General features: G+C 43.9%; 5 protein-coding genes across 9 annotated transcripts in view; 1 reads left to right on the forward strand and 4 right to left on the reverse strand.

The window, feature by feature from the left end:
* Positions 1–2,979: 2,979 nt before the first annotated feature.
* armc10 (armadillo repeat containing 10) lies at positions 2,980–14,404 on the reverse strand. 2 transcript variants are annotated; one of them, XM_021600283.3, is made up of 6 exons: positions 14,242–14,404; positions 13,054–13,199; positions 12,644–12,778; positions 5,798–5,974; positions 5,605–5,676; positions 2,980–5,276 (listed from the first exon to the last, which is right to left on the reverse strand). In XM_021600283.3, the coding sequence occupies exons 2-6, from the start codon at positions 13,147–13,149 to the stop codon at positions 5,025–5,027; spliced, it is 732 nt and encodes a 243-aa protein (XP_021455958.2). In that variant the 5' UTR covers positions 13,150–13,199; positions 14,242–14,404; the 3' UTR covers positions 2,980–5,024. The 2 variants fall into 2 exon arrangements, with proteins under 2 accessions (XP_021455958.2, XP_021455951.2); XM_021600276.3 differs by lacking the exon at positions 14,242–14,404 and adding an exon at positions 13,674–14,193.
* Positions 14,405–36,649: 22,245 nt separating this feature from the next.
* LOC110522092 (leucine-rich repeat-containing protein 17) lies at positions 36,650–69,162 on the reverse strand. Of its 3 annotated transcripts, XM_021600198.3 has the most exons (9): positions 68,792–69,048; positions 62,572–62,836; positions 62,281–62,417; positions 59,275–59,614; positions 58,867–59,093; positions 42,760–42,915; positions 41,448–41,589; positions 41,075–41,332; positions 36,650–37,825 (listed from the first exon to the last, which is right to left on the reverse strand). In XM_021600198.3, the coding sequence occupies exons 2-9, from the start codon at positions 62,697–62,699 to the stop codon at positions 37,750–37,752; spliced, it is 1,464 nt and encodes a 487-aa protein (XP_021455873.3). In that variant the 5' UTR covers positions 62,700–62,836; positions 68,792–69,048; the 3' UTR covers positions 36,650–37,749. The 3 variants fall into 3 exon arrangements, with proteins under 3 accessions (XP_021455873.3, XP_090086330.1, XP_090086327.1); XM_090230204.1 differs by lacking the exon at positions 62,281–62,417 and having other exon boundaries at positions 68,792–68,991; XM_090230201.1 differs by lacking the exon at positions 36,650–37,825 and having other exon boundaries at positions 39,085–41,332; positions 68,792–69,162.
* Positions 69,163–71,473: 2,311 nt separating this feature from the next.
* On the reverse strand, positions 71,474–84,426 carry fam185a (family with sequence similarity 185 member A). 2 transcript variants are annotated; one of them, XR_016494837.1, is made up of 8 exons: positions 83,749–84,421; positions 83,373–83,482; positions 78,285–78,377; positions 78,010–78,148; positions 75,357–75,394; positions 75,136–75,234; positions 74,801–74,935; positions 71,474–74,650 (listed from the first exon to the last, which is right to left on the reverse strand). XR_016494837.1 is itself a non-coding variant. In XM_021600264.3 (8 exons), the coding sequence occupies exons 1-8, from the start codon at positions 84,170–84,172 to the stop codon at positions 74,538–74,540; spliced, it is 1,155 nt and encodes a 384-aa protein (XP_021455939.3). In that variant the 5' UTR covers positions 84,173–84,426; the 3' UTR covers positions 71,474–74,537. The 2 variants fall into 2 exon arrangements, 1 of the variants encoding a protein (XP_021455939.3); XM_021600264.3 differs by having other exon boundaries at positions 75,353–75,394; positions 83,749–84,426.
* Positions 84,427–103,763: 19,337 nt separating this feature from the next.
* LOC110522040 (uncharacterized) lies at positions 103,764–117,481 on the reverse strand. Its single transcript, XM_021600111.3, has 2 exons — positions 106,656–117,481; positions 103,764–105,188 (listed from the first exon to the last, which is right to left on the reverse strand). Exons 1-2 carry the CDS (start codon positions 117,199–117,201, stop codon positions 104,479–104,481), a joined length of 11,256 nt encoding a protein of 3,751 aa, XP_021455786.3. The 5' UTR covers positions 117,202–117,481; the 3' UTR covers positions 103,764–104,478.
* Positions 117,482–123,370: 5,889 nt separating this feature from the next.
* LOC110522059 (lysine-specific demethylase RSBN1L) overlaps positions 123,371–126,148 on the forward strand; it is a 29,799-nt gene continuing 27,021 nt past the window's right edge. The window contains exons 1-3 of the mRNA XM_036976781.2: positions 123,371–123,900; positions 124,151–124,294; positions 124,513–125,195. Of these exons, the coding sequence (XP_036832676.2) occupies positions 123,432–123,900; positions 124,151–124,294; positions 124,513–125,195 (1,296 nt within the window). The 5' untranslated portion in view covers positions 123,371–123,431. The remainder of the gene's footprint in view (positions 123,901–124,150; positions 124,295–124,512; positions 125,196–126,148) is intronic.

The following is a 126,148-nucleotide window of genomic DNA, read 5'->3' on the forward strand; positions in this document are numbered from 1 at the left end:
TGGAGAAATGTCCTCTGGTCTGAAACAAAAATAGAACTGTTTGGCCATAATGACTATCGTTATGTTTGGAGGAAAAAAGGGGGAGGCTTGCAAGCTGAAGAACACCATCCCAATCATGAAGCACGGGGGTGGCAGCATCATGTTGTGCGGGTGCTTTGCTGCAGAAGGGACTGGTGCACTTCACAAAATAGATGGCATCATGAGGCAGGACAATTATGTGGATATATTGAAGCAACATTTCAAGACATCAGTCAGGAATTTAAAGCTTGGTTGCAAATGGGTCTTCCAAATGAACAATGACCACAAGCATACTTCCAAAGTTGTGGCAAAATGACTTAAGGACAACAAAGTCAAGGTATTGGAGTGGCCATCACAAAGCCCTGACCTCAATCCTATAGAAAATGTGTGGGCCGAATTGAAAAAGCATGTGTGAGCAAGGAGGCCTACAAACCTGACTCAGTTGCAACAGTTCTGTCAGGAGGAATGGGCCAAAATTCACCCAACTTATTGTGGGAAGCTTGTGGAAGGCTACCTGAAACTTTTGACCCAAGTTAAACAATTTGAAGACAATGCTACCAAGTACTGATTTGAGTGTATGTAAACTTCTGGCCCACTGGGAATGTAATGAAATAAATAAAAGCTGAAATAAATCCTCTCTCTACTATTATTCGGACATTTCACATTCTTAAAATAAAGTGGCGATACTAACTGACCTAAGACAGGGAATTTTTACTAGGATTAAATGTCAGGAATTGTGAAAAACTGAGTTTAAATGTATGTAAACTTCTGACTTCAACTGTATATATACACACAATAAAATAGTGCCATCTGGTTTGCTTAATGTAAGGAATTTGAAATGTATACTTTTACTTTTGATACTTAAGTATATTTAAACCCAAATCATTTTACTCAAATAGTATTTCACTGGGTGACTTTCACTTGAGTCATTATCTATTAAGGTATCTTTACTTTTACTCAAGTATGACAATTGGGTACATTCCCCACCACTGTTCAATTGATTGGACATGATTTGGAAAGGCACACACACACACCTGTCTATATAAAGTCCCACAGTTGACATTGCATGTCAGAGCAAAAACCAAGCCATGAGGTAGAAGGAATTATCCGTAGAGCTCAGAGACAGGATTGTGTCGAGACACAGATCTGGGGAACGGTACCAAAAAACTTCTCAGCATTGAAGGTCCCCAAGAACACAGTGGCCTCCATCATTCTTAAATGTAAGAAGTTCGGAACCACAAAGACTCTTCCTAGAGCTGGCCGCCCGGCCAAACTGAGCAATCGGGGGAGAGTTCCTAATGTCCAGCGGTCAAGGAAAGCGAATGTACAAATACCTTCCCTCTCTAGCTCTTCCTCTGTACAATGTGGTCCTTACAGAACTGGTGGCTAAGTGAGTTTCCCAAAGTTCAGCCCCCGTAGCCAATACATCTTATTTCCCAAGCACGCAAACTACCAGCCCTCTGGCATTCAGTTTCTGAGCAGCAGAACAAAGTCCCAATCAGTCAGATTCAGAAGCCCAAAGACATGGCCTCCAGACCCGGTGTCCAGCTTCATGCATTCAGGTCGCTTTGGAAACTATTAAGGTTCTTCTAGCAGTTTTGATGCAATAATGACACAGTCCCCAATGCCCACAAACATAATCTGGATATGTCTCCAGCGTACCGACCTGCTGCATCCAGCTCTTCTGTCCTAGAGGCTTCTCTCGTCAATCCATCTTATTCCCAAGCCCACTAGTAACCAGGCCTTGGGTCAAAGAAGACCTTCTCCCTTCTCCAAGCAATAGTTGAAAGTCCCCATCAGCAAGAAGCCCAAACATGTGACCTGCGGAACCAGTGTCCAGCACCCTGTATCCAGTGGCTATGACTCTACCCAGACTGGAGGTTTTCCTCAGAGCAGTGGAAGCTATGTGATCACTCGAGAATCAGCCCACCCACCATCCCATCTAAAGGGAAAACAGTCCCAAACATTGTCTCAGAGCAACATGTCAAAGTCCCTGTTAAACAAGGGGCAAAAGATGTGGCTTACAAACCCTGTGGCTTTGGAAATTACATGAATTATGTTGACTCCTCTTTTGGAGCTAATAGAGTTGACTCCAGCAGTTTTGATGTCCGGTTGTGATACAGCCTGGATTCGAACCAGGGTGTCTATGACGACGCCTCTAGCACTGAGATGCAGTGCCTTAGACCACTGCACCACTCAACCAGCCATCCCATTACCCAAGCTGTCGAGTCAAGGGAAGATATCCTTACTCGGAAACAGACAAAACAAACTGCAAATGCATCCAACAAGTTCATGCTGCAAGAGCTCTGATAGGTTGGAGGGTGTCCTCTGGAAGTTGTCATAATTGAGCCTCTAAGATTTTGTATTGAAGTCAATGTGACCAGAGGACGTAAACTAACTGTCTTCCGTTTACACAATGGTGCTACCCTACAGAGTGCTGTTGAGGTTACTGTAGACCTTCATTGACAAGTGTTTTAAGCAGTTATTTGGTGACGTGAATATATTTAGTATAATTTTATCTAAAAATGATCAATTTAATGTTTCACTATTTGTAAGAAATTCACTGAGGATGGTCCTCCCCTTCCTCCTCTGAGGAGCCTTCACTGCGCTTGACAAATGTCTTTCTGCTTAAATCAACTGTTATGCTCCTACATGGTCTGACTTTGACAATACAATCAATATGTGTGATCTCACTGCGTTTGGTTTGTGGAAAGAGTTGTATTAGAATGAAAACATGAATAATATTTTGCTATGTGGGGGGGAGCATTCACAAACCTTTCCCCTTCCTCTTGGTCAGAGAAACCCAGACAGTGCCATAATAATATGCTGGCTTTGAACCACTTACCAGCTTCAACACTAGAGGGCATAGATTGCACATCGTATTTTACTGGAAATAAAGGAACCTCAACTTTTCATTTATAACAAGCTCAAACAATGAGGCATGGAGAGATGGAGGCAGTCACCTTTAAAATAAAACATATTTACTCACAAATGTAAAACAAAACAAATCTATACATTAAGAAGGCCAAAACTGGGTTGAAACAAGAAACAACTGAATAATCCAAAATAAATATTTCCTGAAAAACTGTAGCAGATAAGCTTTACACAAGGGGATGCTACCGTTGGTACTGATTAAAAATACACATCCATCTTCCCATCTCTGCTCTTAAACACAAAAGCCTGGGAGAAGAGATAGTTTTGGGTCTGACACGGAGTCTCTCGACATCAGAATTTTGCAGCATTTGTACAGACCAGAGAGGTCTAACTCCAGTCCCAGAGAAATTCTGGGTGTGCAGGCTTGTTCCAGACCAGCACTGACACACCTATCTAAAAATAATATATATATTTATCCAGTCTTCCCCCTAGATTACTTTCCAGGTGGAGCGCAAAGGCCCCCAAAGCCACATCCAGGCCTTTTGGCACCTAAATTGTTGAGACAGGGACAACTATACAGGGTGGAGGGGGGAAACTATGGGTAGGGGAAACACTGAACCAGTCATGGTCTTCAATCACAGTTACCTGAACTATGTGCTGGGAGTTGGAGAAACCTAGTACAGTGCAGCCTATACTTCAAATCAGCCTCAGCTCATGTCTTATGAGATCAATGCTAAAAAATCCCATTTGGATGATGTGAATGCTGTTGGATCAGGGAAAACCCCATTGACATTTATTGAGTCATACAAACAAGAGATCAGTGACAGTAGTCTCCCTCGCTCCTCTGTAAACGGTCTACGGTGTGTGACATACCAGCACCAGGGGTCCATAACTCCAGTCCTCTCAGGTCTGACCTGGCTCAGTCTCATTCAACAGCTGTATGATTTTATAGGAAGCCTGAGATGAGCTGGTTGTCATCTTTCTTATCTCAGTGCTTTAAACAAACAATTCAAGTCACGGAATGTTTCAGCCTATAATTTATTTAAGCAGTCTGCAGGGAGTACTCGTTCCGCTTGAAAGCGTTAAGCTGCTAGTGCACACATTTCAGATATACCTAACTTGACCTTTGATTCCCAGGTGTAAATCAGTTACTGATTGATAGTTTAAGAGGGCAAGACTTGACAGTCGAAGACTGGAGCTGTGTATCCCTGTACTGGTGTCAACAAGGCATTCAAATTGTGTGCATCAAGTAACTTCAAAGTACAGTAACGATTGGCCAGCCTCTCCAGATTGTCTCCTCCACAAGATGTGTTAGCCCACTCTGTTAAAGCCTAGGTATTAGGTCGGGGAGCAATTGCAAGTCTTCAGCTCTCAGGCAAGTTTACACATCATGCAAGTGTGGTTCACCAAACCAACTCCATTACATATGCACAGCACACCACGCAGGGGCAGTTAGTTGGGTGAGGTGTTGGAGGGCATATTACTGACACATTCTCCTTGCTTGAAAGGTTTTGGCAGTGGGTTTCAGTTAAGGGGCTTCGCCTAGAACAGGAGAAAGTGGACAACATGTTCTCAGGAGAGAGAAAGACACAGTGGAAGTGGAGCGCTGCCTCTTTAAATACAGCCTAAAATTACAGCCTAAGTGAAGGAGGAGTGGGAGGGGAGGGAGAGGTGGCCCGAGTCTCAATACTATTAAATGGCTTCCTCTCCACCTCACCTCCTTCCTTCCTTCCTTTATGATCACTGATCGGTAGATAATTGGATAGATTTCCAATGGCTGTAGGGGACTTTACTGAAGTGAAGGTTTATGATGGTTTGGTTGAGGTTTGGAGTGGAGAAGTAGGACACAGATTGGGTAGAAATTGGCAGAAGGGGTGAAGGGCAGGTGGTGTTTGAAGGCACGGGCAGGCCTGGGCAGATTGATTAAGTCTGGTTGTGGAGGTAAGAGGGTGAAGGTTTGAAAGTAGGATGTATGTTTGGTGGCATGATTAAGGAGAACTGGGGATTGGGAAGATTGGAGGAACAGGAGGTTAAAGGAGTCAAGGTTGGGAAAAATCAAGTTGGAGTTGGAGGTTAAATTAATAATATAGGTAAGAGAGGTTGTGTCGGGATTTGAGGTTCGGTATGGGGGTCTACAAGAGGACACGGGCCACCTGGGCTCGGACCTCGCCGTCGGGGTGAGAGAGAAGCTGGATCAGTTTGCTTTGCAGCTGGGAGGACTCATCCAGCAGGACCCGGTACAGGCCATCCTGTCTCCTCCTCAGAGCCTCCGCCACCTGGGCAGAAGGCCTCCAGGCCTTCAAGTTCCCTGCAAACATCAGCAGCCGCAGGAGAACCGCCGAGCTGGTCCGCACGTCAAACAGCAGCACCACAGCGGCTGGAGCCTGGGAAGGACGCAGAGAGCAACAACACAGCTCAAGTCAAGTTTAGAGCTCTAAACAATAATGACACAGCAGGACCATGGAGGCTGGCACATCAGGGGAATACTAAAGGAAGACAGAGTCTGGATCATGAGACTAGGTATGATATGTACACACCCAAAGACCCAGGTGCTGAACTGAGCAGTTCAAAGAGAACAGATCTGATTTGTGACTAGATCGTTCAAGCTTAAATGTAGGCTAAATTAACAATCATTGTAATACGAGGCCCTATCAGAGTTGATGACCATGTGTGTCTGTTTTGTCTGTAAATGTATTTGTATGTCGGTCTTACCTGAGCTTGCACTATGTCATCCATCATATCAGGATTGGAGGATAAATTCACAAGCACTTTTAAAACTTGGATCTGTAAAGAAAAAGTAGCAATACATTATTCAATCATAACTGGGATTTACACTGAATTACATTTGGGTTGAGTTCCAATATACACAAGCTATACAACAGTCCATAAATGGCTCCTACTGTACCTGTAACACTTGATTGCTAACAACGAGCAGAGAAAGGAGGAGGGTGATGGACCCCCTGAGTAGCTGGTGGTGGTCATCTGTGACGGACAGGTTGGTCAGCAGCCGGAGGGCAGCCATCTGGAGGTCAGAGTTCACCGGAGACATCTCGATTAGTTCCAGCACCTGGGCCACGTACACCTGACAGACAGAGGACAGAAACGTTGATTGTTAAACTGAAGAAATTGATGTAGTTAAAAACCCTCTCCTCTTTGAAGAGAAGGTTAGGTATTGAATGGAGTATTGAGTATAGAAACGCTTAAGGATGGAAGGTCTTAAAAGGCCACAAACAGTCAAAATCACATTTTTCATGAGAATGCTGACCAAAGTATGATGACCAAAGTATGAAAAATGACTGTTGCTTCTACATTGATAAAGTGTGATCATAAAGTTACTGGTCCCCTGCCCCATGTCAAACACTTTGATTCCAGAGGCGAGATAGGGTGACATCACCCTAACTCTCTCATTTTAACACACCAATGGTAACATGATATTCTCTTACCTACTTTAAATAAGTACTGCATTGTAAGCAACATCAGAGAATGCATTTTTGCAGTAGAGTGTGGTTTATATAGCTACTCTACTGGTGCCAAAATTTGACTACAGGGCACAGGTTTCAAAATCATTCCACTGTAGGGTATCAGCAAATATAACTGAAAGTTTACCATATTCATCTATGGCAAAGTTACTTATATGTTTCCCTTTTCACCTGTGTCTGGTGTTAGCTAGTTACTGGCTAGCTAGGTCTTCACCTGTGTCTGGTGTTAGCTAGTTACTGGCTAGCTAGGTCTTCACCTGTGTCTGGTGTTAGCTAGTTACTGGCTAGCTAGGTCTTCACCTGTGTCTGGTGTTAGCTAGTTACTGGCTAGCTAGGTCTTCACCTGTGTCTGGTGTTAGCTAGTTACTGGCTAGCTAGGTCTTCACCTGTGTCTGGTGTTAGCTAGTTACTGGCTAGCTAGGTCTTCACCTGTGTCTGGTGTTAGCTAGTTACTGGCTAGCTAGGTCTTCACCTGTGTCTGGTGTTAGCTAGTTACTGGCTAGCTAGGTCTTCACCTGTGTCTGGTGTTAGCTAGTTACTGGCTAGCTAGGTCTTCACCTGTGTCTGGTGTTAGCTAGTTACTGGCTAGCTAGGTCTTCAGCTAGCATGGAACAAAGGGAGGAGGGGGGGGGCTGTTCAAGTCAACACATCCATCAGTGCTGCGTCACAAGAGACATGGCAAATGGGAGAAGTATAAAACATTTGACATCACTGATGCAATTTGAATGTTGTTTGAGTTGCTTTGTATATCACCAAATTTGCTTGAGATGATTTCACTGCAATACTGCATCCATAAGAATGGTGCCAAAGGAGATGGCTGCCGTTTTACGATCCCGTAACCAATTGTGCTGTTGTGTATGTTTTTTTTTGCATTATTTGTAAGTTATTTTGTACATAATGTTTCTGCCACCGTGTCTTATGACCAAAAAGAGCTTCTAGATAACAGGACAGCTATTACTCACTCCGTACTGGAGGAATAATATTTCTTCAACGAGACGGAAGGGAAGGATTTACTTCAGACGCCCGACAAAGCCCTAATCCCCGTCATTTACAGGAGAAAGAGACGGAGGTAATGTGGACAAAGGTCTGGGTGCCTTGTAAGGATCTGTCTCCGTGAGGGTAATCTACCTTCACCATCGGTCCTATTAGCCAATGTACAATCAATCTATAATAAAATAGACTAACTACGATCAAGTATATCCTACTAACGGGACATTAACTGTAATATCTTATTTTTCCCCGAGTCGCGGCTGAACGACGACATGAATAACATACAGCTGGCAGGTTGTAAGCTTCTTCGGCATGATAGAACAATGGCCTCGGGTAAGACAAGGGGTGGCGTTCTACGTATATTTGTAAACAACCGCTGGTGCACGAAATCTAAGGAAGTCTCAAGGTTTTGCTCGCCTGAGGCAGAGTATCTCATCATAAGCTGTAGACCACACTAGTTTGAATGATTAATCGGAATGGCCGATTTCAAGTTTCCATAACAATCGGAATCTTTGGACACAGACTTTATTTAACTAGGCAAGTCAGTAAAGAACACATTCTTATTTTCAATGACGGCCTAGGAACGGTGGGTTAACTGCCTTGTTCAGGTGGCAGAACAACAGATTTTTATCTTGTCAGCTCCGGGATTCAATCTTGCAACCTTACAGTTAACTAGTCCAACGCTCTAAACACCTGCCTCTCATTGCACTCCACAAGGAGCCTGCCTGTTACACGAATGCAGTAGAAGCCAAGGTAAGTTGCTAGCTAGCATTACATTTATCTTATAAAAAACAATCAATCAATCAATCATAATCACTAGTCAACTACACATGGTTGATGATATTACTAGTTTATCTAGCGTGTCCGGAGTTGCATATAAATCGATGCAACGCAGGGGGATGATTTAACAAAAGCGCATTTGCGAAAAAAGCACAATCGTTGCACGACTGTATCTAACCATAAACACCAATGCCTTTCTTAAAATCAATACACAGAAGCATATATTTTTAAACCTGCATATTTAGCTAAAAGAAATCCAGGTTAGCAGGCAATATTAACCAGGTGAAATTGTGTCACTTCTCTTGCGTTCATTGCATGCAGAGTCAGGGTATATGCAACAGTTTGGGCAGCCTGGCTCATTGTGAACTAATTTGCCAGAATTTTACGTAATTATGACATAACATTGAAGGTTGTACAATGTAACGGGAATATTTAGACTTAGGGATTCCACCCGTTAGATAAAATACAGAACGGTTCCGTATTTCACTGAAATAATAAACTTTTTGTTTTCGAAATGATAGTTTCCGGATTCGACCATATTAATGACCTAAGGCTCGTATTTCTGTGTGTAATCATGTTATAACCAAGTATGATTTGATAGAGCAGTCTGACTGAGTGATGGTAGGCAGCAGCAGGCTCATAAGCATTCATTCAAACAGCACTTTCGTGCGTTTTGCCAGCAGCTCTTCATTGGGCTGTTTATGGCTTCAAGCCGATCAACTCCCGAGATTAGGCTGGTGTAACCGATGTGAAATGGCTAGCTAGTTAGCGGGGTGCAGCTTTTGTGGAGCGATGTGTAATGCTGCTTCGAGGCTAGCTTTTGTCGATGTGTTCCTGGTTCGAGCCCAGGTAGAGACGAGGGGAGGGACGGAAGCTATACTGTTACACTGGCAATACTAAAGGGCCTATAAGAACATCCAATAGTCAAAGGTATATGAAATACAAATGGTATAGAGAGAAATAGTCCTATAAATACTATATTAACTACAACCTAAATTCTCTTACCTTGGAATATTGAAGTATCATGTTAAAAGGAACCACCAACTTTCATATGTTCTGAGCAAGGAACTTAAACGTTAGCTTTCTTACATGGCACATATTGCACTTTTACTTTCTTCTCCAACACTTTGTTTTTGCATTATTTAAACCAAATTGAACATGTTTCATTATTTATTTGAGGCTTAATATAATTTATCAATAAAAATCTATTAAGTTAAAATAAGTGTTAATTCAGTATTGTTGTAATTGTCATTATTATAAATAAATAATAATCGGTATCGGCGTTGAAAATCATAATCGGTCGACCTCTATTTACCAAGAGTTTATCTGTATTTTTTGTAACTGTCCATTTACCACCACAAACCACTGCTGGCACTAAGACAGCACTCAATGAGCTGTATACGGCTATAAGCAAACAGGAAACCGCTCATCCAGAGGCCAGCGCTCCTAGTAGCCGGGAACTTTAATGCAGGGAAACTCAAATCCGTTTAACCTCATTTGTACCAGCATCTTAAATGTGCAACCGGGGGGGGGGGCTATAGACCACCTTCACGCCACACAAAGAGACGCGTGCAAAGCTCTCTCCCTCCATTTAGCAAATCTGGCCATAATTATATCCTCCTAATTCCTGCTTACAAGCAAAAACTAAAGCAGGAAGTAGATTGTAAACTGTCATGGTCAAAACATATTGATGCGGTAGTAGCTAAGATGGGGAGAAGTCTGTCTATAATAAAGCGATGCTCTGCCTTCTTAACAACACAATCAACAAGGCAGGTCCTACAGGCCCTAGTTTTGTCGCACCTTGACTACTGTTCAGTCGTGTAGTCAGGTGCCACAAAAAAGGACTTAGGAAAATTGCAATTGGCTCAGAACAGGGCAGCACGGCTGGCCCTTGGATGTAGACAGAGAGCAAATATTAATAGCATGTCAATCTCTCCTGGCTGAAAGTGGAGGAGAGATTGACTTCAACACTACTTTTATTTATGAGAGGTATTGACATGTTGAATGCACCGAGCTGTCCGTCAGTTTGGTGCACCCATGTCCGACAGCTCAGACCCCATGCATACCCCTTAAGACATGCCACCAGAGGTCTCTTCACAGTCCCCCAGAACAGACTATGGGAGGCACACAGTACTACATAGAGCCATGACTACATGGAACTCTATTACACATCAAGTATCTGACGCAAGCAGTAAAATTAGATTTAAAAAAAACAAAAAAACAGTTGAAACACCTTATGGAACAGAGCGGGGACTGAAGCAACACAAACATTGGCACAGACACATGCATACACACACACACACACACACAGGATAACATACGCACTATACATTCACATGGATTTAGTACTGTAGATTTGGTAGTGGTGGAGTAGGAGCCTGCGGGCACACAGTGTGTTGGGAAATCTGCGAATGTATTGTAATGTTTTAAAATTGTATAAACAGCCTTAATTTTGCTGGACCCCAGGATGGGGATCCATAATAAATACAAATACATCCAAGCCACAAGACTCCTGAACTGCTATTCAAATGCCCCCCACCTCCCCTTTTACACTAGCGCTACTCTGTTTAAAAAATAAATAAAATCTATGCACAGTCACCTTAATAACTCTACCTACATGTACATATTACCTCAATTACCTCGAACTAACCGGTGCCTCCGCACATTGACTCTGTACCAGTACCCCCTGCATATAGCCTTGCTATTGTTATTTTACTGCGGCTGTTTGAGTACGTTACATTTATTTTTATTTTTTACTTAACACTTTTTCTCTTAACTTCTTAAAGCATTGCTGGTTAAGGGCTTGTAAGTAGGCATTTCACTGTAAGGTGAATGAATACCTGTTCTATTCGGTGCATGTGACAAATAAAATGTTATTTGAAGTTGCTTGACAGCTGCATTTCAAAGAGCTTTCAGTCAAGGCAAGCTCATGAATATAAGAGCCCAGCCAACTCAGCCTGTCTTTTAAAACTTTTTGGTAGTTAGCCATCAGTGATTTCTCACTTTATTTCCATTTCTATCCAAAACAAATATTATGGGTGATGTTTTAGACACTCAAAAGGCTATTTCACACTGGAATCAGAATGACTTTTCGGGACCTTTAATTCTAACCATCTTCGGATACTCAATTTTAAACGAATTAACTTCCTGAAGAACCAAAATGATTTAATTAGAATCTGCAATATGATAACTGCTAGCCATTTGGTAGGCTCTGTGAATTTTTACCTTATTTCCCGCACGAAACTAGAACAAAACCAGACCATGATTTTTTTCTTCATTAAATGTAATACATAGAAGGATATTTTGGAGAAGGATTGTTTACATATACATTTACACTTGTATCTTAAAGCATAATTGAGAAATAATGAATTGAAGTTCCAACGTTTGTGACATTTTGGCATTAACCAGGCCCCCTTTTAAGACTCCATAATGAAAAAACAGTGTCATATGAAGCTTTACCATTTGCTCTGTAATACGAGTAGTATTTCTCACATGAATATGAAAAACATAAACATGAATATTGAAAATATACCATTTTTGAATTGGCCATTTAAAAAATATATATATTGTTGAACCTAATATACTCTACAGGTATATCAAAGTTCCAGAGTGGGATAGTTTTAAAGTTATGTCCCATTTCACGTAGAGAAATTGGCGTAGTAGGAAATCATAGCCCTCCTGATTTGCACATCAGGGGTCTACGCTGATCTTCTTTTTTTTTTTACTCGAAGCCCGTGTACACCTAGGTTGAAAAATGTAGGTGTACAATTAAAAATATTTGAGATATTAAAGCTATAATCCTTCATTTTTATAGGCTCACTGGTACGGCGCCTAAATAAAAATGCCAGGTCACACAGCAAGACATTTAGGTGAATATGTGAGTAAAATGGTCACACTGTAGAGCCTGACAGGGAGACCAATCATAACTCTAAAAAAAGTAGAATAGATACCACTGTGGAACTTTGATGTTGCCGTGTAGAGTATATACTGTTCAACAATATATTGAAACCGTAGTCAAATCAAAATGTGACTATTTTCAATATTCTTGTTTATATTTTTCAATATTCATAAATTTATGTAAGAAAACTTATTGAAATCAAAATACTACTCATATTCCATAGCAAGCGGTAAATCTTTAAATGACACCAATTTTTGCTTTGAAGTGCCTACAGATGAAACATTATAGACTCTTAAAGGAGGCCTGGGTAAGGCCAAAATGTCACAAATGTTCCATCTTCAATTCATTATTTCTCAATTATGCGTTAAGATACAAATGTAAAAAATATGTAAACAATCCTTCTTCCAAAGGATCCTTCTATGGATTAGGCCTAGATTTTGTGAAAATCCCCAAAAATGGTGGTCTTGTTTTGTTATAGTTTCATAAGGAATCACCCATATTGCTGATACGCATCCATCCTTTCAGATGTACTATAAGTGCCTAGAGGGGTGATGTTTTACTTTGGAATCAAGCAAAAGACTAAAAGAAATCTGGTGAGTTTTACCTTCAGTTGCTCTTGATTCCTAAGGTTCATGCTCAGGTTATTCAAGGCATTTAGAGTCTGCACTCTGACTTCTGGCACAGGATCTGACAGGAAGCCAGCTATGACGTGAAGGCCCCCAAACTCACGGATGAGATCCTGGGAGGGAGAGAGGGTAGAAAATTAAGTTGGCTTTTATGTGCAATACTCAGACAGGGCTCAATGATTAAACATGGGTATTTGAATCCCTTAACATATGGTACATTTCAGAAATATTACACCAATTGAATATAACAAGAAAATACAGATCTGCCACTAAAGAGTAATGACACTGCTAGAAAGCCAAACATGTGAATTGGAAAATTATCATTTGAAACCTTTTCACAGTAGTTTGAATTGAGGCAACAGACAAGCTTTAGAGAAGCCTGTCTCACCTGGTTTACAGTGAAGGCAGCAGTATTTCCTAAAGTGATGAGGATCTGGGCTCTGTCAGAGGGGTTGGGGCTGCCCTGAAGAAGTGACAGGAGCATCTTCAGGTGTTGTGGCTCCAGGCTTCCAGGTGATCTAGAGATGATGTCACCTGAGGAAGAGAAGCAATGTCTTAAACTGGCCAAATGCTTGTAGACAACAGGACATACAGTACTCTTCCCATGAATCACTAGTTACTTAAGCTAGCTGGCAAATTCGCTGGCATGTTTGTCAACAGCAAAACAAGATCATGCGGTCAACAATGCTAGCTAGTCACCTAGCTGACTAGCAGCAACCTTTTCAACACATATGTAAGCTGCATGTTATCTAGCTAGCGGACAAAACATGCCAATCGAGGCTAAGAATAATGATTTATGCTCAACCACGGCACCGCACGAATTTACTAGTTACCTAGCTAAGTATATATAAAGACGTTCTATAATCTACACGATCATTAAACAAACCGACTAGCTAGCTTAGCTAACTAAATACTTGGTAACGTAAGCTTGACAAAATGACAATCTCAGATGGCTGGCTAGTTTATTGGCTAGCTAGCCAACGTTACCTCGCTAACTAATGTTCTTACTTGATGCAACATCCACGGCCTGACTTTCGCCTCCACGAACCACATCCAACCCGGACACCTTAGCTAACAAGCTCCCTGGCTGCAGAACTATACCACCGGGTGAGTTATTCTTGGGGCCATGACTTTCGCTGTAGGCACTTTTTTTATTTTCCTTGAAGCTAGTTACACTGAGAAGTTTATAAATCCCGTAGGAGGCTCCAGCCCCGGCGACTATCCCAAGCAAAGCCTTCATACTACCGAACTTGGGTATGACACTGCCATCGCCCATGCTGGAAATTCAGTGAAACGCATGAACAGATATTCAAATACTAAATACAGATCTTTAAAGTGAATCATCTAGCCAAACTAAAGATTATGACGAATTTAACTCATTTTGCACACACGCTACGAGCTAGGTTGAAGATGACAATTTAGCTTGTCCGTACACTTTTCCCCCAATGGCCGCCCAGCTGCTTTCACGGGAGTTCCTTGTTCATGAGTTTCAAGTATGTGTTGTTGGCGATCCGGAGTATGAGGGAGTGGGTGTGTCGAAAGGAGTGGAATATCTAAAATTGACTGTTAAACTCACCTTACCACGAGAGTTTGGACTTCTGTTTATAAGCCAGAGGATGAGTCTGAGTCGTATTTCACTTAGTTTTATACAAATAATTGTACATTTTCAGGTATAATTGGGGAGGCAGGTAGCCTAGTGGTTAGAACGTTGAATCCCCGAGCTGACAAGCTAAACATCTGTTGTTCTGCCCCCGAACAACGCAGTTAACCCACTGTTCCTAGGCCGTCATTGTAAATAAGTATTTGTTCTTAACTGACTTGCCTAGTTAAATAAAGGTAAAAATAAATAAAATACAATCAGATAAGATACAGCAGGGGTTCAAACTGTAGAACCCAGTTCTTACATTTGAATATAAAAATAGATTTTTATCAAACTATGCTACATTTTATCTCTGGGACCCTCAAGATTACTGAAAATAAGTACGCTATTCATCTTCAGAGGTGAATGTATCAAACCAGATGCCGTGATAATATATATATATTATATATCAATGATGGGTGATTACCTGATCCACCTCTACGCAGATGACACCATTCTGTATACATCTGGCCCTTCTTTGGCCACTGTGTTAACTAACCTCCAAACGAGCTTCAATGCCATACAACACTCCTTCTGTGGCCTCCAACTGCTCTTAAACGCTAGTAAAAACCAAATGCATGCTTTTCAACGGTTCGCTGCCCGCACCTGCCTGACTAGCATCACTACTCTGGACGGTTCTGACTTAGAATATGTGGACAACTACAAATACCTAGGTGTCTGGCTAGACTGTAAACTCTCCATCCAGACTCATATTAAACATCTCCAATCCAAAATCAAATCTAGAATCGGCTTTCTATTTCACAACAAAGCCTCCTTCACTCACGCCACCAAACTTACCCTAGTAAAACTGACTATCCTACCGATCCTCGACTTCAGTGATGTCATCTACAAAATAGCTTCCAAATACTCTACTCAGCAAACTGGATGCAGTCTATCACAGTGCCATCCGTTTTGTTACCAAAGCCCCTTATACCACCCACCACTGCGACCTGTATGCTCTTGTCGGCTGGCCCTCGCTACATATTTGTCGCCAGACCCACTGGCTCCAGGTCATCTATAAGTCTATGCTAGTGTAGCCGATGTGAAATGGCTAGCTAGTTAGCGGTGGTGCGCGCTAGTGGCGTTTCAGTCGGTGACGTCACTTGCTCTGAGACCTTGAAGTAATGGTTCCCCTTGCTCTGCAAGGGCCACAGCTTTTGTGGAGCGATGGGTAACGATGCTTCGAGGGTGACTGTTGTCTGTGTGCAGAGCGTCCCTGGTTCGTGCCCAGGTCAGGGCGATGGGACGGACTTAAAGTCTATACTGTTACACTAGGTAAAGCTCCGCCTTATCTCAGCTCACTGGTCACGATAACAACATCCACCCGTAGCACGCGCTCCTGCAGGTATATCACATTGGTCATCCAACACCTCTTTTGGCTGCCTTTCCTTCCAGTTCTCTGCTGCCAGTGGCTGGATCTAATTGCAAAAATCTCTGAAGCTGGAGACTTATATTTCCCTCACTAACTTTAAACATCAGCTATCTGAGCAGCTAACCGATCGCTGCAGCTGTACATAGTCCATCTGTAAATAGCCCACCCAATCTACCTACCTCATCCCCATATTGTTTTTATTTACTTTTCTGCTCTTATGCACACCAGTATCTCCACTTGCACATCATCATCTGCTCATTTATCACTCCAGTGTTAATCTGCTAAATTGTAATTACTTCTCTACTATGGCCTATTTATTGCATACCTCCTCACGCCATTTGCACACACACTGTATATATACTTTTTTTCCTAATGTGTTATTGACTGTACGCTTGTTTATACCATGTGTAACTCTGTGTTGTTCTTTGTGTCGCACTGCTTTGCTTTATCTTGGCCAGGTCGCAGTTGTAAATGAGAACTACTAGCTTACCTGGTTAAATAAAGGTGACATTTTAAAATTTAAAAAAATAAAGTGTTTTGTTGTTGTGCACTCTCCTCAAACAATAGCATGGCATTTTTTTCTCTCACTGTAATAGCTACTGTAAATTGGACACTGCAGTTACATTAACAAGAATGTAAGCTTTCTGCCCATACCAGACATGTCTATGTCCTGGAAAGTTGGCTGTTACTTACAACGTCATTCTAGTCACATTACCGTACGGTAGCAACAACCGTCCCGGTGTAGGGACACCGATCCCGTAAAGGTTTAATTGGCTTCAATGCACTGAGTCTTCACCAATGAGAGGCTTTGAAGCCACGGGTTGGTCAAATTGACAGTCTTCAGGAAAGCAGTCCTCCACAGGAATTAATGGCATTTTACAGTATTTCATTTAAAGGACAAAATTACATGTATTTTTGTTGTTGTAGTGGGGACAGTAACATTAGTACTTACAAAAAATGATACTTTAAGGAAAATGTTTTGATATATTTTTTATTCAAAGTAAGTAATATAGCCAGTGCAAATTATTTGTCAACACATGAAGTTTGCAAGCGGGCCCCATTCTGTTCTCTTATATACGCAACAAGGCATGGCTTAACTTGAGTACAGAATTAGGCCTGCTTGCAAACTTCATGTGTTGACAAATATTTAGATCATTTTGCACTTCTAGCTAGCTATATTACCTATGGCTGTACCGTCTTTTGGGGCATGGTCACATTAAGCCATGCCTCACTGTGTTTGGAGACTTCCCTGTACGGTTTACCTTTACCTAGTAACCAAGATTACATGTTGGCTAACTAAATTAATTTAGGGAAAATTCAAGAGGAAATCCCTTGAAAAGGGGGTAGCTGCCTCCCAATATGGCGACCGGAGTATGGACAAGTAGGTGTGTTGAAAATAATGTAGTGGGCATGTGGAAAGTAGTGGGTGTGTCAAAAGTGCTCTGCTATAAGTTAGAGTTAGACAGTCTTGAGTGAGCTGTGTTTTTTTCTTCCGTTTCTTACCACACAACTACCATATATTGAGATACCTATCTATGAAATAGATATCTTTGAAAATGATGCCTGAAAAATGCTAATATCAGACCCATGTCTTGAATGGGATTTGTGCCACAAATGCTAAAAGCTTAGCATTTGGAAACAGTGCCAGCCACTGCCAGGAAAACTAAATGAAAGCATGGATTGCTGTCATACCTTGTACATATGCCACGTTCACGTGTTAGTCAGAACTTGGACATTTAAGACTTGCTAACTGGTTGAACGTGGCACGTGTATAAATGAAATTGTATTAGTCGCATGTGCCGAATACAACAGGTGAAATGCTTATTTACGAGCCCCTAACCAACAATGCAGTTTAAAAAAAACAAATACGGATAGATCTACACTGTTGGCGTGAAGAAAAGATGCAGGAAAAGGGGCCACAGATCAGGCAGCCTTCTGAGAATCCGTAGGCGAGCGAGTTAACTCCCACTGCCATCCGTTCTTGCTAACGTGCAATCATTGAAAAATTTAATTGATGACCTACAATTAAGATTATTCTACCAACGGGACATCAAAAACTGTAAAATCTTATGTTTCACCGAGACGTGGCTGAACAACGATACGGACAATATAGAGCTAGCGGAATTTTCCATGCACCGGCAGAACAGAGATGCTACATCTGGTAAGACGATGGGTGGGGTTGTGTGTCTATTTATCAATAACAGCTGGGGCGCGATGTCTAATATTAAAGAAGTCTCGAGATATTGTTCGCCTGAGGTAGAGTACCTTATGATAATCAATAGACCACACTATCTACCAAGAGAGTTTTCATCTATGTTATTTGTAGCATTCTATTTACGACCACAGAACGAAGCTGGCACTAAGACCGCTCTCAACCAACTCTATAAAGCCAGAAGCAAAAAAAAAAATGCTCACCCAGAAGCGGCGCTCCTAGTGGCCGGAGACTTTAATGCAGGCAAACTTAAATCATTTTTACCAAATTTGCAAACAGAGAAAAAAAATCCTAGACCACCTTTACTCCACACACAGAAATGTGTGTGTGTATCCACATCGATGGAACAGTAGTGGAGAGGGTAGTACATCACCAACGAACTATCATGGTCCAAACACATCAAGACAGTCGTGAAGACGGCACGACAAAACCTTTTCCCTCTCAGTTGACTAAGATGCACCATCGAGAGCATCCTGACCGGTTGCATCACTGCCTGTTATGTTATGGCAACTGTTCGGCATCTGACCGTAAGGCACTACAGAGGGTATTGCGAACAGCCCAGTAAATCACAGGGGCCAAGCTTCCTGCCATCCAGGACCTATACAATAGGTAGTGTCAGAGAAAGGCCCATAAAATTGTCAGAGACTCCAGTCACCCAAGTTATAGACTGTTTTCTCTGCTACCGCACGGCAAGCGGTAGCGGAGCGCCAAGTCTAGGACCAAATGGCTCCTCCGCGGCTTCTATCCCCAAGCCATAAGACTGCTGAACAATTAATAAAATCGCCACCGGACAATTTACATTGACACCCCCCCCCCCCCCCCCCCCCCACATCCCTTTTTGTACACTACTGCTACTCGCTGTTTATCTATGCATAGTCACTTCACCCCCACCTACATGTACAAATTACCTCAACTAACCTGTCCCCCGCACACTGACTCGGTACCGGTGCCCCCTGTCTATACATTATTCTTATTGTGTTACTTTTTATTATTACTTTTTATTTTTGTCTACTTGGTAAATATTTTCGTAACTCTTCTTGAACTGCACTGTTGGTTAACGTCTCTGGGATCGTTCGGGACGCTAGCGCCCCACCTCGCCAACAGCCAGTTAAAGTGCAGGGCACCAAATTCAAAACAACAGAAATCTCATAATTAAAATTCCTCAACCATACAAGTATTTTACACCATTTTAAAGATACACTTCTCGTTAATCCAACTACAGTGTCCGATTTCAAAAAGGCTTTTCGGCGAAAGCAGAACATATCATTTTATATTAGGTCAGCAACTAGTCACAGAAAGCATTCAGCCATTTTCCAACCAAAGAGAGGTGTCACAAAAAGCAGAAATATAGATCAAATTAATCACTAACCTTTGATGATCTTCATCAGATGACACTCCCAGGACTCAATGTTACACAATACATGTATGTTTTGTGTAACGGCATTCTTCCTCCTCTTCTGAGGAGGAGTAGCGAGAAGGATCGGAGGACCAATGCGCAGCGTGGTAAGTGTCCATAACGTTTATTTTAAGACATAAACTGAACACTATGAAATACAAAACAATAAACGTGAACATGAACGAAACTGAAACAGTACCGCAACAAACACTCACACGGAAACAAACCTCCCAACATAGAAAAACACACATAGACTGCCCACCCAACTCACGCCCTGACCAACTAAAACAAAGACAAAACAAAGGAACTAAGGTCAGGACGTGACATTTTGTTTGATCAAGTTCAGATTTATATCCAAAAACCTCAGTTTACATTGGCGCCATGTTCAGAAATGCCTCCAAAACATCTGGAGAAATTGCAGAGAGCCACAACGAATAACAGAAATACTCATCATAAACTTTGATGAAAGACACAGGTTTTACATAGAATTAAAGATAAACTTGTTCTTAATGCAACTGCTGTGTCAGATTTCAAAAAAGCTTTACGGCAAAAGCATAATATTCAATCATCTGAGAACAGCGTTCAGCCACAAATGCAAGCCATACAGTTACCCGCCAAGTTGTGGAGTCAACAAAAGTCAGAAATAGCATTATAAATCTTCACTTACCTTTGCTGATCTTCGTCGGAATGCACTCCCAGGACTCCCACAATACATTTTTGTTTTGTTCGATTACGTCCATATTTATGTCCAAATACCTCCATTTGGTTTAGTTCACTATTCCAAAGGCACAATGCGCGAGTGCAAAATCCAGACGAAAAGTCAAAAGAGTTCCATTACAGTTTGTAGAAACATGTCAAACGATGTTTACAATCCATCCTTAGGGTCTTTTTATAATAAATCTTCAATAATATTCCGACCGGACAATAGCGTATTCATTACAGAGGAAAAAGAAGGAACGGCGCGCCCGCGTGACCGCTCAGTAAACAACTAATTGGCCTCAGCCTAGTCCACTTGTTGAAACAGCTCTTATTCGAGCCCCTTCCACAATAGAAGCCTCAAACAACTTTCTAAAGACTGTTGACCTCTGCTGGAAGCCTTGGGAAGTGCAATCTGGCCCCATAGACACAGCATATTGGATAGGCAATCACTTAAATGAAACTACAAACCTCAAATTTTTAAGGGCTTGTAAGTAAGCATTTCACGGTAAAGTCTACACTTGTAGTATTTGGCGCATGTGACAAAGTTTGATTTGATTAGATTTTGATTTGATAACAACCGAGATTAGCAGCAGTGTAAAAGGAAGGGGGGGCAATACAAATGGTCTGGGAAGTCATTTGATTAGGTGTTCAGGAGTCTTATGGCTTGGGGGTAGATCTACAACCAGTTACACTATACAACACTAAACAATACATTAATCGCACAATAACGGTGACAAACGGTGCCCACAAACTGTTACGGTCTACAGAAAGCTATCCCAACAGCAGTCCCAGCATTTTACCACTGCTACACCTGGCTGTCAGCGGAGCCTTGTCTGGCACTGAAACAGTTAATTCAGTCTCATTTACTGTCTTTAAAAAAAACATAGCTGATATGGCTGACTTGCTTAAACAGATGTGGTTTCTATTGACAATTGAGATGTACAAACTATGGCATAAGGGGACGACAAGCGGATAAGAGGATATTCTTAATTCCGATTAAGACATTAATGAGCGAGCTAGGCTGGACGTAACAGTCAATATAACTACTTGTTTAGCACTTTTAAAATGTACAGCGACAGAATTCAGAACATGGGCTGTTCTTACAGTGCTAGCTGTCCCAGACCTATTATTTGACCATGCTGGTCATTTATGAACATTTGAACATATTGGCCATGTTCTGTTATAATCTCCACCCGGCACAGACAGAAGAGGACTGGCCACCCCTCATAGCCTGGTTCCTCTCTAGGTTTCTTCCTAGGTTTTGGCCTTTCTAGGGAGTTTTTCCTAGCCAACGTGCTTCAACACCTGCATTGCTTGCTGTTTAGGGTTTTAGGCTGGGTTTCTGTACAGCACTTTGAGATATCAGCTGATGTACAAAGGGCTATATAAATACATTTGATTTGATTTGATTTGAAGAAGTGTTGGACAACATTCCTCAGGACACAATCAACCGCCTCATCAAAACTAACCGAAGGAGATGTGTCACGCTGCATGAGGCAAATGGTCACATCTGATACTGACTGGTTTTCTGATCCACGCATCTACCTTGTTTTTAAAGGTATCTGTGAATTTATTTCAGTTGACTGATTCCCTTATGAACTGTAAGTCGGTTGCATTTATATTTTTATTCAGTGTATTTGTTAAATGTACAGTGCAGTTGGAAAGCATTAAGACCCATTGACTTTTTGCATATTTTGTTACGTTACAGCCTTATTCTAAAATTGATTACATGTTTTTTTCATCAATCTACACACAATAGCCCATAATGACAAAGCAAAAACAGGTTTTTAGAGTTTTTTGCTAATTTATTAAAGAACTGACATATCACATTTACTGAAGTATTCAGACCCTTTACTCAGTACTTTGTTAAAGCACCTTTGGCAGTGATTCCAGCCTCAAGTCTTCTTGTGTATGACTCTACAAGCTTGGCACACATATATTTGGGGAGTTTACGCCATTCTTCTCTGCAGATCCTCTCAAGCTCTGTCAGGTTGGATGGGGAGGGTTGCTGCACGGCTATTTTCAGGTCTCTCCAGAGATGTTAGATCGGGTTGAAGTCCGGGCTCTGGCTGGGTCACTCAAGGACATTCAGAGACATGTCCCAAAGCCACTCATGGTTTGTCTTGGCTTTGTGCTTAGGGTTGTTGTCCTGTTTGAAGGTGAACCTTCTCCCCAGTCTGTGTTCCTGAGCGCTCTACAGTAGGTTTTCATCAAGAATCTCAGTACTCTGTTTATCTTTCCCTCGATCCTGACTACTCCCTCAGTCCCTGCTGCTGAAAAACATCATGATGCTGCCACCAACTTGCTTCACTGTAGGGATGGTGCCATGTTACCTCCAGACGTGACGCTTGGCATTCAGGCCAAAGAGTTCAATCTTGATTTCATCAGACCAGAGAATCTTGTTTCTCATGGTCTGGGAGTCTTTAGGTGCCTTTTGACGAACTCCAAGCGGGCTGTCTTGTGCGTTTTTACTGAGGAGTGGCTTCCGTCTGGCAACTCTACCATAAAGGCCTGATTGGTGGAGTGCTGCAGAGATGGGAGAACCTTCCAGAAGGACAACCATCTCCACAGAGGAACTCTAGAGCTCTGTCAGAGTGACCATTCTCTCCGATTGCACAGTTTTGCCGTGCGGCCAGTTCTAGAAAGAGTCTTAGTGGTTCCAAACATCTTCCATTTAAGAATGATGGAGGCCACTGTGTTCTTGGGGAACTTCAATGCGGCACAACATTTTTTGGTAACCTTCCACAGATCTGTGCCTCGACACCATCCTGTCTCGGAGCTCTACGACAATTCCTTCAACCTCATGGCTTGGTTTTTGCTCTGACATGCACTGTCAACTGTGGGACCTTACATAGACAGATGTGTGCCTTTCCAGCCGTATTTAGCACTGACTGAAGTTTATTTTGTGCTTTATCCGGGTAGGCGGAAAGTAGAGCATTGCAGTAGTCTAACCTAGAAGTAACAACAGCATGGATTAATTTTTCATTTTTGGACAGAAAGTTTCCTATTTTTGCAATGTTACGTAGATGGAAAAAAAGCTGTCCTTGAAACAGTCTTGATATGTTCTTCAAAAGAGAGATCAGGGTCCAGAGTAACGCCGAGGTCCTTTACAGTTTTATTTGAGACAACTGTACAACCATTAAGATTAATTGTCAGATTCAACAGAAGATCTCTTTGTTTCTTGGGACCTAGAACAAGCATCTCTGTTTTGTCTGAGTTTAAAAGTAGAACGTTTGCAGCCATCCACTTCCTTATGTCTGAAACACAGGCTTCGAGCGAGGGCAATTTTGGGGCTTCACCATGTTTCATTGAAATGTACAGCTGTGTGTCATCCGCATAGCAGTGAAAGTTAACATTATGTTTTCGAATGACATCCAAGAGGTAAAATATATAGTGAAAACAATAGTGGTCCTAAAATGGAACCTTGAGGAACACCAAAATGTACAGTTGATTTGTCAGAGGACAAACCATTCACAGAGACAAACTGATATATTTCTGACAGATAAGATCTAAACCAGGCCAGAACTTGTCCGTGTAGACCAATTTGGGTTTCCAATCTCTCCAAAAGAATGTGGTGATCGATGGTATCAAAAGCAGCACTAAGGTCAAGGAGCACAAGGACAGATGCAGAGCCTCGGTCTGATGCCATTAAAAGGTAATTTACCACCTTTACAAGTGCAGTCTCAGTGCTATGATAGGGTCTAAAACCAGACTGAAGCATTTCGTATACATTGTTTGTCTTCAGGAAGGCAGTGAGTTGCTGCGCAACATCCTTTTCTAAAATTTTTGAGAGGAATGGAAGATTCGATATAGGCCGATAGTTTTTTATATTTTCTGGGTCAAGGTTTGGCTTTTTCAAGAGAGGCTTTATTACTGCCACTTTTAGTGAGTTTGGTACACATCCGGTGGATAGAGAGCCGTTTATTATGTTCAACATAGGAGGGCCAAGCACAGGAAGCAGCTCTTTCAGTAGTTTAATTGGAATAGGGTCCAGTATGCAGCTTGAAGGTTTAGAGGCCATGATTATTTTTATCATTGTGTCAAGCGATATAGTACTAAAACACTTGAGTGTCTCTCTTGATCGTAGGTCTTGGCAGAGTTGTGCAGACTCAGGACAACTGAGCTTTGAAGGAATACGCAGATTTAAAGAGGAGTCTGTAATTTGCTTTCTAATAATCATGATCTTTTCCTCAAAGAAGTTATTGAATTTATTACTGCTGAAGTGAAAGCCATCCTCTCTTGGGGAATGCTGCTTTTTAGTTAGCTTTGCGACAGTATCAAAAAGGAATTTCGGATTGTTCTTATTTTCCTCAATTAAGTTGGAAAAATAGGATGATCTAGCAGCAGTAAGGGCTCTTCAATATTGCACGGTACTGTCTTTCCAAGCTAGTCGGAAGACTTCCAGTTTGGTGTGGCGCCATTTCCGTTCCAATTTTCTGGAAGCTTGCTTCAGAGCTCGGATATTTTCTGTATACCAGGGAGCTAGTTTCTTATTAGAAATGTTTTTAGTTTTTAGGGGTGCAACTGCATCTAGGGTATTGCGCAAGGTTAAATTGAGTTCCTCAGTTAGGTGGTTAACTGACTTTTTTTTTTCAAGGAATCTTTGTGTTGTCTGTGAATTTATAGCATGACTTTTGATGATCCTTCTTTGGGGTCTCAGCAGATTATTTGTTGCAATTGCAAACGTAATAAAATGGTGGTCCGATAGTCCAGGATTATGAGGAAAAACATTAAGATCCACAACATTTATTCCATGGGTGTCACATCCTGACCATAGTTTGCTTTGTATGTTTCTATGTTTTGTTTGGTCAGGGTGTGATCTGAGTGGGCATTCTATGTTGGATGTCTTGTTTGTCTGTTTCTGTGTTTGGGCCTGATATGGTTCTCAATCAGAGGCAGGTGTTAGTCATTGTCTCTGATTGGGAACCATATTTAGGTAGCCTGTTTGGTGTTGGGTTTTGTGGGTGATTGTTCCTGTCTTTGTTACACCAGATAGGGCTGTTTTCGGTTTTTCACGTTTCTTGTGTTTGTATAGTGTTCATTTAGCATCTTCATTAAAGATGTATCAAAATAACCACGCTGCATTTTGGTCCGCCTCTCCTTCAACAGAAGAAAGCCGTGACAATGGGACAAAACTAGGTTCAGAGTATGACTGTGACAGTGAGTAGGTCCAGAGACATGTTGGACGAAACCCACTGAGTCGATTATGGCTCCGAAAGCCTTTTGGAGTGGGTCTGTGGACTTTTCCATGTGAATATTAAAGTCACCAAAAATTAGAATATTATCTGCTATGACTACAAGGTCCAAGAGGAATTCAGGGAACTCAATGAGGAATGCTGTATATGGCCCAGGAGGCCTGTAAACAGTAGCTATAAAAAGTGATTGAGTAGGCTGCATAGATTTCGTGAATAGAAGCTCAAAAGACAAACGTAATTTTTGTTTTTGTAAATTGAAATGTGCTATTGTAAATGTCAGCAACACCTCCGTCTTTGGGGGATGCACGGGGGATATGGTCACTAGTGTAGCCAGGAGGTGAGGCCTCATTTAACACAGTAAATTCATCAGGCTTAAGCCATGTTTCAGTCAGGCCAATCACATCAAGATTATGATCAGTGATTAGTTCATTGACTATAATTGCCTTTGAAGTAAGGGATCTAACATTAAGTAGCCCTATTTTGAGATGTGAGGTATCACGTTCTCTTTCAATAATGACAGGAATGGAGAAGGTCTTTATCCTAGTGAGATTGCTAAGGCGAACACCTCCATGTTTAGTTTTGCCCAACCTAGGTCGAGGCACAGACGGTCTCAATGGGGATAGCTGAGCTGACTACACTGACTGTGCTAGTGGCAGACTCCACTATGCTGGCAGGCTGGCTAACAGCCTGCTGCCTGGCCTGCACCCTATTTCATTGTGGAGCTAGAGGAGTTAGAGCCCTGTCTATGTTGGTAGATAAGATGAGAGCACCCCTCCAGCTAGGATGGAGACCGTCACTCCTCAGAAGGTCAGGCTTGGTCCTGTTTGTGGGTGAGTCCCAGAAAGAGGGCCAATTATCTACAAATTCTATCTTTTGGGAGGGGCAGAAAACAGTTTTCAACCAGCGATTGAGTTGTGAGACTCTGCTGTAGAGCTCATCACTCCCCCTAACTGGGAGGGGGCCAGAGACAATTACTCGATGCCGACACATCTTTCTAGCTGATTTACACACTGAAGCTATGTTGCGCTTGGTGATCTCTGACTGTTTCATCCTAACATCGTTGGTGCCGACGTGGATAACAATATCTCTATACTCTCTACACTCACCAGTTTTAGCTTTAGCCTGCACCATCTTCAGATTAGCCTTAACGTCGGTAGCCCTGCCCCCTGGTAAACAGTGTATGATCGCTGGATGATTTGTTTTAAGTCTAATACTGCGGGTAATGGAGTCGCCAATGACTAGAGTTTTCAATTTGTCAGAGCTAATGGTGGGAAGCTTCGGCGTCTCAGACCCCATAACGGGAGGAGTAGAGACAAGAGAAGGCTCAGCCTCCGACTCCGACTCGTTGCTTAATGGGGTTGCTTAATGGTTGCTTAATGGGGTTGCTTAATGGGGAAAACCGGTTGAAAGTTTCTGTCGGCTGAATGAGCGACACCGGTTGAGCATTCCTACAGCATTTCCCTCCAGAAACTGTGAAAAAGTTGTCCGGCTGCTGGGACCGTGTGAGGGGATTTATACTAACGTTACTATCTGTACTTACTGGTGGCACAGACGCTGTTTCATTCTTTCCTACACTGAAATGACCCTTTCCTAACGATTGCGTCTGAAGCTGGGCTTGTAGCACAGCTATCCTCGCCGTAAGGTGATCGTTCTCCTGTATATTATGAATACAGCGACTGCAATTAGAAGGCATCATGTTAATGTTACTACTTAGCTTCGGCTGTTGGAGGTCCTGAGGTCCTGACGTAAGGTTGGCAACAAAACACACAGCAACACGTAAACAAGTCTGCAAGTTGTGACTTCGCACAATCATTGAAGATTGTTGTTGCTGGATATTGGCAGGAACTGGGAACACGATGACGCACACATCGATCCAGAGCATCACAAACATGCTCAATGGGTGACATGTCTGGTGAGTATGCACGCCATGGAAGATCTGGGACATTTTCAGCTTCCAGGAATTGTGTACAGATCCTTGCGACATGGAGCTGTAAAGTATCAAGCTGTAACAGGTGATGGCGGTGGGTGAATGGCACGACAATGGGTCTCAGGATTTTGTATCTCTGTGCATTGAAACTGCCATAGGTAAAATTTAATTGTATTCATTGTCCGTAGCTTATTCCTGCCAAACCATAACCTCACCGCCATCATGGGGCACTCTGCTCAACGTTGACATCAGCAAACCGCTCGCCCACTAACCGCTCTGCCATCTGCTCAGTACAGTTGAAACCTGGATTCATCCATGAAGAGCACACTTCTCCAGAGTGCCAGTGGCCATCAAAGGTGAGCATTTGCCCACTGAAGTCTGTTACGACGCCAAAACGCAGTCAGGCCAAGGCCTTGGTGAGGATGACGAGTATGCAGATGACCTTCCCTGAGACGGTTTCTGCAGAAATGATTTTGGTTGTGCAAACCCACAGCTTCATCAGCTGTCCGGGTGGCTCGTTTCAGACAATCCCCCAGGTGCCTGATGCAATGTTCCTGAGCTAACGTTTACTGTGCCTTGCAAAAGTATTCATCTCCCTTGGTGTTTTTCCTATTTTGTTGCATTACAACCTGTAATTTAAATAATGTTTATTTGGATTTCATGTAGTGGACATACTAATAGCCCAAATTAAGGTGGGCATTGGGGACTATGTCATTAGGGGCATCCAAACTGCTAGAGTCACCTACATAGTTTCCAAAGCCACTGGATGTAGGAAGCTGGACCCCGGTCTGGAGGTCATGTCTTTGGGCTTCTGAGTCCGATTAATTGGGACTTTGTTCTGCTGCTCAGAAACTGAATGACCAGAGGACTGGTAGTTTGTTGACTTGGGAAATAAGATTGATTGGCTAGGGGGTTTGATCTTTTGGTCGCTTACATAGCTACCAGTTTTGTAAGGACCACCTTGTCCAGTGCAAGAGTGGGAAGGTTTCTGTACATTAGGGGCATAGCCAGTATGGGATGCTTTGCTTGACCACTGAACATTGGGGACTTGATCACCCTGAGCATTATAACTGATAGAGACAGCTGCATAGCTTCCAAAGCTAGAGTCGGCATTATGAAAACTACATGGTTTGTAGGCTACATTTTTGGTTCCTTGTTCAATGGGGATTTGCTGGCGCTGCTCAGAGACGGATGGAGACATCTTCCTGGGACCTGGCTGGTAGCTTGTGGGCTTGGGAAATTGGATAGCTGGATTAACTTTTGAGGTACTTACATAGTCACTACTGCTAGGAGAGCCTTGAACAGAGAAATATCTAGACAGGGAAGTTTTCTGCACAATAGGGACATGACCAGTTTGTGCAGATTTGTAGAATTCAGATGGAGAAGTCTTCCCATGACCCAGGGGATAAGGGAATGGGATGAATAGGCGAGGGGAGGGGGGCTGAGTCTTGGGGCACTCTGGTAGCCACCACTCTTGGAAGACAAGACTTGTCCATCCTGGCCAGAGGAAGAACTGGAAGGGGAAGGCCTTTGTACAGTATGGGCATAGCCAGTTTTTTACACTTTGAACGGCTTCTTGACATTAGGGACTTGTTCAGTCTGGGCCGCAAAATTAGCACCACTATCGTTTCCAAAGGTTGAGCCAGCATTAGCAAGGCTTCCATAGGTATTTGAAACAGATTCCCCTGCAGGGACTTAGTTAGAATGATACCAGGGTATAGGATCAGGGCATTTACGGCCATAATAACCACTGTGAGAATCTGGATCTTGGGTATAGATGAGAGGATCAGGGACAGATGTCCTTGCACTGGGGCTTTGGAGAGGCTAATGGGGCTGTAGGATTATGGTTGTGACCCATTAATTCTGGTTGGATCCAGTATGGACTGGCTCTCTCAAACCCCAGGTTGAACTGTAGCCATTTTGGCCATGCCTTTGATCAATAGGGACGGTTTTGGATATTTGGCTTGTCAGCTGAATGCCAGGGACTTGTTCATTGTTGTCAAAGATTGTTTGGAAAGGTCTATATGGCTTAAGGAAGCTGTTCCTCAGACTTCACAAATTGTTTTAAATCATGAATGGTTGCAAAACTGACATCCTTGACAATGCTGCTCAGTGCTGGCCTCTCATGCAAAGGGTTGTAGGGAGGTTGGACATCCTTACCAGTGCTAGCATATTCAGGCTCTTGAACAAAGGTGTCGGACGGAGCTGAGAAACTCATTGGGCTCGTGCCCTGTGGAGTTTCCGGTCTGGGCAGATCCAGAATGGCTAGAAACATTATTGTGATAAACGCTGGAGTGACTGGGGTAGTTAGCCTGCTCCACGGTTTCACTTGGCTCATATTCGTTTGGGACAGTTCCACCCTTGGTGAGGCTTAATCCGCTTGGCATAGGTTTTGGTTTAGTTGGAGTGGACACAAGTTGGGTGTACTGCCCAGGCTCCTGGGATTGGGGGACTGGTTCTCTCTGTACAGAGACAAAGCTGGGGGCTGGTTTCTCTCCACTGAACTGGTAGCTCATGCCAGCAGAGCTAGAGTCCGAACCAGACCTTGGGAAGCCTCCAGAGTTCAGGAGGCCTGAGGCATCTCCATACGGGGCAGGCACATCTCCATAAATGTTGGACTCAATGTTACTGAAAGGATATTCACGCAGAACAGGGTTTCCTGAGGACAAACAAGGTGTAAAGTTTAGCCCAGTGGTGTCAAACTCATTCCATGGATGACTGAGTGTCTGCAGGTTTTTGGTTTTTCCTTTCAATTAAGACCTAAACAACCAAGTGAGGGGAGTGCCTTACTGGTTAGCGACCTTAATTATTCCATCAAGTACAAGGGGGAAGAGAACCCGCAGACAATCATCACTCCGTGGAATGATTTTCACACATGGTTTAATATTATTAAGGTTGCTGTACTATTCTGGTCAATGCAAATGGGACAGCGTCTGCAGAATTCACACCTTTTGGGGCAGGTAAACGGTTAGCACTGTCAAACAATAGAAAACAAATCCAGAAGGCCCTGTAAAACATTGGAATTAGAAATAGGCCACCATAAACCACTTTACCAACTTACAAACAAACAGAAAACAATTAATTCAGCAATTGAACTTACCTGAAAGTGAGCTCAGGAGCCATAGCAGTCTTCTGATACGCCACCACACTAGAAACTCCCAGCAGCTATGGAGTGAGATACCAGCCCAGTAGAACGTCCCTGTGAGAGCCTTTCTGCCTTAACTGGGAGAGTGCTGGGGTCATGTATTCATTAGTGTACACCGGAGCAAAATGTTTAATTTCGTAGAGGAAACGTTTTGCAACAAAAACTAAAGTTCCTATTGCATAAATTCAGGTAGGCCCCTCCCCGTTTTGTTCAGTTCGATTCCATTTGTTATATACCTCTGGGGTGCATTCAGTTCAATTCAGTGGTTACTACGTTGTGTGACGGTTTGAACTGAATGACACGTTTCCCGCACCACTCTTCAGCAACCTTTGAGGTACATTTGCTATCGTTTTGTCTGTGTAGCCTGATCGATAACTGTGACCATTTGAAATCACAAAACTCATGCAGCACACACCACACAATCTCCCTCTGGGCCATCATGATCACACTGTTCTTCAACTGGTTGTTCAGTACAGAACTTTTCTTTTGAATTCAACGTTGCACAACGTTTTGTCATACTGCTCTCTGGCTGGCTGATTACACAGCTGATAATGTGACCCAGGCCCACAGAAATGTGTAGCCATTAGATAAGTGGGTCCCATGTTGAATAGAACACCACTCTTCCAATTGATTAGTCCATTCCAAAGTAAATCATCAGCTTAGACATCAATATGGCTGCAGGTACACAGGCAGCCCAATTCTGATGGTTTTTCCACTAATTGGTCTTTTGACCAATCACATTCAGAGCTGATGTGATTGGTCAAAAGATTGGTTGCAAAACTTTTCTTAAACGGAAGTAAATGGAACAGAAAGCGGAGGGACCTACATGATCTTGTCCAAAATAAACTCTGGTTTTGCTCTGTTTCCGTCCCGGTAAACCGTTTCCGAAATGAATACACCCTTGGATTTCCTTTCACTGCCTAATGTTTCAGGTAGCACAGGCCCTGGGAGGCTGATATTATTGTCCAGTGTCACTGACTGCTAGTGATGGGAAACTGAGGCTTTCTAAAGGCTTCGGCACTTTCACCAAAATGTGCTGAAAACCAGTTAAATACTCTGAGCTTCATTATCTGTTCACAATGCACAGTAGTGACATATGCTGATCAGCAATATAGCAGCATCTGATTATCAGAAGTGAAAAATATTTGCCACTGTTTTTGTCAAAACTCCATAGCCAAAAATCAATCAGTAGGGATCTCAGGTTCGCATTTTACATAATTCTTCCCTTTTTTGCCTTCAAGTTTACAATATAAAAAAACTATATATTGCATTATTTTGGATGTTTAAGACAGAAGCTTATCAAATCAAAACAAATTTTATTAGTCACATGTGCCAAATACAACAGGTTTCACCTTACAGTGAAATGCTTACTTACGAGCCCCTAACCAACAATGCAGTTTAAAAGAATTACAGATAAGAATACAAAATAAAAGTAACAAGTAATTAAAGAGCAGCAGTAAAACAACAATAGCGAGACTATATACAGGGGGGTACCGGCACAGAGTCAATGTGTGGGGGCACCGGTTAGTTGAGGTAATAAAGTACATGTAGGTAGAGTTATTAAAGTGACTATGCATAGATGATAACAACAGAGAGTAGCAGCTGTGTAAAAGAGAGGGGGGGGGGTTAATGCAAATAGTCTGGGTACCATTTGATTAGGTGTTCAGGAGTCTTATGGCTTGGGGTTAGAAGCCATTTAGAAGCCTCATGGTCCTAGACTTGGCTCTCTGTTACCGCTTGCCATGCGGTAGCAGAGAGAACAGTCTATGACTAGGGTGGCTGGAGTCTTTGATCATTTTTAGGGCCTTCCCCTGATATATTATTGATGAGCTTTGAGGGCACTATGTTGTTGAACGCTAAGATGTAGTCAAGGAATAGCATTCTCACATAGGTGTTAATTTTGTCCATGTGGGAAAGGGCAGTGTGGAGTGCAATAGAGATGGCATCATCTGTGGATCTGTTAGGGCGATATACAAATTGAGTGGTTCTAGAGTTTCTGGGTTAATGGTGTTGATGTGAGCTATGACCAGCCTTTCAAAGCACTGTAGTCAAAGGTCTGTAGTCATTTAGGCAGGTTACCTTAGTGTTGTTGAGCACAGGCACTATGGTCTGCTTAAAACATGTTGGTATTACAGACTCGGACAGGGAGAGGTTGAAAACGTTAGTGAAGACACTTGCCAGTTAGTCAGCGCATGCTCGCAGTACACGTCCTGGTAATCCGTCTGGCCCTGTGGCCTTGTGAATGTTGAATGAATGACCTGTTTAAAGGTCTTACTCACATTGGCTGCAGAGAGTGTGATCACACAGTCTCCCAGAACAGCTGGTGCTCTCATGCATGTTTCAGTGCTATTTTCCTCAAAGCAAGCATAGAAGTAGTTTTGCTCGTCTGGTAGGCTCGTGTCACTGGGCAGCTCTCGGCTGTGCTTCCCTTTGTAGTCTGTAATGGTTTGCAAACCCTGCCACATCCGACGAGCGTCAGAGCCGGTGTAGGACGATTTGATCTTAGTCCTGTATTGACGCTTTGCCTGTTTGATGGTTCGTACGAGGGCATAGCGGGATTTCTTATAACCTTCCGGGTTAGAGTCCCGCTCCTTGAAAGCAGCAACTCTGGCCTTAAGCTCTGTGCGGATGTTGCCTGTAATCCATGGCTTCTGGGTGTGGTATGTACGTACAGTCACTGTGGGGACGACGTCATCGATGCACTTATTGATGAAGCCAATGAGTGATGTGGTGTACTCCTCAATGCCATCGGAGGAGTCCCGGAAACATATTACAGTCTGTGCTAACAAAACAGTCATGTAGCTTAGTATCTGCTTCATCTGACCACGTTTTCATTGATCTAGTCACGGGTGCTTCTTGCTTTAATTTTTGCTTTTAAGCAGGAGTCAGGAGGATAGAATTATGGTCAGATTTGCCAAATGGAGGGTGAAGAGAGCATTGTATGCATCCCTGTATGTGGAGTAAAGGTAGTCCAGAGCTTTTTCATTCTGGTTGCACATTTAACTTGCTGATAGAAATTTTGTAAAACTGATTATAGTTTCCCTGCATTAATGTCCCCGGCTACTAGGAGTGTCACCTCTGGGTGAGCGTTTTCTTGTTTGCTTATGGCGGAATACAGCTCATTCAATGTTGTCTTAGTGCCAGCCTCTGACTATGGTGGTATGTATGTAAACAGCTACAAAAAATATAGATAAACTCTCTAGGTAAATGGTGTGGTCTACAGCTTATCATGGGATACTCTACTTCAGGCGAGAAATAGCTCAAGACTTCCTTAGATATCGTGCACCAGATGTTATTTACAAAAATACATAGTCCGCCGACCCTTGTCTTACCAGACGTCGCTGTTCTATCCTTCCGGTGCAGCGTATAACCATTTGTATGTTGATAGTATCGTCGTTCAGCCACGACTCCGTGAAGCATAAGATATAACAATTTTGAATGTCCCGTTGGTAGTTTAATCTTCTGCGTGGGTCATCTATTTTATTCTCCAGAGATTGCACATTTGCTCGCAGAATGGAAGGAAGTGGGGGTTTATTAGATTGTCTACGAATTCTCAGAAGGCAGCCCGCCCTCCGGCCTTTTTTTCTCCACCTCCACTTCACGCAAATCACGGGGATCTGGGCCTGTTCCCGAGAAAGCAGTATATCGTTTGCGTCAGGCTCGTCAGACTCGTTAAAGGAAAAGAAGGATTTTGCCAGTCCGTGGTGAGTAATCGCAGTCCTGATGTCCAGAATTTATTTTTGGTCATAAGAGACTGTAGCAGCAACATTATGTACAAAATAAGTTTAAAAAATAAGTTTAAAATGTTTCATTAAAACCGTTATTTTGATGAACTTATTCATAGTATTTCATCCTTCAACAAGATATAGTCCCAACACAAATCTCGGGTTGCTACCCAAGCCGGCTGGTCGTTTGTTCTATCGGTTCAGTTGCCAGAGACGTGACACAGATGTTCTGTATCTATGGAAGCAACCCAGACATACGTTCTAAATGTTCCATTGCCATACTGGGTGGCAACCTTCTTATCCCTTGCTTGCTAGCTAGTCAACTATGGCTAACTTACAGTCACATCAAACAGTGCAGCCAGAAAAACAACAAAGTAGCTGCATTAGCTTTTGTTCAAGCTGTTTTCTAGTGACATTTATTTGGATACATCCATAACAATGAGCTAATGAGGTGACTGACGTAGAAAATGTGCTCTCTTGTCAAGACACTGTTGTTCAGAGGAGCTAGCCAACAATACAGCTAACACAATCACTTCAAAGTGAAGCTGAAAAGACTGCAAACTAGCTGCACTTTGTTTCGTTTGACCTCTTTTCAATGTACATTTCTTTATATATATATATATATATATATATATATCCACATAAATTATGCCAGCTGATTCCTGATTTCGACTGGCTGAGAAACACTGCCTGCCTGTCTGTCTCGTTATGACTCCCGACACATTCATTACTATAAGACAGCTAGAGATCAAATTTGAATTTTGAAACAATGCTGCAAATGTTGGAGAGACAGACAGCAAGGTTTATACAAATCTCTGCTAATAAATGTTAGTCTAAAATAAATGTGAGATCATTTCTAGCTGATTTTTATAGTAGAGATCAAGTTTATAAATTGCCTGGCTGGGCTGATGAGACAGTCGATTGCACAGTCAGATGGAACAGAGTAAATAGGCATTTCAACATCATAGATTTAGGTGGTGTAAACTTGTGAAATAGACAACGGCTGGAATGAGCTTTTAACCAATCAGCATTCAGGATTAGAGCAACCCGTTCTATAAAATTCCCTACTCTACTTGCTGCTATCTGTCAGGTGAAACGTTTTGTCCAACATTCTAACTATATGTGTAATGATGGTGTCCAGTAAAGGTCAGTGTTTGAAAGCAGCTTGGAATTGAAGAGAGCGCCGGGACCACCGAAATCAGTGGGGTCTCGCATTTTGCAACACACGGTTCAAAAAGCACATGATCAAATGAGGCTTCGGACGTCATTGATGATGTATCTCTGATAAAGTGATACATGCATCGGCTCACTGCTTCGAAGTTAACTGCTTAGTGATTTCGACGCATTTCTCGGAGCTCCTTTATCAAACGTAACATCACCACCGACTGCCTTTGTGCTATCTGAATAGCTGATTATCTGGGGCGAATAGCTCATTGAGGAGAGTTACACCTTTAAAGTGATGCTTTAAAAAAACTTTTTTTAAATGCTGTATAGAATATTCAGAGACTTCTATTCAACAAGATAACTGAGGCACATAATGGTCTAATGAATGAAAATGCCCCTGGTTCATGTTTTACCCCGCTGATTGAATGAAAGTGTACAGGGGCAGTTTTACCTGCCTGCCTGCCAGCTCTAAAAAAATTATCTGGAATAAACGGAAGGATGCCACGGTGCTGACGCTGAATTTGAAGACTCGCACGCCGCAAGAGGAGGCAGAACTGTAGGCAACTACTAGTGATGGGCAACGGGCTTTCCGAAGCCTTTGGGGCTTTCACCAAATTGTACCGAAAAACGGTTAATTACTCTGAGCTTTTAACACTTTAGTGACATCTGCTGGTCAGTAATGAAAAGCATTGTTTGATATTCATATACAGTAGAAGTTTTTTAAACAATATTAATTAAATCTCTGAGGCGCAGTGGTTAGCCTCCTATTAGTTACCGTTATAGGTTCGCAACTTCCATTTTTTGTTGTGAATCCCGTTTTTTTGCGGTCAAAAACGGAATGTATTGCATTATTTAGGATAGACGCTTATACTTTACTAAATAAAATTAATTGTTTGAACAACAATTTGTAGAAAGTATGGTGTCGCAAAACGATTTTTAACTCTACCTGCTAAACTACCGTTCAGGTGACACCACATTAAATAATCCTAACTACATTGTAAATATGGTGTCAAGTAAAGGTCGGTGTTTCAAGAGCCACTTGGAATCGAAGAAAGCACCGGAACCACAGCAAAATCAGTGGGATTTCGTATTTTGCAAAATACTGATTCAAAAACCACGTGATCAAACAAAGCTTCAGACGTAATTTATAGGTGATGCTGTTACTTTGATTGCATGGAGTGGAAACAAACGTTTTTGGTGAAAACAGACCGATTTGCTAGTGCTAATCAATCAACCATCGCTAACGTTAGCTATCATAGCTAAGTTACATAGGAAGTTAATTAGCCACACATTCACCCAGCGACCAACAATGATGCCCATGGGCGTATTCAACTAACGTTAATGTCTTTATTACGTTATATTTGTCAGAAAGCTCATGTGAAGTCTGAGTAAAGTGTCAATAATTTGTTGCGCTGCATGTGTAATTTATGTAGACAGTAGTACCTTTCATTTACTGCATATTTGTATACTGTATAGCTGTACTTGCTTATGATTAATAGCATTATTAGGGTTTGTTTGATTAAAGTTCAAGAAGTTTTATTAGTCAGCTTTCATTCAGTGATGTCATCATGAGCAAGAGGAAGGGTGGCAGTGACATTCGTTTTGTTGAAAGTTTTTTTGGGACCTCAGAAAAGAAAAGTATGTTGAGAAAATGAGTACAAACAGATGATAAAAGTATACAGTAGTACAAGAGGAGTCAATGTTTCTTGATATAATAATCATTGCCATTCAGATCAGAAATGGTTAGTAATCCATTCCTGAACATCAGGGCAAGAAACACCACTTGTGCTTCTACACCTGCATTGCTTGCTGTTTGGGGTTTTAGGCTGGGTTTCTGTACAGCACTTTGAGATATCATCTGATGTACGAAGGGCTATATAAATAAATTTGATTTGATTTACTGATATTTATTTCATGGTCACTGGTGCATTCATAGTAAAGAGAAAGCATGAGGATGCTAACAGGGCAGGGAGAGCAGGTGACATGGAGGTGAGTGAGAAAAGGAGCAAATATTGATGACTGATCTGATATCTCTATGTTGGTGTTGTTCCTACGACATAATTAATGTTGGCACAACTGAGCTTAGTGGCTGGCACCTGTGTCTTAACCTGAGGTTAGGGTTAGGTCAAAGGGTGGGGCGCAAGGGAATATTCTGTCTTTGGACTGGGGTAACCAACTAACTACAGGTCAGTTGCAATGATGGTCCAGGAGAAACATTATGTCTTAGGAACAACACCAAGACGGAGATATCAGATCGTGCAAATATTGATGGTTAAGAGTCTTCTATCCGCAAGCCTACAAAGCGTTACACCAGTCAGGCTGTGGTCCATATCCATCCGGATGCCCAGTCTGTACAGAGCCCAATTCTACAACGCCTTGGACACAGTGAAAACTCAATTTAGAGGTTTGATCAAGCTGGATTCCACAAGCTGCAGCAGCTTGAAAATGTGCTGCTACGCGGAGACATGGACAAGGTGGTAGATGAGTATCCTGAATTTAATTCAAGACTACTGCAGGTGCAGCTGGCCATGTTTGGGGCTAATTACACATATCAAATGAGCTCGGCTGTTGCTAGCATTATTCAGGAAATGGAGCCAGAGGTCTCTTCAGTCAAGTGGAAGCTTTATTAAGGCTTCTGCTGGTCGTCCCTTCCTCCTCTGTAGAGGCTGAGAGGAGTTTTAGTGCCCTGAGGAGACATAAGACATGCCTTAGATCATCGATGAGTCAAACAAGGCTAAATAATGTGGCCATGTGTCACATGCACCTGGAGAAACTGGACAGACTGGACCTTTATTATACTTTAGTAATCCACAATTACCTGGTGATGTAATGTCATTATTAGATTTTTATCTTCCATTTTCCTACAGATACCTTGTAACTGGTGATTATTTCAAAACAATGACCTACAGTTACTGTGTAGGGCACTGCAAGGTTGGGTGACCAGGGCCACCTGGGACTGTCTCCTGTAGGAATTCAGGCGTGTGAAGGCTACCTATGTCCTTCATAACTTCATGAGGATGAACACAAGGTCCAGAAGAAGATCTGCAGCTCACCGCCGTGTGCCAGAGGAGAATTCTGGATGTTTCAAGGATGGTGTCCAACAACGCAGCAAGAGAGGCAATCTGTGTGCGGGAGATCTTCACCTCCTACTTCTTCAAAGAGGGTGCTGTTCCCTGGCAACACCATAGAATACACTATGCACAACCAAAGGCTCTTTTAAGACCCATCCACATTGCAATAAGAGTATTCTTCCATTTACTTAGCTATGTCAACTGCAGTTTCAATTCCCATTTTCTCTCCCTTTGATTTCTACTTCTCAGGTGAGGGTGCTGTGTAGGTAAGGGTGTAATATATGTACAAAAACAAAACAGGTTATTTTAAGTCACCCATATTGAAAAAAATGTAGAACAATTAGACACCCTATAACCCACACCTACACACTCATGTATCAATCTGATTGTTGTGCAGTAAGCAGGCTCAGGTTTATAACTGTGGCTCCTTCCACCTTCAAAGAATATGCAAGAGGGCCAACCATGGAGAACAGTAAGACACTTCATTCATCTGTCGGTCACTTGGTCAGGTCAACAGGAAGTATTATTAAAGAGATGCTTTACATTGAAATAGAGATGCAGTAGTCCCAGAGTTAATGATCCAAGGTCAGTTATGCATTTAACCTCCTGATGATTGATAACTGACAGTGTTAGAATAAAAAAATAAAAAACAAGGCTTAAACATCTCTCCATCTGTCTCTCGTCTGCAGGTATGTTTTTATATGTGAGAGAGGATGCCAACCCCCAGTCCTGTCATCGCCACCTCACCCGCTCTTAAAGATAACCTTTGGGTCGACTGGGAGCCCAAGGTTCATAGCTAGGTTCTGAACTAATATGTATACCAAACGTTTTAGGGTCCATACACAGATCAGCTACATAGCTAGCTACACATCCATAGGCATACAGGTTTTTTTTATTCTCCATTGTACAATAAGCAAGAAATTAGTTAACTAGCTACTTTATTTCACCTATCTGTATTGCATGGCAAATATCAGCAAGGCAAGCTTACACAATTGTACATTAAATGTGCAGTAAATGCTTTAGCTAGCTAGATTCTTTACATCCACTGTTTCACAAGACGACAGCCTGGTTTGTTGGTTGTTTCAGGAGTCCATACAGCCAGAATGACAATTCATACTCATGTCACAACACCCATTACGCTAGCCAGCTAGCTGGCGAATGTTAGCCAGTCAAATCGCGATTTTCGTAAATAAACTTTATGACAAAAAAATCCATAATCGTTTGTCTCTACATTAACTGACATATTCCTGTCAACTGTACTTTTTTTTGCATGATTCGTTATGGCGTTATAATCACTTACATTTGCTTCCATCCTAGTATTTTTGTCAGCCGTCTTTGCTAAAGAAAGTCTCCAGCCTTGGGTCGCACAGTGTCAAATTCGTCATGGGAGCCACTCGATATGATTGGTCACCGCTGCTGACTTTCCATACATTTGGGGAAAAGTTATTTTTCACCGCCTCCCACTCCACCTTTGCACCGCCCAAAGGACCCACGACCTCTCCGGTTCTCACCGCTTTCCCCCCCATTGAAATGAATGGGAAGTGGTGTTTCACCGCGCAGCATCTTGTGCTAATTGTACATGGGCCGTCATCACACACTATATGCATTCTATTTCCAGCGTTCGCGCACTTTATTTTATTTTATTTTGAATTGGGTTTATGTGGATGGAATGGCTCTCGTTCTCTGGATGATAGTGTCACTGGACCCATTTCTGAAAGCAGTTACCCCATAATAACAAGTACCCCTGTATGTTTTATGTCTGCTAGCAAAGGACATTTTTAGTGACCCTTGTTTTTGATTTGTAGGGCCAGGGGTGTTGTAACCGCAGGGAAACTAATCAGCAGTGGTTCATGTTTAGTGTGGGGGTATGCTAGGAAATGGGTCATATAAAATAAATGCGTACCTATAATAGTATTATACAGGACTGTTTTGTCTGGGACCATTCTGTAGGAATCTAGCAGTTACAGAGTAGCTATGGCACCAAGGCGTATTTCTTGGCAGAGATTACTATGCTTTTTTTAAAAAATCAAACATCTTGCCAAATAAATATTCCTGGGCCATGACTATGTTTGGGAAAGGAGCAGGGCTCCTAAATGCTTTGACAGTTTGTTCAATATTTTTTTTAAAGGCAAAATCTTAATATAATTGTGGGAAATAGCAAGAGGAATGTGGGCAGAGATTGTTCTGCTGTGTGCTCTCAAAATGAAATGGATTCAGATTGACTCACAATGGGAGTGCAAATGGCATAAACAGTATGGGTGAAAAGTTTGAGTAGACCTGCAGTAAATCAAGGCCTACAGACTAATGCCCCATTTTATATAGAGCCATTTTTAGTTAACTAGGCAAGTCGGTTAAGAACAAATTCTTATTTACAATGACGGCCTACCAAGGAACAGTGGGTTAACTGCCTTGTTCAGGGGCAGAACGACAGATTTTTACCTTGTCAATTCGATCCAGCAACCTTTCGGGTTACTGGCCCAAAGCTCTAACCACTAGGCTACCTGCCGCCCCAAAAATATGTATTGAATGCTGGTCACCTCATATTCTGTTTTATATACTGTTGTTTACTCACTGTGTATGTATATATTGTATTCTAGATATAGCTCATCCTAATATACCTTTTTTCTTTCCCAAATTATATACGGTCTATACACACCACATTTATATTCTGGATTCTCACATATGCTAAATCCAATATATCTACTTGGATTGTTATTTCTTGTTTTTTGGGACAAAGCAGGATCGACAATATTGAACAAAGTTCAAGTTTACCATCTAATACAGAATTAATTTGAATGCTCTATAAAAAGGCAATGTGTTCAATGTGTCAGTCATTCCATCCTGGGGTAGTTTGTTAATTCAACCTGGTGACGTGGTATTTCTGCGGTCCTCTCAGATGTGCCGGTTCCATCTCCTCCTGCAGCTCCATAGATGTGACCCACAATTCTGGATCTGTCTGGCCGTATTCTGTCTGACTGTGCTCTGTCTGGCTGCAGGCTCTGTTGTAGGAGTGAACATAGTCCTCCACACTCTTTCCTCTGAGCTCAGGAGGGGAGTGGCACAGCAGGCCAGAGTGGGTCACCCCTGGGTGCAGACGTAGCCAGTACACCAGGTAGTGAATGCTGGAATATTAATTGATCTATTTATTTCATGGTTTATTTATGAGGGACAGGCCCATTTGAAACATTGACACATTGAATGATTCACGGTCAAATGCATTGTAGTAGTTCTACCCACCTGTAGTCACAGACCCAGGGGTTTCCCCCCAACCTTAGCAGGGACAGGAAATAGAGGTCTTCTAGAACACCATAGTGGAAGAAGTGCAGGTTGTTGTTGGAAAGGTCCAACTCATGGAGGTGGAGAAGGCCAGACAGGGAGGCTGAGAAGCAGAGAAGTGTGATTATCAAGGTCAAACTACACTTAAAAAAATATAAACGCAACCTGTAAAGTGTTGGTTCGATGTTTCATGAGCTGAAATAAAAAGATCCCAGAATTGTTCCATACACACAAAAAGCTTATTTCTCAAATGTTCTGCACAAATGTGTTTACATCCCTGTTAGTTGGCATTTCTCCTTTGCCAAGATAATCTACCCACCTGACAGGTGTGGCATATCAAGAAGCTGATTAAACAGCATGATCTTTACACAGGAGCACCTTGTGCTTAGGACAATAAAAGGCCACTCTAAAATGTGCAGTTTTGTCACACCACCCAATGCTACAGATATCTCTCCCAAATGCTACAGATTTAAGGGAGAGTGCAATTGGCATGCTGACAGCAGGAATGTCCACCAGAGCTATTGCCAGAGAATTGAATGTTCATTCGTTTTAGAGAATTTGGCAGTACGTCAAACTGGCCTCAAAGCCACACGTGGTCTGCGGTTGTGTGTTCGCGAGCGGATTGCTGATGTCAACTTTGTGAACCGAGGGCCCCATGGTGGTGGTGGGGTTATGGTATGGGCCGGCATGTGCTATGGACAATGAACAAAATTGCATTTTATCGATGGCAATTTGCACAGAAATACCGTGACGAGATCATGAGGCGTAGTTATTTTAAGGTATCTGTGACCAACCGATGCCCATCTGTATTCCCAGTCATGTGAAATGTATAAATTAGGGCCTAATCAATTTATTTCAATTGACTGATTTCCTTATTTGAACTGTAACTCAGTAAAATCTTCATTGTTGTATGTTGCGATTTATATTTCAATATATACATTTATTTCAATATAATATTTTCTTCCCTTTTTTAAGCACTTCCAAGACTTCTGTGGATTCAAACAGAATTAGTTCTTTGGCAATGCAAAATGCTTCAAACCTCCCATGTGTTATTCATCTGCTGATGGGATACACAACTGTGTTTATAGGTTTCTTCTGGATATCACAGTGAATAGTAAACATATGGTTCATTTATCCATGATCTGGTTAAGGAATATTCTACCTGTCTGACTCCCACTCATAACAGGTTGATATTATAATTAGGCTTTCTATTTCTCTGCCCCTTTCTCACTATCTCCCTCTCTCTCACTTACACACTCACGTACACACACACCTGTGTCCATGTCCTCCAAGTTGTTGTCGCTGAGATTGAGTGACCTTAGGCTTCTGGCCTCCACAAAGTCTCTGGCCTTCAGGCGCCGGAGGGAATTTTGGGACAGGTCCATGTGAACCATGTCCCCTGGGATGTCTGCAGGAACCTCCGCCAGATCTAGAGACCGAGAGGGGAATAGGGGAGATAACAGAGAGAGTTTATGGGTGATAGTCATTCTCTGTCGCAATTGTTTTTCCAAAGTTTCCCCTCTAACAGATCGGCATGGAACAAGATGGCTGTAGTTAAAGGGGCAATCTGCAATTGCTACATACATTTTTGGATTTGTGAATTAATTATATGTATCCATTGATTCTTGAAGAATATAACTTCCAAATGCCTCATGAGCTTAGCTCAACTGTCAAAACCCCATCAGAACCCCAAATATAGGCTTGTTTTATTCCAATGTTTGGGACAGATGGAAAACTGGTAGGGGGACAGTTTGAAACTCCTCTGATTGCCCTGTGCAAAGCATCCCCTGGTGCCCTGATAATGGCTCAGTCCTAGATTTATAGTGGTTTACTTTATTCCCAAATAAAATTAAGACGTTATTGTTTCAGAGGGATTGTAGTCTGTTAGATATTGCTTGTTAGATATTAGCGCACTGTTGGAGCTATAAACACAAGTATTTCGCTACACCCGCAAAAACATCTGCTACACGTGTATGTGACCAATAAAATGTGATTTGATTTGAATCTGATTTGGCATATAGATCGCTGATCTCTTATAACGAGAGAGAGGAAAATATACTTCAGTACTCCATAGTAACATCTGACAAAAATATCTAAAGACACTGAGGCAGCAGACTGAAAATTAATGTGTCATTCTCAAAACATTTGGCCACGACTGTATATAAAACCGTGGGATTAAGTCAAAGAGAGTGATAGAGACTGAAAAATAGGACACCTGCCAGCCGTGATCTCCCTCTCTCCAGCTCTGTCTCTAATTGTATGAATCGTCAGAGGAATGGGGGTTTGTCATTCCTGTGGTGTGACATGGTCTAGTAAGATTTTCACAAAGATACGTGTTCTCTGACATACAACATGGAGTGATTTCTTTCATCTGTCCTGTTGTGTTCGTAGCACGGGTTCTAAGTACTAAACATACATACGCAGATACACATGTACCAGGCATGGCCATAGTGTCTAACCATGAACCCACGTCAAGACATAGCTCTTTTCGTCACTTCCTGTTGAATGAGGGAGAGCTCGGTTTGTTGTTTTGGAAAGTGTATTGGAAAGTTTATTAGTAGCTTGCTAACATTTTAGTTTGGATCCAGCGAAGCAGTTGGCATCAGTTGCTGGGACTGCTACTCTCTGTCCAGTGATCCTGCCGACCAAGGCCGGGTCTGAGGAGCTATTTGACAAAGCAGCTAGCCTAGCTGCTAGCTAACTGCCTATCAAGCTAGCGGGGTTCTTGAGGGCTTGAACGCAGCCCGTGACGCGGTTAGCCATTGTGGCTGGGACCGTGGATTGTCCCGGGTTTGTGGCTGTCTAGATCCCTGTTGTTTTCAGTCTTTCCTGTGACCTTCTCTGTCTGGAACTGTGATGAGTAACAACGTAACCTACATTGCTAGCTACCATGACAAACACCAAAGCCAACAGGAGTACTGTTGAGGACAGTGGTGTCTCTCTAGGTGAAGGATCTTTTAAACGATCAAAAAGAGTTCTACAAGCAGTTGTCATAACACCAAAAAAATGGCTTCATGTGTTTTGTCCAAATACTGGTGGATTCAACTAATAAAATAATGGACGACCTGACCAGAGAGGTCCAGGACCTAAAGAACAGCTTTTATTTTATTTTAATTTCATTTTAATTCACCTTTATTTAACCAGGTAGGCCAGTTGAGAACAAGTTCTCATTTACAACTGCAACCTGGCCAAGATAAAGCAAAGCAGTGCGACAAAAACAAACGTACAGTCAATAACACACTAGAAAAATATATGTACAGTGTGTGCAAATGTAGAAGAGTAGGGAGGTAAGGCAATAAATATGACATAGAGGTGAAATAATAATTTAGCATGAACACTGGGGTGATAGATACTGGGGGTGCAAAAGAGCAAGAGGATAAATAACAACATGGGGATGAGGTCGTTGGGTGTGCTATTTACAGATTGGCTGTGTACAGGGTAAGCTCGGTAAGCTGGTCTGACAGCTGATGCTTAAAGTTAGAGAGTGAGATATAAGACTCCAACTTCAGTGATTTTTGCAATTCGTTCCAGTCATTGGCAGCAGAGAACTGGAAGGAAAGGTGGCCAAAGGAAGTGTTGGCTTGGGGATGACCAGTGAAATTTACCTGCTACAGGTAGTATATGGGGCTTTGGTAACAAAACGGATGGCACTGTGATAGGCTACGTCCAGTTTGTTGAGTAGAGTGTTGGAGGCAATTTTGTAAATGACCACCGAAGTCAAGTATCGGTAGGATAGTCAGCTTTACAAGGGTATGTTTGGCAGGATGAGTGAAGGAGGCTTTGTTGCAAAATAGGAAGCCGGTTCTAGATTTAATTTTGGATTGGAGATGCTTAATGTGAGTCTGGAAGAAGAGTTTACAGTCTAACCAGATACCTAGGTATTTGTAGTTGTCCACATATTCTAAGTCAGAATCGTCCAGAGTAGTGATGCTAGTCGGGCGGGCGGGTGTGGGCAACAATCGGTTGAAGAGCATGCATTTAGTTTTACTAGCATTTAAAAGCAGTTGGAGGCCACGGAAGGAGTGTTGTATGGCATTGAAGCTCGTTTGGAGGTTTGTTAACACAGTGTCCAAAGAAGGGCCAGATGTATACAGAATGGTGTCGTTTGTGTAGAGGTGGATCAGACAATCACCAGCAGCAAGAGCGACATCATTGATATGTACAGAGAAAAGAGTTGGTCCGAGAATTGAACCCTGTGGCACCCCCATAGAGACTCCCAGAGGTCCGGACAACAGGCCTTCCGATTTGACACACTGAACTCTGTCTGATAAGTAGTTAGTGAACCAGGCGAGGCAGTAATTTGAGAAACCAAGGCTATTGAGTCTTCCGATAAGAATGTGGTGATTGACAGAGTCGAAAGCATTGCCCGGGTCGATGAAGACAGCTGCACAGTACTGTCTTTTATCGATGGTGGTTATGATATCGTTTAGGACCTTGAGAGTGGCTGAGGAGCACCCATGACCAGCTCGGAAGCCAGATTCCATAGTGGAGAAGGTACGGAGGGATTCGAAATGGTCGGTGATCTGTTTTTTAACTTGGCTTTCAAAGATTTTAGAAAGGCAGGGCAGGATGGATATAGGTCTATAACAGTTTGGGTCTAGAGTGTCTCCCCCTTTTGAAGAGGGGGATAACCGCTGCAGCTTTCCAATCTTTGGGGATCTCATACGAGAGGTTGAACAGGCTAGGAATAGGGGTTGCAACAATTTCGGCGGATAATTTTAGAAAGAGAGGGTCCAGATTGTCTAGCCCAGCTGATTTGTAGGGATCCAGATTTTGCAGCTCTTTCAGAACATCAGCTGTCTGGATTTGGGTGAAGGAGAAGCAGGGGGTGCTGAGCTGTTGGCTGGGGTAGTGGTAGCCAGGTGGAAAGCATGGCTAGCCATAGAAAAATGCTTATTGAAATTCTTGATTATCGTAGATTTATCGGTGGTGACAGTCTTTCCTAGCCTCAGTGCAGTGGGCAGCTGGGAGGAGGTGCTCTTATTCTCCATGGACTTTAGTGTCCCAAAACTTTTGGGAATTTGTGCTATCGGAAGCAAATTTCTGTTTGAAAAAGCTAGCCTTAGCTTTCCTAACTGACTGAGTATATTGGTTCCAGACTTCCCTGAAAAGTTGAATATCGCGGGGGCTGTTCGATGCTAATGCAGAACGCTACAGGATGTTTTTGCGCTGGTAAGGGCAGTCAAGTCTGGGGTGAACCAAGGGCTATATCTGTTCTTAGTTCTACATTTTTTGAAAGGGGCATGCTTATTTAAGATGGCGAGGAAAGCACGTTTAAAAAGCAACCAAGCATCCTCTGCTGACGGGATGAGGTCAATATCCTTCCAGGATACCCGGGCCGGGTCGATTAAAAAGGCCTGCTCGCTGAAGTGGTTTAGGCAGCGTTTGACAGTGATGAGGGGTGGTCGTTTGACCGCGGACCCGTCACGTACACAGGCAATGAGGCAGTGATCGCTGAGATCCTGGTTGAAGACAGTAAAGGTGTATTTAGAGGGCAAGTTGGTCAGGATGATATCTAAGAGGGTGCCCATGGTTACAGATTTAGGGTTGTACCTGGTAGGTTCCTTCATCATTTGTGTGAGATTGAGGGTGTCTAGCTTAGATTGTAGGACAGCCGGGGTGTTAAGCATATCCCAGTTTAGGTCACCTAACAGTACAAACTCTGAAGATAGATGGGGGGCAATCAATTCACATATGGTGTCCAGGGCACAGCTGGGGGCTGAAAGGTGTCTATAACAAGCAGCAACAGTGAGAGACTTGTTTCTAGAAAGGCGGATTTTTAAAATTAGAAGCTTGAATTGTTTGGGCACAGATCTGGATAGTATGACAGCCTGCAGAATTCTATCTCTGTAGTAGATTGCAACTCCGCCCCCTTAGGCGGTTTTATCTGTCACGCCCTGATCTGTTTAACATGTCCTTGTGATTGTCTCTACCCCCTCCAGGTGTTGCTTATTTTCCCTGGTGAATTTATCCCTGTGTTTCCTATCTCTCTGTGTCAGTTCGTCTTGTATGTTCAAGTCAACCAGCGTCTTTCTCCCGTGCGCCTGCTGTTCTACTCTCTTTACTAGTCTTCCCAGTTTTGACCTCGGCCTGGTTTTCTGGACTCCATACCCACCTGCCTGACCATTCTGCCTGCCCTGACATCGAGCCTGCCTGCCATTCTGTACCTCCTGAACTCTGAACTGGTTTTGAACTTTTGCCTGTCCACAACCATTCTGTTGCCTACCCATTTTGGATTGTTAATAAACATCTTGGACAAATCATCTGCCTCCTATGTCCGCATCTGTGTCTCGCCTTGTGCCCTTATACTATCTTGTTGGAAGATGTTATAGTTAGCGATGGAAATTTCAGGAATTTTGGTTGCCTTCCTAAGCCATGATTCAGATACGGCTAGGACATCAGGGTTGGCAGAGTGTGCTAAAGCAATGAATAATGCATGAAACCAATGCTTTTACGGTTACAGAAGTCAACAAATGAGAGTGCCTGGGGAATGGGAGTGGTGCTATGGGCTGCAGGGCCTGGCTTAACCTCTACATCACCAGAGGAACAGAGTAGGATAAGGGTACGGCTAAAGGCTATAAGAACTGGTTGTCTAGTGCATTCGGAACAGAGAGTAAAAGGAACAGATTTCTGGGCGCGGAAGAATAGATTCAAGGCATAATGTAGAGACAAAGGTATGGTAGGATGTGAGTACAGTGGAGGTAAACCTAGGCATTGAGTGACGATGAGAGAGGTTTTGTCTCTAGAGGCACCAGTTAAGCCAGGTGAGGTCACTGCATGTGTGGGGATGGCACAAAAGGGCTATTTAAGGCATATTGGGCAGGGCTAAGGGCTCTACAGTGAAATAAGACAATAATCACTAACCAAAACAGCAATGGACAAGGCATACTGACATTAGGGAGAGGCATGTGTAGCCGAGTGATCATAGGATCCAATGAGTAGCACTAGACGAGTCAGGGAGCCAATTCCGTAGTTGCTGCTATGCTAGGCGAGCTGGAGATACAGTGATTCAGACAGCTAGCGGGCCGGAAGAGCGTGTTGAGACCACCTCGGACGGTTACGTCGGCAGACTAGTCGTGATGGATCGGCGGGGCTCTGTGTCAGCAGTAAAGGGTCCAGGCCAATTGCCAAAATAGGTATTGTAGCCCAAGAAATGGCTGGTGGACCTCTTTGGCTAGCTGGGAAATGGGCCTTGCTCAAGGCTAGCTCCAGGCTAACTGGTGCTTGCTTCGGGACAGAGACATTAGCCAGGAGTAGCCACTCGGATAGCAGCTAGCTAGCTGCAATGATCTGGTGTAAAGGTTCAGAGTTTGAGGTAGGAATCCGGAGATGTGGTAGAGAAAAAGCAGTCCGATATTCTCTGGGCTGATATCGCGCTGTGCAGACTGGCAGGAATTGACTGGGTTGAGGCTGGCTGATGTCCGAGTTAATTGTGAGGACCGCTAGCAGTGGCTAACTGACTACTAGCTAGTAGCTAGTTAGCTGGCTAGCTCCTGAAGGGGGTTCCGGTTCTAAACTATAAAAATAGCAGATCCGTACCACATTGGGTGAGGCGGTTTGCAGGAGAGTATATTCAGTCCGTAGATGGAAAATTAGATTAAAACATCTACAAAATATACATGAAGAAAAATATATATACACGGGACAAGACAAAGACACACGTCCAACTGCTATGCCATCTTGGATTGAGATACAAGCTTGCAGTTCTCCCAGGGTCAGCTCGATGAGGTGAAACAGGAGAACGGCAAGATGACAGCAATCTGTAAGTCATTGAGAGAGGACATCAGTTCTGTCTGTGAATCCATGATAACAATGATGGATAAATCAGACTTGAGGGACAATCAAGGCGGAATAACATGCTTGTGGACGGAATTGCAGAATCTCCATATGAGACCTGGACGGAGTCTGAGGACAAAGTGAGGGAAATGATCACTGAGAAATTGAAGATGGACCACAGGAAGATTGAGGAGGAGCGTTCCCACAGGACTGGAAAACCCACCACCGGCGACATGCCCAGGCCGATAGTGGTAAAGTTCCTGAGGTTCCTGAGGTTCAAGGACAAGATAGCTGTTCTGTAAAGAGCCAACCAGGACCATTCTGAAGCTGTGCGCCAGAAGAGGAAAGAACTTATCTCAGCCATGAAAGCTGCAAGACCGTGTGGGGACATTGCTTATATCCGCTATGACAGGCTCATTGTCCACCCTCCCTCTCAGAAGTCTGGAAGGGATGAGGGAGCCAAGCATATGGGTTCGTAGCTTCAACCCCGCAGCGCACACACACACACACACACACATACACCAACTGATTAATAGACTGCTGAATGTCTATTTTTTTCTTGCTTTGTTTGCTCTTTTCCATATTATGTCTATCTCTGATAAGCTACCCAGGAAAAGGCTGAACATAGCCCATATTAATATATGTAGCCTTAGAAATCAGGTTCATGAAATCAATATCTTGCTAACATCAGATAACATTCATATATTAGCCATTTCTGAGACTCACTTAGATATTTCATTTGATGACACAGCAGTAGCAATACAAGGATATAACAAATATAGAAGAGACAGAAATTCTTATGGGGGAGGTGTTGCTCTATATATTCAGAGCCATATCCCTGTAATGCTTAGAGAAGATCTTATGTCAAGTGTTATTGAAGTGTTGTGGTTACAGGTTCACTTGGCACATCTGTCAGTATCTAAATAAATAGTCAGTATCAAAATAATATATGTGAAATGCTTGATAGTTAGTGTATGTGATGTAAACAGAGAGGTATTTCTTGGGGACCTGAATATTGACTGGTTTTCATCAAGCTGTCTGCTCAAGAGGAAGCTTCTCACAGTAACCAGTGCCTGTAATCTGGTTCAGGTTATTAATCAACCTACCAGGGTGTTTACAAACACTGCAGAAACAAGATCATCCACATGTGTCAATAGCATTGTTTCTAATACTGCAGAACTTTGTTTCCCTTTCTAAAGCTGTATCCGTACCCATTGGATGCAGTGATCACAATCTAGTGGCTATATCCAGGAAAGCCAAAGTTCTAAAAGCTGGCCCTAAAATAGTATATAAGAGATCACATCATATTTTGCTGTGACTCTTATGTGGATAATGTTAAAAATATTTGTTTGTCTGGTGTGATTAATAAGGAGCATCCAGACACTGCAGTTGATTAATTTATGAAATTGCACCTGTTAAGAAACTGACTGTTAAAACTGTTAAGGCTCAATGGATTGATGAGGAATTGAAAAACTGTATGGTTGAAAGAGATGGTGCAAAAGGAGTGGCTAATAAGTCTGGCTGTACATCTGACTGGCTTATTTACTGCAAATCGAGAAATGTTGTGACTAAACTCAACAAAAAGAAGAATAAACTATATTATGAAGCCAAGATCAATAATATAAAGAAAGATGGAAAAAAAACTTTGGAGTATTTTAAATGAAATTATGGGCAGAAATACAAATTCAACTAAATTTTTCATCTAATCAGATGGCTTATTTATCACAAAACCATTTGATGTTGCCAATTATTTTAATGGTTACTTCATTGGAAAAGTGGGCAAACTTAGGCAGGAAATGGCAATAATGAACAGTGAGCCATCATATTCATACATAAAAAAAAAACTAATAATGAAAGAAAAGCATTGCAAGTTTGAATTTTGTAAAGTTAGTGTGGGAGAGGTGGGACAATGATTGTTATCGATCAATAATGACAAAAATGTCATTGACAACTTAGATGGAAAGCTAATGAGGATGGAGCTGACTCTATAGCCACTCCTATGTGTTATATCTTTAAACTGAGCCTAGAGGAAAGTCTTTGTCCTCAGACCTGGAGGGAAGCCAAAGTCATTCCGCTACTAAAGACTGGTGAAAAGGCCTTTACTGGTTCTAACAGCAGACCTATAAGCTTGCTGCTGCTCTTAGCAAACTGTTCGAAAAAATGTTGTTTGACCAAATACAATGCTATTTCTCTGTAAACAAATGAACAACAGACTTTCAGCATGCTTATAGAGAAGGGCACTAAACATGTATTGAACTGACACAAATGACTGATGACTGGTTGAAAGAAATTGATAATAAGAAGATTGTGGGAGCTGTAGTGTTAGATTTCAGTCAAGCATTTGATATTATTGACCATAACCTGTTGTTGAAAAAACGTATGTGTTATGGCTTTTTATAAACTGGGTGGTTCGAGCCCTGAATGCTGATTGGCTGACAACGGGTACGACAAAACAGTTATTTTTACATCTACAATTACGTTGGTAACCAGTTTATAATAGCAATAAGGCACATTGGGGATTTGTGATATATGGCCAATATACCATGTTGCGTCGTGCCCAAGAACAGCTCTTAGTCGTGGTATATTGGCCATATACCGCACCTCCTCGGGCCTTATTTCTTAATCAACCTCTGCCATTCAGAGCTATCTATCTAATTGAACTCAAAGGGTTTTCTTAAATGGAAGCTTCTCTAATGTCAAACATGTAAAGTGTGGTGTACCGCAGGGCAGCTCTCTAGGCCCTCTACTCTTTTCTATTTTTACCAATGACCTGCCAATGGCATTAAACTGTCAGGTGCGTGAATGAGGACCCAAAAGCGAATTAACAAACAGAGTTTCTTTAATGATGAACACACGTGGGCTCAGATGGACAGGTAGATTCCGACAGGACAGGACAAGGTTGCAGCAAACACGATGATAGTCTGGTTCAGGCATGAGACACACAAACAAGAATCCGACAAAGACAGGAGCAGAAACAGAGAGAGATATAGGGACCTAATCAGAGGGAAAAATGGAACAGGTGGGAAAAGGGGTGAATGAGGTAGTCAGAGAAGACAAGGAACAGCTGGGGGAAAGAGGGACAGAAACGGTAACCTAGTACGACCAGCAGAGGGAGACAGGGTGAAAGGAAAGGACAGAAACAAGACACAACATGACAGTACCCCCCCACTCACCGAGCGCCTCCTGGCGCACTCGAGGAGGAAACCTGGCGGCAACGGAGGAAATCCTCGATCAGCGCACGGTCCAGCACGTCCCGAGAGGGAACCCAACTCCTCTCCTCAGGACCGTACCCCTCCCAATCTACGAGGTACTGGTGACCACGGCCCCGAGGACGCATGTCCAAAATCCTACGGACCCTGTAGATGGGTGCGCCCTCGACAAGGATGGGGGGGGGGGGGGGGGGAAGACGAGCGGGGGCGCGAAGAACGGGCTTAATACAGGAGACATGGAAGACCGGGTGGACGCGACGAAGGTATCGCGGAAGAAGAAGTCGAACTGCGACAGGATTAATGACCCGAGAAATACGGAACGGACCAATGAACCGCGGGGTCAACTTGCGAGAAGCCGTCTTAAGGGGAAGGTTCTGAGTGGAGAGCCAAACTCTCTGACCGCGACAATATCTAGGACTCTTAGTTCTACGCTTATTAGCAGCCCTCACAGTCTGCGTCCTATAACGGCAAAGTGCAGACCTGACCCTCTTCCAGGTGCGCTCGCAACGTTGGACAAAAGCCTGAGCGGAGGGGACGCTGGACTCGGCGAACTGAGATGAGAACAGCGGAGGCTGGTACCCGAGGCTACTCTGAAAAGGAGATAGCCCGGTCGCAGACGAAGGAAGCGAGTTGTGGGCGTATTCTGCCCAGGGGAGCTGTTCTGACCAAGACGCAGGGTTGCGAAAAGAAAGACTGCGTAAGATGCGACCAATAGTCTGATTGGCCCGTTCTGCTTGACCGTTAGACTGGGGGTGAAAGCCGGAAGAGAGACTGACGGAAGCCCCAATCAAACGGCGAAACTCCCTCCAAAATTGAGACGTGAATTGCGGACCTCTGTCCGAAACGACGTCTGACGGAAGGCCATGAATTCTGAAAACATTCTCGATGATGATTTGTGCCGTCTCTTTAGCAGAAGGAAGCTTAGCAAGGGGAATGAAATGAGCCGCCTTAGAGAACCTATCGACAACCGTAAGAATAACAGTCTTCCCCGCTGACGAAGGCAGTCCGGTGACAAAATCTAAGGCGATGTGAGACCACGGTCGAGAGGGAATGGGAAGCGGCCTGAGACGGCCGGCAGGAGGGGAGTTACCGGACTTAGTCTGCGCGCAGACCGAACAAGCAGCCACGAAACGACGCGTCATGCTCCCGGGTGGGCCACCAAAAACGCTGGCGAATGGAAGCAAGCGTACCCCGAACGCCAGGGTGGCCGGCTAACTTGGCAGAGTGAGCCCACTGAAGAACGGCCAGACGAGTAGGAACGGGAACGAAAAGAAGGTTCCTAGGACAAGCGCGCGGCGACGGAGTGTGAGTGAGCGCTTGCTTTACCTGCCTCTCAATTCCCCAGACAGTCAACCCGACAACACGCCCCTCAGGGAGAATCCCCTCGGGGTCAGTGGAGGCTACTGAAGAACTGAAGAGACGAGATAAAGCATCAGGCTTGGTGTTCTTAGAGCCCGGACGATAAGAAATCACGAACTCGAAACGAGCGAAAAACAGCGCCCAACGCGCCTGACGCGCATTAAGTCGTTTGGCAGAACGGATGTACTCAAGGTTCCTATGGTCAGTCCAAACGACAAAAGGAACGGTCGCCCCCTCCAACCACTGTCGCCATTCGCCTAGGGCTAACCGGATGGCGAGCAGTTCGCGGTTTCCCACATCATAGTTACGTTCCGACGGCGACAGGCGATGAGAAAAATACGCGCATGGGTGGACCTTGTCGTCAGAGAGGGAGCGCTGAGAAAGAATGGCTCCCACGCCCACCTCTGACGCGTCAACCTCGACAACGAACTGTCTAGAGACGTCAGGTGTAACAAGGATAGGAGCGGATGTAAAACGATTCTTGAGGAGATCAAAAGCTCCCTGGGCGGAAACGGACCACTTAAAGCACGTCTTGACAGAAGTAAGGGCTGTGAGAGGAGCTGCCACCTGACCGAAATTACGGATGAAACGACGATAGAAGTTCGCGAAGCCGAGAAAGCGCTGCAGCTCGACGCGTGACTTAGGGACGGGCCAATCAATGACAGCTTGGACCTTAGCGGGATCCATCTTAATGCCTTCAGCGGAAATAACAGAACCGAGAAATGTGACGGAGGAGGCATGAAAAGTGCACTTCTCAGCCTTCACAAAAAGACAATTCTCTAAAAGGCGCTGGAGGACACGTCGAACGTGCTGAACATGAATCTGGAGTGACGGTGAAAAAAATCAGGATATCGTCAAGGTAAACGAAAACAAAGATGTTCAGCATGTCTCTCAGGACATCATTGACTAATGCCTGAAAGACAGCTGGAGCGTTAGCGAGGCCGAAAGGAAGAACCCGGTATTCAAAGTGCCCTAACGGAGTGTTAAACGCCGTCTTCCACTCGTCCCCCTCCCTGATGCGCACGAGATGGTAAGCGTTACGAAGGTCCAACTTAGTGAAAAACCTGGCTCCCTGCAGGATCTCGAAGGCTGAAGACATAAGAGGAAGCGGATAACGATTATTCACTGTTATGTCATTCAGCCCTCGATAATCTATGCAGGGGCGCAGAGACCCGTCCTTCTTCTTGACAAAAAAAACCCCCGCTCCGGCGGGAGAGGAGGAGGGGACTATGGTACCGGCGTCAAGAGCTACAGACAAATAATCTTCGAGAGCCTTACGTTCGGGAGCCGACAGAGAGTATAGTCTACCCCGGGGGGGAGTGGTTCCCGGAAGGAGATCAATACTACAATCATACGACCGGTGTGGAGGAAGAGAGGTGGCCCTGGACCGACTGAACACCGTGCGCAGATCGTGATATTCCTCCGGCACCCCTGTCAAATCACCAGGCTCCTCCTGTGAAGAAGAGACAGAGGAAACAGGAGGGATAGCAGACATTAAACATTTCACATGACAAGAGACGTTCCAGGAGAGGATAGAATTACTAGACCAATTAATGGAAGGATTATGACAAACTAGCCAGGGATGGCCCAAAACAACAGGTGTAAAAGGTGAACGAAAAATTAAAAAATAAATGGTTTCGCTATGATTACCAGAAACAGTGAGGGTTAAAGGTAGCGTCTCACGCTGAATCCTGGGGAGAGGACTACCATCCAGGGCGAACAAGGCCGTGGGCTCCCTTAACTGTCTGAGAGGAATGTCATGTTCCCGAGCCCAGGTCTCGTCCATAAAACAGCCCTCCGCCCCAGAGTCTATTAAGGCACTGCAGGAAGCTGACGAACCGGTCCAGCGTAGATGGACCGACAAGGTAGTGCAGGATCTTGAAGGAGAGACAGGAGTAGTAGCGCTCACCAGTAGCCCTCCGCTTACTGATGAGCTCTGGCTTTTACTGGACATGAAGTGACAAAATGACCAGCAGAACCGCAATAGAGACAGAGGCGGTTGGTGATTCTCCGTTCCCTCTCCTTAGTCGAGATGCGGATACCTCCCAGCTGCATAGGCTCAGCTCCCGAGCCGGCAGAGGAAGATGGTAGTGATGCGGAGAGGGGGGCAACGGAGAACGCGAGCTCCTTTCCACGAGCTCGGTGACGAAGATCAACCCGTCGCTCAATGCGAATAGCGAGTTCAATCAAGGAATCCACGCTGGAAGGAACCTCCCGGGAGAGAATCTCATCCTTTACCTCTGCGCGGAGACCCTCCAGAAAACGAGCGAGCAAAGCCGGCTCGTTCCAGCCACTGGAGGCAGCAAGAGTGCGAAACTCAATAGAGTAGTCTGTTATGGATCGATTACCTTGACATAGGGAAGACAGGGCCCTGGAAGCCTCCTCCCCAAAAACAGATCGATCAAAAACCCGTATCATCTCCTCCTTAAAGTCCTGATACTGGTTAGTACACTCAGCCCTTGCCTCCCAGATTGCCGTGCCCCACTCACGAGCCCGTCCAGTAAGGAGAGATATGACGTAGGCGACACGAGCAGTGCTCCTGGCGTAAGTGTTGGGCTGGAGAGAAAACACAATATCACACTGGGTGAGGAACGAGCGGCATTCAGTGGGCTCCCCAGAGTAACACGGCGGGTTATTGATTCTGGGCTCCGGAGATTCGAAAGCCCTGGAAGTGGCCGGTGGATCGAGGCGGAGATGGTGAACCTGTTCTGTGAGGTTGGAGACTTGGGTGGCCAGGGTCTCAACGGCATGTCGAGCAGCAGACAATTCCTGCTCGTGTCTGCCTAGCATCGCTCCCTGGATCTCGACGGCTGAGTGGAGAGGATCCGAAGTCGCTGGGTCCATTCTTGGTCGGATTCTTCTGTCAGGTGCGTGAATGAGGACCCAAAAGCGAATTAACAAACAGAGTTTCTTTAATGATGAACACACGTGGGCTCAGATGGACAGGTAGATTCCGACAGGACAGGACAAGGTTGCAGCAAACACGATGATAGTCTGGTTCAGGCATGAGACACACAAACAAGAATCCGACAAAGACAGGAGCAGAAACAGAGAGAGATATAGGGACCTAATCAGAGGGAAAAAGGGAACAGGTGGGAAAAGGGGTGAATGAGGTAGTCAGAGAAGACAAGGAACAGCTGGGGGAAAGAGGGACAGAAACGGTAACCTAGTACGACCAGCAGAGGGAGACAGGGTGAAAGGAAAGGACAGAAACAAGACACAACATGACATAAACAAAGCATGTGTGTCCACGTATGCTGATGATTTAACCATATTCGCATCAGCAACCACAGCTAATAGTCACGGAAAGCGTTAACAAAGAGTTGGCGTTATCTTGGATTGTAAACTGTCATTGTTAGAACGTATAGATTCAATGGTTGAAAAGATAGAGAGAGGTCTGTCCGTAATAAAGCAGACACCACACTCCACAAAGCAAGTCCTGCAGGTTCTAGTTTTATCTTATCTTGGTTATTGTCCAGTCATATGGTCAAGTGCTGCAAAGAAAGACCTAGTTAAGCTGCAGCTGGCTAAGAACAGAGCGCTACGTCTTGATCTTCATTGTAATCAGAGGGCTGATATAAATACTATGCATGCCAGTCTCTCTTGGCTAAGAGTTGAGGAGAGACTGACTGCATCACTTCTTCTTTTTATAAAAACATTAATGTGTTGAAAATCCCAAATTGTCTGCATAGTCAACTTACACACAGCTCTTACACACACACTTACCCCAGCAGACATGCCACCAGGGGTCTTTTCACAGTCCCCAAATCCAGAACCAATTTTTAAAAGTGTACACTATTATATAGAGCCATTATTGCATGGAACTCTGTTCCATCTCATATTGCTCAAGTTAACAGGAAACCTGGCTTAAAAAAACAGATAATTTTAAAAATGTATTTAACCTTTATTTAACTAGGCAAGTCAGTTAAGAACAAATTGACCTGCCTTTTTCAAGGACAGAACGACCTCACGGCACAAAGCCTCTCCCCTATTTGACCTAGATAGTTTGTGTATATGTATTGACATGTCGACTACGTGTGCCTTTCGTAATGATAATTTATTCATTTTTATGTATTTATGTAGTTCTGTCCTTGAGCTGTTGTCTATTAATGTTCTGCATTATGTCATGTTTCATGTTTTGTGTGGACCCCAAGAAGAGTAGCTGCTGCTTTTGCAACAGCTAATGGGGATCCAAATAAAATACCAATAAAATACCAAATACCAATCTCTACACACAAACTCACATGTACACATGCTCTTGTTTTCATTCTAACCTGCCCTCTGACGAAGTAAATTGATGTAATTATGGTAATCCACATCTATAGTGAATTTCCAGAGAAACACAAACATAAGGTTGGATAAAACATGCTGATTTGGTTAAGATATTCACAACCTACAGCTCCTGCTGCTTCGCTTCCTAGTGTAAGCAACCAGTCTGTAAACAGGTCTGCCTACACATAGATAGGTAAAATGGTACAATGAAACCAATGGAATAGTTCCAAAAGTGCAAATACCACCCACCCTACATGCTGGTCAAGCAAGCTACACTGAATAAAAAAGATCCAGAGGCCTATTGATGTGCCATTCATCAGCCGCAATCACCTCATGATTCAGCATGATAACGCATGGCCCCATGTCACAAGGATCTGTACACAATTCCTGGAAGCTGAAAATGTCCCAGTTCTTCCATGGCCTGCATACTCACCAGACATGTCACCCATTGAGGACAACAGCGTGTCCCAGTTCCCGCCAATATCCAGCAACTTCGCACAGCCATTGAATTGGAATTGGACAACATTCCACAGGCCACAAGCAACATCTTGAGATGTGTCAAGCTGCGTGAGGCAAATGGTGGTAACACCAGATACTGACTGGTATTCTGACCCACACCCCTACATTTTTTAAAGCATCTGTGACCAACACATGCATATCTGTATTTTGAAATTGTTGCATGTTGTGTTTATATTATTGTTCAGTGTAAATAAAGCCCACCTCAAGTATTTGAACCAGGTGGGTCTGATAGTTTGTGACCTCACCTCTGCTTCTGCAGTCCAGTCGGGGTGTGGGGAACAGGTAGGTATGGCAGGAGGTGGTGGCGTCAGGCTTGCCCCTGATGGGGATGGGCTGCAGAGGGTATGTGGAGTCCCTCTGGTCCTCCCCCTGTGGGTCTGGGGGGTCGCTGGGAGGCTCCAGCTCCAGACACAGCAGCTCTGGGTCCACCTGTCTCAGCTTCCTGCCCCTCAGCCCAACTGGCTCCGCACACCTAGATTGTGTTCAGTAGAGCATTTGTTTTAAACAGGGAGGTGCTATAGCAACATGAAGATGAGAACATAGATTTCTGTTGTCCATTATATAAAGTATAGTACACTTATTTAGACCAATGCCCACAGATGTCATTTGGGACACCTCTGTTGAGCCCTGTGTCACATTCTATTCCCACCCACCTGGCATGGTTCCCCAGGTTACGGTTGCTGGGCACCTGCAGGGTGCGAACCAGACTGTCGAGTGTGCAGCGGCAGCTCCAGGGGTTGTCATGGAGACGCAGGTAGCGCAGGGCTGGCATGGGGATGAGAGCCTCCTCGCTGAGCGTGCCCAGACGGTTGTGCTGCAGCAGAAGGGTGGTGAGGTGTATCAGGCCCAGGAACACCCCCTCCTCCAACACTGAGATCCGGTTCTGCTGCAGGTCCAGGCTCCTCAGGCCCTCGAAGCCAGAGAAGGCCCCGTCGTGGAGGACCCGGATACGGTTACGGGCCAGCAGGAGGTGGTCTGGAGCCCGTGACCAGGCTGACAATAAGAATGATCATGATATTATGTTTCATTTCCATAACACTTTTCAAGCAAAGCACAGGCGCAACGTGTTGTATTTTGTTACAGTGAAGGTTGCAGCAGAAGTAAACTCCTTTATCGACGACTCAATATTAGGAAGGTGTTCACTGACGCCAAAAATACATTTGTTCATATTGGCAGAAAATTGTATAAAATAAATAAATACAAATTCGCTGCCTTCCTTTTAGATGGAATAAATAAAACAGGGTTGGGTGAATAACTTGAAAAATGTAATCCATAAGCCTACTAATACATTGATCGGCATCAATAACCTAGGTAAAGTCTGTCCCAGTTAGCAATGAGGAACTGATTCCGGGGGACCGGAACTGATTGAATTGGCCCAGAATCGGGTGTCGGACTCGGCCTGGAATCAAAATGAATGACTGCTCAGAATCGGCCCAAGTACATCAGGCAGTTTCAGTGTTCCGGAATTCAGCCGAATTTGTCGGCATTTTACCAGAATCCCCTCAGAAGTGGCCCAATACAATTTGAAATAAATGTTTACAAAATTACCCGATTTAGTCATTTTAAAAATGACTATTGTACATACAAATTACACCCATCCACACATTTTTTTAAATAATTGTATTTGTTTATTCTTTACCCCCTTTCTGTCATATCCAATTGTCTTGTCCTATCTCTGCAACTCCCATACGGCCTAGGGAGAGGCGAAGGTGGAGAGCCATGAGTCCTCCGAAACAACCCCGCCATGCCGCACCGCTTCTTGACACAATGCAAGCTTAACCCGGAAGCCAGCCGCATCCATATGTCGGAGGAAGCGTGCATGTGCCTGGCCCCCAGGACATCCCGTCCGGCCTTACCCAATTGTGCGTTGCCTCATGGGTCTCCCGGTCGCAGCCGGCATGGGTATCAAACCAGCATCAGTAGCAACGCAGTTTGCACTGCGATGCAGTGTCTTAGACAGCTGCACCACTCGGGAGGCCCCATCCACAAAGGTTTTAATGCTTATCAGTGTTTGCACAATGTATCCAAACACTAAAATCCTTCTTAAACAGGATTTAAAGAATTTAATTTAAATGTTAATTTTATTTTCTGATACAGAAAATATGGAAAAATAAATCAATAATGAAATGTTAATTATATAAAGTAGCCTGTGTAATCATCTGCCAGAGAGTAGCCACAATCGGCCCGAGCCCCAAGTACTACATTTGGGCTAGATAACTCATACCGGAAGCGGCCCGAGCCCCAAGTAATACATTTGGGGCAGATAATTCACACTGGAATCTGCCAGGGCTCAATCCCCGTATTCTAGCCATAAGTAATACTGCCAAAGGCGGCCCATACTCCGGCCACATGACCTCGGCCGAGTCTGACTCTCAGCTGAGTGCGCTGACTCTCAGCCGGAATCGGCCCAAATCCACTGTGCTAGCTGGGGTACCAACAGGCAACCAGTTGCAATTTTTTTTATATGAAAAGGAGACTGAATTAAATCTTGACTGCCCTGCAATGCAGACAGGAACGTGTCCAGACCGCTGGGAGCTGATTGACCAATAGACTATAGGTGTGAAATGTTCCGAAACCTACCCCTTATGGGCCATCAGCGGGACAAAAGTATTGCTGAGCCTAAGAGATGTTGCGCTATTAACGGCAGCACCACTTTATCAATTTATTTAGTATTTTAGACTACGACACAAACATTGTTTTTATGGGCACACAAATCCAAAATTATGTATGCGATTTGCAAAATCGAATGCTTCCAACCGAAAGTCACCTAATTTGCGTGGTTCTTCAGTACGCTATGCAAGGCTAATATACCTACTTATTGGATGTGCGTTATATCCAGCTGTTTAGTTAGGCCTAGTGATATTGTCGACCATCATCAGCTGATCCAGGAAGTATGTTTCTGAATGACAAGCAGCTGTTATGTTATAGCATCTGATGCAAAAACAGTCAGTGCAGGAAAATGGTGTTCGTAAGAATGTCCAGAATATGTTGATGTTTTGTTCAATGCGCCAGTGAAGACCTTTGATCCACGTTGGATCCAATCCAATATGCCTACATTTGTTTTCTGCTTTTTTTGTTGCTTGATTAACAGCAGGGTCTAAAATATTTAACCGAAAGTATCAAGATAATGAGTGAATGTTTTCACATGTTTCTGTGCTTCAGATTGGACAGTGTTAGGCTTCTGTGTGCAATTGTGTAGGATAACCTAGGCCAGTGATTCCCAACCTTTTTCGGTTACTGTACCACTAACTTAATGTTGCTCTTCCCAGAGTAGCCCTGAAGTAGCCCCTCGTGTGCATTTTACCAGTAGGCATATGGTCTCGTGAGTCTTCTCAAGTACCCTCTGTGGATATAAAAGGAAACTCAATGTATCTCCATAACGTTGAGTGCGCGGTGGTTCTGTACGCAGCGCAGTACCATCCACAAAACGTTTTGTGCGCCAAAAAGACAGATACTGTAAGCACTTTTCAAGACACTCGGCCCTCGCCAGTGACCTGATACTAGATTAATCCAGTCCTGGACTAAAAACCGTGTTTAGTGAAGAATCCCCATTGAAAGTGATGTTTTGTCCAGGAGTAGGCTAAATCTGTCCCTATTTGATCTTTATAGGCAGTAAAATCATAAAGTAAATTAGCTAGAATCCAGCGCATTATAATTACATAAGGCAATGGGGATGGAGGAAAGTTTTCTCCCTTGGCAGTCCACGAAGAGGTCTTCAGAGTCGCTGTACTCTGAGCATTCAGGGACCTGATGCCTGGAGTCTCCTGACCTGCCCTGGCGCCCCTGACTTCTCACCCTAATGATAAGAACAATACATTTTAGCATAATTAATGTAGATAATATTTGCAGCTAAATAGACTTACGTATAACACCTAATAAAGTCAATAAAACATTGTGGTTCAAACGAGTAAGATATAAAATGAGAGAAACCACCTAGAATCCATCCATACCTGTCCCGTCTGAGGAGGCGTCTGCCTACTTTGAGCCGCCTGCCCTGGCCTGCCTTCCTCAGCTGGGAGGGTGGTGGGAGCAGCAGGAGTACTAGGAGAGCCAGGAGGAGAGGGGAGGTCACACGCATCCTCAGCCCAGCTGGGGCTGCCTCTCGCTCGTGATAGCTGGAGCGAAGCAGTGGGTGGAGTGGAGGTTTTACTGGAAAATGGGAGTGGAGGATTGCATGTTGACAGTGTCTGATATAATGGGATTCAGCTGCTGTTCCTGCAGAGAGAGAGAGAGAGGGAGGGAGAATGGGAAATAGAGAAAACAGACAGTGTGAGTGACTGGGACAGAGAGAAAACAGACAGTGTGAGTGACTGGGACAGAGAGAAAACAGACAGTGTGAGTGACTGGGACAGAGAGAAAACAGACAGTGTGAGTGAATGGGACAGAGAGAAAACAGACAGTGTGAGTGAATGGGACAGAGAGAAAACAGACAGTGTGAGTGACTGGGACAGAGAGAAAACAGACAGTGTGAGTGACTGGGACAGAGAGAAAACAGACAGTGTGAGTGACTGGGACAGAGAGAAAACAGACAGTGTGAGTGAATGGGACAGAGAGAAAACAGACAGTGTGAGTGAATGGGACAGAGAGAAAACAGACAGTGTGAGTGACTGGGACAGAGAGAAAACAGACAGTGTGAGTGACTGGGACAGAGAGAAAACAGACAGTGTGAGTGACTGGGACAGAGAGAAAACAGACAGTGTGAGTGAATGGGACAGAGAGAAAACAGACAGTGTGAGGGAATGGGACAGAGAGAAAACAGACAGCGTGAGTGACTGGGACAGAGAGAAAGCAGACAGTGTGAGTGACTGGGACAGAGCGAAAACAGACAGTGTGAGCGACTGGGACAGAGAGAAAACAGACAGTGTGAGGGAATGGGACAGAGAGAAAACAGACAGTGTGAGGGAATGGGACAGAGAGAAAACAGACAGTGTGAGTGAATGGGACAGAGAGAAAACAGACAGTGTGAGTGACTGGGACAGAGAGAAAACAGACAGTGTGAGTGACTGGGACAGAGCGAAAACAGACAGTGTGAGTGAATGGGACAGAGAGAAAACAGACAGTGTGAGGGAATGGGACAGAGAGAAAACAGACAGTGTGAATGAATGGGACAGAGAGAAAACAGACAGTGTGAGTGACTGGGACAGAGAGAAAGTTGACGGATGGCATTAAAGCAACACAATGGTTAAATGTCAACATTTCGAATATTGTTTGATTTACACATTCTTTCTGCATTTAGCAGTTGCTTATTTTACTTACACGTGACAGTAAATTCAGCTGAAACCATGAAGTCAATGTGGGCGAGATTACCCAGATAAAAACAGCTTTGTAAAACTTGATGAGACAAGTCATGGCAGAAACCAGTCCTTCCCTGTAAACATTCATCACAGTCAGGGATTTGTTTGTTGGTGTTTGTTTATATGTATTTGCTCCTGAGTATATTATTTCAAATAAAGCACACACATCTGGAAACATTCTTCTGTTCCTTCTGCTGCTTTTCCATCTCAGCTCTCTCTCTTTCTGTATCCCCCTCTTTCAGAGGTGAATGCAGAAACCTACAGGAGCTGAACCTGCCACTGTTCCAACATTAACATGAGTAACGGCAACATCCTGTCACGGGTACAAACTACCCTCTTATCTTATCTTCCAGGGGGGGAATTAACGGTAGACCAGGAAGAACATCTTTAGTTTATGCTTTTCATTCATTCCCTTTTGATAATGGGTGCAAACTTTGCACAGGTACAAACACCTTTGTAAACCAAGTGCTTAGCCTTGATGGAATGCCACTGTTCTGAAGCTCATCACCACTCAGACTGACAGTTGGAGTCAGATTATTAAAACTAGACATTGCTTGATTATACAGCACCACTACTATTATCTACAACATGACATTAAGAGGACTACAGGGAATCATTCCTTTTCCCTTTATTCCATATGATGTATACTTCCCAAAACTGTTTGGGTGTAAAGCTACAGTGAAATCAGTACCACATGGGGACTCGGGTGGAGGGGGAAACTGCTTGTCGTATAATGTGATTTACAGTCACCATTCATCTTTACCGATAACACTACATTCTTTAAATAACATGTCATTACTGTAAAAAATAGGGACACATTTTCTACATCAAAGGCCTGATTGGTGGAGTGCTGCAGAGATGGTTGTCCTTCTGGAAGGTTCTCACATCTCCACAGAGGAACTCTAGAGCTTTGTTGGAGTGACCATTGGGTTCTTAGTTACCTCCCTGATCAAGGCCCTTCTCCCCCGATTACTTAGTTTGGCCGGGCTGCCAGCTCTAGGAAAAGTCTTGGTGGTTCCAAACATCTTCCATTTAAGAATGATGGAGGCCACTGTGTTCTTGGGAACTTTCAATGCTGCATACATTTTTTGGAACCCTTCCCCAGATCTGTGCCTTGACAAAATCCTGTCTCGGAGCTCTACGGACAATTCCTTCGACCTCATGGCTTGGTTTTACTCTGACATGCACTGTCAACTGTGGGACCTGATATAGACAAGTGTGTGCCTTTCTAAATCATGTCCAATCAACTGAATTGAATCATGTTGTAGAAACATCTCAAGGATGATCAATGGAAGCAGGATGTAACAGAGCTCAATTTTGAGTCCCATAGCAAAGGGTCTGAATACTTATGTAAATAGGTTATTTATGTTTTTCATTTTTAATACATTTCAAAAAAATTCAAAAACCTGTTTTCACTTTGTCATTATAGGGTACTGTCTGTAGATTGCTGAAAAAAATCAAATATTTTATACATTTTCGAATAAGGCTGTAACGTAACAACATGTGGAGAAAGTCAAGGGGTCTGAATACTTTCCAAAGGCATTGTACATATTGTTGTTTGTTAAGTGGCCCTGTTAGATTTTTATAAACCATCTAATGAACTCTGAGGGCTTGTTTGTTATAAGGGAATACAGTGCCTTGCAAAAGTATTCACCCCCCTTGCCGTTTTTCCTATTTTGTTGCATTACAATCTGTAATTTAAATTGATTTCTATTTGGATTTCATGTAATGGAAAAACACAAAATAGTCCAAATTGGTCAAGTGAAATGAAAAAAATGACTTGCTTCAAAAGATTAAACTTTTCTTTTTAAACAGAAAAGTGGTGCGTGCATATGTATTCACCCTCTTTGCTATGAAGCCCCTAAATAAGATCTGGTGCAATCAATTACCTTCAGAAGTCACACAATTCATTAAATAAAGTCCACCTGTGTGCAATCTAAGTGTCACATGATCTGTCACATGATCTCAGTATATATACACCTGTTCTGAAAGGCCCCAGAGTCTGCAACCCCACTAAGCAAGGGGCACCACCAAGCAAGCGGCACCATGAAGACCAAGGAGCTCTCCAAACAGGTCAGGGACAAAGTTGTGGAGAAGTACAGATCAGGGTTGGGTTGTAAAACATATCTGAAACTTTAAGCATCCCACGGAGCACCATTAAATCCATTATTAAAAAATGGAAAGAATATGGCACCACAACAAACCTGCCAAGAGAGGGCCGCCCACCAAATCTCACGGACCAGGCAAGGAGGGCATTAATCAGAGAGGCAACAAAAATAACAAAGATAACCCTGAAGGAGCTGAAACATCCATAGGACCACTTAAGCCATACACTCCACAGAGCTGGGCTTTACAGAAGTGGCCAGAAAAAAAACATTGCTTTAAAGAAAAAAATAAGCAAACACGTTTGGTGTTCACCAGAAGGCATGTGGGAGACTCCCCAAACATATGGAAGAAGGTACTCTGGTCAGATGAGACAAAAAATAGAGTTTATTGGCCATCAAGGAAAATGCTATGTCTGGCACAAACCCAACACCTCTCATCACCCCGAGAACACCATCCCCATGCTGTGGGGATGTTTTTCATCAGCAGGGACTGGGAAACTGGTCAGAATTGAAGGAATGATGGATGGCGCTAAATACAGGGAAATTCTTGAGGGCTTCCAGAGATTTGAGACTGGGACAGAGGTTCACCTTCCAGCAGGACAATGACCCTAAGCATACTGCTAAAGCAACACTCGAGTGGTTTAAGGGCAAACATTTAAATGCCTTGGAATGGCCTGGTCAAAGCCCAGACCTATATCCAATTGAGAATCTGTGGTATGACTTAAAGATTGCTGTACACCAGCAGGAACCCATCCAACTTAAAGGAGCTGGAGCGGTTTTGTCTTGAAGAATGGGCAAAAATCCAAGTGGCTAGATGTGCCAAGCGTATAGAGACATATCCCAAGAGACTTGCAGCTGTAATTGCTGCAAAATGTAGCTCTACAAAGTATTGACTTTGGTGGGGTGGGCGTGAATAGTTATGCATGCTCAAGTTTTCAGTTTTTTTAATGTTGTCTAAATCAAATGATACAAACCCCCCCAAAAACCTATTTTAATTCCAGGTTGTAAGACAACAACATTTAACAAATGCCAAGGGGATGAAGACTTTCGCAAGGAACAGTATATGCATGCTTATTTAGTCTCATAATGCTATATGAGTGTGATATGTGAAAGGACCAGGAAAATTATGTCGTCCTATTGAAGCAACATCTCAAGACATCTGTCAGGAAGTTAAGGCTTGGTCGCAAATGGGTCTTCCAAATGGACAATGACCCCTAGCATACTTATAAAGTTGTGTCAAAATGGCTTAAGGACAACAAAGTCAAGGTACTGGAGTGGCCATCACAAAGCCCTGACCTCAATCCTATGGAAAGGTTGTGGGCAGAACTGAAAAAGCCTGTGCGAGCAAGGAGGCCTACAAACCTGACTCAGTTACACCAGCTCTGTCAGGAGGAATGAGCCAAAATTCACCCAACTTATTGTGGGAGCTTGTGGAAGGCTACCCGAAATGTTTGACCCAAGTTAATCAATTTAAAGGCAATGCTACCAAATACTAATTGAGTGTATGTAAACGTCTGACCCACTGGGAATGTGATGAAAGAAATAAAAGCTGAAATAAATGATTCTCTCTACTATTATTCTGACATTTCACATTCTTAAAATAAAGTGGTGATCCTAACTGACCTAAGACAGGGACTTTTTACCAGGATTAAATGTCAGGAATTGTGAAACACTGAGTTTAAATGTATTTGGTTAAGGTATATGTAAACTTCCGACTTCAACCGTACGCCAGTTATGATTTCCCAATACTATTATCCCAGTTATGTAGTGAGATAATGTGGCAAGCTGAAACAATGAATGAGAGAAACAGAGAGAGAGAAAAACCAAACCAGGCTTTGTCTGTCAAACCCAAAAGGCATGGAAGGTCGTTTAGGTCTTTGTGTCAAAATTAAGACGTTAAATAACAAGCTGTCCACTGACCCGAACAGCCTTCGATTAACAGGGACCTTGACCATGTGTCTTTGTACCCTCTCCATAAGTGTTTATATTCCAAAACATTTTACACCTGAAAGCAATTCCATAGGCTCTGTTTTCTGTTAAACCCTATGAGCTCATGGAGAATACATTTTTGGAAATTGCTTCACAGAGCTGGCTAAGAATGAACCTGCAGAAATAAAGTCTTATTTCAGTTCATTTCCAAAGACTTTTAACCATCTGACTGTCAGTGCTGCTGTCAACACATACCTACACGTCCCTCTTTCTCTGGTAGTCCCTCCTCTCCTCCTCTCTCTCTCTGTCCATCCTTCCTCTGCTGTTCTTATGGGATTCCTCCTGATTGTCAAGGTCTAAACTAAGGTTAAAAAGCTTCTCCCAATCAAATGCCACAGTCAATTTACGACTGCCTACCTCACATCCCTCCACCAACCCGCTCACCCCTTTCTTGCCCTCCTACATTGGTCGTTCACCTGGGGAAACCCTACCAGAAGTCAAATAATCAGTCATATTGTCATAACCCCAAAACCCACACCTACACAAATCGAAGAAAGTGAGAAGACTTGAATTAGTGGAATCAGGCTGATAACAGGCTGCAGGTGCAGAGCTGTGATAAAAGAACACATTGTCTTTATAAATACTATGGAGTCTTACTTGTCAAATTACTTGTTACAAATCATAGATCTTTAGAGGTGCCTTCAGAACATCCAGTATGAATATGAAGCTAACACACAGCCAGTTGTGGCCCAGCACTGTTCACATATTGATCTTAAACCCCTCTCTGTCTGTCTGTCCAGGAGCTGTCGGAAGGTAGATTCACTGTTAAAGGCTTACAGTACCTGGCCAAAGGGAAGGGCTGCCACAAGCTCATCCACCTCAATCTCTCCGGCTGCACTCAGTTCAGTTTCTGCGGTCCTCTCTGATCCATATGTCTCCTCTTCTATCTGCTTTAACTATATCCAGATCAGTTTTCCAACACATCTGTGTCCTCTGCCCCCTGGCTGCACTGGAGTCAGTTTGTGTGCTCCTCTCCAAGTCTATGTTGACCCTGGGGAATGAGAAAGGTTCTCTCTCTGGCTCTGAAAGGGAGAGAGAGAGGGAGAGAGGGAGAGAGGGAGGGAGGGAGGGAGAGAGGGAGGGAGAGAGGGAGAGAGAGAGAGAGAGAAGGAGGGGGCTCCAGCTTACGCACTGGTTTTAAATTACAACACACACACCCACATGCACATGTACTCCAGCATGAACAAGGACTCTCACCAGGGCCAGCATTTTTCCAGCTGGTTAAGTGGTTGTACTTTGCTGCGAGAGAGACAGAAAGGTTGCAGCTAACTTGTTTGTTGAAATGTACATGTCCATATTCACCCTCTCCCTCTCTCACCCCACTGCTCTCTAATGTTATAATGTAGTGTGTGTGCGTGTGTGTGTGTGTGCGCGTGCGTGCGCGTCTTGTCCCTAAAGATCTCAGTGGATGGTTTCAGGTACATAGCAGCGGGCTGCCGTCTGCTGCAGCAGAAGTCTTCAATGACATGCCCACTCTGTCAGACAACTGTGTGCTGGTATGTATGGAGCTACCAGACAACTAATTTAGGCTCTGGCCAATAGTTGTTCTCTTTCTAGGGAGTAGTACCATCTTTTTTAACCACAATTGACTACCTGTGTATTTTGTGAGTGAATGAGTTAATGGACCTCTGCCTGTCACTGTCTGGTTTCCTCCAGTTGGAGCTAGACTCTAAGTATCACTCTCTGTCTGCCATCTCCCTATGGAACACGGCACATCTCTCAGACTTTGTCCATCTCTGAGATGGACAACCTCACCAAGTTCAGAGTGGATGGTGAGTGTCTGTGAGTGTGTGTGCCACGACTCATGTTCCATATCTGTTTATAAGTTTTCGTTGATTGTCTTGGCAACTATCGTTGTGGTGAGTCTCGTTGCCGGGGTGATGTTTACAGGGAATCTGATTGGGTGACTAAGTGACAAGCTACACGCCTTATTTCATGTGATTGGTCTGTGACATCAAACCATGATGCAGCATCCAGCAGCATGGAGAGAAACATCTTGTGGGCCATGTTGTTGGTCAACTCTGGAACTTTGGAAATCCACACATTTTTGGCCTTATACAGTGCTGTATCTGGCACAGGTCACTGTTAAGTGATCAGCCAATGATTATAGCTCTTCAGCCAAAGGAGATGGTCAGTTTGTTTCTGAAGATGTGATTAGTCAAGACAGATGGTTCAGGGGCATTATCAACACACACATAGTTTGTTATGGTGTGTGTTGTTCTGACAGTATATCTGTGTGTTCCTGTAGGTAGCAGTCAGAGCTCTGTGTCATAGCTCTCCAGGCCTCGCTACACTCCATGCTGCTTACTGCCCCAGAATGACTGACGCCAGTCAAGTCTATGGGTGCCATCCAAAACCTGGTCTACCTCGACATCTCACACTGCAGTAGGTGTTTGTGTGTGTGTACTGTCTCTCTACTTTAGATTACATCCGGTTGCATCACCTGACAGTGTGTGTGTATGAGTGCATGCTTTTTGCAGGGTGAATAATAGGCACAGTGATTCCATGACTTTAGGGTTCTCTGCCTCTAAACTGAGGGAGCTGAATCTGAGCAACTGCAGCCACATCAACTTATCTATCATGAGGGTGGCTCAGAGTAAGGTCATACAAATACATTAACACACATATACACACATGTACTGTACACGCATTGACTGACTGGCGTGATGTGTTTGTACTAGTTGCAGTGAGCTGAACCACCTGAGTGTCTGAAAGCCAATCTATTCTTGCTCCGAAAATGTAATCCGGAGGCTCCTCGTGGAGGGTTTGACGCAATTGCGGGGCCTCTGGAGGCTTGCAGAAGCCAAATTGAGCTCCGTACTGCATTGCCGTGCGCCTCCCAAATTTTGTAACAATGCGTAGGCTCCATATTGATTGGCGCATTGATTGATTGGCGGTAGGTCCTATATAAACAAACTCACTTCCTTGACAACTTCCACTTTTTCTGCAAAGTGCAAAAAGTGGGTTTGCTCTGACTTCTGTGGAGGCCGCATCGCAGTAAATGCTGTATGTCCAATGCAGAACTTGGATTAACCATGCAGAGCCTTTTACTGTGATAACATGTTTGATTCTGGTCTGGAATGGCGCAGTAGCAGTTCCTCTCTCCTCCCTCTAGACATCAGTCAATGCAACATCATGGACTAGGTAATGCTTCCATAGCTTGCTGTATATGTGTGTAGAATTAGTTAGCCATGTCAAACACCCCCAAAAATTGACTCATGTTTCCAGGCCATGAGACTGCAGTCCTGAGCAGTGGGAGCACAGTAACAATGTAGCCCCCTACTAGTTTGGCTATGACTGCTGTATCCAATCAGATGATCCAACTAGAACAAGGACACCTACGAGGAAGACGAGCCAGCACCAAGTAGAAATAACAAAAATTGGAATTTGATAAAAGGCCTGTGGAGAGGACTACAATTACACATGAGTACACAGTCCATGCAGACAAACAAAAACACCAGGACTGAGTTTATACAGTTTATATATACATTCCAACTACCAATTTAAGGTCAACCAAATCCCTACCATTCACTGCACCTTTAACTCAATGTCAAGCACCTGACTCAAATGACCAAAGATGAATAACCACAAAACAGATGATTTTTAGGCTAGGAAATATTGTTGAATTTTTAGCAGAACATCAATGCATTATATACATTTATGTAAAGCTTTTACATCAAAACATTTCAACTGAGTGGGAGAAAGGATCTAGATTTTTTATATGCATTACAACAGATTGTTGAATTTCATTTACATCATACAGCAAAACAGTTTTGCATTGAAATATTCAAAAAACAAAATTGCCTCAATGATTTCATTGTCAGTGTTCATGTCAACACTTTTCCCAGTATTTTTTATTCACAGTAAATTGAACCCCCCATGAATAGTTTAAAATAAAAGGCAACAAACACTTGTAATTCTTTTACGAAGCATCCAAAAACATTTTGTACATTTTGCAGTTTCAACCCTACGGTCAGAAAGTCTTAAGAGTGAGGTTCTCCTGGTTTGTCATAACAAACAAGACAATTATCTTCCTCAATAGTGTGTAATGAATTCTACTAGATGAAAAGCCAAAATGAATATACATCCTGCCATTAAAAGAAAGCTAAAACATTTACATTTCACATACTATCAAACTTTCTATTTTCGCATAGTATTTAAAACGCAAGCGTGGGTATTCAGAAACAGCCAATGACTGAACTAGCCTGGCTGCCACTAGATTCATGGGGCGTCAGGGTAGCCTAGTGGCTAGAGCGTTGGACTAGTAACCGAAAGGTTTCATGTTTAAATCCCCGAGCTGACAAGGTACAAATTTGTCGTTCTGACCCTGAACAGGCAGTTAACCCACTGTTCCTAGGCCGTCATTGAAAATAAGAATTTGTTCTTAACTGACTTGCCTAGTTAAATAAAGGTAAATTTGATTTTTTTTTTCATAAATTATGCTTGAGCCATTTCATGATAACAGTTGGCTAAAGCAGAAACATGATCTTGATCATGTTTTGCAACTGCATTTAGACACGTAATAAAGCCTAGTAGCCGTTGTCAATACTACAGATATGATTTAAACTTGATCATGAAATTCACCAAAAACTATTGATTAAGAACAGAAATCAATGAGATTTTATTTGGTTTAAATCTGCTCTCATGGGGTTCTCCGTCTGCATGTGTCAAGGCTCCCAGAGGGCGATTCATTTCATCGTATCACTGATATGTCTCCCAGTTCCACATTGGCAACTTTCTCTTTTCTTTTTCTTCTCCTCTCCTATGTCAGCTCAGCAGTAACCGAGAAAGACAACTGTGGTTGGACTCTGCCCAACAGTCACAGTCAATGAGATAGTTCTTGTCCCTGAGGACTTAGTTCAGTAGGTAGAGAGGAAGTACAGTGCCTTGCGAAAGTATTCGGCCCCCTTGAACTTTGCGACCTTTTGCCACATTTCAGGCTTCAAACATAAAGATATAAAACTGTATTTTTTTGTGAAGAATCAACAACAAGTGGGACACAATCATGAAGTGGAACAACATTTATTGGATAGTTCAAACTTTTTTAACAAATCAAAAACTGAAAAATTGGGCGTGCAAAATTATTCAGCCCCCTTAAGTTAATACTTTGTAGCGCCACCTTTTGCTGCGATTACAGCTGTAAGTCGCTTGGGGTATGTCTCTATCAGTTTTGCACATCGAGAGACTGAATTTTTTTCCCATTCCTCCTTGCAAAACAGCTCGAGCTCAGTGAGGTTGGATGGAGAGCATTTGTGAACAGCAGTTTTCAGTTCTTTCCACAGATTCTCGATTGGATTCAGGTCTGGACTTTGACTTGGCCATTCTAACACCTGGATATGTTTATTTTTGAACCATTCCATTGTAGATTTTGCTTTATGTTTTGGATCATTGTCTTGTTGGAAGACAAATCTCCGTCCCAGTCTCAGGTCTTTTGCAGACTCCATCAGGTTTTCTTCCAGAATGGTCCTGTATTTGGCTCCATCCATCTTCCCATCAATTTTAACCATCTTCCCTGTCCCTGCTGAAGAAAAGCAGGCCCAAACCATGATGCTGCCACCACCATGTTTGACAGTGGGGATGGTGTGTTGCTTTTACGCCAAACATAACGTTTTGCATTATTGCCAAAAAGTTCAATTTTGGTTTCATCTGACCAGAGCACCTTCTTCCACGTTTGGTGTGTCTCCCAGGTGGCTTGTGGCAAACTTTAACCAACACTTTTTATGGATATCTTTAAGAAATTGCTTTCTTCTTGCCACTCTTCCATAAAGGCCAGATTTGTGCAATATACGACTGATTGTTGTCCTATGGACAGAGTCTCCCACCTCAGCTGTAGATCTCTGCAGTTCATCCAGAGTGATCATGGGCCTCTTGGCTGCATCTCTGATCAGTCTTCTCCTTGTATGAGCTGAAAGTTTAGAGGGACGGCCAGGTCTTGGTAGATTTGCAGTGGTCTGATACTCCTTCCATTTCAATATTATCGCTTGCACAGTGCTCCTTGGGATGTTTAAAGCTTGGGAAATCTTTTTGTATCCAAATCCGGCTTTAAACTTCTTCACAACAGTATCTCGGACCTGCCTGGTGTGTTCCTTGTTCTTCATGATGCTCTCTGCGCTTTTAACGGACCTCTGAGACTATCACAGTGCAGGTGCATTTATACGGAGACTTGATTACACACAGGTGGATTGTATTTATCATCATTAGTCATTTAGGTCAACATTGGATCATTCAGAGATCCTCACTGAACTTCTGGAGAGAGTTTGCTGCTCTGAAAGTAAAGGGGCTGAATAATTTTGCACGCCCAATTTTTCAGTTTTTGATTTGTTAAAAAAGTTTGAAATATCCAATAAATGTCGTTCCACTTCATGATTGTGTCCCACTTGTTGATTCTTCACAAAAAAAAATACAGTTTTATATCTTTATGTTTGAAGCCTGAAATGTGGCAAAAGGTCGCAAAGTTCAAGGGGGCGGAATACTTTCGCAAGGCACTGTAGGTAGGACATTTTTGGAATGGGGCGTAGCAGTGAAGCCTCAGCTGCCCAGCTTCAGAGACTCAAACCAGCTCTGTGCCTTCAGGGTGATGGAGCCTCTGTCTGCCTGGGCCCTGATCCACTGGTCACCCTGGAGTTGCCCATTCATATGGCCTACAGGGAGAGCAGAATAAATGGAATCGGGTGGGTTTAGTAATAACAGTAGCAGTTGTGTACTATACTCACTGGGTGAGTAAACATAGTAGGAGTAAGTGTAACTCATTGGTGAGTTTAGTCCCAGTAGTATTTATAGGGATGACTGACCAGTGACAGTAGTCATGCTATCTTTCGAATCTCTCTCTGCTTGCTGAAGGACTATCTCTGGGCTGATCTCTACTGACATTCCACACAGCTGCACTCCTGCTCTTATAGAGGAGGGGACACGCACAGACACTGCACCTGAGAGAGGGAGGAAGAAGGAGGGGGGGATAGAAAGCAAAAGGGAGAAAATAGTGATGGGAAGACAGTGACAGGAGAAGACTGGGTCAGAGGTGTAACATTGGAGAGAGAGAAAGAGTCAATTCAGAAGGATGACCAGATGTGGCTCATCCTATTGAGCATTCTATACCCAGTACATCCACCCAGAATGTTATGTTTACCTTGCTGAGAGTGGAGTTCTGCACTGCCATTGTCTCCTACATATGCATCAATGTTTCCACTCTTTGACGACACCTTCAGGTAGCCATTGTTAGAACCATCTGGCAAAACGTGTCAAAGTAAAAAAAAGAACAACGCTTAAAATCAGGTTAAAATAGCCTCAAACAAAATTTGCCACAATCGGTTTTCAAATGTAGAACAGAGTATTTTCCCACTTACCTACAATTATATCTCCAGTCTCATTCCGCACTGTGGCATCGCCTGTATGACAAAGAAACTCAATGTGAGATGCTGATGTACCCAGAGAGCTCACAGGCTAATGGTTTCCATGTCCTCTAGAAGAACAGAGAGGCTGTCTATCTCAGGGGAAATCTCTATTAATTATGGCTGACTCATCCTCTTCTCGCCTCACTTTCTCTCTGTTAATTGCTCTTCCTGGTTGTTTTCTTTACCAGAGGTTCCTCTTCTTCTTTCACTCTACCTAACCTTGATTTATCTAAGCAGTGACTCACTCAGGCCATCCACAACTTAATCATCTTGTTTACACCAAGTTAGGGAAAGCATTTAAGTCTCTAGTCTAGTCTAATGGTAGTCACTAAACCAAAACAGTACTGACCAGGAAAAACTCTGTGCCTTAGATATAGCTGATAAACAGTGCCCAGGGTTTTTGCATGACATGTCACGTGTTCACTAAAAATTCAGGGCCTTAACTAAAAGTGCTGGCCAGTATTTGGCAGTATACAGTTGAAGTCGGAATTTAACATACACTTAGGTTGGAGTCATTAAAACTTGTTTTTCAACCACTCCACAAATTTTTTGTTAACAAACTATAGTTTTGGCAAGTTGGTTAGGACATCTACTTTATGCATGACACAAGTAATTTTTCCCAACAATTGTTTACAGGCAGATTATTTCACTTATAATTCACTGTATAACAATTCCAGTGGGTAAGAATTCACATACACTAAGTTGACTGTGCCTTTAAACAGCTTGGAATATTCCAGAAAATTATGTCATGGCTTTAGAAGCTTCTGATAGGCTAATTGACATAATTTGAGTCAATTGGAGGTGTACCTGTGGATGTATTTAAAGGTCGACCTTCAAACTCAGTGCCTCTTCGATTGACATCATGGGAAAATCAAAATAAATCAGCCAAGACCACAGGAAAAATAATTGCAGACCTCCACAAGTCTGGTTCATCCTTGGGAGCAATTTCCAAACGCCTGAAGGTACCACGTTCATCTGTACAAACAATAGCACACAAGTATAAACACCATGGGACCACGCAGCCGCCATACCGCTCAGGAAGGAGACACATTCCGTCTCCTAGAGATGAACGTACTTTGGTGCGAAAAGTGCAAATCAATCCCAGAACAACAGAAAATAACCTTGTGAAGATGCTGGAGGAGACAGGTACAAAAGTATCTGTATCCATAGTAAAACAAGTCCTATATCGACATAACCTGAAAGGCCGCTCAGCAAGGAAGGAGCCACTGCTCCAAAACCTCCATAAAAAAGCCAGACTGTTTGCAACTGCACATGGGGACAAATATCGTACTTTTTGGAGAAATGTCCTCTGGCCTGATGAAACAAAAATAGAACTGTTTGGTCATAATGACCATCGTTATGTTTGGAGGAAAAAGGGGGAGGCTTGCAAGCCCAAGAACACCATCCCAACCGTGAAGCACAAGGGTTGCATCATCATGTTGTGGGGGTGCTTTGCTGCAGGAGGGACTGGTGTACTTCACAAAATAGATGGCATCATGAGGCAGGAGAATGATGTGGATATATTGAAGCAACACCTCAAGACATCAGTCATAATATTGGTAGCAAATGGGTCTTCCAAATGGACAATGACCCAAGCATACTTCCAAAGTTGTGGCAAAATGGCTTAAGGACAACAAAGTCAATGTATTGCAGTGGCCATCACAAAGACCTGACCTCAATCCCATAGAAAATTTGTGGGCAGAACTGAAAACGTGTGCGCGAGAAAGGAGGCCTACAATCCTGACTCAGTTATACCAGCTCTGTCAGGAGGAAGGGGATAAAATTCCCACAACTTATTGTGGGAAGCTTGTGGAAGGCTACCTGAAAGGCAATGCTACCAAATACTAATTGAGTGTATGCAAACTTCTGACCCACTGGGAATGTGATGAAAGAGAAAAAAGCTGAATAAATGATTCTCACTACTATTATTCTAACATTTCATATTCTTAAAATAAAGTGGTGATCCTAACTAACCTAAGACATGGAATTTTTTACAATGATTACATTTCAGGAATTGTGAAACTGAGTTTAAAAGTATTTGGCTAAGGTGTATGGAAACTTCCGACTTCAACTGTATATGACTAGGTATACAGTATTATATTGTGGCCAACATGTACAGTCCATTCGGAAAGTATTCATACCATTTGACTTTTTCCAAATATTGTTACGTTACAGCCTTATTCTAAAATGTATTACATTCATTTTTGTTCCTCAAATCTACGCACAACATCCCGTAATGACAGTGAAAACAGGTCTTTAGAAATGCCTTATGTAAATAAGTATTCAGAACCTTTGCTATGAGACTCCAAATTGAGTGCAGGTGCATCCTGTTTCTATTGATCATCCTTGAGATGTTTCTACAACTTGGAGTCCACCTGTGGTAAATTTAAATGTATTTGGCGAAGGTGTATGGAAATGTCCGACTTCAACTGTATGTGTGAATTCAAACCGATATCACAACGACAAAGTATCCCACAAACCACTGTCATTACCATTGACTCATAAAAGCCAAAGCTCTGGGGTGACAATGTTTCAAGTCTCATGAAGGCCATGTTACTATGCAATGCTAACTGTACCATCCACTATATGCGCAGCACTCCCCTCCTCACCATGTATGTGTCCCAGCTGTATCCTCCCTGAAGAGGACGATATGGAGGTGGACTCAGCGTAGATGGCTTTCACCTTCAGAGGGCCATGTTCTGTCGACACGTTCATAGTAGTACCCTGGATCTTCTTCACATTCACCGCCTACAGACACAGAGCACAGAAAGAGCTTATATCTAGTATTAACTGTAATACTCATACCATTCAACACAAATATACTTATATAAAATAAACATAATTGGGTAGGGTAGGTCTCAGAGTATAACAGCAGCTACTGTACACTGTGTCCAGATGTGCTGATGTCCACATTGCCATGGATGGTTCCCACCCCAGTGACGTTGCCCCCCTGGGACTGGACCTGCACCTGGTGACCCTGTAGAGTAGAATAGGAGATTTTTTACGATGGAAATATTTTTTGCTCTCCTCCCATTGCCCCCAAAACCCACACAAGAAAATGCATGCCCAAGCAATATCTAATCTCCCCCTAACCTTCTAGGCATAGCCACGGAAAGTAGGGGTGCTGAGGGTGAAGCACCCACTGACAAATCGAAATCAACCTTTTCACCTGTGAGTTCCAAATATCTCTAACAGTCATCCCAGCATGAGTTGTTTTATGCACGTGATGTCCGAAAGCAATCACGGTTACAAAATGTGATCATTGTGCTGCCTGCTAATTATATTTTTATCATGTTGTTTCTACTGTATGTATATATCTACGATAATGTATTTACTGTATTATTCACATGTTTTCAAGTACTGTGACAAATAATTCATTCTGATTATCGCTTAGATTGTAATGGACACCTATGATGCTAAAGGCTAGACTTGTAGACTACATTTTCCAGTTTGCATGATTGTGTTATGCTGTCTCTACTTCTGTGAATGTCTGAACATTGCATCCAAAAAGAAACTGGTCACATTCAGAACATTTGTAAGGACTGTGTTTGTGCAAAAAAACAGTGTGGCCAGCTCAAACGCTGACTTGCGTCAATTGAAACTGGACGCTCTAAATAAGCGTTCTAATCACACCGGTTTGAGCGTATGCTGCAATGGCAATAAATTAATAAAACCAAAAGCTTACCTTGACTTGGAAGAGTTCCAGTGTTGGATAGTCATAGCTAGCTAGCTAAAATAGCACCCCTCTATGTTTAAGTAGGCTAAACTAGCTAGCTGGATTGACTAAATGAAAAGAAAAACACTATGAAATATAGCTAGCTCTCCCTTTTGCTTCTCCTTCATTTTTTAAGAAATTAATTTGTTCAATACTGTCTCTCTAGTCACCCAGAAGTGGCGCTCCTAGTGGCTCAGGCAAACTTAAATCAGTTTTACCAAATTTTTATCAGCATGTCACATGTGCAACCAGAGAAAAAAATCCTAGACCACATTTACTCCGCACACGGAGATGCAAACAAAGCCCCCCCCCCATTTGGCAAATCTGACCATGATTCGATCCTCCAGATTCCCACTTACAAGCAAAAACTAAAGCAGGATGTACCAGGGACTCGCTCAATACGGAAGTGGTCAGATGACGCGGACCCTACACTACAGGACTGTTTTGCTAGCAAAGACTGGAATAGGTTCCGGGATTCATCCAATGGCATTGAGGACTATACCACCTCAGTCATCGGCTTCATCAATATGTGCATCAACAACGTCGTCTCCAGAGTGACAGTACGTACATATCCCAACCAGAAGCCATGGATTACAGGCAACATCCGCATCAAGCTAAAGGCTAGAGCTGCCGCATTCAGTGAGCTTGAGACTAATACGGACGCTTATAAGAAACCCCGCTATGCCCTCAGATGAACTATCAAACAAGCAAAGCGTCAATACAGGATTAAGACAATCCTACTACACCGGCTCTGATGCTCGTCGGATGTGGCAGAGCTTGAAAACTATTACGGACTACAAAGGGAAACCCAGACGCAAGATGCCCAGTGACGCGAGCCTACCAGACGAGCTAAATGCCTTTTATGCTCGCTTCGAGGCAAGCAACACTGAAGCATGCATGAGAGCACCAGCTGTTCTGGATGACTTTGTAATAACGCGATAAAGGTTGCCAAAGTGAACAAAACCTTTAAACAGGTCAACATTCACAAAGCCACAGGGCCAAATGGATCACCAGGACGTGTACTCAAAGCATGCTCGAACCAACTGTCAAGTATTTTCACTGACATTTTCAACCTCTCCCTGACCAAGTCTGTAATACCTACATGTTTCAAGCAGACCACCATAGTCCCTGTGCCCAAGGAAGCGAAGGTAACCTGCCTAAATGATTACCGCCCTGTGGCACTCATGTCGGTAGCCATGAAGTGCTTTGAAAGGCTGGTCATGGCTCACAGCAACAGCATCCTCTCGGACACCCTAGACCCACTCCAATTCGCATACTGCCCCAACAGATCCACAGATGACGCATTCTCAATCGCACTCCACACAGCCCTTTCTCACCTGGACAAAAGGAACACCTATGTGAGAATGCTGTTCATTGACTGCAGCTCAGCGTTCAACACCATAGTGCCCATGAAGCTCATCACTAAGCTAAGGACTCTGGGACTAAACACCTCCCTCTGCAACTGAATCCTGGACTTCCTGATGGGCCGCCCCCAGGTGGTAAGAGTAGGCAACAACACGTCTGCCACACTGACCCTTAACACTGGGGCCCCTCAGGGGTGTGTACTTCGTCCCCTCCTGTATTCCCTGTTCACCCACGACTGCATGACCAAACATGACTCCAACACCATCATTAAGTTTGCTGACGACACAACTGATCACTGACAGGACAGCCTATAGGGAGGTGGTCAGAGAACTGGCAGTGTGGTGCCAGGACAACAATCTCTCCCTCACTGTTAGCAAGACAAAGGAGCTGATCGTGGACTACAGGAAATGCATTAACATCGACGGGGCTGTAGTGGAGTGGGTCAAGAGTTTCAAGTTCCTTGGTCTCCACATCACCAACGAACTATCATGGTCCAAACATACCAAGACAGTCGTGAAGAAGGCAGGACAAAACATTTTCCCCCTCAGGAGACTGAAAAGATTTGGCATGGGTCCCCAGATCCTCAAAAGGTTCTACAGCTGCACCAACGAGAGCATCCTGACCGGTTGCATCACCGTCGGCGCATGTGATAAATACAGTTTGATTTGAACTACTCACCACATTTTATGCACTGCAGTGCTAGCTGTAGCTTATGCTTTCAGTACTAGATTAATTCTCTGACCCTTTGATTGGGTGGACATGTCAGTTCATGCTGCAAGAGCTCTGATAGGTTGGAGGGTGTCCTCCAGAAGTTGTCATAATTACTGTGTAAGTCTATGGAAGGGTGAGAACTATTGGCCTCCTAGGATTTGTATTGAGGTCAATGTACCTAGAGGAGGACGGAAGCTAGTTGTCCTCCGGGCTCCACAATGGTGCTACCCTACAGAGTGCTGTTGAGGCTACTGTAGACCGTCATTGCAAAACAGTGTTTTAATCCATTATTTGGTGACGTGAATCTATTTAGTATATTTTTATCTAAAAAGCATAATTGTAATGTTTCTATTTTTATGAAATTCAGAGGAGGATGGTCCACCCCTTCCTCCTCAGAGGCTCCACTGCTTTACACACTCCACTGCTTTACACTTCAACCGATCGCTGCCCGCACCTGCCTGCCCGTCCAGCATCACCACTCTGGACTAGAGGTTCGACCGATTAATCGGAATGGCCGATTAATTAGGGCCGATTTCAAGTTTTCATAACAATCGGAAATCTGTATTTTTTTTCTACACCTTTATTTAATCTTTATTTAACTTGGCAAGTCAGTTAAGAACACATTCATATTTTCAATGACGGCCTAGAAACGGTGGGTAAACTGCCTCGTTCAGGGGCAGAACGACAGATTTTCACCTTGTCAGCTCGGGGGATCCAATCTTGCAACCTTACAGTTAACTAGTCCAACGCAATAACGACCTGCCTCTCTCTCGTTGCACTCCACAAGGAGTTTACGCCTGTTACGCAAATGCAGTAAGCCAAGGTAAGTTGCTAGCTAGCATTAAACTTATCTTATAAAAAACAAGCAAGCATAATCACTGTTAACTACACATGGTTGATGATATTACTAGATATTATCTAGCGTGTCCTGCGTTGCATATAATCTGACTGAGCATACAAGTATCTAAGTATCTAACTGAGGCGGTGGTAGGCAGAAGCAGGCGCGTAAACATTCATTCAAACAGCACTCTCGTGCGTTTTGCCAGCAGCTCTTCGTTGTGCGCCAAGCATTGCGCTGTTTATGACTTCAAGCCTATCAACTCCCGAGATGAGGCTGGCTAGTAAAATGGCTGGCTAGTTAGCGCGCGCTAATAGCGTTTCAAACTTCACTCGCTCTGAGCCTTGGGGTGGTTGTTTCCCTTGCTCTGCATGGGTAACGCTGCTTCGATGTGGTGGCTGTTGTCGTTGTGTTGCTGGTTCGAGCCCAGGGAGGAGCGAGGAGAGGGACGGAAGCTATACTAATACACTGGCAATACTAAAATGACTATAAGAACATCCAATAGTCAACAGTTAATTAAATAGAAATGGTATAGAGGGGAATAGTCGTATAATTCCTATAAAAACTACAACCTAAAACTTCTTACCTAGGAATATTGAAGAGTTATGTTAAAAGGAACCACCAGCTTTCATATGTTCTCATGTTCTGAGCAAGGAACTGAAACGTTAGCTTTTTTACATGGTGAAATAAAATAAATAAATAAATAAAATCTCTACTTGCACATTCATCTTCTGCACATCTACCATTCCCGTGTTTAATTGGTATATTGTAATTACTTCGCCACCATGGCCTATTTATTGCCTTATCTTACCTAATTTGCACACATTGTATATCGACTTTTTCTAACTGTATTATTGACTGTATGTTTGTTTATTCCATGTGTAACTGTTGTTGTATGTGTCAAACTGCTTTGCTTCATCTTGGCCAGGTCGCAGTTGTACATGAGAACTTGCTCTCAACTAGCCTACCTGGTTAAATAAAGGTGAAATAAAATAAAATGAAAGCTGTGGATGTAAACGTGGTTAATATAATGTTTGGATTCAGTCTCGTGTCAGGTGAACCTATTGTGTCCTCCCTCACCTTTTGGTCTAATAATTTTCTCATAATCTCCAAACTGTTTCTTTTCAATTGCTACCATGTTTTCCTATATGCTTTATATATTTATTCTGTATTCACTTGCTTTGGCAATGTAAACATGTGTTTCCCATGCCAATAAAGCCCTTTGAATAATAATTGAAGGGGCTGCTGGGCCATTATAACAGATGTGGCTGTAGTTTTAGTCAAACTATAACCTTATTCATATTTCACTTGACTGTACAGACTTTAATCATATTCATATTTACCTTGACTGAGTGCAGCACACAATTCCCCCTCTCTGTCTGCACCCTGCAGGTATCACACTCCATCTTCTGGACATGCACGTTGCCCTCTCCTTGAGTGGTGATGTAAAGGTCTGACACACACACACACACACACACACACGTGTTTTCACTCACCGTTTTGCTGTCTTATCTAACTAAATCACTGGTTGTATAAGAGGGAGGGGAAGTGCTTGGCTTGGGGTCATCATATTAATAATGTAATCATGAGCATCAGCTGACAGTCTGATCCTAGTACAGTTAGTACACCTAGAGCCATTCTCTTAATGGACTTATTTAATTCATGAAGCAGACAGTGACTCTAAACTCGTGATTCAACTTCACAAACCAAAACACTCACCGCTTTTGATGGGAGCGGTCAGCTCCACTGACACGTTGCTGTTTTTGACCTCGGACAAGATGGACAGTTCCTTGTTTTGGTCATCATAGTGCACCTGGAAGTTGTCTAGTTGGACAGCTTGATCTGCGCTGGTGCCATGAATGGTGATGAAGGCCCGGTTCGCCTCGGGGAAAGCGTGCGGGTCCAGAGGTCGTACGGAGATGTTACATTGGAGCTGAACCCGTACTTTGCTGAAGGGGTTAACAACAAGAGTCCACTGCTTCAAGGGTTTGCTCGCCTCTTTCTTGGTTGAAGAGCGGGGCGAGGTCGAGAACGCCTTCAGAATCAACAAGGAAGAGTCTTGGAGGTTATTTGGACACGCTGCCAGAGACCTCCAGCATAGAAGTCCGAGACTTATACGTTGGTTCGCGGAACAACAAAACATCACGGTCACAGATCATAAACAGTCTTGAAAATACTTAAACATTTGCACCAGGGCTCCTTTATTGCGGCGCGGAACTCCGTTGCGTTACGCTCCACGTCCTACGGGAAGACAATACTTTTGGCCAAAGGATGATGAAACAAGTTCCTTAGGTGATATTCTAACCAAATACAGGTTTAGAACCACTGTGTTTTTGCCCTGTCCAAAAATAAACCAGCCTCTCGTCATTCACTGTCAGCGTCTAAGTACTTCCGGGTGAGGGAATTTTTGAAAATGTCTAAATAAAAGTCCCCCACGTAATAGTAGAAAACTGTAATTAACCTGTATTTATCATAAAATATTAAATATAATTGTCTAAACATTAACAATGATTCATATTTAAGTGACATTTATATTTCCCCCCAAAGTTAAACAAATGCCCCCAATGCAATACACTGTAGGCCTATAAATTACACATTGGCTTGTAGAGAAAAAAGTATTCTATGTGCCACTGTAAAAGGAGGGTTGGGAAAACTGTCGAGTCTGTAGCACAGGTGGTTGGTGGAACCTTAATTGGGGAGGACGGGCTCGTGGTAATGGTTGGAGCAGAATCGGTGGAATGGTGTCAAACACATGGTTTCTACGTGTTTGATGCCATTCCATAAGTGCAGTTCCAGACATTATTATGAGTTGTCTTCCCCTCAGCAGCCTCCACTGGTGTAAAATCTATATATGGTCTTATTTCATGGGGTCTAAATACCCAGCAACACTTTATACTCCACCCCAATGCAATACTACACTGTAGGTCTATAAAATGTTTTTTTAGCTTACCCTGTTTGCTTCCAGTGTGAAATAAAATGCCATTCCATACTAGACTTTCATGAACTCATGCCTTGCACTAATGGAGGTGCCAAATACAAATTATTAGCAGGTGATTAGTTACTTCAAAGACACAACATAGGACTGACATACTAACATAGATTAAGGATGAGCCAGTTGCGCCTTCTACACATTTTAGTCATTTAGCAGATGCTCTTATCCAGAACCATTTACAGTAGTAGTGAAAGCATACATTTTCGTACTGGTCCCCCATGGAAATCAAGCCCACAACCCTGGCATTGCAAGCACCCTGCTCTATTAACTGAGCCACACGGGACTACACATTAAAATCAACACAAGGCCAGCCTTGACCTGTGCCAAAAAATGTATCTTGGCCCGACGTGTAAAATATTTTTGAGGCCATATCCTAGTAAAATCATATTGCTATACTTTTATATTATCTCAAATATTCATTGCCTTCCAACGATTCTGTTAAATCCACATTGGTCTCAATGCAGTGTTTTGGTTGTTATTTGTACATTTTTTGTCACTATTACTGTTTGTGTATGGAGGTCTATGTGTTGTTAATTTAATAGGTCTAAATGAGTTGGAGTCAAATTGAAGTCAATAAATTCTGGAAGTAATTTTAAATTAGAAAATGGAGAGAAAAAATAGCTTCTTGACTTTAAATAGCTTTCCTTATCAGCTTATTTAGAAGAAAATTTAAATAAACAACCTTCAATTCAAATTGACCCCAATCCTGAGGCCTAAATCCAGCACTCAAATGAGATGAGGATCGCACTGCACGCAATGCATTACAGATCCATAGGCTATCCAATTCACATTCATTTACAGTTGAACTCCATGTTCAAGTAGGTATAGTTATCAATAGTGTGTTTCTTTGTTGTTATTGTTAGTCATTAAAAATGTATGGGCCTCTTGTGTTTTCTTGTGAGACATTAGTATATGTGCATTGGACACTAATCAAAACCCTTACTTTATGAAAGGGCTGTTGGACACACTTTTCAAAAACGTTCTCCATGTAAAACAAACTTGGTCTGACCTTTGACAGGAAATGTACAGAGGTTTTCTGCATCATACAAGTCAAAACAAAGACGGAATAAGTACAGCAATTAGTGAGGTAATGTTCAAAATCATAGTTTTTTTTCTTGATGATACAAAACATAGAATTGACGAGTGCATTGTCAAAATCTATACTCTGCATAAAGCTATCCAGAGAAACATATGTGAGAAAACCTAACTTAGAAATCCCAAAAGGCAACGCAACCCGAGGAAAGCTGTGAGAAAAGGGGAAAAAAATCACCAAAGCATCTCTGTAGGTCTTTTCAAATGATTCCAGCTATAAGTTCTGAATCATTCAGTCTTAATGAAAAAGACAGGGATGAACAATGATCAGAATTTACTGTGTAATGTGCCAAATCTGGTCAATAGGTTGACATTTCAGCAGGATTTCTTGAACGATACAAGATAACAATATGTAGATTTGCAAACAGGGCTTCAAACTGTTAGTTCAACTCATCCTTGCATCATTGTTATATCTCAGGATAGTGAATTCTACCGTCAAACATTTTGACCCACAATCCATGACAAAATGTTCAGATATTAAATAAGAACTTTGCTGCTCTCTTGTTGTCTGCAGTACAAAGGCCTGGACACATCTAGATTTGACGTATCAATTACTCCTGGTTAAAATAGTTGGCCATTTAAACAGTGATCAGTGCTATGCATACTGATAGCTGTGGAACTTGCAAAAACAGCATCTCACACAATGAGAATTACTTCAGCTACATTTTTCAGGTTAGTCTAAATACAGACACACCATTGCTAGATATTATATTCAGGCAATTAATCACTAAAGGGGGTGCACACACAAAATGCAGTCAATGTGATGGTGTATTGATTAGACAGACTGTTTGGACCACCACACCAGATATTCTTGTTATGTCTGTGCCCCGTGTAGCAGAAAATGGTAGAAAAAGACTAACGTCTACTCCTGCTCCACCACTTGACGTCTCTGGTCTACTAACCACTGGTCCTGGCAACCCATCCCTCATTACACACACCTGTGCCTCATCATTTGGCACACCTGGACCTGATCACTTCCCTGATTACTCCCCCTTATATATATATATATATATATATATATATATATATATATATATATATATAGGCGTTATTGTCTCTGTTTATGTTCTCATGTTTAGACGCTGTGCTTGGTTGTGTATCATTATGGAAAATTTTATACAATTTAACACAACTGCTTCCTAACGACCTGCATCTTCATTACAGAATAACACCTCACCTCATGGAAGCAGCAGTTGATCAAGGCATCTCCCAGATGGTCAGCGAACAGGAAGACCTACTTCGCCAACAACACGACCAGCTGGCTCAACTGGTGAAGGCTATTGGCGAGGTGTATCATCGTTGCCCAAGAGGCTGGGATACTGTTGAGCCAGTATCCCAGCCCATCCAGCAGTCTGTCCAGGTCAGCTCTGTTCAGGGGGGTCTTCGATCATCCACCAGAGATGGAGGTGAGTGCTTACTCCACCTACGGCAGGAAGGCCAGACCTCTGCGGATTACACCCTCATCTTCAGGACAGTGGCAGCATCCTGCAGATGGACTGAGCTGGCACTCCGCACCCTATTCCAAAGAGGGTTGCGCGAGGAAATCCAGACGGTGTTGGCGTGCTGAGATCTCTCCTTGGACGCACTTATCGTGATGGCCATCCATCTAGATAACCTTCTGCGGTAGCGGTATGTACCACCACCTCTCTTCATTGACCAATCTGAGTCAGAGCCTGAACCCATGGAAGTAGGGGCCCCTCGCCTACCTGTGGCTGAGCGACACTGTTGGAGACAGCTGGGGATCTGTCCCTATTGCGGACAGGAGGGGCACCAGCTTCAGCAGTGTCTGATATGTCCCAACCCGGGGTCCACAAGAGTAGAGGGACGGTCCCGTGATCATCCGTCTCCTGGGTTTGGCGTGAGTATTCCACCATCCTAACTTTCCACCAAACCCTTTCTAGAATCCATATCACTAGCCGGCTGTCCCTCAAATGTTGTCAACTGCTCTAGTGGGCCGCGGGGAATTTCATTGAACAGGCCCTTGCAGCCTCACTGAACATCCCCTCATATCTGCTCTCAATTTCCGGTTCAAGCGTTGGCTGGACAACCACTGGGATCATGTAATGTCACACTCACTCACCCTCACTGTGGGACCTATGCACCAGGATAGCCTTCCCTTCCTCATCACCACACCCACGCACAGTCATCCTCGGCCTCCCGTGGCTTCAACTTCATAACCCCACCATCTCCTGATCGAGGATGAGAATCACCGCCTGGGCACCAGGATGCCGGTTGACCTGCTTTCCCTCACCTTGTGGTTCCACTTCTGAGAGCCGGGTAGCGGCCACCAGCCTATCCCGCCTTTACTGTTGGCCCCGTGTTTTGGGACGTGGATGTGGACATCCGCCAGGCTCTGGAGAGGGAAACCGCGACCTCTACCTGCCGTCCTGAAAGCATCTACATCCCCCTCGGAGATAAGGAATAGGCTATTGACTTGGGCGCACACATCCCATACTGGACACCCAGGTATCACTCACACTATTCACTCCATCTCTGAGAAATACTGGTGGCCCACCTTGGCGCAGGCCACGGCCCACTAGATAAACTCATGTTCCGTATGTGCCCAGACAAAATCCCCCCGGCATGCTCTAGCAGGGAAGCTCCCTTCCCGTGCCTCAGCATCCCTGATCTCATCTGTCCATTGACTTTGTTACTGATCTCCCCTCTGATGGTTTCACCACCATTCTGGTGATTGTAGACAGATTTTCTAAATCATGACTGTTTATTTCTCTCTCTGGTCTCCCTACCGCTCTCCAGGTCGCTAAGGCACTGTTCCAGCAGGTCTTCCGACACTGGCCTTCTGGAGGACATTGTCTCCGACCGTGGCCCCCAATTTATGTCACAGGTATGTAGGGCTTTCATGGAGAAACTGGGGGTCACAGTCAGCCTCACTTCCAGGTACCGGCCTCAGTCCAACGAGCAGGTGGCGAGGACGAATCAGGAGCTGGGGAGGGTCCTGAGGAGTCAAGGGGGAGTGGGCCCGACTGCATCCCTGGGTGGAATACGCCCAGAATTCATTACATCACTCCTCCACCGGGCTTACTCCCTTCCAGTGTGTCCTGGGTTATCAGCCAGCCCTGGCTCCGTTGACTCTGAGCCAGACTGGACCTACTCACTGTCACAGTCATACTCTGGACCTAGTTTTGTCCACTGGAATAAATGTTGTGGATCTTAATGTTTTTCTCATAATCCTGGACTATCGGACCACCATTTTATTACGTTTGCAATTGCAAGAAATAATCTGCTCAGACCATAACCAAGGAGCATCAAAAGTCGTGCTCTAAATTCCCAGATAACACAAAGATTCCTTGATGCCCTTCCAGACTCCCTCTGCCTACCCAAGGACGTCAGAGGACAAAAATCAGTTAAACACCCAACTGAGGAACTCAATTTAACCTTGCGCAATACCCTAGATGCAGTTGCACCCCTAAAACATTTGTCATAAGAAACTAGCTCCCTGGTATACAGTAAATACCCGAGCTCTGAAGCAAGCTTCCAGAAAATTGGAACGGAAATGGCGCCACACCAAACTGGAAGTCTTCCATGCAGTATCGAAGAGCAGCAGTGAGGGCTCTATCATCCTATTTTTCCAACTTAATTGAGGAAAATAAGAACAATCCTAAATGTATTTTTGATACTGTGGCAAAGCTAACTAAAAAGCAGCGTTCCCCAAGAGAGGATGGCTTTCACTTCAGCAATAATACATTAATGAACTTCTTTGAGGAAAAGATCATGATCATTAGAAAGCAAATTACGGACTCCTCTTTAAATCTGCGTATTCCTTCAAAGCTCAGTTGTATATTATATGTACAAATATATTTTTATTTGTTTAACACTTTTCTGGTTACTACATAATTTCATATGTGTTATTTCATAGTTTTGATGTCTTCACTATTATTCTACAACGTAGAAAATAGTAAAAATAAAGAAAAACCCTTGAATGAGTAGGTGTGTCCAAACTTCTATTTCCAATATAGTCACATTTTCAGACAAACTCATTTGTGAAATGGTATACATGTCATGAAAAGCTTTGGCATGTAAACTGCACTGAGACATCAAAGTTGTCAGTGGGCTGTAGTTTAGAATTACTCAACAAATTGCTGCACAAAGACACATTTTGTCATGTTGCATATGACTGGATAAGTAGAGTAGAGGTTCTCCACTTTGGTCTCAAAAAGTAATTCACTAATGCACTGTCTAATGCAAGGAATGTGAATTTTTCTCAATGTAAAGACATTCCTAAGCCAACTCAGAGAACTGTCTTCACTAACCGCTGAGGATTTTGATTCAATAAGCAATGGAAAATGGTTCAGTGATAAGAATTTATGTGTTGCTTGATCTTGTAAACTCTTATTTGGAGGATCACTTTGAGTTGATGTGCCCCACTTATTTTGTTAGCCAACAATTACAGAATCTCTGTTCTGAGAGGATAGATGTTTTGCCTAAGGTACCTAGAATAACATGCAATTGGCAATGTTTGAGGCAGAGGTCCTCTGTCCAGTGTCTGTTCTTTTGCCCATCTTAATATTTTATTTTTATTGGCCAGTCTGAGATATGGTTTTTCTTTGCGACTCTGCCTAGAAGGCCAGCATCCCGGAGTCGCCTCTGTTGACGTTGAGACTGGTGTTTTGCGGGTACTATTTAATGAAGCTGCCGGTTGAGGACTTGTGAGGTGTCTGTTTCTCAAACTAGACAATCTAATGTACTTGTCCTCTTGCTCAGTTGTGCACTGGGGCCTCCCACTCCTCTTTCTATTCTGGTTAGAACCAGTTTGCGCTGTTCTGTGAAGGGAGTAGTACACAGCGTTGTACGTGATCTTCAGTTTCTTGGCAATTTCCCACATGGAATAGCGTTCATTTCTCAGAACAAGAATAAACTGACGAGTTTCAGAAGAGTGTTGTTTCTAGCCATTTTGAGCCTGTAATCGAAACCACAAATGCTGATGCTCCAGATACTCAACTAGTCTAAAGGCCAACTTTATTGCTTCTTTAATCAGCACTACAGTTTTCAGCTGTGCTAACATAATTGCAAAAGGGTTTTCTAAAGATCAATTAGCCTTTTAAAATGCTAAACTTGGATTAGCTAACATAATGTGCCATTGGAACACAGGAGTGAATGTTGCTGATAATGGGCCTCTGTACGCCTATGTAGATATTCCATAAAAAAATCTGCCAATTCCAGCTACAATAGTCATTTACAACATTAAATGTCTACACTGTATTTCGGATCAATATAATGTTATTTTAATGGGAAAAAAATCGCTTTTCTTTAAAAAAAAAAAGACATTTCTAAGTGACCCCAAACCTTTGAACGGTAGTGTACATTACCCAACAAAATTGACAGAGAATCTATCCCTTCCATATCTATCCAATATGTGATCAACATAGACATCCTCTAGAATCATTCACGCACAATTGCAACATAGGTGTACTGCCTGTAATCAAATGTAAGAAATTTGATGAAACGAATGAAAGTAAAACATAACGTTTAGCACGCATTAATTTGCATCAAGACTGTGTTGAGCATTTGGCCATAAATTCTCATCCATATCACAGTGGATGTCATTGTTCATGCACCGTGGGAAAAACCTTCTGGTATGGCGAATCCAAGCCTGACATTGGTCTGCATTAATATCGTTGCATGTCTCATCCATGGCCAGAAGGAGGGTGGCATGCTCATGGAGATGTCGATCGTACACCTTCCACCTCCATACTGAAACAAAATACTCAATAGGTTTGAGGAAAGGAGAGTATGTGGGCTGGTATAGGGTCATGAATCGGGGATGGGCCCAACACCATGCCTGAACCAATTCAGCATGGTGTAACCTGACATTGTCGAGCACAATGACATAGGTGACCCCTTCACCTTGCCTGCCTGCTCAATTTTATTGAGAAACACAATGAGGTGTGCAGCATTGTATGGTCCAAGTAATGGCCTACCACACCATCTTCAGAGAAGGCTGCGCGCATATAGATGTTTCCCCCACGTTTTACAGGCACTTGGACAGTCGCCCGTTGGCCGATGACGATCCGCCCAAGGTGCCGGGTTTTGGCCAGGTTGAAGCCCACTTCAACAACAAAGATATACTTGTGATGGTTCACAGCAGCATCAAGCACCATCATCTACATTTTTGGGGGAGTTAGTTATTTTTACAGTATAGTTCCAATATAATATTGAAGTAGCATGTGCATCAAATACTAACAATAATACAGTATATAGTGCTGTACCTGAACATACTTGACCCACAGTTGTTTTACCCGATTGTTAATTCTTTCAAAAGGCAACAGGTAAATGTATTTCATGATGGAACACACATTGGCAAAGGTGACATCGTTCTCCTCAATAGCCTACTTTATTTTGGACAGCCGTATGTCCTTCCTGGCCCTCACCATTTCCACCACTGTCCAGTCCTGCTGGTCGGTCAGCACACAGCCACCACCATGTGTTCTCCTGTCAATTCTGAGGGTAGTATAGAGTATACTGTAACATGTTTAGTGAATTTACATGCATTACAATATTTAATTTACTGTAAATGTAATGATAATGCATAATGTATATCCTGCAGACCGGTTTTCTTGGCGAAATGTTCTCATGATCGAATTGACAGTTAATATTTTCAGATTGGTGTGAACTAATCTGTCAGCCTCTTACCACATGGTCAACGACGATGTCCCGGACTTCATTAGATACAACCTGCCGTCTGCCCAGTGGTGGAAAAAGTACTCAATTGTCATACTTGAGTAAAAGTAAAGATACCTTTTTGAAAATGACTCAAGTGAAGTCACCCAGCATAATACTTCTTTAGTAAAAGTCTAAAAGTATTTGGTTTTAAATATACTTAAGTATCAAAAGGAAATGGAATGGCGGCCTCCCGGGTGGCGCAATGGTCTGGTCACGTTCTGACCTTAGTTCCTTTGTTATGTCTTTGTTTTAGTATGGTCAGGGTGTGAGTTGGGTGGGTCGTCTATGTTCCGTTTTCTATGTTGTGTTTTGCGTTTGGCCTGGTATGGTTCTCAATCAGAGGCAGGTGTCGTTAGTTGTCTCTGATTGAGAATCATACTTAGGTAGCCTTTTCCCACTTGTGTTTCGTGGGTGTTTATTTTCCGTGTCAGTGTTTGTTTCCACACAGAACTGTTTCGGTTTTGTTTTTTCACGTTGTCGTTTATTGTTTTGTTCAGTGTTCTTATTAAAAACCAAGATGAACACTTACCACGCTGCGTATTGGTCCGATCCTTGCTACTCCTCCTCAGAAGAGGAAAGCCGTGACAGAAACACCCACCACCAAAGGACCAATCAGCATGGTAACGGGCAGCAGCAGCGATCTCAGGACTCCTGGTCATGGGAGGAGATTCTGGACGGCAAGGGACCCTGGGCACAGGCTGGAGAATATCGCCGCCCCAAGGCTGAGCTGGAGGCAGCGAAAGCCGAGAGGCGGTGGTATGAGGAGGCAGCGCGGCTGGAAGCCCAAGAGGCAGCCCCAAAAATGTATTGGGGGGGTGGGAACACGGGGAGTGTGGCGAAGTCAGGTAGGAGACCTGTGCCAACTCCCCGTGCTTACCGTGGAGAGAGAGGGACCGGGCAGGCACCGTGTTATGCTGAGAGGCGCACGGTGTCCCCGGTGCGCAGGCATAGCCCGGTGCGGTATATAGCAGCGCCTCGAATCGGCCGGGCTAGGTTGGGCATTGAGCCAGGTGCCATGAAGCCGGCTCAGGTGCCATGAAGCCGGCTCTGGTCTCCAGTGCGTCTCCTCGGGCCGGGGTACATGGCACAAGCCCTACGCATGGTGTCCCCGGTTCGCCAGCACAGCCCAGTGCGGGCTATTCCACCTCGCCGCACTGGCCTGGCTACGGGGAGCATTCAGCCAGGTAGGGTTGGACAGGCTCGGTGCTTGAGACCTCCAGTGCACCTTCACAGTCCGGTCTATCCGGTGCCACCTCCACGCACCAGCCCTCCGGTGGCAGCCCCCCGCATCAGGATGTCTCTCCGTCTCCTCCCTACAGGTTCTCCCGTCTGTCCTGAGCTGCCGGAGTCGCCCGTCTGTCCTGAGCTGCCGGAGTCGCCCGTCTGTCCTGAGCTGCCGGAGTCGCCCGTCTGTCCTGAGCTGCCGGAGTCGCCCGTCTGTCCTGAGCTGCCGGAGTCGCCCGTCTGTCCTGAGCTGCCGGAGTCGCCCGTCTGTCCTGAGCTGCCGAGGTCTCTGAATGAAAATCATACTTAGGTAGCCTTTTCCCACTTGTGTTTCGTGGGTGTTTATTTTCCGTGTCAGTGTTTGTTTCCACCCTCAGACTGTTAAACAGTCATCACTAACATAGAAAGGCTGCTGCCAACATACAGACTCAAATCATTGGCCATGTAATAAATGGATTTAATAAAGGTATCACTACTCACTTTAAATAATGCCATTTTAATGTTTACATATCCTACATTACTCATCTCATATGTATATATTGTATTTTATACAAGATGCAATATATCTATTGCATCTTGCCTATGTTGCACGGCCATCGCGCATCCATACATTTATATGTACATATTATTTTTCCATCCCCTTACATTGTGTGTATAAGATAGTCGTTGTGAATTTGTTAGATGACTTGTTAGATATTACTGCACTGTCGGAACTAGAAGCACAAGCATTTCACTACACTCGCATTAACATCTGCTAACCATGTGTATGTGACCAATAACATTTGATTTGAGCGGAGTAACAGGATGGTCCTACTTAAATTCGCTTTTGAAGATACTTTACTTAGAAGATACTTTACTTTACTCAGCTGCAGCTTCACACTTTTCTGGTCTCGTTTTTTTTTCTTAACCCATCGATTAATAGAGTTTGGTCGAAAGAGGTGGTTCCAGCAGGCTGGCACGCTCTCTGACCTCACTCCGGGCGGTAACTACTCACTGTGCAAAGTTAGGTAAAACAATTATCTCTTATAGCTTCTCAAATCACATCCCTCTCTTAACAAAAAGACTCATCATTTTTCATATTACATGCACAACGCAGAGTATGGAAACTTTATATACTTTACTTTACAAATTACAGTATTTCTTTTAGAACATTTTTATGACATCACAAAATAACAAACAAAATGACAGTGTTCTATAGATCGCCTCTGACCATTCCCCACATTCTATGTTAGAAATATTGTTCCAGTACTCACTTTTGAATGTGTTAAGAGGTTCAGTGGGGAAAAGTACATTCCTTTGATGAATCTTGAGAGTGCAGGTCTGAATCTTCTCCCTTGATTTACAACAGGGTGTGAGTTGTTAACCCCTACTAGTTTTTTCCTTAACTCTCTAGGCTGATTGAAGTTATTCATTGCAAACCTGCTCTGACCTATTTGGATTCTCGTGGTAGATGTTTATTCTTTCCAAACACACATGTTAAATCCATATATAGTAGACAAACCAGTTTAAAATAGTATAACATTGAGTGTTAAAAAATGTACTCCTTAAAGCAGTATGAGAAGGAACTGGAGGGCATTCTTCACTCACTACAGAAATATCTGGGGCTACAGTATTTAGCATTAAATGGGAAGATTGTCAATTAATTAACTCACAACACTGACCCTGCATTGTAAATGTGTGTCACGTCCTGACCTTAGTTCCTTTTTTATGTTTCTATTTTAGTTTGGTCAGGGCATGAGTTGGGGTGGGCATTCTATGTTTTGTGTTCTATGTTTTCTATTTCTATGTGTTTGGCCTGGTATGGTTCCCAATCAGAGGCAGCTGGCAATCGTTGTCTCTGATTGAGAACCACACTTAGGCAGCCTGTTTTCCCACTATGGGTGTGGGTAGTTATTTTCTGTTTAGTGTTTTTGTTGCATCTTACAGAGCTGTTCGTATGTCGGTTTGTTGTTTTGTTCAGTATTCATTCTTTATTAAATTATTATGAATTACGTACCACGCTGCACTTTGGTCCTCTTCTCCTTCTCCTGATGACAATCGTTACAATGTGGCACTGGCACTGACCCTGTAAATGGCTTACTTTACAATCGTTACAATGTGGCACTGGCACTGACCCTGTAAATGGCTGTCTTTTTCTTATTTCGTAATTCTTGTGTGTTTAAAAAAAACGATTTTAGACTATTTTATATACGATAGTATGGCATAAGTCACATAATCCAATAGAGAGATTGCGCTAAGGCAGAGAGCTCTGTAAATATTTAATCATTGGACATATGGAAGTGTAGCGGGTCTTATATGCACCACAGGAGAACCAAGAAATTAAGAGCGACACCACGGCTGTCTTTTAGGCTGCAATAGTATCTGCAATTGTATTGTGTAAAGACAGGACAGGAACACATCAGTCTCCAATGCACCATCTGACAAGTTGTTCTTTCTCTCTGTGTTTTCTCGGACTCACACAATCACACTCATACATAATGCCATAATGTATACTATAAAATAATAACCAGTCCTTAATATAAAGAATATATCATCTTAATTCTTAGACAATAGAACCATACCTGTAATAGTATTGTGAAAAGAGGACAGGAACACATCAGTCTCCAATGCACCATCTGACAAGTTGTTCTACACAGGAGCATGAAGAAAGGTAAAACACATATCCTGTCTCACATCCCCAATACATTGCTAGGTGCTTTCATTGTTGACAGTACCAAAATACAACAACTCGTGTACAAAAACACTGCAACACAGACAAGTTACAACGTGAAGTCGACACTATCCCATTCAAACCTTAGAGGACCAAACTACATCTCCCATAATACAACGCCAGCACCAGTCGGCAGCTCAGCTAACAGTCTGCATCACAGAAAGGCATGCTAGCTAGCGACAGCAGCACTTTTAGCACTCTGTAAACTATATTAATAACAACAATAAAACTCTGAAAATTACATGTTTCAATAGTCTCACACTCCCTTATAACAATATCTACAGCATTAACCTTGGGATGTTTTATTTATTTCACGTTATGGACTGCTACAAAGGACTAAGCTGCAACACATACCTTTCTCAGTGTTTTCTCGGATTGAGGAGAACGGGAGCTACGGGTAGTACCAGGTGTTAGTAGGTGATGCAAGCACCCAGATGAAATAAAATACATTTACTGAAACAAAACCCGAAGATGTTGACATAATTCAGCTACTGTAGCTGCCTATCTAACATCAGCAGGCAGCACCAGTAGCGCAACAATTAAAACTAGAAACCTAAAGTAAAGTTCCTGGCGATCATAGCGATCTGACTGTCTGAACTTCTGTCTGAACTTGGAATATTCCTGTTGGCGGGCTTTGGCCACTGACCCTCAACCTGGTTGTTCTGTTCTGCGTTGTGTACTATTCTAATCATTTGAAGTTTGATGGAATAACCATTTTAACTCTACTACAGAAGCACTACAGCACTGACTTCAAGAAATGGGTCAATGCACAACTTCCTTAGAAGTTCTGATGTACCAAAGGTATAGTACTGTACTATGACTAAGTGGATCTAAGTCTAGATGATGACTTCATAACATGTAGTATTTTTTTATTTAACCTTTATTTAACTAGGCAAGCCAGTTCAGAACAAATTCTTATTTACAATGACGACCTACCAAAAGGCAAATGTCGGTAATAGATTTGATCGAGGACACATTGCTTCTTTGGAACTGCATTGGATTCCTATTCCATGATGGATGCGTTGTTTGCAAAGCTTTCCACCAAAATGTTATTGCAGTTTTATTTCACAGCATTTCTGCCATGTAAATAGAGCGTCAAGTCCTATTCCGAGCTCTGGCTTTAGGAACTTAAGCACACACACACACACACATATACACACACACACACACACACACACACACACACACACACACACACACACTCAGTAAACACTGCATCTCTTAAAAAGCCACAGGGAAATTCCTTTCCTCTCTTTTCCCCTTCTCCCTGCGATTGAAATAAAGTGTCAGCCACAGTTAGAAAGAAAGGGGATAATGGGGGGAAAAGACTTGCAAACTTGGACAGTGTTGCTAAAACAAAGTGGCCTTGAATAATAATTCAGGGGAACAGATATGTGCTACAGTAAGAGAAGACAGACAAATGAAAGCTAGATGGGAGCATATGCTGTACTGTAGGTTAGGTCATTTTGTGTTGAATAAGCTGTTGCACTCATTCATAGACACAGTACATGATAGTAAACAGGTAAATACTGTACATAGAGTTACAGAATATTGAATAGAGCAAGACAACATAACTTAAGCTTCTTGGATCAAATAGATGGTGTTCATGTTGTGTGTCATGCTGACTATAAGCAGTGTACTGTAAAAGTCCTTACTATCAGCCTACTAACACTGCAGCAGTGGTGTATAGTACTAAAGTAAAAATACTTGAAAGTACTCCTCAGGTTTTTTGGGGGTATTTGTACATTACTTTACTATTTATATTTGTGCCTACTTTTACTTCACTACATTCCTCAAAAAAAATGATGTACTTTTTACTCCATATATTTCCCTGACACCCAAAAGTACTCTTTACATTTTGAATGCTTAGCAGGACAGGAAAATTGCCTAACTCACACATTTATCAAGAGAACATCCCTAGTCATCCCTACTGCCCCTGATCTGGCACTCACTAAACACATGCATCATTTGTAAATTATGTATGAGTGTTGGAGCATGCCCCTGGCTATCTGTAAATTAAAAAAAACAAGAAAATGATGCTGTCTGGTTTGCTTTTTTAAGGAATTTGAAAATATTTATACTTTTACTTTTGATACTTCAATATATTTTAGCAATTACATTTACTTTTGATACTTAAGTATATTTAAAACCAAATACTTTTAGATTTTTACTCAAGTAGTATTTTACTGGGTGACTTTCACTTTTACTTGAGTAGTTTTCTGCTACCCAGCCTACCCCGCTTCTCCCCAGCCTACCCCGGCTTCCCGAGAACCCCGCCTACCTCCTCCAGAGCGCTACGCTGGAGATCCAGGAGTTTCTCTACCAGTGTTCCCTCATCTTCGAGCTGCAGCCCTCTTCGTTTCCCTCTGATCGCTCAAAGATAGCGTACCTGATAATGCTGATGTCGGAGAGGGCACTCGCCTGGGCTACGGCAATTTTGGAGCAACAATCCACCGTTTGCCTCAGTCTGGAGGACAACGATTCTCCGTTGTCTAGGAGAGAGGTTGCTCGGAAGCTACTTCAACTGCGTGGTAGTGTCTGGAACCCATAATCTCTGTTTGACACATTCCTTCATGGATTATCGGAGGTGGTTAAAGATGAGCTCGCAGCCCGGTAGCTTCCCATGGACCTCAACGCTCTCATAACCTTTATCGGATCGATGGGCGGCTACGTAGGAGGGAGAGGAGGTCTGTTCCCTGAAACACTCTCTCATCAACAGCTCCCACCTCGCTTTCGAGGAATCCCGGAAGTTCCCGGCATCTACAACACCAGGATAGTCCGATGTCACCGAAGTTCCCTCAAGAATCACTGAGGGCTGTCAACTGGGCAGGGCTAGATTGTCTCCTGCTGAAACTTACGCAGACTGAGCACCAATATCTGTCTGTATTGTGGAACAACAGGACATTACATATCTACCTGTCCATTAAAAGATCAGGCTCATCAGTAGGTACGAGTACACTGGTGAACCGTACGGGGAGTTTCCAATCCTTCATTACTCGTATGCCTTTCCATAACATCCTGTTGTGGAGTGACCAGTCCAAATCTCTTCGTGTGCTCATTGACTGGGGCCTGCGAGAGCTTTATGGACACTACCCTGGTGTTGGAGCTGGGAATCGCCACACAACCATTCTCCATTCCCATGGAAGTCAGAGCACTGGATGGGTGTTCTATTGGCACAATAAGGTCACCCACAATAAGGTTCCTATTAACCTGTGAGTGTCAGGTAATCACAATGAGTCTATGCAGTTCCTGCTCATTGAATCTCCTCATGTACCCATGGGTTTGGGGTTTTCATGGCTCCTGAGGCACAATCCCCTGGTCGACTGAGCTACTGGTTCTAACATGGGTTTGGAGCCCATTCTGCTATGCACATTGTCTGAAGTTTGCGCAACTTGCCCTGGGACGTCATCCTGTGGGCTTGGGAGAAGCCTTGGATCTCTCCGCCATTCCCACAGAGGACCAGGACCTGTAGGAGGTTTTCAACAAGACCCACGCTACATCTCTCCCTCTGCATAGACCCTACAACTGCACTATCAACCTTCTCCCAGGTACTACACCGCCTGGGGGGCGGCTTTATTCCTTGTCGGGTCTGGAGACCAAGACTATGGAAAAGAAACATTGAGGACTCTCTTGCTGCAAGAGATCCCCCCCCCCCCCCGCCATTACAAGGTTATTATTTGTGGAGAAGGACAAAACCCTGCACCCGTGCACCCGTGTATCGACTATCGGGCCTTAATGACATCACGGTTAAAAAAAAGTTGCCCTCTACCACTCATCTCCTCCGCTTTCGAGCCTCTCGGGGGGGCGGCGATCTTCTCGAAGTTGGACCTTCGGAACGCCTATCACATGGTTCTGATACGTGAAGGAGATGAATGGAACACAACTTTTAACACGGCTAGCAGACACTACGAATACCTTCTTATGCCATAAGGACTGATCAACACTCCCCCAGTTTTTTGGTCAACGATGTGCTCCGTGACATGTTGAATTGGTTCGTGTTTGTCTACCTCGACGACATCCTTGTTTTTTCCCATTCAGCTCAAGAGCATGACCTCCGCAGGTCCTTCAGCGTCTCTTGGAGAACCAGCTTTTTGTTAAAGCAGATAAAAATGTGAGTTCCATTGCTCCACCATCTCCCTCCTAGGATACGCCATCGCCATCGCTGCAGGAAATACTCAGATGGATTCTGACAAGGGCTAGAGTGGTGGTGGATTGGCCTCAACCTACATCCAGAGTGCAGCTGCAACGTTTCTTGGGGTTTGCTCATTTCTACAGCCGTTTCATCCGGGTTTACAGCACCCTGGCCTCCCCCTTCTCAGCACTCATCTCCCCCAAGTTTCTGCTCACGTGGTCTCCAGCAGCTGACCGGGTGTTCTCAGACCTCAAGCACTGATTCACTACAGCTTCCATCGTAATCCATCCGGATCCGTCCCGTCAGTTCGCGGTGGCAGTCGACCCATCGGACGTCGGAGTGGGGGCCGTCCAGCGTTCTGCACAGGACCAAAATCTGCATCCCTGTGCTTTCCTTTCCCATTGTCTTAACCTCGCTAAGAGGATCTATGAAAATTGAAAATTGAAAATTGAAAACTACTCGCGGGCAAGATGGCGTTGGAGGAGCGGAAGGACTGGTTAGAGGGGGCGGAACATCCATTCTTAGTGTGGACTGACCATAAGAACATGGAATATCTCCGCACAGCTAAGTGCCCCAACTCATCTCGATGGGCCCTGTTATTCACTCTGTTAAATTTGACTATCTCCTCCCGGGTGGCGCAGTGGTTAAGGGCGCTGTACTGCAGCACCAGCTGTGCCACCCTGGGTTCGCGCCCAGGCTCTGTCGTAACCGGCCGCGACCGGGAGGTCCGTTGGGCGAAGCACAATTGGCCTAGCGTCGTCCGGGTTAGGGAGGGCTTGGTCGGTAGGGATGTCTTTGTCTCATCGCACACCAGCGACTCCTGTGGCGGGCCGGGCACAGTGCGCGCTAACCAATGTTGCCAGGTGCACAGTGTTTCCTCCGACACATTGGTGCGGCTGGCTTCCAGGTTGGATGCACGCTGTGTTAAGAAGCAGTGAGGCTAGGTTGGGTTGTGTATCGGAGGACGCATGACTTTCAACCTTCATCTCTCCCGAGCTACTTTAACAAAAATAGAACTGTTTGGGGAAATTGGGGAGAAAAAGGGGTAAAATTCAACAACAAAAAAAAAAATGTTGGACTATCTCCTACCGCCCTAGGTCCAAGTATGTGAAGCCTTATGCGCTCTCACGCCTGTATAGCCCCGCTGCTACACCATCTGACCCCGAGACTATCCTCCCTACCTCAGTCACCTGTAACTGAGTCAGGTTTGAAGGCCTCCTTGCTCACACACACTTTTTCAGTTCTGCCCACACATTTTCTATGGGATGAGGTCAGGGCTTTGTTGTCCTTAAGCGATTTTACCACAACTTTGGAAGTATGCTTGGGGTCATTGTTCATTTGGAAGACCCATTTGCGATCAAGCTTTAACTTCCTGACTGATGTCTTGAGGTGTTGCTTCAATATAACAACATAATTTTCTTGCCTCATGATGCCATATATTTTGTGAAGTGCACCAGTCCCTCCTGCAGCAAAGCACCCCCACAACATGATGCTGTCAACCCCGTGCTTCATGGTTAGGATGGTGTTCTTCGGCTTGCAAGCTTCCCCCTTTTCCTCCAAACATAACGATGTTCATTATGGCCAAACAGTTCTATTTTTGTTTCATCAGACCAGAGGACATTTCTCCATGTGCAGTTGCAAACCGTAGTCTGGCTTTATTATGGCGGTTTTGGAGCAGTGGCTTCTTCCTTGCTGAGCGGCATTTCAGGTTATGTTGATAGAGGACTCGTTTTACTGTAAATATAGATACTTTTGTACCTGTTTCCTCCAGCATCTTCACAAAGTCCTTTGATGTTGTTCTGGGATTGATTTGCACTTTTCACACCAAAGTACGTTCATCTCTAGGAGACAGAACGCGTCTCCTTCCTGAGCGGTATGACGGCTGTGTGGTCCCATGGTGTTTATACTTGCATACTATTGTTTGTACAGATGAATGTGGTACCTTCAGGCATTTAGAAATTGTCAACTTAATGTATGTAAACTTCTGACCCACTAGAATTGTGATTAAGTGAAATAATCTGTCTGTAAACAACTGTTGGAAAAATTACTTGTGTCATGCACAAAGTAGATGTCCTAACAGACTTGCCAAAACTATAGTTTGTTAACAAGACATTTGTGGAGTGGTTGAAAAACAAGTTTTAATGACTCCAACCTAAGTGTATGTAAACTTCCTACTTCAACTGTATACAGTGTGCGACTTTATTTATTTATCTTTAATCAATTGCTCACTGACATTTAAAAATAGTTGTAAAGATGAGCAAATAATCTGAAAATCATGAACATGAATGCCTTATAAATTATTTATTCATCAATGGCTTTTGACTCAATTTATTATAAAGTGTTACCTTCTAATTTAATAATATGGTAATTTAGCAGATGCTCTCTTGTTCTCTTTCACTTGAGTTACCTGTGTTAGTGTTTTCTTCTCTTTCAACTCTCTCTCTCTCTCTCTGTATCTCCGTCTCTCCTTCCTATAGCCTTTCTACGGCCTTCCGGCAGCGATCAATCAAATGGTTCTTCTCTCACATGTTGATGTAAGTGTGAGATGCGCTATTCACCATGAGTTTGGGAGAAATGATCTCTACATACTGTTTGTCATCACTCTAGTGGAAAGTTGCTTTGATCTGATGTTGTTTTTTAACTTTATTTTCTCCACAACTCTACTTCTGTACAGGTTTTTACTGGAGTTCAACTTCTGTGGGTTGTGGCGTTCGGATTACGTTGTAGACGGTAAGTTATGTTCTTAATACTCTACGTGACAAAGGCCATTGCAAAGAGGATATTTGGAAACATACCTGTGGAGGGTGAGTCTTTACGTGCTAGCTGAGAGGTTTGCATAAATAGTCTACAAGTTATACATGTATCGTCAACACCATGGTGCGACTGAACACATCAACAAAGGAATTAAGTTATGTTTTATTGACCTCATTTAATTTTTCCCGTAAAAAATACTGAGAATAAAAAAACATTACAACAATCAATCGTCAGTCAATCATTCCAGTACAATTTCAGTACAATTTCATTACCCTCCTCAAGGAGTATTTCTCTTTCTCGTCACAGGAGAAAGACTTCTATGAAACCGTTCTCCAACAATACTTTCACACTGTAACCTTACATAGATAACAAGAAGACATCTTATAAATTACTTCAGGAACTCTGAACATCTTTTCCACAGTTTGAGTGTTCCATTTGAAACCATAAACCATGTTGTTTCTTTCAGACCACTAAGTGGCAGTATTTTACCAACAGAGCAGGCTTTTCCGAGGCCCACTAATATTTATCAAGAAATTAAGAAGATTTAGGTGTTGTTGACCCGCCTGAATCAGAGATTTAATATTTGAAAGATTAAATGAAATGATGGAATATATTAAAATTGCTTGTTAAACAAAAGGCATTATAAACCCCCAAAATATGAATCAGCAGTACAATCTGAATGTTTCCATTTGCGTATCAAACAGTGCTCCTCCCTAAAAAAATCTTATTTTTAATTTTTTGTTCTGCTTTTTCCTGCTTTTGTCATGGACCCATTGAAAATCTCGGAGGCCTCATAGGGGTCCCCGGCCCCCCTATTTGAGAATTGCAACAGCTGAGAACGCCAACCGAGGAGCCAGCCGTAGATCACTTTGCATAGCCCCTTGGCCTGATCATCATTCTGACAGTCTTGAAAGATTGTCTGTCATTAGTCGGGTAGTACTCTGTGGATATGTTATGCCACGTCCCCCAGTAGATTCCGTTCCGCACCCCTTTGTATTTTCCCACATAATATCTCCCGTTGAGGTTGGAAGCCATGCAGGCGTCAAACCACCAGCCTGAGCTGTAGTAGGCCCCACAGTTCCCTGAAGGGTAGCGGTCATAGTCCCTGTCAGGAGTCGTAAAGAACCTGTTGTTGTGGTCGTAACTCTTGCTAAATTGAAGTGCATCTCCTGCCGTGCCCGAGTACCCACCCACAGACAGGCGGTAGCGTAGCCGCTCGCCAGCCACACGGAAGAGCCTGTACTCTGCGTACTCCATCATGCCGTTAAAGTCCTCCAGCTCCACCCTAAGGACCATCACCCTGTTTCGTGTCAGCAGGTGGATGTGGTCGTTGCCCAGCCAGAACTCCCCAACCATCAGGTCACCAAAGCCTGTCCGGTATTCAGCCCAGGTCCGGTTGAAGTCCACACTGCCATCCTGACGGAGCTGAATGACGGTCCACCCTCCGCCATGAGACTCCATGTCACAGAACACTGCAATGGTTCTGTTCTTAGGGTCAGGGGTCACTTGGTAGACTCTGCTATTCCTCTCCCCCCTGGCCATGTGGTCAGAGCAGTCTCTGGGTGCCATGGTAACTGTTGAGTGTAAGGATAGTGAAATGACAAAATTAGTTTGGAGTAGTCTGCAATCTTTGTTGAACAAAAGGTGCCTTGCAGCATAACACAAATATACATATTCTTACTGTAGGCCTACAGAAACTAAACTGGTTGAATAAAGTTTATTTTATTTTTTATTTTTTGCAATTTTTACATTTGAAACTATACACACAAGATTAGAATATGATTGTATCATGCTGAAATAGCTAGCATTTATCGGTTACCATAAATTTGAAGTCTTTTTTATGTTAAAGAAAATGTCCCTGAAACAGATTTCAGTTAAATGTCCATTAGAGTTGTTAAGTCAGTAAGACATTTAGGTGCTTGGCTTAAAGTGGCCTTGAACATTAATAAAAGCTAGCAATAGCTTTGTGTGACACTTAATTTGTTATTTGATATATGTGCCACTCAGCAAAACAATGTGTGTTTAAGCTGACTATGACCTAAAAGCATGCTCTGCACAGTCACACCTTGATCCCTATTTAAGCCACACACACTCACAGACAAGCACATGCTCACATATATAAATTCTTAATTTAACAGAGAATAACCACAAACCACACAACATCTGTTACAAAGATGATGATCTCAAACCTCCACTACATTATAATAGGCTCATTAAACATCACCTTAGGTCGCTTGGACTTCAAAGTTACAATCCTCATCATTTATAATGGAGATGATATCACACTGATATAAAGTTGATTGAGCAATATTTAAAAGAAAATTCCAGAACAACATTGTTCCACTCACAACAATATATTTTCCAGTCACAATTTCCACTGTTATCTGCCATAACCTAGGCTACACTGTTTCAATAGAAGTTTATAATTTATCTTAACCAACGGGGAAAGGAATAGGGTTTTTGTACTTATGTGGGATCTTAATTTGATCAATCTGTTGCAGGATGTATTTTCTGCAATGCAGGACATTTAAAACTTGTAGTGTATTTGAGGTTCAAAAAGGCTTCTTTTTGTCATTTGTCATTTCCACTTAGACGTGTCATACTTGATTTTCCATTATGAAAAATGTATTAACCTCTACAAAAATGTCCATTAATTATAATCCACATAATAATTAAAATCTCCTGTTGCTGCAGGTTTATTTTCCTGCCGTAGCAAACTGGCTCAAATGAAGATCCCACATCTGTGTAAGCTGTCATCAGAATTTGTAGTGTCGTATTTGTATAGCACGATTCTATTAAGTTTACAAAAAAAGTGGCATCTTAACAACTTAATAACAGTGAATGGCCTTTCTGGATCTTGCTTTGAATAAGTCAACACATTTGGTAGCTACGTACTAGTATATAATACGGCTTGATTCAGTGAACCCATAAGAAAGCTCAAACTAAACTTTACGTCATTATCAATTACAATGTAATTATCATAATTCCATTTAAATAGCAGACAATAGCATGTAAAGTAAAATATAATTAATGAATCTTACCTCCTGGTGAAATCTGTGCAGGGCTTTGAGGCTGGTTCTCCGTCCTGTTAGTCTTGCTGCCTACCTGCTCCTTTTCTGTGAGCAGGTTTAACCCAGGACGGACCTTTGGATGCCCTCCTCGAGAAACCTTTGGCCCTCCGCTTGTATCCTTTGTGTCATTCAGACTAGCAGATACCTGGCTGGTCTTCACACGCAGTTCTCTCACACTGGTGGTGGAAGACTCCGGTATGGGGCTGGGGGTAGGGGAGTTGGGGCTGGGAGTAGGGGTGTCAGGGCTGGTGGTAGTAGGGCTATGGTTAGAGTTGGCCAATGGAATGGGACTAGTAGTGCTAGTTTTGGGGCTAGGCCTTGTGCTAAATTGTTGCCTTGAGCTGGTCTTTTTTAGACTGGCGATAGTAGTGGTCATTGTGACTGGGCTAGTGGATGTTTTCAGGCTAGTTCTAGAGATTATTTTTGCGCTAGAGCTGAGGGTAGTTTGTTGGTTAGGTCTTGTAGTTCTTGAGCCAGGGCTTGTGGCCGTTTGTGGGCTGGGGTCAGTCATAGTCCTTTGGCTATTGGATGTCTTGGGGCTAGGTGTGGAGGAAGTGGTCCTTGGACCTTGGGTGGTGGTTTTGGGCCAAGGCTTTGGAGCAGGTCTGGGCTTCAGCACAGGCTTTGGTCTTGGTCCAGGTTTAGGTGTTCGGTGTGGAATAGGTATTGGGTCTGGTTTGGGCTTTGTGCCAGGTTTAGGCTTACGTTCAGGTTTAAGCTTTAGGCCAGGTCTGGTAGTTGTTGTGCTGGGTTCTAGCTTTTGGGCAGACTTTGTCTCAGGACTGATGCTGATACTGGTGGTCCTTGAACTGGAACTTATGGAGGTTGTGGTTGCTGGAGTTGTGGTTGCTGGAGTTTTGCTGCTTGAGCTGGAAGAGTTGGTCCAAATTCTTGAACTGGTAATCTTTGAGCTAGTGTTAGTGGTGGTTGTGGGTTCTGGAGTTGGGCTACCGCTGGTGCTGGTCCCGATGCTGAGCCTGAAGGTTCTGTAGTTCATCCTGAATCCTGGACTAGTGACCTTTGGGTCAGGATTAGTGGTGATTCTGGTTGCTGAAAATGAGCTCAGTGTTGTACTACTTCGGCTTGAGCTGGAAGGTCCATTCCGGATGCTTGGACTGGTGGTCGTTGGGCCAGGGCTACTGGTGGTGGCTATAGAGTGGATCTGTGTTGTGCTGCTTAGACTAGTACTGGTCCTGGTGTCCCGTAGAGTGGGGCTGGTAATGCTGATCCCAGGGCTGAAGCTGGTAGTCCTGAACCTTGAACTGGTAGTATTGGAGCTTGGGCTATGGATAGTGGTAAGAGATGGGTCAGGCCTGGGCGTGAATTTTGGGCTGGAAGAACTAGTAGGATTGGGTGGTCTGGGCTTTAGGACAGACTTTGGTTTTGGTCTTGGTTTGGGTCTTAGGCCTGGAATAGGCCATGGGCCTGGTTTGGGATTTGGTTCAGTTTCAGGCCTTAGGTCATCTTTAGGCTTTAGGCTGGGTCTGGACTGTAGGCCTGGTCTGGGTTGTGGCCCAGATTCTGGCTTTGTGCTAAATCTGGGGATCCACTGGGACCTGGTGATCGTTGGGCTGGGTCTAGCATTTTGGTCAGACTTTGTCACATGGCCGGAGCTGGCACTGATGCTCAGCGAGTTGAGTCTAGTAAAGCTGGTTGATGGGCTGGGGATAGTGGCGGAGGAGCTGGCCTTGATAATTGGATTGGTGGTGGTTGTAGTTGCTGGAGTGGGACTACTGCTGGTTCTGGCCCCAGGGCTAAGGCTAGTGGTGGTGGTTGAAGTTGAGCCGGGTTTGAGTGTGGTATTTGGTTCTGAACTGGAGAAGCTATTCGGGCTGGGTGTTCTGGGCTTCAAGACTGATTTAAGCTTTGATCCAGGTTTAGGCTTTGAACTTGGAATAGGCCTTCGGCCTGGTTTGTGCTTTTGGTCTTGTTTGGGTTTTAGGCCAGGTTTGGGCTTAATGCTAAATCTGGGGGTTGTTGAGCTGGGTTCAGGATGTTGGGCAGACTTTGACTCAGGACTGATGCTGGTATTGGTGGTCCTTGAGCTGAGGCTAGTGAAGCTGGTGCTTGAGCTGGGGCTAGTGGTGGTTTTGGTTGCTGGAGTTGGGCTTAGTGTGAATCTTCCTGAGCCTGCCCGGATGCTAGAACTGGTGATCTTTGGGCTAGAGCTAGTGGTGGTTGTGGTTGCTGGAGAGTGACTTGGTGTGGTTCTGCTGAGACTGCCTGAACTGGGTTTTGTAAAGCTAATCTCAAGGTTGGAGCTGGTAGTCCTGGAGTTTGGACTTGTGGTCTTTGGGCTGAGGCTAGTGGGGATGTCTGGAGTTGAGCCAGGTCTGGGAGTGGTCTTTGAGATGGAGCTGGGGGAGTTGTTTGTATTGGGTGGTCTGGGCTTTAAGTCAGGTGTGAGCTTTGGTCCAGGTTTGGGTATGGGTCCTGGAATTGGACTTAAGCCTGGTTTAGGCTGTAAGCCAGGTCTGGGAGTCAACCAGAACCTAGTTCTAGAGATTGGATGGGTGGTCCTTGAGCTAGGTCTAGCAGTGGTTGTAGTTCCTGGAGTGGGGCTACCACTACTGCTACTGATGATGCTGACCACAGGGCTGGAACTAGTGGTCTTGTAGCTTGGGTTAGTAATCTTTGTGGTAGTGCCTGGAGAGGGGCCTGGTGTGGTGCTACTTTGGCTAGTACTTGTCCGCGTGGTCTGCCAACTGTGGCTTGTGATTCCAGGGCTGAGGCTAGTGGTGGGAGTTATGTTACTGGTCTTAGGGTTGAGGCTGGTTGGGCTGGGTGGTCTGGGCTTTAGGATGGGCTTTGATTGTGGGCCAGGTTTAGGCCTTAGGCCTGGAATAGGCTTTGCACGTGGCTTGTTCTTTAGTTCAGGTTTAGACTTCAGGCCAGGTTTGGGCTGTAGGTTAAGTCGAGACTGTAGGCCAGGTCTGGGCTTGATCCTAAGTCTGGCAGTTGTCGTGTTTGTTTCAGGGATTTGGACAGACATTGTCTCAGGGCTGGAGCTGGTACTGGTGGTCTTTGAGCTGAGGCTAGTGAAGCTGGTCCTTGGGCTGTGGCTAGTGGTGGTTGTTGCTTCTTGAGTTGAATTTGAGCTGGAAGAGCTGGTCGGGATGCTTGAACTGGAAGTCTTTGGGATAGCGCTAGTGGTGGTTACTGGAGAGTGCCCCGGTGTGGTGCTGCTTTTGCTGGTACTTTTCTTAGTGGTCTGTTGACTGGGTCTTGTAAAGCTGATCCCAGGACTAAAGCTTGTGGTGGTGGTTGAAGTTGAGACACTTCTTGGATAGGTATTTGGGCTTGAGCTAGATGAGCTGGTTGGTTTGAGTGGCCTGGGCTTCAAGACAGGCTTTGGTTTTGGTCCAGGTTTGGGTCTAGGGCCTGGAATGGGTTTTGCACCTGCTTTGGGCTTTAGGCCAGGTCTGGGCTTAATCCTAGGTCTGGTAGTCATTGTGATGTGTTCAAGGTTTTGGTCGGATGTAATCTCAGGGCTGGAGCTGGTACTGGTGGTCCTTGAGCTAAGGCTAGTGAAGCTGCGGCTAGTGGTAATTGTAGTTGCTGGAGTTGAACTTGACGGTGTGGGATTTAGGACAGGCTTTGATTTCGGCCCAGGTTTTTGTCTGTGGCCTGGAATAGGCTTTGCAGCTGGTTTTAGCTTTACGCTGGGTGTGGGGGTCCACAAGGACCCAATTCTGGCACTTGAACTGGTGGTCCTTGGGCTAGATCTAGCGGTGGTTGAATTTCTTAAAGTTGGGTCACTGCTACTGCTGGACCTAGGGCTGGAACTAGTCACCCTATAACTTGGGCCAGTAATCGTTGAGCTAGGATTAGTGGTGGTGGCTGAAGAGTGTCCCAGTGTGGTGCTACTTTGGCTGGGTTTTGTACCTGGTTTTGGCTTTAGGCCAGGTCTGGGCTTAATCCTAGGTTTGGTAGTCATTGTGCTGGGTTCAGGGTTTTGGGCAGATGTTGTCTCAGGGCTGGAGCTGGTACTGGTGGTCCTTGAGCTGAGGCTAGTGAAGCTGGTCCTTGAGCTGCGGTTAGTGGTGGTTGTTGTTGCTGGAGTTTGTCTTGGCCTTGTGCTGTTAAAACTGCCTTGACTGGGGCTTGGATTACTAATCACTGGGCTGGAATTGGTAGTAAAGGAGCCTGGACTGGTGATATTTGTGCTGAGGTTTGTGCTGGTGTCTAGAGTTGAGCCAGTTCTGGAAGTTGTCTCTGGGACGGCTAGGGAAGAGCCAGTTGAACCTGATGGTGTGGGCTTTAGGACAGGCTTTGATTTTGGTCCAGGTTTGGGTCTGGGGCCTGGATTAGGCCTTGCACCTGGTTTTGCCTTTAGACTGGGTCTGGGGGTCCACCGGAACCCAATTCTGGAGCTTGGACTGGTGGTCCTTGTGCTAGGTCTAGTGGTGGTTGTAGTTCCTGTAGTTGAACTACTGCTAATGCTGTCCCCAGGGCTGGAACTAGCAGTATTGTAGCTTGTGCTAGTCACCTTTAAGCTAGGACTATTGGTGCTGGCTGAAGAGTGTCCCGGTGTGGAGTTGCTTCGGATGGTACCTTTCTTAGTTGTCTGTAGATTGGGTCTTGTAAAGCTGATCCCAGGGCTAAGCCAAGTAGTGGTTGTTGAAGTTGACCCAGTTCTGTGATATGTCTTTGGGCTAGAGCTGGAGGAGCTTGTTGGACTGGGTGATCTGGGCTTTAGGACAGGCTTTGATTTTGGTACAGGTTTTGGTCTGAGGCCTGGAATAGGTTTTGTGCCTGGTTTGGGCTTTTGGCCAGGTTTGGGGTGTAGGCCAGGTCTGGGCTTAATCCTAGGTGTGGTAGTCATTGTGTTGGGTTCAGGGTTTTGGGCAGATGTCGTCTCAGGGCTGGTACTGGTGGTCCTTGAGCTGAGGCTAGTGAATCTGGTCCTTGGGCTGCGGCTAGGGGTGGTTGTAGTTGCTGGAGTTGAACTTGAGCTGGAAGAGCTGGTTGGGACGCTTGAACTGGAAGTCTTTGGCCTAGGGCTAGTAGTGGTTACTGGAGAGTGTCCCGGCGTGGTGTTGCTTTTGCTGGTGCTTTTCTTAGTGGTCTGTAAACTGTGTGTTGTACAGCTGATCCCAGGGCTAAGGCTGGTTGAAGTTGAGCCAGTTCTTGGATAGGTCATTGGGTTTGAGCTTGTTGAGCTGGTTGGGCTGGGTGGACTGGGCTTTAGGACAGCCTTTGGTGTTGGTCCAGGTTTGGGTCTGGGGCCTGGAATGGGTTTTAATCCTGTTTTGGGCTTTATGCCAGGTCTGGGCTTAATCCTAGGTCTAGTAGTCATTGTGCTGGGTTCAGGGTTTTGAGCAGATGTCATCTTAGGGCTGGAGCTGGTCCTGGTGGTCCTTGAGCTGAAGCTAGGGATGCTGGTTCCTGGGCTGCGACTAGTGGTGGTTGTAATTGCTGGAGTTGAACTTGAGCTGGCAGAGGTGGTTGGGATGCTTGAACTGGAAGTCGTTGGGCTAGTGTTGGCTGCTGAAGAGTGTTTTGCCATTGTGCTGTTAAGACTGCCAAGACTGGGGTTTGTATTATTAATCCCTGGGCTGTAGCTGGTAGTGCAGGAGCCTGGACTGGTGGTATTTGGGCTGAGGCTTGTGCTGTTGTCTGGAGTTGAACCAGGTCTGGAAGTGATGTCTTGGTCAGAGCTGGAAGAAACAGTTTTCCTTGATGGTGTGGTATTTTGGACAGGCTTTGGTTTTGGTCTAGGTTTTGTTCTGGGGCCTGGAATAGGCTTTGCACCTGATTTTGGCTTTAGGCCAGGTCTATGGGTCCACAAGGACCCACTTTTTGTGCTTGGACTGGTGGTCCTTGGGCTAGATCTCGCGGTGGTTGAAGTTCCTGGAGTTGGGCTACTGGTACTGCTGACCCCATGGCTGGAACTAGTTGTCTTGAAGCTTGGGCTGGTAATCTTTGAGCTTGGACTAGTGGTGGTGGCTGAAGAGTGTCCCATTGTGGTGCTGCTTTGGTTGGTACTTGACTTAATGATCTGTAGACTGGGTCTTGTAAAGCTGATTCCAGGGCTAAGGCTTGTGGTGGTGGTTGAAGTTGAACCAGTTCTGGAAGTGGTCTTAGGGTTGAAGCTGGAGGAGCTGGTTGGGCTGGGTGGTCTGGGCCTTTGGACAGGCTTTGGTTTTGGTCCAGGTTTGAGTCTGGGGCCTGGAATGGGTTTCGTAACTGGTTTGGGTTTTGTGCCTGTTTTGGACTTTATGCCAGGTCTGGACTTAATCCTAGGTCTGGTAGTCATTGTGCTCGGTTCAGGGTTTTGAGCAGATGTCGTCTCAGGGTTGGAGCTGGTACGGGTGGTCCTTGGGCTGAGGCTAGTGAAGCTGTTTCCTGGGCTGCGGATAGTGGTGGTTGTAGTTGCAGTAGTTGAACTTGAGCTGGAAGAGCTAGTTGGGATGCTTGAACTGGAAATATTTGGGCGAGAGCTAGTGGTGGTTGCTGGAGAGTGCCTTGCCATTGTACTTCTAAGACTGCCTAGACTGGGGCTTGTATTACTAATCCTTGGGCTGGAGCTGGTAGTAAAGGATCCTGGACTGGTGGTATTTTGGCTGAGGCTTGTGCTGTTGTCTGGAGTTGAGCCAGGTCTGGGAGTGATCTCTGGGACAGAGCTGGAAAAGCCAGTTGGGCTTGATGGAGTGGGCTTTGGGACAGGCTTTGGTTTGGGTCCAGGTTTTGTTCTGGGGACTGGAATAGGCTTTGCACCTGGTTTTGGCTTTAGGCCAAGTCTATGGGTCCACAATAACCCAATTATGTCACTTGGACTGGTGGTCCTAGGGCTAGATCTAGCAGGGGTTGAAGTTCCTGGAGTTGGGCTACTAGTACTGCTGGCCCCAGGGCTGGAACTAGTTGTCTTGTACCTTGGGCTGGCAATCTTTGAGCTCGGACTAGTTGTGGTGGCTGAAGAGTTTCCCAGTGTGGTGCTGCTTTGGTTGCTACTTGTCTTAGTGGTCTGTAGAATGGGTCTTGTAAAGCTAATTCCAGGGCTAAGGCTAATGGTGGTGGTTGAAGTTAAGCCAGTTCTGGAAGTGGTCTTAGGGTTGAAGCTGGAGGAGCTGGTTGGGCTGGGTGGTTTGGGCTTTAGGACATGCTTTGGTTTTTGTCCAGGTTTGTGTCTTTGGCCTGGAATGGGTTTTGTGCCTGGTTTAGGCTTTAGTCCAGGTCTGGGCTGTAGGCCTGGTCTGGGCTTAATCCAAGGTCTGGTAGTCACTGTGTTGGGTTCAGGGTTTTGGACAGACGTTGTCTCATGGCTGGGACTGGCACTGGTGGTCCTTGAGCTGAGGCTAGTGAAGCTGGTCCTTGGGCTGTGGCTTGTGGTGGTTGTAGTTGCTGGAGTTGAATTTGAGCTGGAAGAGTTGGTCGGGATGCTTGAACTGGAAATCTTTGGGCTAAGGCTTGTGGTGGATACTGAAGAGTGTCCCAGTGTGGTGCTGCTTTTGCTGATACTTGTCTCAGTGTTCTGTAGACTGGGTATTGCACAGCTGATCCCACGGCTAAGGCAAGTGGTGGTGGTTGAAGTTGAGCCAGGTCTTGGATAGGTCTTAGGGCTAGAGCTTGATGAGCTGGGTCGTCTGGGCTTTAGGACAGGCTTTGTTGTTGGTCCAGGTTTGGGTCTGGTGCCTAGAATGGGCTTTGCTCCTGGCTTGGGCTTTAGACCAGGTCTGGGCTTAATCCTAGGTCTGGTAGTCATTGTGCTGTGTTCAGGGTTTTGGGCAGATGTCATCTTAGGGCTGGAGCTGGTACTGGTGGTCCTTGAGATGAGGCTAGTGAAGCTGGTTCCTGGGCTGCTGCTAGTGGTGGTTGTAATTGCTGGAGTTGAACTTGAGCTGGAAGAGCTAGTCTGGATGCATGAACTGGAAGTCGTTGGGCTAGTGGTGGTTGCTGGAGAGTGTATTGGTGTTGTGCTGTTAAGACTCCCTAGACTATGGCTTGTATTACTAATCCTTTGGCTGGAGCTGGTAATAAAGGATCCTGAACTGGTGGTATTTGGGCTGAGGCTTGTGCTGTTGTCTGGAGTTGAGCCAGGTCTGGGAGTGATCTCTGGGACAGAGCTGGATGGTATGGGCTTTGGTTTTGATCCAGGTTTGGTTCTGGGGCCTGGAAAAGGCTTTGCACCTGGTTTTGGCTTTAGACCGGGTCTGGGGGTCGACAAGAACCCAATTTTGGCACTTGGACTGGTGGCCCTAGGGCTAGATTGAGCAGTGGTTGAAGTTCCTGGAGCTGGGCTATTGCTACTGCTTGCCCCAGGCCTGGAACTAGTCATCTTGAAACTTGGGCTGGTAATCTTTGAGCTAGGACTAGTGGTGTTGGCTGAAGAGTGTCCCAGTGTGGTGCTGCTTTGGTTGCTACTTGTCTTAGTGGTCTGTAGACTGGGTCTTGTAAAGCTGATTCCAGGGCTAAGGCTAGTGGAGGTAGTTGAAGTTGAGCCAGTTCTGGAAGCGGTCTTATGATTGAAGCTGGAGGAGCTGGTTGGGCTGGGTCGCCTGGGCTTTAGGACATGCTTTGGTTTTGCTCCAGGTTTAGGTCTTAGGCCTGAGACTGGCTTTTCGCCTGGTTTAGGTTTTCGTTTATCTTTAGGCTTTATGCTGTGTCTGGGCTTTAGGCCTGGTCTGGGCTGTGGCCCAGATTTTGGCTTTGTGCTAGGCCTTGGGTTCCACCATGACCTGGTAATTGTTGGGCTGGGTCCTGGGTTTTTGTCCGTCATTGTCCGTGCAGTGCTGGAGCTGGTGGTGGTGGTCCATGAGCTGAGGCTGGAGGAGCTAGTCAGGCTGGGTGGTATGGGCTTAAGGCCGGGTCTGATGGCCTGGATAGTTTGGTTGGGCTTGTGCTTCTGGGAAGGTCTGTTTCTTGGGCTAATAATACTTTTTGATGAGCTGATGGTTGTTTGGTGTGAGCTTGTTTTGATACTTGGGATGGTTCTGTCAGTCCTGTAGTTGGTGCCTGAACTTGGGGTTGTGATGGGGCCAGACCTGGTGGCTCCTTGGCGAGGTAAAGAGGAGATGGTCCTTTGACTTGAGCTTGTGTTCAGAATTGATTTCCTTGTGCTGGAGATGGAGGAAAATCTTGGGCTAGAGGTTGAGCTGGAGGAAGGACTTGGAATATATCCACCGGCAGTGTCTGATCTAGATCCTGGGCTGGGATTGGTGGCAGGGCCTGAGATGGAGGTGGATGTTTGGTCTGGTCCTGAGGAGTGAGGTCTGGGGATTGAGCCCTGTGTCAAACCACTGCTTGGGCTAGTTGAGGCTATGTCCTGATTATCACTTGACCCATCTGTCGTCACCACTATGCTGTGTCTCTGCACTTTTTGGACTCTTTTTTCTACCTCTTTCTCTATCTTCTTTACTGTCTCCTCTCTCTGATTCTCTTTCTTTTCTTCTGTCTGTCTGTGGCTTGGGGTTTGCTTCTCTCTCTCTTTCTTCTTCTGCCAATCTTTCTCTCCCTGGGTCTTCTTCCCTTGAAAAGGATGTTGGCTCTGCCTCTCCTTCTCTTTCTTTTTTTCACTATCTTTCTCTATCTTCCCTTCCCTTTCCCTCTCTATCTCCACCTGATGTTGTCCCTTCTCCTCGATCTGTTCCCTATTTCCCCACCCTCTCTCTTCTTTCTCTCTACTCTCACGCTCCAGATCCTTCTCCCTTAACTTATCCCCCTGACTCTCCTCGGTTTCCACCTTCGTTTCCCATAACCTCTCTCTTTCATTTTCACTCCCCCTGTTTTTCTCTATCTCTCCCCCTCTCCCCTTTTCCCCTTCTAAAATGTTCTCCTTCTCCATCTCTGTCTCCCTTCCCTCCTCTTCCTCTCTCTTGGTCTCATTCTCTATTTTTCTCTCCCTCTCTATCGCCCATTCCCTGTTTCCCCCTCTTTCTCTCTCATTTTCCCTCTCCCACTCTCTCTCCCACTCTTTCTCCCGTTCTCTCTTTCTTATCTCAACAATATTGTTCTCAATCTCCCTGGCCCTCTCCTCCACTCCCTCTCTCTCTTCCACAATTGTTCTCTCCCTGCCTCTTGCCCCCTCTCCCTCTCCCTCCTTGTCCATCTTCCTTTCTCTGTCTCCCTGTCTCTCTGTCTTCTTCTCCCACTCCTTCTTCCCCTCTTTCTCCTTCTCCCTCTCTCCCAATCTCACCTTCTCCTTCTCTTCTTTCTCCCTCTCTCTGTCCCCCAGCCTCTCTCTCTCCCGCTCCATCTGGCTTATCCTGCACTCCATGCAGGCTCTCTTCAGTTGCTCCACGGTCTCCTTTAGCCTCTGCACCTCCTTCACCGTCCTCTCCAATTCCCTGAGCTGCCGGGGCAGCATGACGTCCAGCGGAGGCAAGGTCACTCGGTAGGGGCATGCGTCCTCGTCCATCCCCTCTCCCCCACACTTCCCTGCAGGCTTTATAGTTACCAAGCAGCTCCCAGAATCTGTACCCCAATTAAAGTCTCCCTTGCTGAGGTTTGCATAGTTCCCAGGGGGCGTAGAGAAGGCCAGCAGGGTCCCGCACACGCAGAGCACAGCCAACCTCATCGCTATCCTGAGCTATAAGAATTCTGAGAGAAGAGAAGGCGAGAGAGGGTGCATGAGGATGCCAAAGACCCACCTCGGTGTGTGTGAAGCTGTGACAGAGAGTGGGAGGGAGGAAAGAAGGGGAAGAAAGAGGAGGGGACTGAGGGACTTCTTGAAAGTGGTGTTTGCTTGTGTGAGAAGGATTTAGAGGAGAGAGAGAGAAAAGGAATGGGAGTGAGGGATTAAAAATTGGGCGTCCACTTCAAGGGGGTATCCATGTCTGTGAGTGAGACAGGAAAGGATGAGATGAAGAAAGAGGGAGTGAGAGGTAAAGAGAGAGAGGGGAGGAAAGAGAGAGAAAGAGATAATTGGGGGATTATAGCAGTCGTTGGCTGCTTCAGCATGTCACCAAAAGAGTTAACAGGTACGGAGCTAAATTGGTTATAAAAGGCAGGAAAAGCTTTAAAAACGAAAGGCATTTATACAGCATATCGTAATCCTATTATTATTTTCCACATTGTCTTTAACCAAATCAAAACATCTAATGAGGACCATTCGCAACGCATTCTTATTCCATGCTGTAATGATAAGCACACATTGTTTTCTCTTCTTGTATATCACTGCAGTGAATGTGTGACGGTCGCTTTGGCATCCATCTCCCCATGTGTCCTGTGAATAGGGCCGACACACATGCGAATGACAGATGAAATGGGTCCAAATATGCATTTGAAGCACAAAGTCGTCGGGCCCTGGGCTGTGGCTTTATGTTTGTTACGTTACTGTTCAGACATATCTGATATCTCGCTGTCTCTGAGTCTTAGTTCTCTCTGGCTTGAGTGGAATAACAGGCAAGAATTTATCATCACATATTTATCCAAGGGGGTTTGTGGTTGCTAAATACAGTCTATGGTTAATGAATTGTCTTAGTTAGAGATAAGGATTATGGGCCAATTGTATGCATTCTATTCATGGAAAGAGCAAAGTTTTACGCCTTTGGAATGTGCCACAGAATACTGTACTGGTATAAATCCACAGTGCCTACGTAGTCGAAGAATGAAGTTGCCCCCGATACACATGACTAGGCACCCACCCCAATGGCTCAGGTTATGATTTGGGTGGGTGAATTTTTTAAATCCTAGATATGTGCCTAAGGGCAACTTCTACCCAGAACGATGGCACTACACTGCACAGCCAATTTCCTTCATATTTATTTTAGACCCAGGCCATTAACACCCTCTGCTGTGTCCATAGCCATGTTTGGTCGGGAGTGGGGTTTTCATCCTCAGGGTGCCCTCTTTCTGAACGCAGTGTTTTGAATTCCCATGGTAACCTGTCTTGGTCTACTCTCTGTCCTGGGTTGTGTAAGCACTAAGCAGCACTATAGTTTTTACTTAAACCGGCAAAAATAAACATCTTACTATCAGTGAGGCTTTGCTACCTAGACTGGACTACTAGATCAGGCCTCCCGGCAGGCCTCACCGTCGCCATCCACTCTAGGCAGAGAAGTGACTGTCGTTGGGCCTGTATGTTTGTCTGTGTGTGACTGCCCTATTCCTAACTGAGCTGGATTCACATGTCTGTCTGCGATTCCATGCCACTTCCCTGTAATGCCATAATTCCTGGTAGGCCACTCCAACTCTGGTGCGAGATGTGGCAGGTGTGTTGGCTCTATGCTTAAGTTTTCTTCGCAGACAAACCAGAGTCTCATCTGTCTGTGACGCCATCCTAGTCCCCTGTAATGCAGCACTTGGCATGTGGGTCTGATAGCGTAAACACAGTAAGGTAATGCGCTATTAGGCATGACAAGTCACCTGTCATTACCATGAGGTTATGTTTAGTCTAGAAACTGTAGTTGAGACTCGTCAGCTGTGTTCTGGCTGGATAGGACAAGGACATGAGCTTTTTTCTATTTGTATTTATTAGGATCCCCATCAGCAGTTACTCTACCTGGAGTCCGAGCAGGATACATTATTGTTTATCATAAATAAAATAAAATAACACAACCTAAACAAAACAACACATCATACAAGACATTACATCATTACTATATCCTCACACATCTACAACATACATTGTACAATACTACAATACAATAGTGTTAAAGTATTACAGTGTATGTGTGTGTGTGTTTGTGTGTGTCTCTTCGCAGTCCACTTTGTGCCGTGAGGTGTTGTTTTATCTGTCAACTAATTACTACACACACACTTACACACTTGAACACTAATTAGTTCACATCTTCTCCAGTCTCAGTCAACCCTCTGTCCATACTGAAACTGATAACTTCCTGTTCTTCCATGTAAAAGTTCTGCACTTATTCATTGGTCAGTTGCCTGATTTCTTAAAAATGAGAAAGCGAGGACTTGGAGTCCCACACATCTGGGTTGGATTTCCTACACAGTGTCAAACACAGATAACGTCAGGTCATTTTTGTTTCTGTTTCAAGAGCCTGTACCTCATTAAGACATTGTTTGACAATTCCCTCTAAGATTCCCTGAGTTGATACAGGGTCTGGAAAACATGCTTTAAAGGGGGAGTGGATTGTTTGGTTCTAACACCTCTCACCCAGGGGAGTCTGACTCTCAACCATCCACACAATCGTTATAAAAAAAACGTTATATTTTTCCCCTGAAGGAGAAGTTGTGATGTACTGGAAAACAGTTTGTTTGTACCTTTATTTCTGCCAGCAAATTTACAACAGGACATTCTAGTTTTATAATCCTCATATTGTGTCCTGAGGGACCACTATATTGTATAACTTGTTTAACTGTGAACTTCTCCATTTAGTTTCACAGTGCACTAATGGAGGAGGAGTGGAAACCAGCAGTAAACAAGATAATTGAGATGTGTCAATTCATTTGACCCTTATCGTGCTTCGCAATAGTGTGAAATCTTCCTCTCCTTATATTCATATCTATCTTCATCTGCATAGATGTGAAAGAGCAGGACATGGGAAAGCAAATTCCATATGTTTTTAGATAAGAGGAGAGGACAGGGAGAGGAGGACACTTCAGACAATTGACTCCAGACGTACAAATTACCTCGACTAACCTGTACCCCACACATTGACTCAGTACCGGTACCCCCTGTACATAGCCTCGTTATTGTTATTTTATTGTGTTAATTTTATACATTTTTTTACTTTAGTTTATTTAGTAAATATTTTCTTAACTCTATTTCTCGAACTGCATTGTTGGTTAAGTGCTTGTAAGTAAGCATTTCACGGTAAAGTCTACCTACACCTGTTGCATTTGGCGCATGTGACAAATAAACATTTATTTGATTTGATTTGACATGTTTGTGGATGGAGAGTGTGTGTGAGGGTCGGAGGGGAGTTACTTACTCTTTCCAGTGAGTCATCACCATCTCCATGGTAACCCACTCATTCAGCGTCAGTTCTCTGTCCAATATACACTCAAGAACAATTTAGGGCCAGAGAAATAAACACACTCTGTTAGAATAATCCACTGTCAGGATTTAACTGAATGCTGTGTTTATTCTGTACTCTCCATTGTCTCTGATGGATTTTAACCTCTACTTGAATGTTGCATTAAAAGGATAGAGTGATATTCAAAAATGGATCCCTTTGCCGAGGGTGCACTTGAACATAATTATTTAGATGAGGGATAGTTTGCATATTTTTACTGTGTTTATTTCTGATTTATGTTTGCATGCAGAGAAACTTCCCTTTTTCAGATAACCAGTGCATTACTGGAAACATGTTGGAACGCTGTTTACAGCTATTTGTTTATTCGGTAACTGAGACGCAAGCTAGGTAATATAAATAATCAATAAATGTGAAAAGACACAGCTGAAGTTGAGCGTAAACAGGCCTATTACTATTATCAAGGTTGGATTGTGTAATCTGAGTCATGTTTTGAAATGACATCACTCTCTTCATGTATTTGGGTTTTAACTAGATCTGTGAAAACAGCAGAGGTTTAAAGTGCATGTGATGTCTCTCTCCGTCTCTCAATTTTCCCTCTCACTATATTTTTCCATTTCCCTCTCTTCTCTCTTCCTCCCTCCCTTCCTTCCTTCCTCCCTCCTTTCATACAAGTACTTGAGAGTATGGCTAGACAGTACACTGTCCTTCTCTCAGCACATATCAAAGCTGCAGGCTAAGGTTAAATCTAGACTTGGTTTCCTCTATTGTAATCACTCCTCTTTCACCCCAGTTGCCAAACTAACCCTGATTCAGATGACCATTCTACACATGCTAGATTACGGAGACGTAATTTATAGATCAGCAGGTAAAGGTGCTCTAGAGAGGCTAGATGTTCTTTACCATTCGGCCATCAGATTATCCACCAATGCTCCTTATAGGACACATCACTGCACTCTATACTCCTTTGTAAACTGATCATCTCTGTATACCTGTCGCAAGACCCACTGGTTGATGCTTATTTATAAAAATCTATTTTACCTCACTGCCCCCTATCTGAGATACCTACTGCAGCCCTCATCCTCCACATACAAAACCAGTTCTGCCAGTCACATTCTGTTAAAGGTCCCGAAAGCACATACACCCCTGGGTCGCTCATCTTTTCAGTTCGCTGCAGCTAGCGACTGGAACGAGCTGCTACAAACACTCAAACTGGACAGTTTTATCTCCATCTCTTCATTCAAAGACTCAATCATGGACATTTACTGACAGTTATGGCTGCTTCGCGTGATGTATTGTTGTCTCTACCTTCTTGCCCTTTGTGCTGTTGTCTGTGCCCAATAATGTTTGTACCATGTTTTGTGCTGCTACCATGTTGTGCTGCTGCCATGTTGCTGCTACCATGCTGTGTTGTCATGTGTTGCTGCAATACTATGTTGTTGTCTTAGGTCTCTCTTTATGTAGTGTTTTGGTGTCTTTTGTCGTGATGTGTGTTTCGTCCTATATTTTTAATCCCAGCCCCTGTCCCCGCAGGCCTTTTGCCTTTTGGTAGGCCGTCATTGTAAATAAGAATTTGTTCTTAACTGACTTGCCTAGTTAAATAAATAAGCTTTCTCTCCCTCCCTCATACTCTGGTCCGCACAGGACTAACTACTGGGCCCAGACGTCAGTTCAAAGTATAGTTTTGATTGACATTTTCTTGAGTTGTCAACTAACGTGAATTCAGTGTGAAAACAACTAAATAATGTCACCATGTCAATTTCAGCAATAAGAGTCCTCTCCCCCTCTCTCGTCAACACCCCCTTCTCTCTCTCTCTATCTCTCTCTCTCTCTCTCTCTCTCTCTCTCTCTCTCTCTCTCTCTCAACAGCAAGACATGGATGTCATTGTTAAGTGAGTCGTTCCTCTGCTGCCACCGTGTGGTATATTTTAATATTGCAGAATAGCCGTGATTATGTATGTTTTTTAACCTTTATTTTTAATAACAAATTCTTATTTTACATTGATGGCTTACCCCGGTCAAACCCTCCCCTAACCCTGACAATGCTGGGCCAATTGTGCGCCGCCCTGACGGACGGTTGTGATACAGACCTCCCGAGTTGCGCAGCGGTCTAAGGCACTGCATCTCAGTGCTAGAGGCGTCACTACAGACACCCTGGTTCGATTCCAGGCTGTATCACAACCGACTGTGATTAGGAGTCCCATAGGGTGGCGCACAATTGACCCAGCGTCGTCTGGGGTTGGCTGGTATGGGCCGTCATTGTAAATAAGTATTTGTTCTTAACTGACTTGCCTAGCTAAATAAATAAAAAATACAGCCTGGGATTGAACCAGTGTCTGTAAAATCAAATCAAAATCAAATTTTATTTGTCACATACACATGGTTAGCAGATGTTAATGCGAGTGTAGCGAAATGCTTGTAATGCTGTAGTGATGCCTCTAGCACTGAGATAAATTGTCACTCAAAAGGTTGGTGTAGTGAGTACCCAAGCAAGGGAAAAAAATTGTCAAATGTGGATGAATATTTTTTTTACAGGAAAGACGCTCATACTCATATATTCTCTATCGTCCAATCTCTTTCATGTATGTCACTATGTCAATGATATATCTCATATCACATTGATAGTGAGAGATGTTACAGTACAGTGGTAATGTCAATATTGTACTATATGCATTGTAACAGTGTAGCTGAGGTACAGGGTGCATAGTATAACATTGTATCAATGACAGCTAGACTTTCCCGTTTGCAAAGTGTTTACTGTTTTTCCCCCTCCACCCTCTTGTCTTCTGACGTACTACACAAGGGGTCCGCCCCTCCCTGTCTCTCACGCAGCAGTTACGTATGAGCGTAAAAAATAGAAACTTTCAAGATGGCTGAGTCCGTAGGATCCATGCATTTCGCAGCTAATGGCAAAATAAATCCCCCCAAACCCTTGGTACCCAAAATACCACCTGAGAGTCGACCACAGTCTTCCAACGATGTCTTCCCCCCACCGCCCAAGAAAGTCAGAATTGAGGAGAAGAGCTTGAAGCAAAAGAAATTGAACGGGGACGTAGTGTGCGCAGGGGAAAAACACAACGGGAAGCAGAGTTATGGAAGCCCAGCGAAATGGAGTTTCGGCCCGGCCAAGCCGAGCAACTCCACCTCGCCAGCTCCCGCACGAAAGATCTTCAAGATCAGCAACTTTCTCGCTTCTCCTTCGAAAGTGAAGAAACCGAAGGAGAAACGTCACAAGGAAAAAGAGAAGAGCACTAAAATGCAGAGCTCACTCCTGGAGAAAGTGAGCCTTCCGAGTTGCCATACAAAGACGGAGAATGGTGATGTAAAGATGTTACGAGGTCAGTCTTCTGAATAACGGATTTCAGGTTAAAAGTCATGGAAACTAGGTTTTAAATTACTAAGGCCAGCTGATTGTAACATTAGTTACAGTGCCACTGTACAGTAGGCCTACATAATGCCACTAGGCCCAGCTGTTTATAATACTACTGACTGATAGGCCTACACTTGAGAAGTTGAACATGAATGATGTGTTGATCATTATCAATATATTTGTTACTACATAATCTGTATTACATTTCCATTTTTAAGATCATACTGGCAAAGATGAGGAAAGAGAGAAGAAAAGGGAGAAGGATACTGATAAGGAGAGGGACAGGGAGAAGAAGAACCACCCAGGGATGGTTGTGAATGATGTTGCGAGGGAGAATGGAGAGGTGAAAATGCCACTGAAAGGTATGGGTGAGAGAAGCTCTTCGTGGTGATTGCTTGGAGATTGATGCCATGTTTGTCATTCCCATGTCAGAGGTGTTCACACTGTTTTAATTTCCCTCTCATAATACATTTAGTCTAAAGCTGTGAAGTAGCTAGGTCATTTACCAGGACTAGTGCCTTCAAGATGTATGCAAATCCTATTTACACCTGTTGGTTTACACGTCTTCTCTTCCATGCAGACTCAACAGAAAAGCCAAAATTCAACTCTGAGGACGAGCTCCTCTTGAAAAAGTTAAAGAAGAAGAAGAAAAAGAAGCACAAAGACGGCGAGAGGGAACGACGCAGCCGTCCCAAGATGTACCACCGCTCCAGCCAGACTGTGTGTTCTGGTGTATCTGTGGACCTGCCTGACCTGCTCAACACACCAGCCAGAAGTAACAACATCACCAATAACAGTTTCTTCCAAACCTTCCCAAGTCCCCATCAGGATTCTTCCAGCATCACCACTAGTACTTCTGTGTCCACCTCCACAGCCTCCATGGTCAGGGAGAGGTTGGGCTATGGCTCCCCCCTCCACAGTGCCCCGTCCCTCGGCATGGCGGTGCTGGAGTTTGGCAGTCTGATCCACGTGGAACAGCAGGCCAACGGCGGGGCCTTGGTGGCCCACGCCTACACCCAGCAGCTGGCCTGTCTCTCACCGGCTGAGATGCAGCGCTTCGCCCAGGAGTTTGTCACCCTATCATTCAGCGAGGACCAAGCTGACGCCGCCCATTACGTCATGGGCATCATCCATGGAGCGGCCTCCTACCTACCAGACTTCCTGGACTACTTCTCCTACAAGTTCCCCAACGCACCCGTCAAGATGGAGGTGCTGGGGAAGAAGGATATAGAGACCACCACCATGACCAACTTCCACACTCAGGTCAGTGGATGGATGAGAGAGAATGCTTTATAATGCTGGTATAATACTGTTGTGCTTTATAAGCATCCCAAAGAATCACCACATCAGTACCAGTCACTTCCACACACTGGTGCTGATGTTGTGTATGTGTGACTTTGAAGTGCATGTGGTTTTTGTAGCCCGGCGTCTTCACGGGACTAGCCTCTCCATCTGGGCCATACCCATTTTGTTTACATTTAGGCTTTGTTATCTTTGCTCCAAAGTCGTTGGTGAATCTTTGACGCTCCATATGTTGTTAGATTATTGCCTGGGTGAGGGTTTGAAGGAATGAATAATTGTAGCGAATTCAGGGGGCATTTTCTACCAAAAGTGAACATACTCAATGACGCCGACCCGGCTGCTGTATTTACCCTAGAATTGTTTTTTTATGCTTTCTTTTCCTTACAGTAGGAAAGCATTGGGCTTCTTCCGACAATCCTCGCTCCTCTTACCCTGTAAATCTCTTTTTAATATGAAAACCCGTCAGGATTCAAACTTGTTAAAGGGTAAATGTGTTTTTATTTTTTTATTTAACCTTTATTTAACTAGGCAAGTCAGTTAATAACAAATTCTTATTTTACAATGATTGCCTAACCTGGCCAAACCCTCCCTAACCCGGACGACGCTGGGCCAATTGTGCACCACCCTATGGGACTCCCGATGTAACTCCTGTGGTGTTTAAGCTTAACATCTTGTTTATCCCAATTAAGATAAAGGGCTTAATCTATACATTTAAGATCATGTGCACATCACAAACACAATGTTAGCTAAGTTGTTTTGATTGTAAATCAAGGAAGTCATTAAAAACACAGAATTGGAAGAAGACATGAGTGACAAATATACTTTATTTGTTTGAAATCAGTGCACTTATCACACATGCAGGAAAATTAAATTGTTTATAAAATGGAACATTCAAAGGCTAATATGAATTGATC

The sequence above is a fragment of the Oncorhynchus mykiss genome, chromosome 1 (genome assembly GCF_057628025.1).
Source record: "Oncorhynchus mykiss isolate SJ-2025 chromosome 1, ASM5762802v1, whole genome shotgun sequence".
Taxonomy (NCBI): domain Eukaryota; kingdom Metazoa; phylum Chordata; class Actinopteri; order Salmoniformes; family Salmonidae; genus Oncorhynchus; species Oncorhynchus mykiss.

Coding starts and splice junctions, on each gene's coding strand:
- armc10 (XM_021600276.3), bottom strand. CDS start 13,941: ATGGGCGATGGCAGTGTCATACCCAAGTTCGGTAGTATGAAGGCTTTG. Junction 12,779..13,053: donor CTGCCTTCACTGTAAACCAG/GTGAGACAGGCT, acceptor TCTCCCTCCCAG/GATCTCATCCGTGAGTTTGG. Junction 5,677..5,797: donor TTAGCAATCAAGTGTTACAG/GTACAGTAGGAG, acceptor TTTTCTTTACAG/ATCCAAGTTTTAAAAGTGCT.
- LOC110522092 (XM_021600198.3), bottom strand. CDS start 62,699: ATGCGTGTGACCTCCCCTCTCCTCCTGGCTCTCCTAGTACTCCTGCTG. Junction 62,418..62,571: donor CGCCTCCTCAGACGGGACAG/GTATGGATGGAT, acceptor TCTTATCATTAG/GGTGAGAAGTCAGGGGCGCC. Junction 59,094..59,274: donor AACCTGGGGAACCATGCCAG/GTGGGTGGGAAT, acceptor AACACAATCTAG/GTGTGCGGAGCCAGTTGGGC.
- fam185a (XM_021600264.3), bottom strand. CDS start 84,172: ATGTTTTGTTGTTCCGCGAACCAACGTATAAGTCTCGGACTTCTATGC. Junction 78,378..83,372: donor GTGTGCTGCACTCAGTCAAG/GTAAATATGAAT, acceptor TCTACTCTACAG/GGTCACCAGGTGCAGGTCCA. Junction 74,651..74,800: donor TAGCATGACTACTGTCACTG/GTCAGTCATCCC, acceptor CTCTCCCTGTAG/GCCATATGAATGGGCAACTC.
- LOC110522040 (XM_021600111.3), bottom strand. CDS start 117,201: ATGAGGTTGGCTGTGCTCTGCGTGTGCGGGACCCTGCTGGCCTTCTCT. Junction 105,189..106,655: donor TGCACAGATTTCACCAGGAG/GTAAGATTCATT, acceptor TACACTCAACAG/TTACCATGGCACCCAGAGAC.